Source organism: Pleurodeles waltl, chromosome 10, assembly GCF_031143425.1.
Source record: "Pleurodeles waltl isolate 20211129_DDA chromosome 10, aPleWal1.hap1.20221129, whole genome shotgun sequence".
NCBI classification, from domain to species: Eukaryota; Metazoa; Chordata; class Amphibia; order Caudata; family Salamandridae; genus Pleurodeles; species Pleurodeles waltl.
The window spans coordinates 187,851,100-187,994,067 of record NC_090449.1 but is presented as its reverse complement, the minus strand read 5'-3'; positions in this window follow the sequence as shown (position 1 = coordinate 187,994,067).

Below are 142,968 nucleotides of genomic sequence, written 5' to 3'. Positions count from 1 at the left end.
TTGCAAAGGATTCTGGGTAACAGAACCTGGTCCGAGCCACACAAGTCACCCCATCTTAGATTCCCCTAGGTCTCTAGTTTTCAGAAATGCACAGGTTTGGTAGGTTTCCCTAGGTGGCGGCTGAGCTACAGGCCAAAATCTACAGGTAGGCACTTTGCAAAAAACACCTCTGTTTTCCTTCACCAATTTGGCTGTGTCCACGTTGCGCTTTGGGGCATTTCCTATCACGGGCGCTAGGCCTACCCACACAAGTGAGGTATCATTTTTATCGGGAGACGTGGGGGAACGCTGGGTGGAAGGAAATTCGTGGCTCCTCTCAGATTCCAGAACTTTCTGCCACAGAAATGTAAGGAACATGTGTTATTTTAGCCAAATTCTGAGGTTTGCAAAGGATTCTGGGTAACAGAACCTGGTCCGAGCCACACAAGTCACCCCATCTTGGATTCCCCTAGGTCTCTAGTTTTCAGAAATGCACAGGTTTGGTAGGTTTCCCTAGGTGGCGGCTGAGCTACAGGCCAAAATCTACAGGTAAGCACTTTGCAAAAAACACCTCTGTTTTCCTTCACCAATTTGGCTGTGTCCACGTTGCGCTTTGGGGCATTTCCTGTCACGGGCGCTAGGCCTACCCACACAAGTGAGGTATCATCTTTATCAGGAGACGTGGGGGAACGCTGGGTGGAAGGAAATTCGTGGCTCCTCTCAGATTCCAGAACTTTCTGCCACAGAAATGTAAGGAACATGTGTTTTTTTAACCAAATTTTGAGGTTTGCAAAGGATTCTGGGTAACAGAACCTGGTCCGAGCCACACAAGTCACCCCATCTTGGATTCCCCTAGGTCTCTAGTTTTCAGAAATGCACAGGTTTGGTAGGTTTCCCTAGGTGGCGGCTGAGCTACAGGCCAAAATCTACAGGTAAGCACTTTGCCAAAAACACCTCTGTTTTCCTTCACCAATTTGGCTGTGTCCACGTTGCGCTTTGGGGCATTTCCTGTCACGGGCGCTAGGCCTACCCACACAAGTGAGGTATCATCTTTATCGGGAGACGTGGGGGAACGCTGGGTGGAAGGAAATTCGTGGCTCCTCTCAGACTCCAGAACTTTCTGCCATAGAAATGTGAGGAACATGTGTTTTTTGTGCCAAATTTTGAGGTTTGCAAAGGATTCTGGGTAACAGAACCTGGTCCGAGCCACACAACTCACCCCATCTTGGATTCCCCTAGGTCTCTAGTTTTCAGAAATGCACAGGTTTGGTAGGTTTCCCTAGGTGGCGGCTGAGCTACAGACCAAAATCTACAGGTAGGCACTTTGCAAAAAACTCCTCTGTTTTCCTTCACCAATTTGGCTGTGTCCACGTTGCACTTTGGGGCATTTCCTGTCACGGGCGCTAGGCCTACCACACAAGTGAGGTATCATTTTTATCGGGAGACGTGGGGGAACGCTGGGTGGAAGGAAATTCGTGCCGCCTCTCAGATTCCAGAACTTTCTGCCACAGAAATGTGAGGAACATGTGTTTTTTTAGCCAAATTTTGAGGTTTGCAAAGGATTCTGGGTAACAGAACCTGGTCCGAGCCACACAAGTCACCCCATCTTAGATTCCCCTAGGTCTCTAGTTTTCAGAAATGCATAGGTTTGTAAGGTTTCCCTAGGTGGCGGCAGAGCTACAGGCCAAAATCTACAGGTAGGCACTTTGCAAAAAACTCCTCTGTTTTCCCTCACCAATTTGGCTGTGTCCACGTTGCACTTTGGGGCATTTCCTGTCACGGGCGCTAGGCCTACCCACACAAGTGAGGTATCATTTTTATCGGGAGACGTGGGGGAACGCTAAGTGGAAGGAAATTCGTGGCTCCTCTCAGATTCCAGAACTTTCTGCCACAGAAATGTGAGGAACATGTGTTTTTTCAAGCCAAATTTTGAGGTTTGCAAAGGATTCTGGGTAACAGAACCTGGTCCGAGCCACACAAGTCACCCCATCTTGGATTCCCCTAGGTCTCTAGTTTTCAGAAATGCACAGGTTTGGTAGGTTTCCCTAGGTGGCGGCTGAGCTACAGGCCAAAATCTACAGGTAGGCACTTTGCAAAAACACTCCTCTGTTTTCCTTCACCAATTTGGATTTGTCCACGTTGCGCTTTGGGGCATTTTCTGTCGCGGGCGCTAGGCCTACCCACACAAGTGAGGTATCATTTTTATCGGGAGGCGTGGGGGAACGCTGGGTGGAAGGAAATTTGTGGCTCCTCTCAGATTCCAGAACTTTCTGCCACAGAAATGTGAGGAACATGTGTTTTTTTAGCCAAATTTTGAGGTTTGCAAAGGATTCTGGGTAACAGAACCTGGTCCGAGCCACACAAGTCACCCCATCTTGGATTCCCCTAGGTCTCTAGTTTTCAGAAATGCACAGGTTTGGTAGGTTTCCCTAGGTGGCGGCTGAGCTAGAGGCCAAAATCTACAGGTAGGCACTTTGCAAAAAACACCTCTGTTTTCCTTCACAAATTTGGATGTGTCCACGTTGCGCTTTGGGGCGTTTCCTGTCGCGGGCGCTAGGCCTACCCACACAAGTGAGGTATCATTTTTATCGGGAGACGTGGGGGAACGCTGGGTGGAAGGAAATTCGTGCCGCCTCTCAGATTCCAGAACTTTCTGCCACAGAAATGTGAGGAACATGTGTTTTTTTAGCCAAATTTTGAGGTTTGCAAAGGATTCTGGGTAACAGAACCTGGTCCGAGCCACACAAGTCACCCCATCTTAGATTCCCCTAGGTCTCTAGTTTTCAGAAATGCATAGGTTTGTAAGGTTTCCCTAGGTGGCGGCAGAGCTACAGGCCAAAATCTACAGGTAGGCACTTTGCAAAAAACTCCTCTGTTTTCACTCACCAATTTGGCTGTGTCCACGTTGCACTTTGGGGCATTTCCTGTCACGGGCGCTAGGCCTACCCACACAAGTGAGGTATCATTTTTATCGGGAGACGTGGGGGAACGCTGGGTGGAAGGAAATTCGTGGCTCCTCTCAGATTCCAGAACTTTCTGCCACAGAAATGTGAGGAAAATGTGTTTTTTTAGCCAAATTTTGAGGTTTGCAAAGGATTCTGGGTAACAGAACCTGGTCCGAGCCACACAAGTCACCCCATCTTGGATTCCCCTGGGTCTCTAGATTTCAGAAATGCACAGGTTTGGTACTTTTCCCTAGGTGGCGGCTGAGCTACAGGCCAAAATCTACAGGTAGGCACTTTGCAAAAAACACCTCTGTTTTCCTTCACCAATTTTGCTGTGTCCACGTTGCGCTTTGGGGCATTTCCTGTCACGGGCGCTAGGCCTACCCACACAAGTGAGGTATCATTTTTATCGGGAGACGTGGGGGAACGCTGGGTGGAAGGAAATTCGTGGCTCCTCTCAGATTCCAGAACTTTCTGCCACAGAAATGTGAGGAACATGTGTTTTTTTAGCCAAATTTTGAGGTTTGCAAAGGATTCTGGGTAACAGAACCTGGTCCGAGCCACACAAGTCACCCCATCTTAGATTCCCCTAGGTCTCTAGTTTTCAGAAATGCACAGGTTTGGTAGGTTTCCCTAGGTGGCGGCTGAGCTACAGGCCAAAATCTACAGGTAGGCACTTTGCAAAAAACACCTCTGTTTTCCTTCACCAATTTGGCTGTGTCCACGTTGCGCTTTGGGGCATTTCCTGTCACGGGCGCTAGGCCTACCCACACAAGTGAGGTATCATCTTTATCGGGAGACGTGGGGGAACGCTGGGTGGAAGGAAATTCGTGGCTCCTCTCAGACTCCAGAACTTTCTGCCATAGAAATGTGAGGAACATGTGTTTTTTGTGCCAAATTTTGAGGTTTGCAAAGGATTCTGGGTAACAGAACCTGGTCCGAGCCACACAACTCACCCCATCTTGGATTCCCCTAGGTCTCTAGTTTTCAGAAATGCACAGGTTTGGTAGGTTTCCCTAGGTGGCGGCTGAGCTACAGACCAAAATCTACAGGTAGGCACTTTGCAAAAAACTCCTCTGTTTTCCTTCACCAATTTGGCTGTGTCCACGTTGCACTTTGGGGCATTTCCTGTCACGGGCGCTAGGCCTACCACACAAGTGAGGTATCATTTTTATCGGGAGACGTGGGGGAACGCTGGGTGGAAGGAAATTCATGCCGCCTCTCAGATTCCAGAACTTTCTGCCACAGAAATGTGAGGAACATGTGTTTTTTTAGCCAAATTTTGAGGTTTGCAAAGGATTCTGGGTAACAGAACCTGGTCCGAGCCACACAAGTCACCCCATCTTAGATTCCCCTAGGTCTCTAGTTTTCAGAAATGCACAGGTTTGGTAGGTTTCCCTAGGTGGCGGCTGAGCTACAGGCCAAAATCTACAGGTAGGCACTTTGCAAAAAACACCTCTGTTTTCCTTCACCAATTTGGCTGTGTCCACGTTGCGCTTTGGGGCATTTCCTATCACGGGCACTAGGCCTACCCACACAAGTGAGGTATCATTTTTATCGGGAGACGTGGGGGAACGCTGGGTGGAAGGAAATTCGTGGCTCCTCTCAGACTCCAGAACTTTCTGCCATAGAAATGTGAGGAACATGTGTTTTTTGTGCCAAATTTTGAGGTTTGCAAAGGATTCTGGGTAACAGAACCTGGTCCGAGCCACACAACTCACCCCATCTTGGATTCCCCTAGGTCTCTAGTTTTCAGAAATGCACAGGTTTGGTAGGTTTCCCTAGGTGGCGGCAGAGCTACAGGCCAAAATCTACAGGTAGGCACTTTGCAAAAAACTCCTCTGTTTTCCCTCACCAATTTGGCTGTGTCCACGTTGCACTTTGGGGCATTTCCTGTCACGGGCGCTAGGCCTACCCACACAAGTGAGGTATCATTTTTATCGGGAGACGTGGGGGAACGCTAAGTGGAAGGAAATTCGTGGCTCCTCTCAGATTCCAGAACTTTCTGCCACAGAAATGTGAGGAACATGTGTTTTTTCAAGCCAAATTTTGAGGTTTGCAAAGGATTCTGGGTAACAGAACCTGGTCCGAGCCACACAAGTCACCCCATCTTGGATTCCCCTAGGTCTCTAGTTTTCAGAAATGCACAGGTTTGGTAGGTTTCCCTAGGTGGCGGCTGAGCTACAGGCCAAAATCTACAGGTAGGCACTTTGCAAAAACACACCTCTGTTTTCCTTCACCAATTTGGATTTGTCCACGTTGCGCTTTGGGGCGTTTTCTGTCGCGGGCGCTAGGCCTACCCACACAAGTGAGGTATCATTTTTATCGGGAGACGTGGGGGAACGCTGGGTGGAAGGAAATTCGTGGCTCCTCTCAGATTCCAGAACTTTCTGCCACAGAAATGTGAGGAACATGTGTTTTTTTAGTCAAATTTTGAGGTTTGCAAAGGATTCTGGGTAACAGAACCTGGTCCGAGCCACACAAGTCACCCCATCTTGGATTCCCCTAGGTCTCTAGTTTTCAGAAATGCACAGGTTTGGTAGGTTTCCCTAGGTGGCGGCTGAGCTAGAGGCCAAAATCTACAGGTAGGCACTTTGCAAAAAACACCTCTGTTTTCCTTCACAAATTTGGATGTGTCCACGTTGCGCTTTGGGGCGTTTCCTGTCGCGGGCGCTAGGCCTACCCACACAAGTGAGGTATCATTTTTATCGGGAGACGTGGGGGAACGCTGGGTGGAAGGAAATTCGTGCCGCCTCTCAGATTCCAGAACTTTCTGCCACAGAAATGTGAGGAACATGTGTTTTTTTAGCCAAATTTTGAGGTTTGCAAAGGATTCTGGGTAACAGAACCTGGTCCGAGCCACACAAGTCACCCCATCTTAGATTCCCCTAGGTCTCTAGTTTTCAGAAATGCATAGGTTTGTAAGGTTTCCCTAGGTGGCGGCAGAGCTACAGGCCAAAATCTACAGGTAGGCACTTTGCAAAAAACTCCTCTGTTTTCACTCACCAATTTGGCTGTGTCCACGTTGCACTTTGGGGCATTTCCTGTCACGGGCGCTAGGCCTACCCACACAAGTGAGGTATCATTTTTATCGGGAGACGTGGGGGAACGCTAAGTGGAAGGAAATTCGTGGCTCCTCTCAGATTCCAGAACTTTCTGCAACAGAAATGTGAGGAACATGTGTTTTTTCAAGCCAAATTTTGAGGTTTGCAAAGGATTCTGGGTAACAGAACCTGGTCCGAGCCACACAAGTCACCCCATCTTGGATTCCCCTAGGTCTCTAGTTTTCAGAAATGCACAGGTTTGGTAGGTTTCCCTAGGTGGCGGCTGAGCTACAGGCCAAAATCTACAGGTAGGCACTTTGCAAAAACACACCTCTGTTTTCCTTCACCAATTTGGATTTGTCCACGTTGCGCTTTGGGGCGTTTTCTGTCGCGGGCGCTAGGCCTACCCACACAAGTGAGGTATCATTTTTATCGGGAGACGTGGGGGAACGCTGGGTGGAAGGAAATTCGTGGCTCCTCTCAGATTCCAGAACTTTCTGCCACAGAAATGTGAGGAACATGTGTTTTTTTAGTCAAATTTTGAGGTTTGCAAAGGATTCTGGGTAACAGAACCTGGTCCGAGCCACACAAGTCACCCCATCTTGGATTCCCCTAGGTCTCTAGTTTTCAGAAATGCACAGGTTTGGTAGGTTTCCCTAGGTGGCGGCTGAGCTAGAGGCCAAAATCTACAGGTAGGCACTTTGCAAAAAACACCTCTGTTTTCCTTCACAAATTTGGATGTGTCCACGTTGCGCTTTGGGGCGTTTCCTGTCGCGGGCGCTAGGCCTACCCACACAAGTGAGGTATCATTTTTATCGGGAGACGTGGGGGAACGCTGGGTGGAAGGAAATTCGTGCCGCCTCTCAGATTCCAGAACTTTCTGCCACAGAAATGTGAGGAACATGTGTTTTTTTAGCCAAATTTTGAGGTTTGCAAAGGATTCTGGGTAACAGAACCTGGTCCGAGCCACACAAGTCACCCCATCTTAGATTCCCCTAGGTCTCTAGTTTTCAGAAATGCATAGGTTTGTAAGGTTTCCCTAGGTGGCGGCAGAGCTACAGGCCAAAATCTACAGGTAGGCACTTTGCAAAAAACTCCTCTGTTTTCACTCACCAATTTGGCTGTGTCCACGTTGCACTTTGGGGCATTTCCTGTCACGGGCGCTAGGCCTACCCACACAAGTGAGGTATCATTTTTATCGGGAGACGTGGGGGAACGCTAAGTGGAAGGAAATTCGTGGCTCCTCTCAGATTCCAGAACTTTCTGCCACAGAAATGTGAGGAACATGTGTTTTTTTAAGCCAAATTTTGAGGTTTGCAAAGGATTCTAGGTAACAGAACCTGGTCCGAGCCACACAAGTCACCCCATCTTGGATTCCCCTAGGTCTCTAGTTTTCAGAAATGCACAGGTTTGGTAGGTTTCCCTAGGTGGCGGCTGAGCTAGAGGCCAAAATCTACAGGTAGGCACTTTGCAAAAAACACCTCTGTTTTCCTTCACAAATTTGGATGTGTCCACATTGCGCTTTGGGGCGTTTCCTGTCGCGGGCGCTAGGCCTACCCACACAAGTGAGGTATCATTTTTATCGGGAGACGTGGGGGAACGCTGGGTGGAAGGAAATTCGTGGCTCCCATTAGATTTCAGAACTTTCTGCCACAGAAATGTGAGGAACATGTGTTTTTTTTAGCCAAATTTTGAGGTTTGCAAAGGATTCTGGGAAACAGAACCTGGTCCGAGCCACACAAGTCACCCCATCTTGGATTCCCCTGGGTCTCTAGATTTCAGAAATGCACAGGTTTGGTAGTTTTCCCTAGGTGGCGGCTGAGCTACAGGCCAAAATCTACAGGTAGGCACTTTGCAAAAAACACCTCTGTTTTCCTTCACCAATTTGGCTGTGTCCACGTTGCGCTTTGGGGCATTTCCTGTCACGGGCGCTAGGCCTACCCACACAAGTGAGGTATCATTTTTATCGGGAGACGTGGGGGAACGCTGGGTGGAAGGAAATTCGTGGCTCCTCTCAGATTCCAGAACTTTCTGCCACAGAAATGTGAGGAACATGTGTTTTTTTAGCCAAATTTTGAGGTTTGCAAAGGATTCTGGGTAACAGAACCTGGTCCGAGCCACACAAGTCACCCCATCTTAGATTCCCCTAGGTCTCTAGTTTTCAGAAATGCACAGGTTTGGTAGGTTTCCCTAGGTGGCGGCTGAGCTACAGGCCAAAATCTACAGGTAGGCACTTTGCAAAAAACACCTCTGTTTTCCTTCACCAATTTGGCTGTGTCCACGTTGCGCTTTGGGGCATTTCCTATCACGGGCGCTAGGCCTACCCACACAAGTGAGGTATCATTTTTATCGGGAGACGTGGGGAAACGCTGGGTGGAAGGAAATTCGTGGCTCCTCTCAGATTCCAGAACTTTCTGCCACAGAAATGTAAGGAACATGTGTTTTTTTAGCCAAATTCTGAGGTTTGCAAAGGATTCTGGGTAACAGAACCTGGTCTGAGCCACACAAGTCACCCCATCTTGGATTCCCCTAGGTCTCTAGTTTTCAGAAATGCACAGGTTTGGTAGGTTTCCCTAGGTGGCGGCTGAGCTACAGGCCAAAATCTACAGGTAAGCACTTTGCAAAAAACACCTCTGTTTTCCTTCACCAATTTGGCTGTGTCCACGTTGCGCTTTGGGGCATTTCCTGTCACGGGCGCTAGGCCTACCCACACAAGTGAGGTATAATCTTTATCGGGAGACGTGGGGGTACGCTGGGTGGAAGGAAATTCGTGGCTCCTCTCAGATTCCAGAACTTTCTGCCACAGAAATGTAAGGAACATGTGTTTTTTTAGCCAAATTTTGAGGTTTGCAAAGGATTCTGGGTAACAGAACCTGGTCCGAGCCACACAAGTCACCCCATCTTGGATTCCCCTAGGTCTCTAGTTTTCAGAAATGCACAGGTTTGGTAGGTTTCCCTAGGTGGCGGCTGAGCTACAGGCCAAAATCTACAGGTAAGCACTTTGCAAAAAACACCTCTGTTTTCCTTCACCAATTTGGCTGTGTCCACGTTGCGCTTTGGGGCATTTCCTGTCACGGGCGCTAGGCCTACCCACACAAGTGAGGTATCATCTTTATCGGGAGACGTGGGGGAACGCTGGGTGGAAGGAAATTCGTGGCTCCTCTCAGACTCCAGAACTTTCTGCCATAGAAATGTGAGGAACATGTGTTTTTTGTGCCAAATTTTGAGGTTTGCAAACGATTCTGGGTAACAGAACCTGGTCCGAGCCACACAACTCACCCCATCTTGGATTCCCCTAGGTCTCTAGTTTTCAGAAATGCACAGGTTTGGTAGGTTTCCCTAGGTGGCGGCTGAGCTACAGACCAAAATCTACAGGTAGGCACTTTGCAAAAAACTCCTCTGTTTTCCTTCACCAATTTGGCTGTGTCCACGTTGCACTTTGGGGCATTTCCTGTCACGGGCGCTAGGCCTACCCACACAAGTGAGGTATCATTTTTATCGGGAGACGTGGGGGAACGCTGGGTGGAAGGAAATTCGTGGCTCCTCTCAGATTCCAGAACTTTCTGCCACAGAAATGTGAGGAAAATGTGTTTTTTTAGCCAAATTTTGAGGTTTGCAAAGGATTCTGGGTAACAGAACCTGGTCCGAGCCACACAAGTCACCCCATCTTGGATTCCCCTGGGTCTCTAGATTTCAGAAATGCACAGGTTTGGTAGTTTTCCCTAGGTGGCGGCTGAGCTACAGGCCAAATCTACAGGTAGGCACTTTGCAAAAAACACCTCTGTTTTCCTTCACCAATTTGGCTGTGTCCACGTTGCGCTTTGGGGCATTTCCTGTCACGGGCGCTAGGCCTACCCACACAAGTGAGGTATCATTTTTATCGGGAGACGTGGGGGAACGCTGGGTGGAAGGAAATTCGTGGCTCCTCTCAGATTCCAGAACTTTCTGCCACAGAAATGTGAGGAACATGTGTTTTTTTAGCCAAATTTTGAGGTTTGCAAAGGATTCTGGGTAACAGAACCTGGTCCGAGCCACACAAGTCACCCCATCTTAGATTCCCCTAGGTCTCTAGTTTTCAGAAATGCACAGGTTTGGTAAGTTTCCCTAGGTGGCGGCTGAGCTACAGGCCAAAATCTCCAGGTAGGCACTTTGCAAAAAACACCTCTGTTTTCCTTCACCAATTTGGCTGTGTCCACGTTGCGCTTTGGGGCATTTCCTATCACGGGCGCTAGGCCTACCCACACAAGTGAGGTATCATTTTTATCGGGAGACGTGGGGGAACGCTGGGTGGAAGGAAATTCGTGGCTCCTCTCAGATTCCAGAACTTTCTGCCACAGAAATGTAAGGAACATGTGTTATTTTAGCCAAATTCTGAGGTTTGCAAAGGATTCTGGGTAACAGAACCTGGTCCGAGCCACACAAGTCACCCCATCTTGGATTCCCCTAGGTCTCTAGTTTTCAGAAATGCACAGGTTTGGTAGGTTTCCCTAGGTGGCGGCTGAGCTACAGGCCAAAATCTACAGGTAAGCACTTTGCAAAAAACACCTCTGTTTTCCTTCACCAATTTGGCTGTGTCCACGTTGCGCTTTGGGGCATTTCCTGTCACGGGCGCTAGGCCTACCCACACAAGTGAGGTATCATCTTTATCGGGAGACGTGGGGGAACGCTGGGTGGAAGGAAATTCGTGGCTCCTCTCAGATTCCAGAACTTTCTGCCACAGAAATGTAAGGAACATGTGTTTTTTTAACCAAATTTTGAGGTTTGCAAAGGATTCTGGGTAACAGAACCTGGTCCGAGCCACACAAGTCACCCCATCTTGGATTCCCCTAGGTCTCTAGTTTTCAGAAATGCACAGGTTTGGTAGGTTTCCCTAGGTGGCGGCTGAGCTACAGGCCAAAATCTACAGGTAAGCACTTTGCAAAAAACACCTCTGTTTTCCTTCACCAATTTGGCTGTGTCCACGTTGCGCTTTGGGGCATTTCCTGTCACTGGCGCTAGGCCTACCCACACAAGTGAGGTATCATCTTTATCGGGAGACGTGGGGGAACGCTGGGTGGAAGGAAATTCGTGGCTCCTCTCAGACTCCAGAACTTTCTGCCATAGAAATGTGAGGAACATGTGTTTTTTGTGCCAAATTTTGAGGTTTGCAAAGGATTCTGGGTAACAGAACCTGGTCCGAGCCACACAACTCACCCCATCTTGGATTCCCCTAGGTCTCTAGTTTTCAGAAATGCACAGGTTTGGTAGGTTTCCCTAGGTGGCGGCTGAGCTACAGACCAAAATCTACAGGTAGGCACTTTGCAAAAAACTCCTCTGTTTTCCTTCACCAATTTGGCTGTGTCCACGTTGCACTTTGGGGCATTTCCTGTCACGGGCGCTAGGCCTACCACACAAGTGAGGTATCATTTTTATCGGGAGACGTGGGGGAACGCTGGGTGGAAGGAAATTCGTGCCGCCTCTCAGATTCCAGAACTTTCTGCCACAGAAATGTGAGGAACATGTGTTTTTTTAGCCAAATTTTGAGGTTTGCAAAGGATTCTGGGTAACAGAACCTGGTCCGAGCCACACAAGTCACCCCATCTTAGATTCCCCTAGGTCTCTAGTTTTCAGAAATGCATAGGTTTGTAAGGTTTCCCTAGGTGGCGGCAGAGCTACAGGCCAAAATCTACAGGTAGGCACTTTGCAAAAAACTCCTCTGTTTTCCCTCACCAATTTGGCTGTGTCCACGTTGCACTTTGGGGCATTTCCTGTCACGGGCGCTAGGCCTACCCACACAAGTGAGGTATCATTTTTATCGGGAGACGTGGGGGAACGCTAAGTGGAAGGAAATTCGTGGCTCCTCTCAGATTCCAGAACTTTCTGCCACAGAAATGTGAGGAACATGTGTTTTTTCAAGCCAAATTTTGAGGTTTGCAAAGGATTCTGGGTAACAGAACCTGGTCCGAGCCACACAAGTCACCCCATCTTGGATTCCCCTAGGTCTCTAGTTTTCAGAAATGCACAGGTTTGGTAGGTTTCCCTAGGTGGCGGCTGAGCTACAGGCCAAAATCTACAGGTAGGCACTTTGCAAAAACACTCCTCTGTTTTCCTTCACCAATTTGGATTTGTCCACGTTGCGCTTTGGGGCATTTTCTGTCGCGGGCGCTAGGCCTACCCACACAAGTGAGGTATCATTTTTATCGGGAGGCGTGGGGGAACGCTGGGTGGAAGGAAATTCGTGGCTCCTCTCAGATTCCAGAACTTTCTGCCACAGAAATGTGAGGAACATGTGTTTTTTTAGCCAAATTTTGAGGTTTGCAAAGGATTCTGGGTAACAGAACCTGGTCCGAGCCACACAAGTCACCCCATCTTGGATTCCCCTAGGTCTCTAGTTTTCAGAAATGCACAGGTTTGGTAGGTTTCCCTAGGTGGCGGCTGAGCTAGAGGCCAAAATCTACAGGTAGGCACTTTGCAAAAAACACCTCTGTTTTCCTTCACAAATTTGGATGTGTCCACGTTGCGCTTTGGGGCGTTTCCTGTCGCGGGCGCTAGGCCTACCCACACAAGTGAGGTATCATTTTTATCGGGAGACGTGGGGGAACGCTGGGTGGAAGGAAATTCGTGCCGCCTCTCAGATTCCAGAACTTTCTGCCACAGAAATGTGAGGAACATGTGTTTTTTTAGCCAAATTTTGAGGTTTGCAAAGGATTCTGGGTAACAGAACCTGGTCCGAGCCACACAAGTCACCCCATCTTAGATTCCCCTAGGTCTCTAGTTTTCAGAAATGCATAGGTTTGTAAGGTTTCCCTAGGTGGCGGCAGAGCTACAGGCCAAAATCTACAGGTAGGCACTTTGCAAAAAACTCCTCTGTTTTCACTCACCAATTTGGCTGTGTCCACGTTGCACTTTGGGGCATTTCCTGTCACGGGCGCTAGGCCTACCCACACAAGTGAGGTATCATTTTTATCGGGAGACGTGGGGGAACGCTGGGTGGAAGGAAATTCGTGGCTCCTCTCAGATTCCAGAACTTTCTGCCACAGAAATGTGAGGAAAATGTGTTTTTTTAGCCAAATTTTGAGGTTTGCAAAGGATTCTGGGTAACAGAACCTGGTCCGAGCCACACAAGTCACCCCATCTTGGATTCCCCTGGGTCTCTAGATTTCAGAAATGCACAGGTTTGGTAGTTTTCCCTAGGTGGCGGCTGAGCTACAGGCCAAAATCTACAGGTAGGCACTTTGCAAAAAACACCTCTGTTTTCCTTCACCAATTTGGCTGTGTCCACGTTGCGCTTTGGGGCATTTCCTGTCACGGGCGCTAGGCCTACCCACACAAGTGAGGTATCATTTTTATCGGGAGACGTGGGGGAACGCTGGGTGGAAGGAAATTCGTGGCTCCTCTCAGATTCCAGAACTTTCTGCCACAGAAATGTGAGGAACATGTGTTTTTTTAGCCAAATTTTGAGGTTTGCAAAGGATTCTGGGTAACAGAACCTGGTCCGAGCCACACAAGTCACCCCATCTTAGATTCCCCTAGGTCTCTAGTTTTCAGAAATGCACAGGTTTGGTAGGTTTCCCTAGGTGGCGGCTGAGCTACAGGCCAAAATCTACAGGTAGGCACTTTGCAAAAAACACCTCTGTTTTCCTTCACCAATTTGGCTGTGTCCACGTTGCGCTTTGGGGCATTTCCTATCACGGGCGCTAGGCCTACCCACACAAGTGAGGTATCATTTTTATCGGGAGACGTGGGGGAACGCTGGGTGGAAGGAAATTCGTGGCTCCTCTCAGATTCCAGAACTTTCTGCCACAGAAATGTAAGGAACATGTGTTATTTTAGCCAAATTCTGAGGTTTGCAAAGGATTCTGGGTAACAGAACCTGGTCCGAGCCACACAAGTCACCCCATCTTGGATTCCCCTAGGTCTCTAGTTTTCAGAAATGCACAGGTTTGGTAGGTTTCCCTAGGTGGCGGCTGAGCTACAGGCCAAAATCTACAGGTAAGCACTTTGCAAAAAACACCTCTGTTTTCCTTCACCAATTTGGCTGTGTCCACGTTGCGCTTTGGGGCATTTCCTGTCACGGGCGCTAGGCCTACCCACACAAGTGAGGTATCATCTTTATCGGGAGACGTGGGGGAACGCTGGGTGGAAGGAAATTCGTGGCTCCTCTCAGACTCCAGAACTTTCTGCCATAGAAATGTGAGGAACATGTGTTTTTTGTGCCAAATTTTGAGGTTTGCAAAGGATTCTGGGTAACAGAACCTGGTCCGAGCCACACAACTCACCCCATCTTGGATTCCCCTAGGTCTCTAGTTTTCAGAAATGCACAGGTTTGGTAGGTTTCCCTAGGTGGCGGCTGAGCTACAGACCAAAATCTACAGGTAGGCACTTTGCAAAAAACTCCTCTGTTTTCCTTCACCAATTTGGCTGTGTCCACGTTGCACTTTGGGGCATTTCCTGTCACGGGCGCTAGGCCTACCACACAAGTGAGGTATCATTTTTATCGGGAGACGTGGGGGAACGCTGGGTGGAAGGAAATTCATGCCGCCTCTCAGATTCCAGAACTTTCTGCCACAGAAATGTGAGGAACATGTGTTTTTTTAGCCAAATTTTGAGGTTTGCAAAGGATTCTGGGTAACAGAACCTGGTCCGAGCCACACAAGTCACCCCATCTTAGATTCCCCTAGGTCTCTAGTTTTCAGAAATGCATAGGTTTGTAAGGTTTCCCTAGGTGGCGGCAGAGCTACAGGCCAAAATCTACAGGTAGGCACTTTGCAAAAAACTCCTCTGTTTTCCCTCACCAATTTGGCTGTGTCCACGTTGCACTTTGGGGCATTTCCTGTCACGGGCGCTAGGCCTACCCACACAAGTGAGGTATCATTTTTATCGGGAGACGTGGGGGAACGCTAAGTGGAAGGAAATTCGTGGCTCCTCTCAGATTCCAGAACTTTCTGCCACAGAAATGTGAGGAACATGTGTTTTTTCAAGCCAAATTTTGAGGTTTGCAAAGGATTCTGGGTAACAGAACCTGGTCCGAGCCACACAAGTCACCCCATCTTGGATTCCCCTAGGTCTCTAGTTTTCAGAAATGCACAGGTTTGGTAGGTTTCCCTAGGTGGCGGCTGAGCTACAGGCCAAAATCTACAGGTAGGCACTTTGCAAAAACACACCTCTGTTTTCCTTCACCAATTTGGATTTGTCCACGTTGCGCTTTGGGGCGTTTTCTGTCGCGGGCGCTAGGCCTACCCACACAAGTGAGGTATCATTTTTATCGGGAGACGTGGGGGAACGCTGGGTGGAAGGAAATTCGTGGCTCCTCTCAGATTCCAGAACTTTCTGCCACAGAAATGTGAGGAACATGTGTTTTTTTAGTCAAATTTTGAGGTTTGCAAAGGATTCTGGGTAACAGAACCTGGTCCGAGCCACACAAGTCACCCCATCTTGGATTCCCCTAGGTCTCTAGTTTTCAGAAATGCACAGGTTTGGTAGGGTTCCCTAGGTGGCGGCTGAGCTAGAGGCCAAAATCTACAGGTAGGCACTTTGCAAAAAACACCTCTGTTTTCCTTCACAAATTTGGATGTGTCCACGTTGCGCTTTGGGGCGTTTCCTGTCGCGGGCGCTAGGCCTACCCACACAAGTGAGGTATCATTTTTATCGGGAGACGTGGGGGAACGCTGGGTGGAAGGAAATTCGTGCCGCCTCTCAGATTCCAGAACTTTCTGCCACAGAAATGTGAGGAACATGTGTTTTTTTAGCCAAATTTTGAGGTTTGCAAAGGATTCTGGGTAACAGAACCTGGTCCGAGCCACACAAGTCATCCCATCTTAGATTCCCCTAGGTCTCTAGTTTTCAGAAATGCATAGGTTTGTAAGGTTTCCCTAGGTGGCGGCAGAGCTACAGGCCAAAATCTACAGGTAGGCACTTTGCAAAAAACTCCTCTGTTTTCACTCACCAATTTGGCTGTGTCCACGTTGCACTTTGGGGCATTTCCTGTCACGGGCGCTAGGCCTACCCACACAAGTGAGGTATCATTTTTATCGGGAGACGTGGGGGAACGCTAAGTGGAAGGAAATTCGTGGCTCCTCTCAGATTCCAGAACTTTCTGCCACAGAAATGTGAGGAACATGTGTTTTTTTAAGCCAAATTTTGAGGTTTGCAAAGGATTCTAGGTAACAGAACCTGGTCCGAGCCACACAAGTCACCCCATCTTGGATTCCCCTAGGTCTCTAGTTTTCAGAAATGCACAGGTTTGGTAGGTTTCCCTAGGTGGCGGCTGAGCTAGAGGCCAAAATCTACAGGTAGGCACTTTGCAAAAAACACCTCTGTTTTCCTTCACAAATTTGGATGTGTCCACATTGCGCTTTGGGGCGTTTCCTGTCGCGGGCGCTAGGCCTACCCACACAAGTGAGGTATCATTTTTATCGGGAGACGTGGGGGAACGCTGGGTGGAAGGAAATTCGTGGCTCCCATTAGATTTCAGAACTTTCTGCCACAGAAATGTGAGGAACATGTGTTTTTTTTAGCCAAATTTTGAGGTTTGCAAAGGATTCTGGGAAACAGAACCTGGTCCGAGCCACACAAGTCACCCCATCTTGGATTCCCCTGGGTCTCTAGATTTCAGAAATGCACAGGTTTGGTAGTTTTCCCTAGGTGGCGGCTGAGCTACAGGCCAAAATCTACAGGTAGGCACTTTGCAAAAAACACCTCTGTTTTCCTTCACCAATTTGGCTGTGTCCACGTTGCGCTTTGGGGCATTTCCTGTCATGGGCGCTAGGCCTACCCACACAAGTGAGGTATCATTTTTATCGGGAGACGTGGGGGAACGCTGGGTGGAAGGAAATTCGTGGCTCCTCTCAGATTCCAGAACTTTCTGCCACAGAAATGTGAGGAACATGTGTTTTTTTAGCCAAATTTTGAGGTTTGCAAAGGATTCTGGGTAACAGAACCTGGTCCGAGCCACACAAGTCACCCCATCTTAGATTCCCCTAGGTCTCTAGTTTTCAGAAATGCACAGGTTTGGTAGGTTTCCCTAGGTGGCGGCTGAGCTACAGGCCAAAATCTACAGGTAGGCACTTTGCAAAAAACACCTCTGTTTTCCTTCACCAATTTGGCTGTGTCCACGTTGCGCTTTGGGGCATTTCCTATCACGGGCGCTAGGCCTACCCACACAAGTGAGGTATCATTTTTATCGGGAGACGTGGGGAAACGCTGGGTGGAAGGAAATTCGTGGCTCCTCTCAGATTCCAGAACTTTCTGCCACAGAAATGTAAGGAACATGTGTTTTTTTAGCCAAATTCTGAGGTTTGCAAAGGATTCTGGGTAACAGAACCTGGTCTGAGCCACACAAGTCACCCCATCTTGGATTCCCCTAGGTCTCTAGTTTTCAGAAATGCACAGGTTTGGTAGGTTTCCCTAGGTGGCGGCTGAGCTACAGGCCAAAATCTACAGGTAAGCACTTTGCAAAAAACACCTCTGTTTTCCTTCACCAATTTGGCTGTGTCCACGTTGCGCTTTGGGGCATTTCCTGTCACGGGCGCTAGGCCTACCCACACAAGTGAGGTATAATCTTTATCGGGAGACGTGGGGGTACGCTGGGTGGAAGGAAATTCGTGGCTCCTCTCAGATTCCAGAACTTTCTGCCACAGAAATGTAAGGAACATGTGTTTTTTTAGCCAAATTTTGAGGTTTGCAAAGGATTCTGGGTAACAGAACCTGGTCCGAGCCACACAAGTCACCCCATCTTGGATTCCCCTAGGTCTCTAGTTTTCAGAAATGCACAGGTTTGGTAGGTTTCCCTAGGTGGCGGCTGAGCTACAGGCCAAAATCTACAGGTAAGCACTTTGCAAAAAACACCTCTGTTTTCCTTCACCAATTTGGCTGTGTCCACGTTGCGCTTTGGGGCATTTCCTGTCACGGGCGCTAGGCCTACCCACACAAGTGAGGTATCATCTTTATCGGGAGACGTGGGGGAACGCTGGGTGGAAGGAAATTCGTGGCTCCTCTCAGACTCCAGAACTTTCTGCCATAGAAATGTGAGGAACATGTGTTTTTTGTGCCAAATTTTGAGGTTTGCAAACGATTCTGGGTAACAGAACCTGGTCCGAGCCACACAACTCACCCCATCTTGGATTCCCCTAGGTCTCTAGTTTTCAGAAATGCACAGGTTTGGTAGGTTTCCCTAGGTGGCGGCTGAGCTACAGACCAAAATCTACAGGTAGGCACTTTGCAAAAAACTCCTCTGTTTTCCTTCACCAATTTGGCTGTGTCCACGTTGCACTTTGGGGCATTTCCTGTCACGGGCGCTAGGCCTACCCACACAAGTGAGGTATCATTTTTATCGGGAGACGTGGGGGAACGCTGGGTGGAAGGAAATTCGTGCCGCCTCTCAGATTCCAGAACTTTCTGCCACAGAAATGTGAGGAACATGTGTTTTTTTAGCCAAATTTTGAGGTTTGCAAAGGATTCTGGGTAACAGAACCTGGTCCGAGCCACACAAGTCACCCCATCTTAGATTCCCCTAGGTCTCTAATTTTCAGTAATGCATAGGTTTGTAAGGTTTCCCTAGGTGGCGGCAGAGCTACAGGCCAAAATCTACAGGTAGGCACTTTGCAAAAAACTCCTCTGTTTTCCCTCACCAATTTGGCTGTGTCCACGTTGCACTTTGGGGCATTTCCTGTCATGGGCGCTAGGCCTACCCACACAAGTGAGGTATCATTTTTATCGGGAGACGTGGGGGAACGCTAAGTGGAAGGAAATTCGTGGCTCCTCTCAGATTCCAGAACTTTCTGCCACAGAAATGTGAGGAACATGTGTTTTTTTAAGCCAAATTTTGAGGTTTGCAAAGGATTCTGGGTAACAGAACCTGGTCCGAGCCACACAAGTCACCCCATCTTGGATTCCCCTAGGTCTCTAGTTTTCAGAAATGCACAGGTTTGGTAGGTTTCCCTAGGTGGCGGCTGAGCTACAGGCCAAAATCTACAGGTAGGCACTTTGCAAAAACACACCTCTGTTTTCCTTCACCAATTTGGATTTGTCCACGTTGCGCTTTGGGGCGTTTTCTGTCGCGGGCGCTAGGCCTACCCACACAAGTGAGGTATCATTTTTATCGGGAGACGTGGGGGAACGCTGGGTGGAAGGAAATTCGTGGCTCCTCTCAGATTCCAGAACTTTCTGCCACAGAAATGTGAGGAACATGTGTTTTTTTAGCCAAATTTTGAGGTTTGCAAAGGATTCTGGGTAACAGAACCTGGTCCGAGCCACACAAGTCACCCCATCTTGGATTCCCCTAGGTCTCTAGTTTTCAGAAATGCACAGGTTTGGTAGGTTTCCCTAGGTGGCGGCTGAGCTAGAGGCCAAAATCTACAGGTAGGCACTTTGCAAAAAACACCTCTGTTTTCCTTCACAAATTTGGATGTGTCCACGTTGCGCTTTGGGGCGTTTCCTGTCGCGGGCGCTAGGCCTACCCACACAAGTGAGGTATCATTTTTATCGGGAGACGTGGGGGAACGCTGGGTGGAAGGAAATTCGTGCCGCCTCTCAGATTCCAGAACTTTCTGCCACAGAAATGTGAGGAACATGTGTTTTTTTAGCCAAATTTTGAGGTTTGCAAAGGATTCTGGGTAACAGAACCTGGTCCGAGCCACACAAGTCACCCCATCTTAGACTCCCCTAGGTCTCTAGTTTTCAGAAATGCATAGGTTTGTAAGGTTTCCCTAGGTGGCGGCAGAGCTACAGGCCAAAATCTACAGGTAGGCACTTTGCAAAAAACTCCTCTGTTTTCCCTCACCAATTTGGCTGTGTCCACGTTGCACTTTGGGGCATTTCCTGTCACGGGCGCTAGGCCTACCCACACAAGTGAGGTATCATTTTTATCGGGAGACGTGGGGGAACGCTGGGTGGAAGGAAATTCGTGGCTCCCATTAGATTTCAGAACTTTCTGCCACAGAAATGTGAGGAACATGTGTTTTTTTAGCCAAATTTTGAGGTTTGCAAAGGATTCTGGGTAACAGAACCTGGTCCGAGCCACACAAGTCACCCCATCTTGGATTCCCCTAGGTCTCTAGTTTTCAGAAATGCACAGGTTTGGTAGGTTTCCCCAGGTGGCGGCTGAGCTACAGGCCAAAATCTACAGGTAGGCACTTTGCAAAAAACTCCTCTGTTTTTCTTCACCAATTTGGCTGTGTCCACGTTGCGCTTTGGGGCATTTCCTGTCACGGGCGCTAGGCCTACCCACACAAGTGAGGTATAATCTTTATCGGGAGACGTGGGGGTACGCTGGGTGGAAGGAAATTCGTGGCTCCTCTCAGATTCCAGAACTTTCTGCCACAGAAATGTAAGGAACATGTGTTTTTTTAGCCAAATTTTGAGGTTTGCAAAGGATTCTGGGTAACAGAACCTGGTCCGAGCCACACAAGTCACCCCATCTTGGATTCCCCTAGGTCTCTAGTTTTCAGAAATGCACAGGTTTGGTAGGTTTCCCTAGGTGGCGGCTGAGCTACAGGCCAAAATCTACAGGTAAGCACTTTGCAAAAAACACCTCTGTTTTCCTTCACCAATTTGGCTGTGTCCACGTTGCGCTTTGGGGCATTTCCTGTCACGGGCGCTAGGCCTACCCACACAAGTGAGGTATCATCTTTATCGGGAGACGTGGGGGAACGCTGGGTGGAAGGAAATTCGTGGCTCCTCTCAGACTCCAGAACTTTCTGCCATAGAAATGTGAGGAACATGTGTTTTTTGTGCCAAATTTTGAGGTTTGCAAACGATTCTGGGTAACAGAACCTGGTCCGAGCCACACAACTCACCCCATCTTGGATTCCCCTAGGTCTCTAGTTTTCAGAAATGCACAGGTTTGGTAGGTTTCCCTAGGTGGCGGCTGAGCTACAGACCAAAATCTACAGGTAGGCACTTTGCAAAAAACTCCTCTGTTTTCCTTCACCAATTTGGCTGTGTCCACGTTGCACTTTGGGGCATTTCCTGTCACGGGCGCTAGGCCTACCCACACAAGTGAGGTATCATTTTTATCGGGAGACGTGGGGGAACGCTGGGTGGAAGGAAATTCGTGCCGCCTCTCAGATTCCAGAACTTTCTGCCACAGAAATGTGAGGAACATGTGTTTTTTTAGCCAAATTTTGAGGTTTGCAAAGGATTCTGGGTAACAGAACCTGGTCCGAGCCACACAAGTCACCCCATCTTAGATTCCCCTAGGTCTCTAGTTTTCAGAAATGCATAGGTTTGTAAGGTTTCCCTAGGTGGCGGCAGAGCTACAGGCCAAAATCTACAGGTAGGCACTTTGCAAAAAACTCCTCTGTTTTCCCTCACCAATTTGGCTGTGTCCACGTTGCACTTTGGGGCCTTTCCTGTCATGGGCGCTAGGCCTACCCACACAAGTGAGGTATCATTTTTATCGGGAGACGTGGGGGAACGCTAAGTGGAAGGAAATTCGTGGCTCCTCTCAGATTCCAGAACTTTCTGCCACAGAAATGTGAGGAACATGTGTTTTTTTAAGCCAAATTTTTAGGTTTTCAAAGGATTCTGGGTAACAGAACCTGGTCCGAGCCACACAAGTCACCCCATCTTGGATTCCCCTAGGTCTCTAGTTTTCAGAAATGCACAGGTTTGGTAGGTTTCCCTAGGTGGCGGCTGAGCTACAGGCCAAAATCTACAGGTAGGCACTTTGCAAAAACACACCTCTGTTTTCCTTCACCAATTTGGATTTGTCCACGTTGCGCTTTGGGGCGTTTTCTGTCGCGGGCGCTAGGCCTACCCACACAAGTGAGGTATCATTTTTATCGGGAGACGTGGGGGAACGCTGGGTGGAAGGAAATTCGTGGCTCCTCTCAGATTCCAGAACTTTCTGCCACAGAAATGTGAGGAACATGTGTTTTTTTAGCCAAATTTTGAGGTTTGCAAAGGATTCTGGGTAACAGAACCTGGTCCGAGCCACACAAGTCACCCCATCTTGGATTCCCCTAGGTCTCTAGTTTTCAGAAATGCACAGGTTTGGTAGGTTTCCCTAGGTGGCGGCTGAGCTAGAGGCCAAAATCTACAGGTAGGCACTTTGCAAAAAACACCTCTGTTTTCCTTCACAAATTTGGATTTGTCCACGTTGCGCTTTGGGGCGTTTCCTGTCGCGGGCGCTAGGCCTACCCACACAAGTGAGGTATCATTTTTATCGGGAGACGTGGGGGAACGCTGGGTGGAAGGAAATTCGTGCCGCCTCTCAGATTCCAGAACTTTCTGCCACAGAAATGTGAGGAACATGTGTTTTTTTAGCCAAATTTTGAGGTTTGCAAAGGATTCTGGGTAACAGAACCTGGTCCGAGCCACACAAGTCACCCCATCTTAGACTCCCCTAGGTCTCTAGTTTTCAGAAATGCATAGGTTTGTAAGGTTTCCCTAGGTGGCGGCAGAGCTACAGGCCAAAATCTACAGGTAGGCACTTTGCAAAAAACTCCTCTGTTTTCCCTCACCAATTTGGCTGTGTCCACGTTGCACTTTGGGGCATTTCCTGTCACGGGCGCTAGGCCTACCCACACAAGTGAGGTATCATTTTTATCGGGAGACGTGGGGGAACGCTGGGTGGAAGGAAATTCGTGGCTCCCATTAGATTTCAGAACTTTCTGCCACAGAAATGTGAGGAACATGTGTTTTTTTTAGCCAAATTTTGAGGTTTGCAAAGGATTCTGGGTAACAGAACCTGGTCCGAGCCACACAAGTCACCCCATCTTGGATTCCCCTAGGTCTCTAGTTTTCAGAAATGCACAGGTTTGGTAGGTTTCCCTAGGTGGCGGCTGGGCTAGAGGCCAAAATCTACAGGTAGGCACTTTGCAAAAAACACCTCTGTTTTCCTTCACAAATTTGGATGTGTCCACGTTGCGCTTTGGGGCGTTTCCTGTCGCGGGCGCTAGGCCTACCCACACAAGTGAGGTATCATTTTTATTGGGAGACGTGGGGGAACGCTGGGTGGAAGGAAATTCGTGGCTCCCATTAGATTTCAGAACTTTCTGCCACAGAAATGTGAGGAACATGTGTTTTTTTAGCCAAATTTTGAGGTTTGCAAAGGATTCTGGGTAACAGAACCTGGTCCGAGCCACACAAGTCACCCCATCTTGGATTCCCCTAGGTCTCTAGTTTTCAGAAATGCACAGGTTTGGTAGGTTTCCCCAGGTGGCGGCTGAGCTACAGGCCAAAATCTACAGGTAGGCACTTTGCAAAAAACTCCTCTGTTTTTCTTCACCAATTTGGCTGTGTCCACGTTGCGCTTTGGGGCGTTTCCTGTCGCGGGCGCTAGGCCTACCCACACAAGTGAGGTATCATTTTTATCGGGAGACGTGGGGGAACGCTGGGTGGAAGGAAATTCGTGGCTCCCATTAGATTTCAGAACTTTCTGCCACAGAAATGTGAGGAACATGTGTTTTTTTTAGCCAAATTTTGAGGTTTGCAAAGGATTCTGGGTAACAGAACCTGGTCCGAGCCACACAAGTCACCCCATCTTGGATTCCCCTAGGTCTCTAGTTTTCAGAAATGCACAGGTTTGGTAGGTTTCCCTAGGTGGCGGCTGAGCTACAGGCCAAAATCTACAGGTAGGCACTTTGCAAAAAACTCCTCTGTTTTCCTTCACCAATTTGGCTGTGTCCACGTTGCGCTTTGGGGCATTTCCTGTCACGGGCGCTAGGCCTACCCACACAAGTGAGGTATCATTTTTATCGGGAGACGTGGGGGAACGCTGGGTGGAAGGAAATTCGTGGCTCCTCTCAGATTTCAGAACTTTCTGCCACAGAAATGTGAGGAACATGTGTTTTTTTTAGCCAAATATTGAGGTTTGCAAAGGATTCTGGGTAACAGAACCTGGTCCGAGCCACACAAGTCACCCCATCTTGGATTCCCCTAGGTCTCTAGTTTTCAGAAATGCACAGGTTTGGTAGGTTTCCCTAGGTGGCGGCTGAGCTACAGGCCAAAATCTACAGGTAAGCACTTTGCAAAAAACACCTCTGTTTTCCTTCACCAATTTGGCTGTGTCCACGTTGCGCTTTGGGGCATTTCCTGTCACGGGCGCTAGGCCTACCCACACAAGTGAGGTATCATCTTTATCGGGAGACGTGGGGGTACGCTGGGTGGAAGGAAATTCGTGGCTCCTCTCAGATTCCAGAACTTTCTGCCACAGAAATGTGAGGAAAATGTGTTTTTTTAGCCAAATTTTGAGGTTTGCAAAGGATTCTGGGTAACAGAACCTGGTCCGAGCCACACAAGTCACCCCATCTTGGATTCCCCTAGGTCTCTAGTTTTCAGAAATGCACAGGTTTGGTAGGTTTCCCTAGGTGGCGGCTGAGCTACAGGCCAAAATCTACAGGTAGGCACTTTGCAAAAAACTCCTCTGTTTTCCTTCACCAATTTGGCTGTGTCCACGTTGCGCTTTGGGGCATTTCCTGTCACGGGCGCTAGGCCTACCCACACAAGTGAGGTATCATTTTTATCGGGAGACGTGGGGGAACGCTGGGTGGAAGGAAATTCGTGGCTCCTCTCAGATTTCAGAACTTTCTGCCACAGAAATGTAAGGAACATGTGTTTTTTTAGCCAAATTTTGAGGTTTGCAAAGGATTCTGGGTAACAGAACCTGGTCCGAGCCACACAAGTCACCCCATCTTGGATTCCCCTAGGTCTCTAGTTTTCAGAAATGCACAGGTTTGGTAGGTTTCCCTAGGTGGCGGCTGGGCTAGAGGCCAAAATCTACAGGTAGGCACTTTGCAAAAAACACCTCTGTTTTCCTTCACAAATTTGGATGTGTCCACGTTGCGCTTTGGGGCGTTTCCTGTAGCGGGCGCTAGGCCTACCCACACAAGTGAGGTATCATTTTTATCGGGAGACGTGGGGGAACGCTGGGTGGAAGGAAATTCGTGGCTCCCATTAGATTTCAGAACTTTCTGCCACAGAAATGTGAGGAACATGTGTTTTTTTTAGCCAAATTTTGAGGTTTGCAAAGGATTCTGGGTAACAGAACCTGGTCCGAGCCACACAAGTCACCCCATCTTGGATTCCCCTAGGTCTCTAGTTTTCAGAAATGCACAGGTTTGGTAGGTTTCCCCAGGTGGCGGCTGAGCTACAGGCCAAAATCTACAGGTAGGCACTTTGCAAAAAACTCCTCTGTTTTTCTTCACCAATTTGGCTGTGTCCACATTGCGCTTTGGGGCATTTCCTGTCACGGGCGCTAGGCCTACCCACACAAGTGAGGTATCATTTTTATCGGGAGACGTGGGGGAACGCTGGGTGGAAGGAAATTCGTGGCTCCCATTAGATTTCAGAACTTTCTGCCACAGAAATGTGAGGAACATGTGTTTTTTTTAGCCAAATTTTGAGGTTTGCAAAGGATTCTGGATAACAGAACCTGGTCCGAGCCACACAAGTCACCCCATCTTGGATTCCCCTAGGTCTCTAGTTTTCAGAAATGCACAGGTTTGGTAGGTTTCCCTAGGTGGCGGCTGAGCTACAGGCCAAAATCTACAGGTAGGCACTTTGCAAAAAACTCCTCTGTTTTCCTTCACCAATTTGGCTGTCTCCACGTTGCGCTTTGGGGCATTTCCTGTCACGGGCGCTAGGCCTACCCACACAAGTGAGGTATCATTTTTATCGGGAGACGTGGGGGAACGCTGGGTGGAAGGAAATTCGTGGCTCCTCTCAGATTTCAGAACTTTCTGCCACAGAAATGTAAGGAACATGTGTTTTTTTAGCCAAATTTTGAGGTTTGCAAAGGATTCTGGGTAACAGAACCTGGTCCGAGCCACACAAGTCACCCCATCTTGGATTCCCCTAGGTCTCTAGTTTTCTGAAATGCACAGGTTTGGTAGGTTTCCCTAGGTGGCGGCTGGGCTAGAGGCCAAAATCTACAGGTAGGCACTTTGCAAAAAACACCTCTGTTTTCCTTCACAAATTTGGATGTGTCCACGTTGCGCTTTGGGGCGTTTCCTGTCGCGGGCGCTAGGCCTACCCACACAAGTGAGGTATCATTTTTATCGGGAGACGTGGGGGAACGCTGGGTGGAAGGAAATTCGTGGCTCCTCTCAGATTCCAGAACTTTCTGCCACAGAAATGTGAGGAACATGTGTTTTTTTAGCCAAATTTTGAGGTTTGCAAAGGATTCTGGGTAACAGAACCTGGTCCGAGCCACACAAGTCACCCCATCTTGGATTTCCCTAGGTCTCTAGTTTTCAGAAATGCACAGGTTTGGTAGGTTTCCCTAGGTGGCGGCTGAGCTAGAGGCCAAAATCTACAGGTAGGCACTTTGCAAAAAACACCTCTGTTTTCCTTCACAAATTTGGATGTGTCCAAGTTGCGCTTTGGGACGTTTTCTGTCGCGGGCGCTAGGCCTACCCACACAAGTGAGGTATCATTTTTATCGGGAGACGTGGGGGAAAGCTGGGTGGAAGGAACTTCGTGGCTCCTCTCAGATTCCAGAACTTTCTGCCACAGAAATGTGAGGAACATGTGTTTTTTTAGCCAAATTTTGGGGTTTGCACAGGATTCTGGGTAACAGAACCTGGTCCGAGCCACACAAGTCCCCCCATCTTGGATTCCCCTAGGTCTCTAGTTTTCAGAAATGCACAGGTTTGGTAGGTTTCCCTAGGTGGCGGCTGAGCTACAAGCCAAAATCTACAGGTAGGCACTTTGCAAAAAACACCTCTGTTTTCCTTCACAAATTTGGATGTGTCCACGTTGCGCTTTGGGGCGTTTCCTGTCGCGGGCGCTAGGCCTACCCACACAAGTGAGGTATCATTTTTATCGGGAGACGTGGGGGAACGCTGGGTGGAAGGAAATTCGTGGCTCCTCTCAGATTCCAGAACTTTCTGCCACAGAAATGTAAGGAACATGTGTTTTTTTAGCCAAATTTTGAGGTTTGCAAAGGATTCTGGGTAACAGAACCTGGTCCGAGCCACACAAGTCACCCCATCTTGGATTCCCCTAGGTCTCTAGTTTTCAGAAATGCACAGGTTTGGTAGGTTTCCCTAGGTGGCGGCTGAGCTACAGGCCAAAATCTACAGGTAAGCACTTTGCAAAAAACACCTCTGTTTTCCTTCACCAATTTGGCTGTGTCCACGTTGCGCTTTGGGGCATTTCCTGTCACGGGCGCTAGGCCTACCCACACAAGTGAGGTATCATCTTTATCGGGAGACGTGGGGGAACGCTGGGTGGAAGGAAATTCGTGGCTCCTCTCAGACTCCAGAACTTTCTGCCATAGAAATGTGAGGAACATGTGTTTTTTTTGCCAAATTTTGAGGTTTGCAAAGGATTCTGGGTAACAGAACCTGGTCCGAGCCACACAACTCACCCCATCTTGGATTCCCCTAGGTCTCTAGTTTTCAGAAATGCACAGGTTTGGTAGGTTTCCCTAGGTGGCGGCTGAGCTACAGACCAAAATCTACAGGTAGGCACTTTGCAAAAAACTCCTCTGTTTTCCTTCACCAATTTGGCTGTGTCCACGTTGCACTTTGGGGCATTTCCTGTCACGGGCGCTAGGCCTACCCACACAAGTGAGGTATCATTTTTATCGGGAGACGTGGGGGAACGCTGGGTGGAAGGAAATTCGTGCCGCCTCTCAGATTCCAGAACTTTCTGCCACAGAAATGTGAGGAACATGTGTTTTTTTAGCCAAATTTTGAGGTTTGCAAAGGATTCTGGGTAACAGAACCTGGTCCGAGCCACACAAGTCACCCCATCTTAGATTCCCCTAGGTCTCTAGTTTTCAGAAATGCACAGGTTTGTAAGGTTTCCCTAGGTGGCGGCAGAGCTACAGGCCAAAATCTACAGGTAGGCACTTTGCAAAAAACTCCTCTGTTTTCCCTCACCAATTTGGCTGTGTCCACGTTGCACTTTGGGGCATTTCCTGTCACGGGCGCTAGGCCTACCCACACAAGTGAGGTATCATTTTTATCGGGAGACGTGGGGGAACGCTGGGTGGAAGGAAATTCGTGGCTCCTCTCAGATTCCAGAACTTTCTGCCACAGAAATGTGAGGAACATGTGTTTTTTTAAGCCAAATTTTGAGGTTTGCAAAGGATTCTGGGTAACAGAACCTGGTCCGAGCCACACAAGTCACCCCATCTTGGATTCCCCTAGGTCTCTAGTTTTCAGAAATGCACAGGTTTGGTAGGTTTCCCTAGGTGGCGGCTGAGCTACAGGCCAAAATCTACAGGTAGGCACTTTGCAAAAACACACCTCTGTTTTCCTTCACCAATTTGGATTTGTCCACGTTGCGCTTTGGGGCGTTTTCTGTCGCGGGCGCTAGGCCTACCCACAGAAGTGAGGTATCATTTTTATCGGGAGACGTGGGGGAACGCTGGGTGGAAGGAAATTCGTGGCTCCTCTCAGATTCCAGAACTTTCTGCCACAGAAATGTGAGGAACATGTGTTTTTTTAGCCAAATTTTGAGGTTTGCAAAGGATTCTGGGTAACAGAACCTGGTCCGAGCCACACAAGTCACCCCATCTTGGATTCCCCTAGGTCTCTAGTTTTCAGAAATGCACAGGTTTGGTAGGTTTCCCTAGGTGGCGGCTGAGCTAGAGGGCAAAATCTACAGGTAGGCACTTTGCAAAAAACACCTCTGTTTTCCTTCACAAATTTGGATGTGTCCACGTTGCGCTTTGGGGCGTTTCCTGTCGCGGGCGCTAGGCCTACCCACACAAGTGAGGTATCATTTTTATCGGGAGACGTGGGGGAACGCTGGGTGGAAGGAAATTCGTGGCTCCCCTCAGATTTCAGAACTTTCTGCCACAGAAATGTGAGGAACATGTGTTTTTTTGAGCCAAATTTTGAGGTTTGCAAAGGATTCTGGGTAACAGAACCTGGTCCGAGCCACACAAGTCACCCCATCTTGGATTCCCCTAGGTCTCTAGTTTTCAGAAATGCACAGGTTTGGTACGTTTCCCTAGGTGGCGGCTGAGCTAGAGGCCAAAATCTACAGGTAGGCACTTTGCAAAAAACACCTCTGTTTTCCTTCACAAATTTGGATGTGTCCACGTTGCGCTTTGGGGCATTTCCTGTCGCGGGCGCTAGGCCTACCCACACAAGTGAGGTATCATTTTTATCGGGAGACGTGGGGGAACGCTGGGTGGAAGGAAATTCGTGGCTCCTCTCAGATTTCAGAACTTTCTGCCACAGAAATGTAAGGAACATGTGTTTTTTTAGCCAAATTTTGAGGTTTGCAAAGGATTCTGGGTAACAGAACCTGGTCCGAGCCACACAAGTCACCCCATCTTGGATTCCCCTAGGTCTCTAGTTTTCAGAAATGCACAGGTTTGGTAGGTTTCCCTAGGTGGCGGCTGAGCTACAGGCCAAAATCTACAGGTAGGCACTTTGCAAAAAACTCCTCTGTTTTCCTTCACCAATTTGGCTGTGTCCACGTTGCGCTTTGGGGCATTTCCTGTCACGGGCGCTAGGCCTACCCACACAAGTGAGGTATCATTTTTATCGGGAGACGTGGGGGAACGCTGGGTGGAAGGAAATTCGTGCCACCTCTCAGATTCCAGAACTTTATGCCACAGAAATGTGAGGAACATGTGTTTTTTTAGCCAAATTTTGAGGTTTGCAAAGGATTCTGGGTAACAGAACCTGGTCCGACCCACACAAGTCACCCCATCTTAGATTCCCCTAGGTCTCTAGTTTTCAGAAATGCACAGGTTTGTAAGGTTTCCCTAGGTGGCGGCAGAGCTACAGGCCAAAATCTACAGGTAGGCACTTTGCAAAAAACTCCTCTGTTTTCCCTCACCAATTTGGCTGTGTCCACGTTGCACTTTGGGGCATTTCCTGTCACGGGCGCTAGGCCTACCCACACAAGTGAGGTATCATTTTTATCGGGAGACGTGGGGGAACGCTGGGTGGAAGGAAATTCGTGGCTCCTCTCAGATTCCAGAACTTTCTGCCACAGAAATGTGAGGAAAATGTGTTTTTTTAGCCAAATTTTGAGGTTTGCAAAGGATTCTGGGTAACAGAACCTGGTCCGAGCCACACAAGTCACCCCATCTTGGATTCCCCTAGGTCTCTAGTTTTCAGAAATGCACAGGTTTGGTAGGTTTCCCTAGGTGGCGGCTGAGCTACAGGCCAAAATCTACAGGTAGGCACTTTGCAAAAACACACCTCTGTTTTCCTTCACCAATTTGGATTTGTCCACGTTGCGCTTTGGGGCGTTTTCTGTCGCGGGCGCTAGGCCTACCCACACAAGTGAGGTATCATTTTTATCGGGAGACGTGGGGGAACGCTGGGTGGAAGGAAATTCGTGGCTCCTCTCAGATTCCAGAACTTTCTGCCACAGAAATGTGAGGAACATGTGTTTTTTTAGCCAAATTTTGAGGTTTGCAAACGATTCTGGGTAACAGAACCTGGTCCGAGCCACACAAGTCACCCCATCTTGGATTCCCCTAGGTCTCTAGTTTTCAGAAATGCACAGGTTTGGTAGGTTTCCCCAGGTGGCGGCTGAGCTACAGGCCAAAATCTACAGGTAGGCACTTTGCAAAAAACTCCTCTGTTTTCCTTTACCAATTTGGCTGTGTCCACGTTGCGCTTTGGGGCATTTCCTGTCACGGGCGCTAGGCCTACCCACACAAGTGAGGTATCATTTTTATCGGGAGACGTGGGGGAACGCTGGGTGGAAGGAAATTCGTGGCTCCCCTCAGATTTCAAAACTTTCTGCCACAGAAATGTGAGGAACATGTGTTTTTTTTAGCCAAATATTGAGGTTTGCAAAGGATTCTGGGTAACAGAACCTGGTCCGAGCCACACAAGTCACCCCATCTTGGATTCCCCTAGGTCTCTAATTTTCAGAAATGCACAGGTTTGGTAGGTTTCCCTAGGTGGCGGCTGAGCTACAGGCCAAAATCTACAGGTAGGCACTTTGCAAAAAACACCTCTGTTTTCCTTCACCAATTTGGCTGTGTCCACGTTGCGCTTTGGGGCATTTCCTGTCACGGGCGCTAGGCCTACCCACACAAGTGAGGTATCATTTTTATCGGGAGACGTGGGGGAACGCTGGGTGGAAGGAAATTCGTGGCTCCTCTCAGATTCCAGAACTTTCTGCCACAGAAATGTGAGGAAAATGTGTTTTTTTAGCCAAATTTTGAGGTTTGCAAAGGATTCTGGGTAACAGAACCTGGTCCGAGCCACACAAGTCACCCCATCTTGGATTCCCCTAGGTCTCTAGTTTTCAGAAATGCACAGGTTTGGTAGGTTTCCCTAGGTGGCGGCTGAGCTACAGGCCAAAATCTACAGGTAGGCACTTTGCAAAAAACTCCTCTGTTTTCCTTCACCAATTTGGCTGTGTCCACGTTGCGCTTTGGGGCATTTCCTGTCACGGGCGCTAGGCCTACCCACACAAGTGAGGTATCATTTTTATCGGGAGACGTGGGGGAACGCTGGGTGGAAGGAAATTCGTGGCTCCCCTCAGATTTCAGAACTTTCTGCCACAGAAATGTAAGGAACATGTGTTTTTTTAGCCAAATTTTGAGGTTTGCAAAGGATTCTGGGTAACAGAACCTGGTCCGAGCCACACAAGTCCCCCCATCTTGGATTCCCCTAGGTCTCTAGTTTTCAGAAATGCACAGGTTTGGTAGGTTTCCCTAGGTGGCGGCTGAGCTACAAGCCAAAATCTACAGGTAGGCACTTTGCAAAAAACACCTCTGTTTTCCTTCACAAATTTGGATGTGTCCACGTTGCGCTTTGGGGCGTTTCCTGTCGCGGGCGCTAGGCCTACCCACACAAGTGAGGTATCATTTTTATCGGGAGACGTGGGGGAACGCTGGGTGGAAGGAAATTCGTGGCTCCTCTCAGATTCCAGAACTTTCTGCCACAGAAATGTAAGGAACATGTGTTTTTTTAGCCAAATTTTGAGGTTTGCAAAGGATTCTGGGTAACAGAACCTGGTCCGAGCCACACAAGTCACCCCATCTTGGATTCCCCTAGGTCTCTAGTTTTCAGAAATGCACAGGTTTGGTAGGTTTCCCTAGGTGGCGGCTGAGCTACAGGCCAAAATCTACAGGTAAGCACTTTGCAAAAAACACCTCTGTTTTCCTTCACCAATTTGGCTGTGTCCACGTTGCGCTTTGGGGCATTTCCTGTCACGGGCGCTAGGCCTACCCACACAAGTGAGGTATCATCTTTATCGGGAGACGTGGGGGAACGCTGGGTGGAAGGAAATTCGTGGCTCCTCTCAGACTCCAGAACTTTCTGCCATAGAAATGTGAGGAACATGTGTTTTTTTTGCCAAATTTTGAGGTTTGCAAAGGATTCTGGGTAACAGAACCTGGTCCGAGCCACACAACTCACCCCATCTTGGATTCCCCTAGGTCTCTACTTTTCAGAAATGCACAGGTTTGGTAGGTTTCCCTAGGTGGCGGCTGAGCTACAGACCAAAATCTACAGGTAGGCACTTTGCAAAAAACTCCTCTGTTTTCCTTCACCAATTTGGCTGTGTCCACGTTGCACTTTGGGGCATTTCCTGTCACGGGCGCTAGGCCTACCCACACAAGTGAGGTATCATTTTTATCGGGAGACGTGGGGGAACGCTGGGTGGAAGGAAATTCGTGCCGCCTCTCAGATTCCAGAACTTTCTGCCACAGAAATGTGAGGAACATGTGTTTTTTTAGCCAAATTTTGAGGTTTGCAAAGGATTCTGGGTAACAGAACCTGGTCCGAGCCACACAAGTCACCCCATCTTAGATTCCCCTAGGTCTCTAGTTTTCAGAAATGCACAGGTTTGTAAGGTTTCCCTAGGTGGCGGCAGAGCTACAGGCCAAAATCTACAGGTAGGCACTTTGCAAAAAACTCCTCTGTTTTCCCTCACCAATTTGGCTGTGTCCACGTTGCACTTTGGGGCATTTCCTGTCACGGGCGCTAGGCCTACCCACACAAGTGAGGTATCATTTTTATCGGGAGACGTGGGGGAACGCTGGGTGGAAGGAAATTCGTGGCTCCTCTCAGATTCCAGAACTTTCTGCCACAGAAATGTGAGGAACATGTGTTTTTTTAAGCCAAATTTTGAGGTTTGCAAAGGATTCTGGGTAACAGAACCTGGTCCGAGCCACACAAGTCACCCCATCTTGGATTCCCCTAGGTCTCTAGTTTTCAGAAATGCACAGGTTTGGTAGGTTTCCCTAGGTGGCGGCTGAGCTACAGGCCAAAATCTACAGGTAGGCACTTTGCAAAAACACACCTCTGTTTTCCTTCACCAATTTGGATTTGTCCACGTTGCGCTTTGGGGCGTTTTCTGTCGCGGGCGCTAGGCCTACCCACAGAAGTGAGGTATCATTTTTATCGGGAGACGTGGGGGAACGCTGGGTGGAAGGAAATTCGTGGCTCCTCTCAGATTCCAGAACTTTCTGCCACAGAAATGTGAGGAACATGTGTTTTTTTAGCCAAATTTTGAGGTTTGCAAAGGATTCTGGGTAACAGAACCTGGTCCGAGCCACACAAGTCACCCCATCTTGGATTCCCCTAGGTCTCTAGTTTTCAGAAATGCACAGGTTTGGTAGGTTTCCCTAGGTGGCGGCTGAGCTAGAGGCCAAAATCTACAGGTAGGCACTTTGCAAAAAACACCTCTGTTTTCCTTCACAAATTTGGATGTGTCCACGTTGCGCTTTGGGGCGTTTCCTGTCGCGGGCGCTAGGCCTACCCACACAAGTGAGGTATCATTTTTATCGGGAGACGTGGGGGAACGCTGGGTGGAAGGAAATTCGTGGCTCCCCTCAGATTTCAGAACTTTCTGCCACAGAAATGTGAGGAACATGTGTTTTTTTGAGCCAAATTTTGAGGTTTGCAAAGGATTCTGGGTAACAGAACCTGGTCCGAGCCACACAAGTCACCCCATCTTGGATTCCCCTAGGTCTCTAGTTTTCAGAAATGCACAGGTTTGGTACGTTTCCCTAGGTGGCGGCTGAGCTAGAGGCCAAAATCTACAGGTAGGCACTTTGCAAAAAACACCTCTGTTTTCCTTCACCAATTTGGCTGTGTCCACGTTGCGCTTTGGGGCATTTCCTGTCACGGGCGCTAGGCCTACCCACACAAGTGAGGTATCATTTTTATCGGGAGACGTGGGGGAACGCTGGGTGGAAGGAAATTCGTGGCTCCCCTCAGATTCCAGAACTTTCTGCCACAGAAATGTGAGGAACATGTGTTTTTTTAGCCAAATTTTGAGGTTTGCAAAGGATTCTGGGTAACAGAACCTGGTCCGAGCCACACAAGTCACCCCATCTTGGATTCCCCTAGGTCTCTAGTTTTCAGAAATGCACAGGTTTGGTAGGTTTCCCTAGGTGGCGGCTGAGCTACAGGCCAAAATCTACAGGTAGGCACTTTGCAAAAAACTCCTCTGTTTTCCTTCACCAATTTGGCTGTGTCCACGTTACGCTTTGGGGCATTTCCTGTCACGGGCGCTAGGCCTACCCACACAAGTGAGGTATCATTTTTATCGGGAGACGTGGGGGAACGCTGGGTGGAAGGAAATTCGTGGCTCCTCTCAGATTCCAGAACTTTCTGCCACAGAAATGTGAGGAAAATGTGTTTTTTTAGCCAAATTTTGAGGTTTGCAAAGGATTCTGGGTAACAGAACCTGGTCCGAGCCACACAAGTCACCCCATCTTGGATTCCCCTAGGTCTCTAGTTTTCAGAAATGCACAGGTTTGGTAGGTTTCCCTAGGTGGCGGCTGAGCTACAGGCCAAAATCTACAGGTAGGCACTTTGCAAAAAACACCTCTGTTTTCCTTCACCAATTTGGCTGTGTCCACGTTGCGCTTTGGGGCATTTCCTATCACGGGCGCTAGGCCTACCCACACAAGTGAGGTATCATTTTTATCGGGAGACGTGGGGGAACGCTGGGTGGAAGGAAATTCGTGGCTCCTCTCAGATTCCAGAACTTTCTGCCACAGAAATGTAAGGAACATGTGTTTTTTTAGCCAAATTTTGAGGTTTGCAAAGGATTCTGGGTAACAGAACCTGGTCCGAGCCACACAAGTCACCCCATCTTGGATTCCCCTAGGTCTCTAGTTTTCAGAAATGCACAGGTTTGTAAGGTTTCCCTAGGTGGCGGCAGAGCTACAGGCCAAAATCTACAGGTAGGCACTTTGCAAAAAACTCCTCTGTTTTCCCTCACCAATTTGGCTGTGTCCACGTTGCACTTTGGGGCATTTCCTGTCACGGGCGCTAGGCCTACCCACACAAGTGAGGTATCATTTTTATCGGGAGACGTGGGGGAACGCTAAGTGGAAGGAAATTCGTGGCTCCTCTCAGATTCCAGAACTTTCTGCCACAGAAATGTGAGGAACATGTGTTTTTTTAAGCCAAATTTTGAGGTTTGCAAAGGATTCTGGGTAACAGAACCTGGTCCGAGCCACACAAGTCACCCCATCTTGGATTCCCCTAGGTCTCTAGTTTTCAGAAATGCACAGGTTTGGTAGGTTTCCCTAGGTGGCGGCTGAGCTACAGGCCAAAATCTACAGGTAGGCACTTTGCAAAAACACACCTCTGTTTTCCTTCACCAATTTGGATTTGTCCACGTTGCGCTTTGGGGCGTTTTCTGTCGCGGGCGCTAGGCCTACCCACACAAGTGAGGTATCATTTTTATCGGGAGACGTGGGGGAGCGCTGGGTGGAAGGAAATTCGTGGCTCCTCTCAGATTCCAGAACTTTCTGCCACAGAAATGTGAGGAACATGTGTTTTTTTAGCCAAATTTTGAGGTTTGCAAAGGATTCTGGGTAACAGAACCTGGTCCGAGCCACACAAGTCACCCCATCTTGGATTCCCCTAGGTCTCTAGTTTTCAGAAATGCACAGGTTTGGTAGGTTTCCCTAGGTGGCGGCTGAGCTAGCGGCCAAAATCTACAGGTAGGCACTTTGCAAAAAACACCTCTGTTTTCCTTCACAAATTTGGATGTGTCCACGTTGCGCTTTGGGGCGTTTCCTGTCGCGGGCGCTAGGCCTACCCACACAAGTGAGGTATCATTTTTATCGGGAGACGTGGGGGAACGCTGGGTGGAAGGAAATGCGTGGCTCCCATTAGATTTCAGAACTTTCTGCCACAGAAATGTGAGGAACATGTGTTTTTTTTAGCCAAATTTTGAGGTTTGCAAAGGATTCTGGGTAACAGAACCTGGTCCGAGCCACACAAGTCACCCCATCTTGGATTCCCCTAGGTCTCTAGTTTTCAGAAATGCACAGGTTTGGTAGGTTTCCCCAGGTGGCGGCTGAGCTACAGGCCAAAATCTACAGGTAGGCACTTTGCAAAAATACACCTCTGTTTTCCTTCACCAATTTGGATTTGTCCACGTTGCGCTGTGGGGCGTTTTCTGTCGCGGGCGCTAGGCCTACCCACACAAGTGAGGTATCATTTTTATCGGGAGACGTGGGGGAACGCTGGGTGGAAGGAAATTCGTGGCTCCTCTCAGATTCCAGAACTTTCTGCCACAGAAATGTGAGGAACATGTGTTTTTTTAGCCAAATTTTGAGGTTTGCAAAGGATTCTGGGTAACAGAACCTGGTCCGAGCCACACAAGTCACCCCATCTTGGATTCCCCTAGGTCTCTAGTTTTCAGAAATGCACAGGTTTGGTAGGTTTCCCTAGGTGGCGGCTGAGCTACAGGCCAAAATCTACAGGTAAGCACTTTGCAAAAAACACCTCTGTTTTCGTTCACCAATTTGGCTGTGTCCACGTTGCGCTTTGGGGCATTTCCTGTCACGGGCGCTAGGCCTACCCACACAAGTGAGGTATCATCTTTATCGGGAGACGTGGGGGAACGCTGGGTGGAAGGAAATTCGTGGCTCCTCTCAGATTCCAGAACTTTCTGCCACAGAAATGTAAGGAACATGTGTTTTTTTAGCCAAATTTTGAGGTTTGCAAAGGATTCTGGGTAACAGAACCTGGTCCGAGCCACACAAGTCACCCCATCTTGGATTCCCCTAGGTCTCTAGTTTTCAGAAATGCACAGGTTTGGTAGGTTTCCCTAGGTGGCGGCTGAGCTACAGGCCAAAATCTACAGGTAAGCACTTTGCAAAAAACACCTCTGTTTTCCTTCTCCAATTTGGCTGTGTCCACGTTGCGCTTTGGGGCATTTCCTGTCACGGGCGCTAGGCCTATCCACACAAGTGAGGTATCATCTTTATCGGGAGACGTGGGGGAACGCTGGGTGGAAGGAAATTCGTGGCTCCTCTCAGACTCCAGAACTTTCTGCCATAGAAATGTGAGGAACATGTGTTTTTTTAGCCAAATTTTGAGGTTTGCAAAGGATTCTGGGTAACAGAACCTGGTCCGAGCCACACAAGTCACCCCATCTTAGATTCCCCTAGGTCTCTAGTTTTCAGAAATGCATAGGTTTGTAAGGTTTCCCTAGGTGGCGGCAGAGCTACAGGCCAAAATCTACAGGTAGGCACTTTGCAAAAAACTCCTCTGTTTTCCCTCACCAATTTGGCTGTGTCCACGTTGCACTTTGGGGCATTTCCTGTCACGGGCGCTAGGCCTACCCACACAAGTGAGGTATCATTTTTATCGGGAGACGTGGGGGAACGCTAAGTGGAAGGAAATTCGTGGCTCCTCTCAGATTCCAGAACTTTCTGCCACAGAAATGTGAGGAACATGTGTTTTTTTAAGCCAAATTTTGAGGTTTGCAAAGGATTCTGGGTAACAGAACCTGTTCCGAGCCACACAAGTCACCCCATCTTGGATTCCCCTAGGTCTCTAGTTTTCAGAAATGCACAGGTTTGGTAGGTTTCCCTAGGTGGCGGCTGAGCTACAGGCCAAAATCTACAGGTAGGCACTTTGCAAAAACACACCTCTGTTTTCCTTCACCAATTTGGATTTGTCCACGTTGCGCTTTGGGGCGTTTTCTGTCGCGGGCGCTAGGCCTACCCACACAAGTGAGGTATCATTTTTATCGGGAGACGTGGGGGAACGCTGGGTGGAAGGAAATTCGTGGCTCCTCTCAGATTCCAGAACTTTCTGCCACAGAAATGTGAGGAACATGTGTTTTTTTAGCCAAATTTTGAGGTTTGCAAAGGATTCTGGGTAACAGAACCTGGTCCGAGCCACACAAGTCACCCCATCTTGGATTCCCCTAGGTCTCTAGTTTTCAGAAATGCACAGGTTTGGTAGGTTTCCCTAGGTGGCGGCTGAGCTAGCGGCCAAAATCTACAGGTAGGCACTTTGCAAAAAACACCTCTGTTTTCCTTCACAAATTTGGATGTGTCCACGTTGCGCTTTGGGGCGTTTCCTGTCGCGGGCGCTAGGCCTACCCACACAAGTGAGGTATCATTTTTATCGGGAGACGTGGGGGAACGCTGGGTGGAAGGAAATTCGTGGCTCCCATTAGATTTCAGAACTTTCTGCCACAGAAATGTGAGGAACATGTGTTTTTTTTAGCCAAATTTTGAGGTTTGCAAAGGATTCTGGGTAACAGAACCTGGTCCGAGCCACACAAGTCACCCCATCTTGGATTCCCCTAGGTCTCTAGTTTTCAGAAATGCACAGGTTTGGTAGGTTTCCCCAGGTGGCGGCTGAGCTACAGGCCAAAATCTACAGGTAGGCACTTTGCAAAAAACTCCTCTGTTTTTCTTCACCAATTTGGCTGTGTCCACATTGCGCTTTGGGGCATTTCCTGTCACGGGCGCTAGGCCTACCCACACAAGTGAGGTATCATTTTTATCGGGAGACGTGGGGGAACGCTGGGTGGAAGGAAATTCGTGGCTCCCCTCAGATTTCAGAACTTTCTGCCACAGAAATGTGAGGAACATGTGTTTTTTGTAGCCAAATTTTGAGGTTTGCAAAGGATTCTGGGTAACAGAACCTGGTCCGAGCCACACAAGTCACCCCATCTTGGATTCCCCTAGGTCTCTAGTTTTCAGAAATGCACAGGTTTGGTAGGTTTCCCCAGGTGGCGGCTGAGCTACAGGCCAAAATCTACAGGTAGGCACTTTGCAAAAAACTCCTCTGTTTTTCTTCACCAATTTGGCTGTGTCCACATTGCGCTTTGGGGCATTTCCTGTCACGGGCGCTAGGCCTACCCACACAAGTGAGGTATCATTTTTATCGGGAGACGTGGGGGAACGCTGGGTGGAAGGAAATTCGTGGCTCCCCTCAGATTTCAGAACTTTCTGCCACAGAAATGTGAGGAACATGTGTTTTTTTTAGCCAAATTTTGAGGTTTGCAAAGGATTCTGGGTAACAGAACCTGGTCCGAGCCACACAAGTCACCCCATCTTGGATTCCCCTAGGTCTCTAGTTTTCAGAAATGCACAGGTTTGGTAGGTTTCCCCAGGTGGCGGCTGAGCTATAGGCCAAAATCTACAGGTAGGCACTTTGCAAAAAACTCCTCTGTTTTTCTTCACCAATTTGGCTGTGTCCACGTTGCGCTTTGGGGCATTTCCTGTCACGGGCGCTAGGCCTACCCACACAAGTGAGGTATCATTTTTATCGGGAGACGTGGGGGAACGCTGGGTGGAAGGAAATTCGTGGCTCCTCTCAGATTCCAGACCTTTCTGCCACAGAAATGTGAGGAAAATGTGTTTTTTTAGCCAAATTTTGAGGTTTGCAAAGGATTCTGGGTAACAGAACCTGGTCCGAGCCACACAAGTCACCCCATCTTGGATTCCCCTGGGTCTCTAGATTTCAGAAATGCACAGGTTTGGTAGTTTTCCCTAGGTGGCGGCTGAGCTACAGGCCAAAATCTACAGGTAGGCACTTTGCAAAAAACACCTCTGTTTTCCTTCACCAATTTGGCTGTGTCCACGTTGCGCTTTGGGGCATTTCCTGTCACGGGCGCTAGGCCTACCCACACAAGTGAGGTATCATTTTTATCGGGAGACGTGGGGGAACGCTGGGTGGAAGGAAATTCGTGGCTCCTCTCAGATTCCAGAACTTTCTGCCACAGAAATGTGAGGAACATGTGTTTTTTTAGCCAAATTTTGAGGTTTGCAAAGGATTCTGGGTAACAGAACCTGGTCCGAGCCACACAAGTCACCCCATCTTGGATTCCCCTAGGTCTCTAGTTTTCAGAAATGCACAGGTTTGGTAGGTTTCCCTAGGTGGCGGCTGAGCTAGAGGCCAAAATCTACAGGTAGGCACTTTGCAAAAAACACCTCTGTTTTCCTTCACAAATTTGGATGTGTCCACGTTGCGCTTTGGGGCGTTTCCTGTCGCGGGCGCTAGGCCTACCCACACAAGTGAGGTATCATTTTTATCGGGAGACATGGGGGAACGCTGGGTGGAAGGAAATTCGTGGCTCCTCTCAGATTCCAGAACTTTCTGCCACAGAAATGTGAGGAACATGTGTTTTTTTAGCCAAATTTTGAGGTTTGCAAAGGATTCTGGGTAACAGAACCTGGTCCGAGCCACACAAGTCACCCCATCTTGGATTCCCCTAGGTCTCTAGTTTTCAGAAATGCACAGGTTTGGTAGGTTTCCCTAGGTGGCGGCTGAGCTACAAGCCAAAATCTACAGGTAGGCACTTTGCAAAAAACACCTCTGTTTTCCTTCACAAATTTGGATGTGTCCAAGTTGCGCTTTGGGAGATTTTCTGTCGCGGGCGCTAGGCCTACCCACACAAGTGAGGTATCATTTTTATCGGGAGACGTGGGGGAAAGCTGGGTGGAAGGAACTTCGTGGCTCCTCTCAGATTCCAGAACTTTCTGCCACAGAAATGTGAGGAACATGTGTTTTTTTAGCCAAATTTTGGGGTTTGCACAGGATTCTGGGTAACAGAACCTGGTCCGAGCCACACAAGTCCCCCCATCTTGGATTCCCCTAGGTCTCTAGTTTTCAGAAATGCACTGGTTTGGTAGGTTTCCCTAGGTGGCGGCTGAGCTAGAGGCCAAAATCTACAGGTAGGCACTTTGCAAAAAACACCTCTGTTTTCCTTCACCAATTTGGCTGTGTCCACGTTGCGCTTTGGGGCATTTCCTGTCACGGGCGCTAGGCCTACCCACACAAGTGAGGTATCATTTTTATCGGGAGACGTGGGGGAACGCTGGGTGGAAGGAAATTCGTGGCTCCTCTCAGATTCTAGAACTTTCTGCCACAGAAATGTGAGGAACATGTGTTTTTTTTAGCCAAATTTTGAGGTTTGCAAAGGATTCTGGGTAACAGAACCTGGTCCGAGCCACACAAGTCACCCATCTTGGATTCCCCTAGGTCTCTAGTTTTCAGAAATGCACAGGTTTGGTAGGTTTCCCTAGGTGGCGGCTGAGCTACAGGCCAAAATCTACAGGTAGGCACTTTGCAAAAAACACCTCTGTTTTCCTTCACCAATTTGGCTGTGTCCACGTTGCGCTTTGGGGCATTTCCTATCACGGGCGCTAGGCCTACCCACACAAGTGAGGTATCATTTTTATCGGGAGACGTGGGGGAACGCTGGGTGGAAGGAAATTCGTGGCTCCTCTCAGATTCCAGAACTTTCTGCCACAGAAATGTAAGGAACATGTGTTTTTTTAGCCAAATTTTGAGGTTTGCAAAGGATTCTGGGTAACAGAACCAGGTCCGAGCCACACAAGTCACCCCATCTTGGATTCCCCTAGGTCTCTAGTTTTCAGAAATGCACAGGTTTGGTAGGTTTCCCTAGGTGGCGGCTGAGCTACAGGCCAAAATCTACAGGTAAGCACTTTGCAAAAAACACCTCTGTTTTCCTTCACCAATTTGGCTGTGTCCACGTTGCGCTTTGGGGCATTTCCTGTCACGGGCGCTAGGCCTACCCACACAAGTGAGGTATCATCTTTATCGGGAGACGTGGGGGAACGCTGGGTGGAAGGAAATTCGTGGCTCCTCTCAGACTCCAGAACTTTCTGCCATAGAAATGTGAGGAACATGTGTTTTTTTTGCCAAATTTTGAGGTTTGCAAAGGATTCTGGGTAACAGAACCTGGTCCGAGCCACACAACTCACCCCATCTTGGATTCCCCTAGGTCTCTAGTTTTCAGAAATGCACAGGTTTGGTAGGTTTCCCTAGGTGGCGGCTGAGCTACAGACCAAAATCTACAGGTAGGCACTTTGCAAAAAACTCCTCTGTTTTCCTTCACCAATTTGGCTGTGTCCACGTTGTACTTTGGGGCATTTCCTGTCACGGGTGCTAGGCCTACCCACACAAGTGAGGTATCATTTTTATCGGGAGACGTGGGGGAACGCTGGGTGGAAGGAAATTCGTGCCGCCTCTCAGATTCCAGAACTTTCTGCCACAGAAATGTGAGGAACATGTGTTTTTTTAGCCAAATTTTGAGGTTTGCAAAGGATTCTGGGTAACAGAACCTGGTCCGAGCCACACAAGTCACCCCATCTTAGATTCCCCTAGGTCTCTACTGTAGTTTTCAGAAATGCACAGGTTTGTAAGGTTTCCCTAGGTGGCGGCAGAGCTACAGGCCAAAATCTACAGGTAGGCACTTTGCAAAAAACTCCTCTGTTTTCCCTCACCAATTTGGCTGTGTCCACGTTGCACTTTGGGGCATTTCCTGTCACGGGCGCTAGGCCTACCCACACAAGTGAGGTATCATTTTTATCGGGAGACGTGGGGGAACGCTGGGTGGAAGGAAATTCGTGGCTCCTCTCTGATTCCAGAACTTTCTGCCACAGAAATGTGAGGAACATGTGTTTTTTTAAGCCAAATTTTGAGGTTTGCAAAGGATTCTGGGTAACAGAACCTGGTCCGAGCCACACAAGTCACCCCATCTTGGATTCCCTTAGGTCTCTAGTTTTCAGAAATGCACAGGTTTGGTAGGTTTCCCTAGGTGGTGGCTGAGCTACAGGCCAAAATCTACAGGTAGGCACTTTGCAAAAACACACCTATGTTTTCCTTCACCAATTTGGATTTGTCCACGTTGCGCTTTGGGGCGTTTTCTGTCGCGGGCGCTAGGCCTACCCACACAAATGAGGTATCATTTTTATCGGGAGACGTGGGGGAACGCTGGGTGGAAGGAAATTCGTGGCTCCTCTCAGATTCCAGAACTTTCTGCCACAGAAATGTGAGGAACATGTGTTTTTTTAGCCAAATTTTGAGGTTTGCAAAGTATTCTGGGAAACAGAACCTGGTCCGAGCCACACAAGTCACCCCATCTTGGATTCCCCTAGGTCTCTAGTTTTCAGAAATGCACAGGTTTGGTAGGTTTCCCTAGGTGGCGGCTGAGCTAGAGGCCAAAATCTACAGGTAGGCACTTTGCAAAAAACACCTCTGTTTTCCTTCACAAATTTGGATGTGTCCAAGTTGCGCTTTGGGAGATTTTCTGTCGCGGGCGCTAGGCCTACCCACACAAGTGAGGTATCATTTTTATCGGGAGACGTGGGGGAAAGCTGGGTGGAAGGAACTTCGTGGCTCCTCTCAGATTCCAGAACTTTCTGCCACAGAAATGTGAGGAACATGTGTTTTTTTAGCCAAATTTTGGGGTTTGCACAGGATTCTGGGTAACAGAACCTGGTCCGAGCCACACAAGTCCCCCCATCTTGGATTCCCCTAGGTCTCTAGTTTTCAGAAATGCACTGGTTTGGTAGGTTTCCCTAGGTGGCGGCTGAGCTAGAGGCCAAAATCTACAGGTAGGCACTTTGCAAAAAACACCTCTGTTTTCCTTCACCAATTTGGCTGTGTCCACGTTGCGCTTTGGGGCATTTCCTGTCACGGGCGCTAGGCCTACCCACACAAGTGAGGTATCATTTTTATCGGGAGACGTGGGGGAACGCTGGGTGGAAGGAAATTCGTGGCTCCTCTCAGATTCTAGAACTTTCTGCCACAGAAATGTGAGGAACATGTGTTTTTTTTAGCCAAATTTTGAGGTTTGCAAAGGATTCTGGGTAACAGAACCTGGTCCGAGCCACACAAGTCACCCATCTTGGATTCCCCTAGGTCTCTAGTTTTCAGAAATGCACAGGTTTGGTAGGTTTCCCTAGGTGGCGGCTGAGCTACAGGCCAAAATCTACAGGTAGGCACTTTGCAAAAAACACCTCTGTTTTCCTTCACCAATTTGGCTGTGTCCACGTTGCGCTTTGGGGCATTTCCTATCACGGGCGCTAGGCCTACCCACACAAGTGAGGTATCATTTTTATCGGGAGACGTGGGGGAACGCTGGGTGGAAGGAAATTCGTGGCTCCTCTCAGATTCCAGAACTTTCTGCCACAGAAATGTAAGGAACATGTGTTTTTTTAGCCAAATTTTGAGGTTTGCAAAGGATTCTGGGTAACAGAACCTGGTCCGAGCCACACAAGTCACCCCATCTTGGATTCCCCTAGGTCTCTAGTTTTCAGAAATGCACAGGTTTGGTAGGTTTCCCTAGGTGGCGGCTGAGCTACAGGCCAAAATCTACAGGTAGGCACTTTGCAAAAAACACCTCTGTTTTCCTTCACCAATTTGGCTGTGTCCACGTTGCGCTTTGGGGCATTTCCTGTCACGGGCGCTAGGCCTACCCACACAAGTGAGGTATCATTTTTATCGGGAGACGTGGGGGAACGCTGGGTGGAAGGAAATTCGTGGCTCCTCTCAGATTCCAGAACTTTCTGCCACAGAAATGTGAGGAACATGTGTTTTTTTAGCCAAATTTTGAGGTTTGCAAAGGATTCTGGGTAACAGAACCTGGTCCGAGCCACACAAGTCACCCCATCTTAGATTCCCCTAGGTCTCTAGTTTTCAGAAATGCACAGGTTTGGTAGGTTTCCCTAGGTGGCGGCTGAGCTACAGGCCAAAATCTACAGGTAGGCACTTTGCAAAAAACTCCTCTGTTTTCCTTCACCAATTTGGCTGTGTCCACGTTGCGCTTTGGGGCATTTCCTGTCACGGGCGCTAGGCCTACCCACACAAGTGAGGTATCATTTTTATCGGGAGACGTGGGGGAACGCTGGGTGGAAGGAAATTCGTGGCTCCCCTCAGATTTCAGAACTTTCTGCCACAGAAATGTAAGGAACATGTGTTTTTTTAGCCAAATTTTGAGGTTTGCAAAGGATTCTGGGTAACAGAACCTGGTCCGAGCCACACAAGTCCCCCCATCTTGGATTCCCCTAGGTCTCTAGTTTTCAGAAATGCACAGGTTTGGTAGGTTTCCCTAGGTGGCGGCTGAGCTACAAGCCAAAATCTACAGGTAGGCACTTTGCAAAAAACACCTCTGTTTTCCTTCACAAATTTGGATGTGTCCACGTTGCGCTTTGGGGCGTTTCCTGTCGCGGGCGCTAGGCCTACCCACACAAGTGAGGTATCATTTTTATCGGGAGACGTGGGGGAACGCTGGGTGGAAGGAAATTCGTGGCTCCTCTCAGATTCCAGAACTTTCTGCCACAGAAATGTAAGGAACATGTGTTTTTTTAGCCAAATTTTGAGGTTTGCAAAGGATTCTGGGTAACAGAACCTGGTCCGAGCCACACAAGTCACCCCATCTTGGATTCCCCTAGGTCTCTAGTTTTCAGAAATGCACAGGTTTGGTAGGTTTCCCTAGGTGGCGGCTGAGCTACAGGCCAAAATCTACAGGTAAGCACTTTGCAAAAAACACCTCTGTTTTCCTTCACCAATTTGGCTGTGTCCACGTTGCGCTTTGGGGCATTTCCTGTCACGGGCGCTAGGCCTACCCACACAAGTGAGGTATCATCTTTATCGGGAGACGTGGGGGAACGCTGGGTGGAAGGAAATTCGTGGCTCCTCTCAGACTCCAGAACTTTCTGCCATAGAAATGTGAGGAACATGTGTTTTTTTTGCCAAATTTTGAGGTTTGCAAAGGATTCTGGGTAACAGAACCTGGTCCGAGCCACACAACTCACCCCATCTTGGATTCCCCTAGGTCTCTAGTTTTCAGAAATGCACAGGTTTGGTAGGTTTCCCTAGGTGGCGGCTGAGCTACAGACCAAAATCTACAGGTAGGCACTTTGCAAAAAACTCCTCTGTTTTCCTTCACCAATTTGGCTGTGTCCACGTTGCACTTTGGGGCATTTCCTGTCACGGGCGCTAGGCCTACCCACACAAGTGAGGTATCATTTTTATCGGGAGACGTGGGGGAACGCTGGGTGGAAGGAAATTCGTGCCGCCTCTCAGATTCCAGAACTTTCTGCCACAGAAATGTGAGGAACATGTGTTTTTTTAGCCAAATTTTGAGGTTTGCAAAGGATTCTGGGTAACAGAACCTGGTCCGAGCCACACAAGTCACCCCATCTTAGATTCCCCTAGGTCTCTAGTTTTCAGAAATGCACAGGTTTGTAAGGTTTCCCTAGGTGGCGGCAGAGCTACAGGCCAAAATCTACAGGTAGGCACTTTGCAAAAAACTCCTCTGTTTTCCCTCACCAATTTGGCTGTGTCCACGTTGCACTTTGGGGCATTTCCTGTCACGGGCGCTAGGCCTACCCACACAAGTGAGGTATCATTTTTATCGGGAGACGTGGGGGAACGCTGGGTGGAAGGAAATTCGTGGCTCCTCTCAGATTCCAGAACTTTCTGCCACAGAAATGTGAGGAACATGTGTTTTTTTAAGCCAAATTTTGAGGTTTGCAAAGGATTCTGGGTAACAGAACCTGGTCCGAGCCACACAAGTCACCCCATCTTGGATTCCCCTAGGTCTCTAGTTTTCAGAAATGCACAGGTTTGGTAGGTTTCCCTAGGTGGCGGCTGAGCTACAGGCCAAAATCTACAGGTAGGCACTTTGCAAAAACACACCTCTGTTTTCCTTCACCAATTTGGATTTGTCCACGTTGCGCTTTGGGGCGTTTTCTGTCGCGGGCGCTAGGCCTACCCACAGAAGTGAGGTATCATTTTTATCGGGAGACGTGGGGGAACGCTGGGTGGAAGGAAATTCGTGGCTCCTCTCAGATTCCAGAACTTTCTGCCACAGAAATGTGAGGAACATGTGTTTTTTTAGCCAAATTTTGAGGTTTGCAAAGGATTCTGGGTAACAGAACCTGGTCCGAGCCACACAAGTCACCCCATCTTGGATTCCCCTAGGTCTCTAGTTTTCAGAAATGCACAGGTTTGGTAGGTTTCCCTAGGTGGCGGCTGAGCTAGAGGCCAAAATCTACAGGTAGGCACTTTGCAAAAAACACCTCTGTTTTCCTTCACAAATTTGGATGTGTCCACGTTGCGCTTTGGGGCGTTTCCTGTCGCGGGCGCTAGGCCTACCCACACAAGTGAGGTATCATTTTTATCGGGAGACGTGGGGGAACGCTGGGTGGAAGGAAATTCGTGGCTCCCCTCAGATTTCAGAACTTTCTGCCACAGAAATGTGAGGAACATGTGTTTTTTTGAGCCAAATTTTGAGGTTTGCAAAGGATTCTGGGTAACAGAACCTGGTCCGAGCCACACAAGTCACCCCATCTTGGATTCCCCTAGGTCTCTAGTTTTCAGAAATGCACAGGTTTGGTACGTTTCCCTAGGTGGCGGCTGAGCTAGAGGCCAAAATCTACAGGTAGGCACTTTGCAAAAAACACCTCTGTTTTCCTTCACCAATTTGGCTGTGTCCACGTTGCGCTTTGGGGCATTTCCTGTCACGGGCGCTAGGCCTACCCACACAAGTGAGGTATCATTTTTATCGGGAGACGTGGGGGAACGCTGGGTGGAAGGAAATTCGTGGCTCCCCTCAGATTCCAGAACTTTCTGCCACAGAAATGTGAGGAACATGTGTTTTTTTAGCCAAATTTTGAGGTTTGCAAAGGATTCTGGGTAACAGAACCTGGTCCGAGCCACACAAGTCACCCCATCTTGGATTCCCCTAGGTCTCTAGTTTTCAGAAATGCACAGGTTTGGTAGGTTTCCCTAGGTGGCGGCTGAGCTACAGGCCAAAATCTACAGGTAGGCACTTTGCAAAAAACTCCTCTGTTTTCCTTCACCAATTTGGCTGTGTCCACGTTACGCTTTGGGGCATTTCCTGTCACGGGCGCTAGGCCTACCCACACAAGTGAGGTATCATTTTTATCGGGAGACGTGGGGGAACGCTGGGTGGAAGGAAATTCGTGGCTCCTCTCAGATTCCAGAACTTTCTGCCACAGAAATGTGAGGAAAATGTGTTTTTTTAGCCAAATTTTGAGGTTTGCAAAGGATTCTGGGTAACAGAACCTGGTCCGAGCCACACAAGTCACCCCATCTTGGATTCCCCTAGGTCTCTAGTTTTCAGAAATGCACAGGTTTGGTAGGTTTCCCTAGGTGGCGGCTGAGCTACAGGCCAAAATCTACAGGTAGGCACTTTGCAAAAAACACCTCTGTTTTCCTTCACCAATTTGGCTGTGTCCACGTTGCGCTTTGGGGCATTTCCTATCACGGGCGCTAGGCCTACCCACACAAGTGAGGTATCATTTTTATCGGGAGACGTGGGGGAACGCTGGGTGGAAGGAAATTCGTGGCTCCTCTCAGATTCCAGAACTTTCTGCCACAGAAATGTAAGGAACATGTGTTTTTTTAGCCAAATTTTGAGGTTTGCAAAGGATTCTGGGTAACAGAACCTGGTCTGAGCCACACAAGTCACCCCATCTTGGATTCCCCTAGGTCTCTAGTTTTCAGAAATGCACAGGTTTGGTAGGTTTCCCTAGGTGGCGGCTGAGCTACAGGCCAAAATCTACAGGTAAGCACTTTGCAAAAAACACCTCTGTTTTCGTTCACCAATTTGGCTGTGTCCACGTTGCGCTTTGGGGCATTTCCTGTCACGGGCGCTAGGCCTACCCACACAAGTGAGGTATCATCTTTATCGGGAGACGTGGGGGAACGCTGGGTGGAAGGAAATTTGTGGCTCCTCTCAGATTCCAGAACTTTCTGCCACAGAAATGTAAGGAACATGTGTTTTTTTAGCCAAATTTTGAGGTTTGCAAAGGATTCTGGGTAACAGAACCTGGTCCGAGCCACACAAGTCACCCCATCTTGGATTCCCCTAGGTCTCTAGTTTTCAGAAATGCACAGGTTTGTAAGGTTTCCCTAGGTGGCGGCAGAGCTACAGGCCAAAATCTACAGGTAGGCACTTTGCAAAAAACTCCTCTGTTTTCCCTCACCAATTTGGCTGTGTCCACGTTGCACTTTGGGGCATTTCCTGTCACGGGCGCTAGGCCTACCCACACAAGTGAGGTATCATTTTTATCGGGAGACGTGGGGGAACGCTAAGTGGAAGGAAATTCGTGGCTCCTCTCAGATTCCAGAACTTTCTGCCACAGAAATGTGAGGAACATGTGTTTTTTTAAGCCAAATTTTGAGGTTTGCAAAGGATTCTGGGTAACAGAACCTGGTCCGAGCCACACAAGTCACCCCATCTTGGATTCCCCTAGGTCTCTAGTTTTCAGAAATGCACAGGTTTGGTAGGTTTCCCTAGGTGGCGGCTGAGCTACAGGCCAAAATCTACAGGTAGGCACTTTGCAAAAACACACCTCTGTTTTCCTTCACCAATTTGGATTTGTCCACGTTGCGCTTTGGGGCGTTTTCTGTCACGGGCGCTAGGCCTACCCACACAAGTGAGGTATCATTTTTATCGGGAGACGTGGGGGAGCGCTGGGTGGAAGGAAATTCGTGGCTCCTCTCAGATTCCAGAACTTTCTGCCACAGAAATGTGAGGAACATGTGTTTTTTTAGCCAAATTTTGAGGTTTGCAAAGGATTCTGGGTAACAGAACCTGGTCCGAGCCACACAAGTCACCCCATCTTGGATTCCCCTAGGTCTCTAGTTTTCAGAAATGCACAGGTTTGGTAGGTTTCCCTAGGTGGCGGCTGAGCTAGCGGCCAAAATCTACAGGTAGGCACTTTGCAAAAAACACCTCTGTTTTCCTTCACAAATTTGGATGTGTCCACGTTGCGCTTTGGGGCGTTTCCTGTCGCGGGCGCTAGGCCTACCCACACAAGTGAGGTATCATTTTTATCGGGAGACGTGGGGGAACGCTGGGTGGAAGGAAATTCGTGGCTCCCATTAGATTTCAGAACTTTCTGCCACAGAAATGTGAGGAACATGTGTTTTTTTTAGCCAAATTTTGAGGTTTGCAAAGGATTCTGGGTAACAGAACCTGGTCCGAGCCACACAAGTCACCCCATCTTGGATTCCCCTAGGTCTCTAGTTTTCAGAAATGCACAGGTTTGGTAGGTTTCCCCAGGTGGCGGCTGAGCTACAGGCCAAAATCTACAGGTAGGCACTTTGCAAAAATACACCTCTGTTTTCCTTCACCAATTTGGATTTGTCCACGTTGCGCTGTGGGGCGTTTTCTGTCGCGGGCGCTAGGCCTACCCACACAAGTGAGGTATCATTTTTATCGGGAGACGTGGGGGAACGCTGGGTGGAAGGAAATTCGTGGCTCCTCTCAGATTCCAGAACTTTCTGCCACAGAAATGTGAGGAACATGTGTTTTTTTAGCCAAATTTTGAGGTTTGCAAAGGATTCTGGGTAACAGAACCTGGTCCGAGCCACACAAGTCACCCCATCTTGGATTCCCCTAGGTCTCTAGTTTTCAGAAATGCACAGGTTTGGTAGGTTTCCCTAGGTGGCGGCTGAGCTACAGGCCAAAATCTACAGGTAAGCACTTTGCAAAAAACACCTCTGTTTTCGTTCACCAATTTGGCTGTGTCCACGTTGCGCTTTGGGGCATTTCCTGTCACGGGCGCTAGGCCTACCCACACAAGTGAGGTATCATCTTTATCGGGAGACGTGGGGGAACGCTGGGTGGAAGGAAATTCGTGGCTCCTCTCAGATTCCAGAACTTTCTGCCACAGAAATGTAAGGAACATGTGTTTTTTTAGCCAAATTTTGAGGTTTGCAAAGGATTCTGGGTAACAGAACCTGGTCCGAGCCACACAAGTCACCCCATCTTGGATTCCCCTAGGTCTCTAGTTTTCAGAAATGCATAGGTTTGGTAGGTTTCCCTAGGTGGCGGCTGAGCTACAGGCCAAAATCTACAGGTAAGCACTTTGCAAAAAACACCTCTGTTTTCCTTCTCCAATTTGGCTGTGTCCACGTTGCGCTTTGGGGCATTTCCTGTCACGGGCGCTAGGCCTATCCACACAAGTGAGGTATCATCTTTATCGGGAGACGTGGGGGAACGCTGGGTGGAAGGAAATTCGTGGCTCCTCTCAGACTCCAGAACTTTCTGCCATAGAAATGTGAGGAACATGTGTTTTTTTAGCCAAATTTTGAGGTTTGCAAAGGATTCTGGGTAACAGAACCTGGTCCGAGCCACACAAGTCACCCCATCTTAGATTCCCCTAGGTCTCTAGTTTTCAGAAATGCATAGGTTTGTAAGGTTTCCCTAGGTGGCGGCAGAGCTACAGGCCAAAATCTACAGGTAGGCACTTTGCAAAAAACTCCTCTGTTTTCCCTCACCAATTTGGCTGTGTCCACGTTGCACTTTGGGGCATTTCCTGTCACGGGCGCTAGGCCTACCCACACAAGTGAGGTATCATTTTTATCGGGAGACGTGGGGGAACGCTAAGTGGAAGGAAATTCGTGGCTCCTCTCAGATTCCAGAACTTTCTGCCACAGAAATGTGAGGAACATGTGTTTTTTTAAGCCAAATTTTGAGGTTTGCAAAGGATTCTGGGTAACAGAACCTGTTCCGAGCCACACAAGTCACCCCATCTTGGATTCCCCTAGGTCTCTAGTTTTCAGAAATGCACAGGTTTGGTAGGTTTCCCTAGGTGGCGGCTGAGCTACAGGCCAAAATCTACAGGTAGGCACTTTGCAAAAACACACCTCTGTTTTCCTTCACCAATTTGGATTTGTCCACGTTGCGCTTTGGGGCGTTTTCTGTCGCGGGCGCTAGGCCTACCCACACAAGTGAGGTATCATTTTTATCGGGAGACGTGGGGGAACGCTGGGTGGAAGGAAATTCGTGGCTCCTCTCAGATTCCAGAACTTTCTGCCACAGAAATGTGAGGAACATGTGTTTTTTTAGCCAAATTTTGAGGTTTGCAAAGGATTCTGGGTAACAGAACCTGGTCCGAGCCACACAAGTCACCCCATCTTGGATTCCCCTAGGTCTCTAGTTTTCAGAAATGCACAGGTTTGGTAGGTTTCCCTAGGTGGCGGCTGAGCTAGCGGCCAAAATCTACAGGTAGGCACTTTGCAAAAAACACCTCTGTTTTCCTTCACAAATTTGGATGTGTCCACGTTGCGCTTTGGGGCGTTTCCTGTCGCGGGCGCTAGGCCTACCCACACAAGTGAGGTATCATTTTTATCGGGAGACGTGGGGGAACGCTGGGTGGAAGGAAATTCGTGGCTCCCATTAGATTTCAGAACTTTCTGCCACAGAAATGTGAGGAACATGTGTTTTTTTTAGCCAAATTTTGAGGTTTGCAAAGGATTCTGGGTAACAGAACCTGGTCCGAGCCACACAAGTCACCCCATCTTGGATTCCCCTAGGTCTCTAGTTTTCAGAAATGCACAGGTTTGGTAGGTTTCCCCAGGTGGCGGCTGAGCTACAGGCCAAAATCTACAGGTAGGCACTTTGCAAAAAACTCCTCTGTTTTTCTTCACCAATTTGGCTGTGTCCACATTGCGCTTTGGGGCATTTCCTGTCACGGGCGCTAGGCCTACCCACACAAGTGAGGTATCATTTTTATCGGGAGACGTGGGGGAACGCTAAGTGGAAGGAAATTCGTGGCTCCTCTCAGATTCCAGAACTTTCTGCCACAGAAATGTGAGGAACATGTGTTTTTTTAAGCCAAATTTTGAGGTTTGCAAAGGATTCTGGGTAACAGAACCTGTTCCGAGCCACACAAGTCACCCCATCTTGGATTCCCCTAGGTCTCTAGTTTTCAGAAATGCACAGGTTTGGTAGGTTTCCCTAGGTGGCGGCTGAGCTACAGGCCAAAATCTACAGGTAGGCACTTTGCAAAAACACACCTCTGTTTTCCTTCACCAATTTGGATTTGTCCACGTTGCGCTTTGGGGCGTTTTCTGTCGCGGGCGCTAGGCCTACCCACACAAGTGAGGTATCATTTTTATCGGGAGACGTGGGGGAACGCTGGGTGGAAGGAAATTCGTGGCTCCTCTCAGATTCCAGAACTTTCTGCCACAGAAATGTGAGGAACATGTGTTTTTTTAGCCAAATTTTGAGGTTTGCAAAGGATTCTGGGTAACAGAACCTGGTCCGAGCCACACAAGTCACCCCATCTTGGATTCCCCTAGGTCTCTAGTTTTCAGAAATGCACAGGTTTGGTAGGTTTCCCTAGGTGGCGGCTGAGCTAGCGGCCAAAATCTACAGGTAGGCACTTTGCAAAAAACACCTCTGTTTTCCTTCACAAATTTGGATGTGTCCACGTTGCGCTTTGGGGCGTTTCCTGTCGCGGGCGCTAGGCCTACCCACACAAGTGAGGTATCATTTTTATCGGGAGACGTGGGGGAACGCTGGGTGGAAGGAAATTCGTGGCTCCCATTAGATTTCAGAACTTTCTGCCACAGAAATGTGAGGAACATGTGTTTTTTTTAGCCAAATTTTGAGGTTTGCAAAGGATTCTGGGTAACAGAACCTGGTCCGAGCCACACAAGTCACCCCATCTTGGATTCCCCTAGGTCTCTAGTTTTCAGAAATGCACAGGTTTGGTAGGTTTCCCCAGGTGGCGGCTGAGCTACAGGCCAAAATCTACAGGTAGGCACTTTGCAAAAAACTCCTCTGTTTTTCTTCACCAATTTGGCTGTGTCCACATTGCGCTTTGGGGCATTTCCTGTCACGGGCGCTAGGCCTACCCACACAAGTGAGGTATCATTTTTATCGGGAGACGTGGGGGAACGCTGGGTGGAAGGAAATTCGTGGCTCCCCTCAGATTTCAGAACTTTCTGCCACAGAAATGTGAGGAACATGTGTTTTTTTTAGCCAAATTTTGAGGTTTGCAAAGGATTCTGGGTAACAGAACCTGGTCCGAGCCACACAAGTCACCCCATCTTGGATTCCCCTAGGTCTCTAGTTTTCAGAAATGCACAGGTTTGGTAGGTTTCCCCAGGTGGCGGCTGAGCTACAGGCCAAAATCTACAGGTAGGCACTTTGCAAAAAACTCCTCTGTTTTTCTTCACCAATTTGGCTGTGTCCACATTGCGCTTTGGGGCATTTCCTGTCACGGGCGCTAGGCCTACCCACACAAGTGAGGTATCATTTTTATCGGGAGACGTGGGGGAACGCTGGGTGGAAGGAAATTCGTGGCTCCCCTCAGATTTCAGAACTTTCTGCCACAGAAATGTGAGGAACATGTGTTTTTTTTAGCCAAATTTTGAGGTTTGCAAAGGATTCTGGGTAACAGAACCTGGTCCGAGCCACACAAGTCACCCCATCTTGGATTCCCCTAGGTCTCTAGTTTTCAGAAATGCACAGGTTTGGTAGGTTTCCCCAGGTGGCGGCTGAGCTATAGGCCAAAATCTACAGGTAGGCACTTTGCAAAAAACTCCTCTGTTTTTCTTCACCAATTTGGCTGTGTCCACGTTGCGCTTTGGGGCATTTCCTGTCACGGGCGCTAGGCCTACCCACACAAGTGAGGTATCATTTTTATCGGGAGACGTGGGGGAACGCTGGGTGGAAGGAAATTCGTGGCTCCTCTCAGATTCCAGACCTTTCTGCCACAGAAATGTGAGGAAAATGTGTTTTTTTAGCCAAATTTTGAGGTTTGCAAAGGATTCTGGGTAACAGAACCTGGTCCGAGCCACACAAGTCACCCCATCTTGGATTCCCCTGGGTCTCTAGATTTCAGAAATGCACAGGTTTGGTAGTTTTCCCTAGGTGGCGGCTGAGCTACAGGCCAAAATCTACAGGTAGGCACTTTGCAAAAAACACCTCTGTTTTCCTTCACCAATTTGGCTGTGTCCACGTTGCGCTTTGGGGCATTTCCTGTCACGGGCGCTAGGCCTACCCACACAAGTGAGGTATCATTTTTATCGGGAGACGTGGGGGAACGCTGGGTGGAAGGAAATTCGTGGCTCCTCTCAGATTCCAGAACTTTCTGCCACAGAAATGTGAGGAACATGTGTTTTTTTAGCCAAATTTTGAGGTTTGCAAAGGATTCTGGGTAACAGAACCTGGTCCGAGCCACACAAGTCACCCCATCTTGGATTCCCCTAGGTCTCTAGTTTTCAGAAATGCACAGGTTTGGTAGGTTTCCCTAGGTGGCGGCTGAGCTAGAGGCCAAAATCTACAGGTAGGCACTTTGCAAAAAACACCTCTGTTTTCCTTCACAAATTTGGATGTGTCCACGTTGCGCTTTGGGGCGTTTCCTGTCGCGGGCGCTAGGCCTACCCACACAAGTGAGGTATCATTTTTATCGGGAGACATGGGGGAACGCTGGGTGGAAGGAAATTCGTGGCTCCTCTCAGATTCCAGAACTTTCTGCCACAGAAATGTGAGGAACATGTGTTTTTTTAGCCAAATTTTGAGGTTTGCAAAGGATTCTGGGTAACAGAACCTGGTCCGAGCCACACAAGTCACCCCATCTTGGATTCCCCTAGGTCTCTAGTTTTCAGAAATGCACAGGTTTGGTAGGTTTCCCTAGGTGGCGGCTGAGCTACAAGCCAAAATCTACAGGTAGGCACTTTGCAAAAAACACCTCTGTTTTCCTTCACAAATTTGGATGTGTCCAAGTTGCGCTTTGGGAGATTTTCTGTCGCGGGCGCTAGGCCTACCCACACAAGTGAGGTATCATTTTTATCGGGAGACGTGGGGGAAAGCTGGGTGGAAGGAACTTCGTGGCTCCTCTCAGATTCCAGAACTTTCTGCCACAGAAATGTGAGGAACATGTGTTTTTTTAGCCAAATTTTGGGGTTTGCACAGGATTCTGGGTAACAGAACCTGGTCCGAGCCACACAAGTCCCCCCATCTTGGATTCCCCTAGGTCTCTAGTTTTCAGAAATGCACTGGTTTGGTAGGTTTCCCTAGGTGGCGGCTGAGCTAGAGGCCAAAATCTACAGGTAGGCACTTTGCAAAAAACACCTCTGTTTTCCTTCACCAATTTGGCTGTGTCCACGTTGCGCTTTGGGGCATTTCCTGTCACGGGCGCTAGGCCTACCCACACAAGTGAGGTATCATTTTTATCGGGAGACGTGGGGGAACGCTGGGTGGAAGGAAATTCGTGGCTCCTCTCAGATTCTAGAACTTTCTGCCACAGAAATGTGAGGAACATGTGTTTTTTTTAGCCAAATTTTGAGGTTTGCAAAGGATTCTGGGTAACAGAACCTGGTCCGAGCCACACAAGTCACCCATCTTGGATTCCCCTAGGTCTCTAGTTTTCAGAAATGCACAGGTTTGGTAGGTTTCCCTAGGTGGCGGCTGAGCTACAGGCCAAAATCTACAGGTAGGCACTTTGCAAAAAACACCTCTGTTTTCCTTCACCAATTTGGCTGTGTCCACGTTGCGCTTTGGGGCATTTCCTATCACGGGCGCTAGGCCTACCCACACAAGTGAGGTATCATTTTTATCGGGAGACGTGGGGGAACGCTGGGTGGAAGGAAATTCGTGGCTCCTCTCAGATTCCAGAACTTTCTGCCACAGAAATGTAAGGAACATGTGTTTTTTTAGCCAAATTTTGAGGTTTGCAAAGGATTCTGGGTAACAGAACCAGGTCCGAGCCACACAAGTCACCCCATCTTGGATTCCCCTAGGTCTCTAGTTTTCAGAAATGCACAGGTTTGGTAGGTTTCCCTAGGTGGCGGCTGAGCTACAGGCCAAAATCTACAGGTAAGCACTTTGCAAAAAACACCTCTGTTTTCCTTCACCAATTTGGCTGTGTCCACGTTGCGCTTTGGGGCATTTCCTGTCACGGGCGCTAGGCCTACCCACACAAGTGAGGTATCATCTTTATCGGGAGACGTGGGGGAACGCTGGGTGGAAGGAAATTCGTGGCTCCTCTCAGACTCCAGAACTTTCTGCCATAGAAATGTGAGGAACATGTGTTTTTTTTGCCAAATTTTGAGGTTTGCAAAGGATTCTGGGTAACAGAACCTGGTCCGAGCCACACAACTCACCCCATCTTGGATTCCCCTAGGTCTCTAGTTTTCAGAAATGCACAGGTTTGGTAGGTTTCCCTAGGTGGCGGCTGAGCTACAGACCAAAATCTACAGGTAGGCACTTTGCAAAAAACTCCTCTGTTTTCCTTCACCAATTTGGCTGTGTCCACGTTGTACTTTGGGGCATTTCCTGTCACGGGTGCTAGGCCTACCCACACAAGTGAGGTATCATTTTTATCGGGAGACGTGGGGGAACGCTGGGTGGAAGGAAATTCGTGCCGCCTCTCAGATTCCAGAACTTTCTGCCACAGAAATGTGAGGAACATGTGTTTTTTTAGCCAAATTTTGAGGTTTGCAAAGGATTCTGGGTAACAGAACCTGGTCCGAGCCACACAAGTCACCCCATCTTAGATTCCCCTAGGTCTCTACTGTAGTTTTCAGAAATGCACAGGTTTGTAAGGTTTCCCTAGGTGGCGGCAGAGCTACAGGCCAAAATCTACAGGTAGGCACTTTGCAAAAAACTCCTCTGTTTTCCCTCACCAATTTGGCTGTGTCCACGTTGCACTTTGGGGCATTTCCTGTCACGGGCGCTAGGCCTACCCACACAAGTGAGGTATCATTTTTATCGGGAGACGTGGGGGAACGCTGGGTGGAAGGAAATTCGTGGCTCCTCTCTGATTCCAGAACTTTCTGCCACAGAAATGTGAGGAACATGTGTTTTTTTAAGCCAAATTTTGAGGTTTGCAAAGGATTCTGGGTAACAGAACCTGGTCCGAGCCACACAAGTCACCCCATCTTGGATTCCCTTAGGTCTCTAGTTTTCAGAAATGCACAGGTTTGGTAGGTTTCCCTAGGTGGTGGCTGAGCTACAGGCCAAAATCTACAGGTAGGCACTTTGCAAAAACACACCTATGTTTTCCTTCACCAATTTGGATTTGTCCACGTTGCGCTTTGGGGCGTTTTCTGTCGCGGGCGCTAGGCCTACCCACACAAATGAGGTATCATTTTTATCGGGAGACGTGGGGGAACGCTGGGTGGAAGGAAATTCGTGGCTCCTCTCAGATTCCAGAACTTTCTGCCACAGAAATGTGAGGAACATGTGTTTTTTTAGCCAAATTTTGAGGTTTGCAAAGGATTCTGGGAAACAGAACCTGGTCCGAGCCACACAAGTCACCCCATCTTGGATTCCCCTAGGTCTCTAGTTTTCAGAAATGCACAGGTTTGGTAGGTTTCCCTAGGTGGCGGCTGAGCTAGAGGCCAAAATCTACAGGTAGGCACTTTGCAAAAAACACCTCTGTTTTCCTTCACAAATTTGGATGTGTCCAAGTTGCGCTTTGGGAGATTTTCTGTCGCGGGCGCTAGGCCTACCCACACAAGTGAGGTATCATTTTTATCGGGAGACGTGGGGGAAAGCTGGGTGGAAGGAACTTCGTGGCTCCTCTCAGATTCCAGAACTTTCTGCCACAGAAATGTGAGGAACATGTGTTTTTTTAGCCAAATTTTGGGGTTTGCACAGGATTCTGGGTAACAGAACCTGGTCCGAGCCACACAAGTCCCCCCATCTTGGATTCCCCTAGGTCTCTAGTTTTCAGAAATGCACTGGTTTGGTAGGTTTCCCTAGGTGGCGGCTGAGCTAGAGGCCAAAATCTACAGGTAGGCACTTTGCAAAAAACACCTCTGTTTTCCTTCACCAATTTGGCTGTGTCCACGTTGCGCTTTGGGGCATTTCCTGTCACGGGCGCTAGGCCTACCCACACAAGTGAGGTATCATTTTTATCGGGAGACGTGGGGGAACGCTGGGTGGAAGGAAATTCGTGGCTCCTCTCAGATTCTAGAACTTTCTGCCACAGAAATGTGAGGAACATGTGTTTTTTTTAGCCAAATTTTGAGGTTTGCAAAGGATTCTGGGTAACAGAACCTGGTCCGAGCCACACAAGTCACCCATCTTGGATTCCCCTAGGTCTCTAGTTTTCAGAAATGCACAGGTTTGGTAGGTTTCCCTAGGTGGCGGCTGAGCTACAGGCCAAAATCTACAGGTAGGCACTTTGCAAAAAACACCTCTGTTTTCCTTCACCAATTTGGCTGTGTCCACGTTGCGCTTTGGGGCATTTCCTATCACGGGCGCTAGGCCTACCCACACAAGTGAGGTATCATTTTTATCGGGAGACGTGGGGGAACGCTGGGTGGAAGGAAATTCGTGGCTCCTCTCAGATTCCAGAACTTTCTGCCACAGAAATGTAAGGAACATGTGTTTTTTTAGCCAAATTTTGAGGTTTGCAAAGGATTCTGGGTAACAGAACCAGGTCCGAGCCACACAAGTCACCCCATCTTGGATTCCCCTAGGTCTCTAGTTTTCAGAAATGCACAGGTTTGGTAGGTTTCCCTAGGTGGCGGCTGAGCCACAGGCCAAAATCTACAGGTAGGCACTTTGCAAAAACACACCTCTGTTTTCCTTCACCAATTTGGATTTGTCCACGTTGCGCTTTGGGGCGTTTTCTGTCGCGGGCGCTAGGCCTACCCACACAAGTGAGGTATCATTTTTATCGGGAGACGTGGGGGAACGCTGGGTGGAAGGAAATTCGTGGCTCCTCTCAGATTCCAGAACTTTCTGCCACAGAAATGTAAGGAACATGTGTTTTTTTAGCCAAATTTTGAGGTTTGCAAAGGATTCTGGGTAACAGAACCAGGTCCGAGCCACACAAGTCACCCCATCTTGGATTCCCCTAGGTCTCTAGTTTTCAGAAATGCACAGGTTTGGTAGGTTTCCCTAGGTGGCGGCTGAGCTACAGGCCAAAATCTACAGGTAAGCACTTTGCAAAAAACACCTCTGTTTTCCTTCACCAATTTGGCTGTGTCCACGTTGCGCTTTGGGGCATTTCCTGTCACGGGCGCTAGGCCTACCCACACAAGTGAGGTATCATCTTTATCGGGAGACGTGGGGGAACGCTGGGTGGAAGGAAATTCGTGGCTCCTCTCAGACTCCAGAACTTTCTGCCATAGAAATGTGAGGAACATGTGTTTTTTTTGCCAAATTTTGAGGTTTGCAAAGGATTCTGGGTAACAGAACCTGGTCCGAGCCACACAACTCACCCCATCTTGGATTCCCCTAGGTCTCTAGTTTTCAGAAATGCACAGGTTTGGTAGGTTTCCCTAGGTGGCGGCTGAGCTACAGACCAAAATCTACAGGTAGGCACTTTGCAAAAAACTCCTCTGTTTTCCTTCACCAATTTGGCTGTGTCCACGTTGTACTTTGGGGCATTTCCTGTCACGGGTGCTAGGCCTACCCACACAAGTGAGGTATCATTTTTATCGGGAGACGTGGGGGAACGCTGGGTGGAAGGAAATTCGTGCCGCCTCTCAGATTCCAGAACTTTCTGCCACAGAAATGTGAGGAACATGTGTTTTTTTAGCCAAATTTTGAGGTTTGCAAAGGATTCTGGGTAACAGAACCTGGTCCGAGCCACACAAGTCACCCCATCTTAGATTCCCCTAGGTCTCTAATGTAGTTTTCAGAAATGCACAGGTTTGTAAGGTTTCCCTAGGTGGCGGCAGAGCTACAGGCCAAAATCTACAGGTAGGCACTTTGCAAAAAACTCCTCTGTTTTCCCTCACCAATTTGGCTGTGTCCACGTTGCACTTTGGGGCATTTCCTGTCACGGGCGCTAGGCCTACCCACACAAGTGAGGTATCATTTTTATCGGGAGACGTGGGGGAACGCTGGGTGGAAGGAAATTCGTGGCTCCTCTCTGATTCCAGAACTTTCTGCCACAGAAATGTGAGGAACATGTGTTTTTTTAAGCCAAATTTTGAGGTTTGCAAAGGATTCTGGGTAACAGAACCTGGTCCGAGCCTCACAAGTCACCCCATCTTGGATTCCCTTAGGTCTCTAGTTTTCAGAAATGCACAGGTTTGGTAGGTTTCCCTAGGTGGTGGCTGAGCTACAGGCCAAAATCTACAGGTAGGCACTTTGCAAAAACACACCTCTGTTTTCCTTCACCAATTTGGATTTGTCCACGTTGCGCTTTGGGGCGTTTTCTGTCGCGGGCGCTAGGCCTACCCACACAAATGAGGTATCATTTTTATCGGGAGACGTGGGGGAACGCTGGGTGGAAGGAAATTCGTGGCTCCTCTCAGATTCCAGAACTTTCTGCCACAGAAATGTGAGGAACATGTGTTTTTTTAGCCAAATTTTGAGGTTTGCAAAGGATTCTGGGTAACAGAACCTGGTCCGAGCCACACAAGTCACCCCATCTTGGATTCCCCTAGGTCTCTAGTTTTCAGAAATGCACAGGTTTGGTAGGTTTCCCTAGGTGGCGGCTGAGCTAGAGGCCAAAATCTACAGGTAGGCACTTTGCAAAAAACACCTCTGTTTTCCTTCACAAATTTGGATGTGTCCACGTTGCGCTTTGGGGCGTTTCCTGTCGCGGGCGCTAGGCCTACCCACACAAGTGAGGTATCATTTTTATCGGGAGACGAGGGGGAACGCTGGGTGGAAGGAAATTCGTGGCTCCCCTCAGATTTCAGAACTTTCTGCCACAGAAATGTGAGGAACATGTGTTTTTTTGAGCCAAATTTTGAGGTTTGCAAAGGATTCTGGGTAACAGAACCTGGTCCGAGCCACACAAGTCACCCCATCTTGGATTCCCCTAGGTCTCTAGTTTTCAGAAATGCACAGGTTTGGTAGGTTTCCCCAGGTGGCGGCTGAGCTACAGGCCAAAATCTACAGGTAGGCACTTTGCAAAAAACTCCTCTGTTTTCCTTCACCAATTTGGCTGTGTCCACGTTGCGCTTTGGGGCATTTCCTGTCACGGGCGCTAGGCCTACCCACACAAGTGAGGTATCATTTTTATCGGGAGACGTGGGGGAACGCTGGGTGGAAGGAAATTCGTGGCTCCCCTCAGATTTCAGAACTTTCTGCCACAGAAATGTGAGGAACATGTGTTTTTTTTAGCAAATATTGAGGTTTGCAAAGGATTCTGGGTAACAGAACCTGGTCCGAGCCACACAAGTCACCCCATCTTGGATTCCCCTAGGTCTCTAATTTTCAGAAATGCACAGGTTTGGTAGGTTTCCCTAGGTAGCGGCTGAGCTACAGGCCAAAATCTACAGGTAGGCACTTTGCAAAAAACACCTCTGTTTTCCTTCACCAATTTGGCTGTGTCCACGTTGCGCTTTGGGGCATTTCCTGTCACGGGCGCTAGGCCTACCCACACAAGTGAGGTATCATTTTTATCGGGAGACGTGGGGGAACGCTGGGTGGAAGGAAATTCGTGGCTCCTCTCAGATTCCAGAACTTTCTGCCACAGAAATGTGAGGAAAATGTGTTTTTTTAGCCAAATTTTGAGGTTTGCAAAGGATTCTGGGTAACAGAACCTGGTCCGAGCCACACAAGTCACCCCATCTTGGATTCCCCTAGGTCTCTAGATTTCAGAAATGCACAGGTTTGGTAGGTTTCCCTAGGTGGCGGCTGAGCTACAGGCCAAAATCTACAGGTAGGCACTTTGCAAAAAACACCTCTGTTTTCCTTCACCAATTTGGCTGTGTCCACGTTGCGCTTTGGGGTATTTCCTGTCACGGGCGCTAGGCCTACCCACACAAGTGAGGTATCATTTTTATCGGGAGACGTGGGGGAACGCTGGGTGGAAGGAAATTCGTGGCTCCTCTCAGATTCCAGAACTTTCTGCCACAGAAATGTGAGGAAAATGTGTTTTTTTAGCCAAATTTTGAGGTTTGCAAAGGATTCTGGGTAACAGAACCTGGTCCGAGCCACACAAGTCACCCCATCTTGGATTCCCCTAGGTCTCTAGATTTCAGAAATGCACAGGTTTGGTAGGTTTCCCTAGGTGGCGGCTGAGCTACAGGCCAAAATCTACGGGTAGGCACTTTGCAAAAAACACCTCTGTTTTCCTTCACAAATTTGGATGTGTCCAAGTTGCGCTTTGGGACGTTTTCTGTCGCGGGCGCTAGGCCTACCCACACAAGTGAGGTATCATTTTTATCGGGAGACGTGGGGGAACGCTGGGTGGAAGGAACTTCGTGGCTCCTCTCAGATTCCAGAACTTTCTGCCACAGAAATGTGAGGAACATGTGTTTTTTTAGCCAAATTTTAGGGTTTGCACAGGATTCTGGGTAACAGAACCTGGTCCGAGCCACACAAGTCCCCCCATCTTGGATTCCCCTAGGTCTCTAGTTTTCAGAAATGCACAGGTTTGGTAGGTTTCCCTAGGTGGCGGCTGAGCTACAAGCCAAAATCTACAGGTAGGCACTTTGCAAAAAACACTTCTGTTTTCCTTCACAAATTTGGATGTGTCCACGTTGCGCTTTGGGGCGTTTCCTGTCGCGGTCGCTAGGCCTACCCACACAAGTGAGGTATCATTTTTATCGGGAGACGTGGGGGAACGCTGGGTGGTAGGAAATTCGTGGCTCCTCTCAGATTCCAGAACTTTCTGCCACAGAAATGTGAAGAACATGTGTTTTTTTTAGCCAAATTTTGAGGTTTGCAAAGGATTCTGGGTAACAGAACCTGGTCCGAGCCACACAAGTCACCCATCTTGGATTCCCCTCGGTCTCTAGTTTTCAGAAATGCACAGGTTTGGTAGGTTTCCCTAGGTGGCGGCTGAGCTACAGGCCAAAATCTACAGGTAGGCACTTTGCAAAAAACACCTCTGTTTTCCTTCACCAATTTGGCTGTGTCCACGTTGCGCTTTGGGGCAGTTCCTGTCACGGGCGCTAGGCCTACCCACACAAGTGAGGTATCATTTTTATCGGGAGACGTGGGGGAACGCTGGGTGGAAGGAAATTCGTGGCTCCTCTCAGATTCTAGAACTTTCTGCCACAGAAATGTGAGGAACATGTGTTTTTTTAGCCAAATTTTGAGGTTTGCAAAGGATTCTGGGTAACAGAACCTGGTCCGAGCCACACAACTCACCCCATCTTGGATTCCCCTAGGTCTCTAGTTTTCAGAAATGCACAGGTTTGGTAGGTTTCCCTAGGTGGCGGCTGAGCTACAGGCCAAAATCTACAGGTAGGCACTTTGCAAAAAACTCCTCTGTTTTCCTTCACCAATTTGGCTGTGTCCACGTTGCACTTTGGGGCATTTCCTGTCACGGGCGCTAGGCCTACCCACACAAGTGAGGTATCATTTTTATCGGGAGACGTGGGGGAACGCTGGGTGGAAGGAAATTCGTGCCGCCTCTCAGATTCCAGAACTTTCTGCCACAGAAATGTGAGGAACATGTGTTTTTTTAGCCAAATTTTGAGGTTTGCAAAGGATTCTGGGTAACAGAGCCTGGTCCGAGCCACACAAGTCACCCCATCTTAGATTCCCCTAGGTCTCTAGTTTTCAGAAATGCACAGGTTTGGTAGGTTTCCCTAGGTGGCGGCTGAGCTACAGGCCAAAATCTACAGGTAGGCACTTTGCAAAAAACTCCTCTGTTTTCCCTCACCTATTTGGCTGTGTCCACGTTGCACTTTGGGGCATTTCCTGTCACGGGCGCTAGGCCTACCCACACAAGTGAGGTATCATTTTTATCGGGAGACGTGGGGGAACACTGGGTGGAAGGAAATTCGTGGCTCCTCTCAGATTCCAGAACTTTCTGCCACAGAAATGTGAGGAACATGTGTTTTTTTAAGCCAAATCTTGAGGTTTGCAAAGGATTCTGGGTAACAGAACCTGGTCCGAGCCACACAAGTCACCCCATCTTGGATTCCCCTAGGTCTCTAGTTTTCAGAAATGCACAGGTTTGGTAGGTTTCCCTAGGTGGCGGCTGAGCCACAGGCCAAAATCTACAGGTAGGCACTTTGCAAAAACACACCTCTGTTTTCCTTCACCAATTTGGATTTGTCCACGTTGCGCTTTGGGGCGTTTTCTGTCGCGGGCGCTAGGCCTACCCACACAAGTGAGGTATCATTTTTATCGGGAGACGTGGGGGAACGCTGGGTGGAAGGAAATTCGTGGCTCCTCTCAGATTCCAGAACTTTCTGCCACAGAAATGTGAGGAACATGTGTTTTTTTAGCCAAATTTTGAGGTTTGCAAAGGATTCTGGGTAACAGAACCTGGTCCGAGCCACACAAGTCACCCCATCTTGGATTCCCCTAGGTCTCTAGTTTTCAGAAATGCACAGGTTTGGTAGGTTTCCCCAGGTGGCGGCTGAGCGAGAGGCCAAAATCTACAGGGAGGCACTTTGCAAAAAACACCTCTGTTTTCCTTCACAAATTTGGATGTGTCCACGTTGCGCTTTGGGGGTTTCCTGTCGCGGGCGCTAGGCCTACCCACACAAGTGAGCTATCATTTTTATCGGGAGACGTGGGGGAACGCTGGGTGGAAGGAAATTCGTGGCTCCCCTCAGATTTCAGAACTTTCTGCCACAGAAATGTGAGGAACATGTGTTTTTTTTAGCCAAATTTTGAGGTTTGCAAAGGATTCTGGGTAACAGAACCTGGTCCGAGCCACACAAGTCACCCCATCTTGGATTCCCCTAGGTCTCTAGTTTTCAGAAATGCACAGGTTTGGTAGGTTTCCCCAGGTGGCGGCTGAGCTACAGGCCAAAATCTACAGGTAGGCACTTTGCAAAAAACTCCTCTGTTTTCCCTCACCTATTTGGCTGTGTCCACGTTGCACTTTGGGGCATTTCCTGTCACGGGCGCTAGGCCTACCCACACAAGTGAGGTATCATTTTTATCGGGAGACGTGGGGGAACACTGGGTGGAAGGAAATTTGTGGCTCCTCTCAGATTCCAGAACTTTCTGCCACAGAAATGTGAGGAACATGTGTTTTTTTAAGCCAAATCTTGAGGTTTGCAAAGGATTCTGGGTAACAGAACCTGGTCCGAGCCACACAAGTCACCCCATCTTGGATTCCCCTAGGTCTCTAGTTTTCAGAAATGCACAGGTTTGGTAGGTTTCCCTAGGTGGCGGCTGAGCCACAGGCCAAAATCTACAGGTAGGCACTTTGCAAAAACACACCTCTGTTTTCCTTCACCAATTTGGATTTGTCCACGTTGCGCTTTGGGGCGTTTTCTGTCGCGGGCGCTAGGCCTACCCACACAAGTGAGGTATCATTTTTATCGGGAGACGTGGGGGAACGCTGGGTGGAAGGAAATTCGTGGCTCCTCTCAGATTCCAGAACTTTCTGCCACAGAAATGTGAGGAACATGTGTTTTTTTAGCCAAATTTTGAGGTTTGCAAAGGATTCTGGGTAACAGAACCTGGTCCGAGCCACACAAGTCACCCCATCTTGGATTCCCCTAGGTCTCTAGTTTTCAGAAATGCACAGGTTTGGTAGGTTTCCCCAGGTGGCGGCTGAGCGAGAGGCCAAAATCTACAGGGAGGCACTTTGCAAAAAACACCTCTGTTTTCCTTCACAAATTTGGATGTGTCCACGTTGCGCTTTGGGGGTTTCCTGTCGCGGGCGCTAGGCCTACCCACACAAGTGAGCTATCATTTTTATCGGGAGACGTGGGGGAACGCTGGGTGGAAGGAAATTCGTGGCTCCCCTCAGATTTCAGAACTTTCTGCCACAGAAATGTGAGGAACATGTGTTTTTTTTAGCCAAATTTTGAGGTTTGCAAAGGATTCTGGGTAACAGAACCTGGTCCGAGCCACACAAGTCACCCCATCTTGGATTCCCCTAGGTCTCTAGTTTTCAGAAATGCACAGGTTTGGTAGGTTTCCCCAGGTGGCGGCTGAGCTACAGGCCAAAATCTACAGGTAGGCACTTTGCAAAAAACTCCTCTGTTTTCCTTCACCAATTTGGCTGTGTCCACGTTGCGCTTTGGGGCATTTCCTGTCACGGGCGCTAGGCCTAACCACACAAGTGAGGTATCATTTTTATCGGGAGACGTGGGGGAACGCTGGGTGGAAGGAAATTCGTGGCTCCCCTCAGATTTCAGAACTTTCTGCCACAGAAATGTGAGGAACATGTGTTTTTTTTAGCCAAATTTTGAGGTTTGCAAAGGATTCTGGGTAACAGAACCTGGTCCGAGCAACACAAGTCACCCCATCTTGGATTCCCCTAGGTCTCTAATTTTCAGAAATGCACAGGTTTGGTAGGTTTCCCTAGGTGGCGGCTGAGCTACAGGCCAAAATCTACAGGTAGGCACTTTGCAAAAAACACCTCTGTTTTCCTTCACCAATTTGGCTGTGTCCACGTTGCGCTTTGGGGCATTTCCTATCACGGGCGCTAGGCCTACCCACACAAGTGAGGTATAATTTTTATCGGGAGACATGGGGGAACGCTGGGTGGAAGGAAATTCGTGGCTCCTCTCAGATTCCAGAACTTTCTGCCACAGAAATGTGAGGAACATGTGTTTTTTTAGCCAAATTTTGAGGTTTGCAAAGGATTCTGGGTAACAGAACCTGGTCCGAGCCACACAAGTCACCCCATCTTGGATTTCCCTAGGTCTCTAGTTTTCAGAAATGCACAGGTTTGGTAGGTTTCCCTAGGTGGCGGCTGAGCTACAAGCCAAAATCTACAGGTAGGCACTTTGCAAAAAACACCTCTGTTTTCCTTCACAAATTTGGATGTGTCCAAGTTGCGCTTTGGGACGTTTTCTGTCGCGGGCGCTAGGCCTACCCACACAAGTGAGGTATCATTTTTATCGGGAGACATGGGGGAAAGCTGGGTGGAAGGAACTTCGTGGCTCCTCTCAGATTCCAGAACTTTCTGCCACAGAAATGTGAGGAACATGTGTTTTTTTAGCCAAATTTTGGGGTTTGCACAGGATTCTGGGTAACAGAACCTGGTCCGAGCCACACAAGTCCCCCCATCTTGGATTCCCCTAGGTCTCTAGTTTTCAGAAATGCACAGGTTTGGTAGGTTTCCCTAGGTGGCGGCTGAGCTACAAGCCAAAATCTACAGGTAGGCACTTTGCAAAAAACACCTCTGTTTTCCTTCACAAATTTGGATGTGTCCACGTTGCGCTTTGGGGCGTTTCCTGTCGCGGGCGCTAAGCCTACCCACACAAGTGAGGTATCATTTTTATCGGGAGACGTGGGGGAACGCTGGGTGGAAGGAAATTCGTGGCTCCTCTCAGATTCCAGAACTTTCTGCCACAGAAATGTGAGGAACATGTGTTTTTTTTAGCCAAATTTTGAGGTTTGCAAAGGATTCTGGGTAACAGAACCTGGTCCGAGCCACACAAGTCACCCATCTTGGATTCCCCTAGGTCTCTAGTTTTCAGAAATGCACAGGTTTGGTAGGTTTCCCTAGGTGGCGGCTGAGCTACAGGCCAAAATCTACAGGTAGGCACTTTGCAAAAAACACCTCTGTTTTCCTTCACCAATTTGGCTGTGTCCACGTTGCGCTTTGGGGCATTTCCTTTCACGGGCGCTAGGCCTACCCACACAAGTGAGGTATCATTTTTATCGGGAGACGTGGGGGAACGCTGGGTGGAAGGAAATTCGTGGCTCCTCTCAGATTCCAGAACTTTCTGCCACAGAAATGTAAGGAACATGTGTTTTTTTAGCCAAATTTTGAGGTTTGCAAAGGATTCTGGGTAACAGAACCTGGTCCGAGCCACACAAGTCACCCCATCTTGGATTCCCCTAGGTCTCTAGTTTTCAGAAATGCACAGGTTTGGTAGGTTTCCCCAGGTGGCGGCTGAGCTACAGGCCAAAATCTACAGGTAGGCACTTTGCAAAAAACACCTCTGTTTTCCTTCACAAATTTGGATGTGTCCACGTTGCGCTTTGGGGGTTTCCTGTCGCGGGCGCTAGGCCTACCCACACAAGTGAGCTATCATTTTTATCGGGAGACGTGGGGGAACGCTGGGTGGAAGGAAATTCGTGGCTCCCCTCAGATTTCAGAACTTTCTGCCACAGAAATGTGAGGAACATGTGTTTTTTTTAGCCAAATTTTGAGGTTTGCAAAGGATTCTGGGTAACAGAACCTGGTCCGAGCCACACAAGTCACCCCATCTTGGATTCCCCTAGGTCTCTAGTTTTCAGAAATGCACAGGTTTGGTAGGTTTCCCCAGGTGGCGGCTGAGCTACAGGCCAAAATCTACAGGTAGGCACTTTGCAAAAAACTCCTCTGTTTTCCTTCACCAATTTGGCTGTGTCCACGTTGCGCTTTGGGGCATTTCCTGTCACGGGCGCTAGGCCTAACCACACAAGTGAGGTATCATTTTTATCGGGAGACGTGGGGGAACGCTGGGTGGAAGGAAATTCGTGGCTCCCCTCAGATTTCAGAACTTTCTGCCACAGAAATGTGAGGAACATGTGTTTTTTTTAGCCAAATTTTGAGGTTTGCAAAGGATTCTGGGTAACAGAACCTGGTCCGAGCAACACAAGTCACCCCATCTTGGATTCCCCTAGGTCTCTAATTTTCAGAAATGCACAGGTTTGGTAGGTTTCCCTAGGTGGCGGCTGAGCTACAGGCCAAAATCTACAGGTAGGCACTTTGCAAAAAACACCTCTGTTTTCCTTCACCAATTTGGCTGTGTCCACGTTGCGCTTTGGGGCATTTCCTATCACGGGCGCTAGGCCTACCCACACAAGTGAGGTATAATTTTTATCGGGAGACATGGGGGAACGCTGGGTGGAAGGAAATTCGTGGCTCCTCTCAGATTCCAGAACTTTCTGCCACAGAAATGTGAGGAACATGTGTTTTTTTAGCCAAATTTTGAGGTTTGCAAAGGATTCTGGGTAACAGAACCTGGTCCGAGCCACACAAGTCACCCCATCTTGGATTTCCCTAGGTCTCTAGTTTTCAGAAATGCACAGGTTTGGTAGGTTTCCCTAGGTGGCGGCTGAGCTACAAGCCAAAATCTACAGGTAGGCACTTTGCAAAAAACACCTCTGTTTTCCTTCACAAATTTGGATGTGTCCAAGTTGCGCTTTGGGACGTTTTCTGTCGCGGGCGCTAGGCCTACCCACACAAGTGAGGTATCATTTTTATCGGGAGACGTGGGGGAAAGCTGGGTGGAAGGAACTTCGTGGCTCCTCTCAGATTCCAGAACTTTCTGCCACAGAAATGTGAGGAACATGTGTTTTTTTAGCCAAATTTTGGGGTTTGCACAGGATTCTGGGTAACAGAACCTGGTCCGAGCCACACAAGTCCCCCCATCTTGGATTCCCCTAGGTCTCTAGTTTTCAGAAATGCACAGGTTTGGTAGGTTTCCCTAGGTGGCGGCTGAGCTACAAGCCAAAATCTACAGGTAGGCACTTTGCAAAAAACACCTCTGTTTTCCTTCACAAATTTGGATGTGTCCACGTTGCGCTTTGGGGCGTTTCCTGTCGCGGGCGCTAAGCCTACCCACACAAGTGAGGTATCATTTTTATCGGGAGACGTGGGGGAACGCTGGGTGGAAGGAAATTCGTGGCTCCTCTCAGATTCCAGAACTTTCTGCCACAGAAATGTGAGGAACATGTGTTTTTTTTAGCCAAATTTTGAGGTTTGCAAAGGATTCTGGGTAACAGAACCTGGTCCGAGCCACACAAGTCACCCATCTTGGATTCCCCTAGGTCTCTAGTTTTCAGAAATGCACAGGTTTGGTAGGTTTCCCTAGGTGGCGGCTGAGCTACAGGCCAAAATCTACAGGTAGGCACTTTGCAAAAAACACCTCTGTTTTCCTTCACCAATTTGGCTGTGTCCACGTTGCGCTTTGGGGCATTTCCTATCACGGGCGCTAGGCCTACCCACACAAGTGAGGTATCATTTTTATCGGGAGACGTGAAGGAACGCTGGGTGGAAGGAAATTCGTGGCTCCTCTCAGATTCCAGAACTTTCTGCCACAGAAATGTGAGGAACATGTGTTTTTTTTAGCCAAATTCTGAGGTTTGCAAAGGATTCTGGGTAACAGAACCTGGTCCGAGCCACACAAGTCACCCCATCTTGGATTCCCCTAGGTCTCTAGTTTTCAGAAATGCACAGGTTTGGTAGGTTTCCCTAGGTGGCGGCTGAGCTACAGGCCAAAATCTACAGGTAGGCACTTTGCAAAAACACACCTCTGTTTTACTTCACCAATTTGGATTTGTCCACGTTGCGCTTTGGGGCGTTTTCTGTCGCGGGCGCTAGGCCTACCCACACAAATGAGGTATCATTTTTATCGGGAGACGTGGGGGAATGCTGGGTGGAAGGAAATTCGTGGCTCCTCTCAGATTCCAGAACTTTCTGCCACAGAAATGTGAGGAACATGTGTTTTTTTAGCCAAATTTTGAGGTTTGCAAAGGATTCTGGGTAACAGAACCTGGTCCGAGCCACACAAGTCACCCCATCTTGGATTCCCCTAGGTCTCTAGATTTCAGAAATGCACAGGTTTGGTAGGTTTCCCTAGGTGGCGGCTGAGCTACAGGCCAAAATCTACAGGTAGGCACTTTGCAAAAAACACCTCTGTTTTCCTTCACCAATTTGGATTTGTCCACGTTGCGCTTTGGGGCGTTTTCTGTCGCGGGCGCTAGGCCTACCCACACAAGTGAGGTATCATTTTTATCGGGAGACGTGGGGGAACGCTGGGTGGAAGGAAATTCGTGGCTCCTCTCAGATTCCAGAACTTTCTGCCACAGAAATGTGAGGAACATGTGTTTTTTTAGCCAAATTTTGAGGTTTGCAAAGGATTCTGGGTAACAGAACCTGGTCCGAGCCACACAAGTCACCCCATCTTGGATTCCCCTAGGTCTCTAGTTTTCAGAAATGCACAGGTTTGGTAGGTTTCCCTAGGTGGCGGCTGAGCTAGAGGCCAAAATCTACAGGTAGGCACTTTGCAAAAAACACCTCTGTTTTCCTTCACAAATTTGGATGTGTCCAAGTTGCGCTTTGGGACGTTTTCTGTCGCGGGCGCTAGGCCTACCCACACAAGTGAGGTATCATTTTTATCGGGAGACGTGGGGGAACGCTGGGTGGAAGGAACTTCGTGGCTCCTCTCAGATTCCAGAACTTTCTGCCACAGAAATGTGAGGAACATGTGTTTTTTTAGCCAAATTTTAGGGTTTGCACAGGATTCTGGGTAACAGAACCTGGTCCGAGCCACACAAGTCCCCCCATCTTGGATTCCCCTAGGTCTCTAGTTTTCAGAAATGCACAGGTTTGGTAGGTTTCCCTAGGTGGCGGCTGAGCTACAAGCCAAAATCTACAGGTAGGCACTTTGCAAAAAACACCTCTGTTTTCCTTCACAAATTTGGATGTGTCCACGTTGCGCTTTGGGGCGTTTCCTGTCGCGGGCGCTAGGCCTACCCACACAAGTGAGGTATCATTTTTATCGGGAGACGTGGGGGAACGCTGGGTGGAAGGAAATTCGTGGCTCCTCTCAGATTCCAGAACTTTCTGCCACAGAAATGTGAGGAACATGTGTTTTTTTAAGCCAAATTTTGAGGTTTGCAAAGGATTCTGGGTAACAGAACCTGGTCCGAGCCACACAAGTCACCCATCTTGGATTCCCCTAGGTCTCTAGTTTTCAGAAATGCACAGGTTTGGTAGGTTTCCCTAGGTGGCGGCTGAGCTACAGGCCAAAATCTACAGGTAGGCACTTTGCAAAAAACACCTCTGTTTTCCTTCACCAATTTAGCTGTGTCCACGTTGCGCTTTGGGGCATTTCCTGTCACGGGCGCTAGGCCTACCCACACAAGTGAGGTATCATTTTTATCGGGAGACGTGGGGGAACGCTGGGTGGAAGGAAATTCGTGGCTCCTCTCAGATTCCAGAACTTTCTGCCACAGAAATGTGAGGAACATGTGTTTTTTTAGCCAAATTTTGAGGTTTGCAAAGGATTCTGGGTAACAGAACCTGGTCCGAGCCACACAAGTCACCCCATCTTGGATTCCCCTAGGTCTCTAGTTTTCAGAAATGCACAGGTTTGGTAGGTTTCCCTAGGTGGCGGCTGAGCTAGAGGCAAAAATCTACAGGTAGGCACTTTGCAAAAAACACCTCTGTTTTCCTTCACAAATTTGGATGTGTCCACGTTGCGCTTTGGGGCGTTTCCTGTCGCGGGCGCTAGGCCTACCCACACAAGTGAGGTATCATTTTTATCGGGAGACGAGGGGGAACGCTGGGTGGAAGGAAATTCGTGGCTCCCCTCAGATTTCAGAACTTTCTGCCACAGAAATGTGAGGAACATGTGTTTTTTTGAGCCAAATTTTAAGGTTTGCAAAGGATTCTGGGTAACAGAACCTGGTCCGAGCCACACAAGTCACCCCATCTTGGATTCCCCTAGGTCTCTAGTTTTCAGAAATGCACAGGTTTGGTAGGTTTCCCCAGGTGGCGGCTGAGCTACAGGCCAAAATCTACAGGTAGGCACTTTGCAAAAAACTCCTCTGTTTTCCTTCACCAATTTGGCTGTGTCCACGTTGCGCTTTGGGGCATTTCCTGTCACGGGAGCTAGGCCTACCCACACAAGTGAGGTATCATTTTTATCGGGAGACGTGGGGGAACGCTGGGTGGAAGGAAATTCGTGGCTCCCCTCAGATTTCAGAACTTTCTGCCACAGAAATGTGAGGAACATGTGTTTTTTTTAGCCAAATATTGAGGTTTGCAAAGGATTCTGGGTAACAGAACCTGGTCCGAGCCACACAAGTCACCCCATCTTGGATTCCCCTAGGTCTCTAATTTTCAGAAATGCACAGGTTTGGTAGGTTTCCCTAGGTGGCGGCTGAGCTACAGGCCAAAATCTACAGGTAGGCACTTTGCAAAAAACACCTCTGTTTTCCTTCACCAATTTGGCTGTGTCCACGTTGCGCTTTGGGGCATTTCCTGTCACGGGCGCTAGGCCTACCCACACAAGTGAGGTATCATTTTTATCGGGAGACGTGGGGGAACGCTGGGTGGAAGGAAATTCGTGCCGCCTCTCAGATTCCAGAACTTTCTGCCACAGAAATGTGAGGAACATGTGTTTTTTTAGCCAAATTTTGAGGTTTGCAAAGGATTCTGGGTAACAGAACCTGGTCCGAGCCACACAAGTCACCCCATCTTAGATTCCCCTAGGTCTCTAGTTTTCAGAAATGCACAGGTTTGTAAGGTTTCCCTAGGTGGCGGCAGAGCTACAGGCCAAAATCTACAGGTAGGCACTTTGCAAAAAACTCCTCTGTTTTCCCTCACCAATTTGGCTGTGTCCACGTTGCACTTTGGGGCATTTCCTGTCACGGGCGCTAGGCCTACCCACACAAGTGAGGTATCATTTTTTATCGGGAGACGTGGGGGAACGCTGGGTGGAAGGAAATTCGTGGCTCCTCTCAGATTCCAGAACTTTCTGCCACAGAAATGTGAGGAACATGTGTTTTTTTAGCCAAATTTTGAGGTTTGCAAAGGATTCTGGGTAACAGAACCTGGTCCGAGCCACACAAGTCACCCCATCTTGGATTCCCCTAGGTCTCTAGTTTTCAGAAATGCACAGGTTTGGTAGGTTTCCCCAGGTGGCGGCTGAGCTAGAGGCCAAAATCTACAGGGAGGCACTTTGCAAAAAACACCTCTGTTTTCCTTCACAAATTTGGATGTGTCCACGTTGCGCTGTGGGGGTTTCCTGTCGCGGGCGCTAGGCCTACCCACACAAGTGAGCTATCATTTTTATCGGGAGACGTGGGGGAACGCTGGGTGGAAGGAAATTCGTGGCTCCCCTCAGATTTCAGAACTTTCTGCCACAGAAATGTGAGGAACATGTGTTTTTTTTAGCCAAATTTTGAGGTTTGCAAAGGATTCTGGGTAACAGAACCTGGTCCGAGCCACACAAGTCACCCCATCTTGGATTCCCCTAGGTCTCTAGATTTCAGAAATGCACAGGTTTGGTAGGTTTCCCTAGGTGGCGGCTGAGCTACAGGCCAAAATCTACAGGTAGGCACTTTGCAAAAAACACCTCTGTTTTCCTTCACCAATTTGGATTTGTCCACGTTGCGCTTTGGGGCGTTTTCTGTCGCGGGCGCTAGGCCTACCCACACAAGTGAGGTATCATTTTTATCGGGAGACGTGGGGGAACGCTGGGTGGAAGGAAATTCGTGGCTCCTCTCAGATTCCAGAACTTTCTGCCACAGAAATGTGAGGAACATGTGTTTTTTTAGCCAAATTTTGAGGTTTGCAAAGGATTCTGGGTAACAGAACCTGGTCCGAGCCACACAAGTCACCCCATCTTGGATTCCCCTAGGTCTCTAGTTTTCAGAAATGCACAGGTTTGGTAGGTTTCCCTAGGTGGCGGCTGAGCTAGAGGCCAAAATCTACAGGTAGGCACTTTGCAAAAAACACCTCTGTTTTCCTTCACAAATTTGGATGTGTCCAAGTTGCGCTTTGGGACGTTTTCTGTCGCGGGCGCTAGGCCTACCCACACAAGTGAGGTATCATTTTTATCGGGAGACGTGGGGGAACGCTGGGTGGAAGGAACTTCGTGGCTCCTCTCAGATTCCAGAACTTTCTGCCACAGAAATGTGAGGAACATGTGTTTTTTTAGCCAAATTTTAGGGTTTGCACAGGATTCTGGGTAACAGAACCTGGTCCGAGCCACACAAGTCCCCCCATCTTGGATTCCCCTAGGTCTCTAGTTTTCAGAAATGCACAGGTTTGGTAGGTTTCCCTAGGTGGCGGCTGAGCTACAAGCCAAAATCTACAGGTAGGCACTTTGCAAAAAACACCTCTGTTTTCCTTCACAAATTTGGATGTGTCCACGTTGCGCTTTGGGGCGTTTCCTGTCGCGGGCGCTAGGCCTACCCACACAAGTGAGGTATCATTTTTATCGGGAGACGTGGGGGAACGCTGGGTGGAAGGAAATTCGTGGCTCCTCTCAGATTCCAGAACTTTCTGCCACAGAAATGTGAGGAACATGTGTTTTTTTTAGCCAAATTTTGAGGTTTGCAAAGGATTCTGGGTAACAGAACCTGGTCCGAGCCACACAAGTCACCCATCTTGGATTCCCCTAGGTCTCTAGTTTTCAGAAATGCACAGGTTTGGTAGGTTTCCCTAGGTGGCGGCTGAGCTACAGGCCAAAATCTACAGGTAGGCACTTTGCAAAAAACACCTCTGTTTTCCTTCACCAATTTAGCTGTGTCCACGTTGCGCTTTGGGGCATTTCCTGTCACGGGCGCTAGGCCTACCCACACAAGTGAGGTATCATTTTTATCGGGAGACGTGGGGGAACGCTGGGTGGAAGGAAATTCGTGCCGCCTCTCAGATTCCAGAACTTTCTGCCACAGAAATGTGAGGAACATGTGTTTTTTTAGCCAAATTTTGAGGTTTGCAAAGGATTCTGGGTAACAGAACCTGGTCCGAGCCACACAAGTCACCCCATCTTAGATTCCCCTAGGTCTCTAGCTTTCAGAAATGCACAGGTTTGTAAGGTTTCCCTAGGTGGCGGCAGAGCTACAGGCCAAAATCTACAGGTAGGCACTTTGCAAAAAACTCCTCTGTTTTCCTTCACCAATTTGGCTGTGTCCACGTTGCACTTTGGGGCATTTCCTGTCACGGGCGCTAGGCCTACCCACACAAGTGAGGTATCATTTTTATCGGGAGACGTGGGGGAACGCTGGGTGGAAGGAAATTCGTGGCTCCTCTCAGATTCCAGAACTTTCTGCCACAGAAATGTGAGGAACATGTGTTTTTTTAAGCCAAATTTTGAGGTTTGCAAAGGATTCTGGGTAACAGAACCTGGTCCGAGCCACACAAGTCACCCCTTCTTGGATTCCCCTAGGTCTCTAGTTTTCAGAAATGCAAAGGTTTGGTAGGTTTCCCTATGCGGCGGCTGAGCTACAGGCCAAAATCTACAGGTAGGCACTTTGCAAAAACACACCTCTGTTTTCCTTCACCAATTTGGATTTGTCCACGTTGCGCTTTGGGGCATTTCCTGTCACGGGCGCTAGGCCTACCCACACAAGTGAGGTATCATTTTTATCGGGAGACGTGGGGGAACGCTGGGTGGAAGGAAATTTGTGCCGCCTCTCAGATTCCAGAACTTTCTGCCACAGAAATGTGAGGAACATGTGTTTTTTTAGCCAAATTTTGAGGTTTGCAAAGGATTCTGGGTAACAGAACCTGGTCCGAGCCACACAAGTCACCCCATCTTAGATTCCCCTAGGTCTCTAGTTTTCAGAAATGCACAGGTTTGTAAGGTTTCCCTAGGTGGCGGCAGAGCTACAGGCCAAAATCTACAGGTAGGCACTTTGCAAAAAACTCCTCTGTTTTCCCTCACCAATTTGGCTGTGTCCACGTTGCACTTTGGGGCATTTCCTGTCACGGGCGCTAGGCCTACCCACACAAGTGAGGTATCATTTTTATCGGGAGACGTGGGGGAACGCTGGGTGGAAGGAAATTCGTGGCTCCTCTCAGATTCCAGAACTTTCTGCCACAGAAATGTGAGGAACATGTGTTTTTTTAAGCCAAATTTTGAGGTTTGCAAAGGATTCTGGGTAACAGAACCTGGTCCGAGCCACACAAGTCACCCCATCTTGGATTCCCCTAGGTCTCTAGTTTTCAGAAATGCACAGGTTTGGTAGGTTTCCCTAGGTGGCGGCTGAGCTACAGGCCAAAATCTACAGGTAGGCACTTTGCAAAAACACACCTCTGTTTTCCTTCACCAATTTGGATTTGTCCACGTTGCGCTTTGGGGCGTTTTCTGTCGCGGGCGCTAGGCCTACCCACACAAATGAGGTATCATTTTTATCGGGAGACGTGGGGGAATGCTGGGTGGAAGGAAATTCGTGGCTCCTCTCAGATTCCAGAACTTTCTGCCACAGAAATGTGAGGAACATGTGTTTTTTTAGCCAAATTTTGAGGTTTGCAAAGGATTCTGGGTAACAGAACCTGGTCCGAGCCACACAAGTCACCCCATCTTGGATTCCCCTAGGTCTCTAGATTTCAGAAATGCACAGGTTTGGTAGGTTTCCCTAGGTGGCGGCTGAGCTACAGGCCAAAATCTACAGGTAGGCACTTTGCAAAAAACACCTCTGTTTTCCTTCACCAATTTGGATTTGTCCACGTTGCGCTTTGGGGCGTTTTCTGTCGCGGGCGCTAGGCCTACCCACACAAGTGAGGTATCATTTTTATCGGGAGACGTGGGGGAACGCTGGGTGGAAGGAAATTCGTGGCTCCTCTCAGATTCCAGAACTTTCTGCCACAGAAATGTGAGGAACATGTGTTTTTTTAGCCAAATTTTGAGGTTTGCAAAGGATTCTGGGTAACAGAACCTGGTCCGAGCCACACAAGTCACCCCATCTTGGATTCCCCTAGGTCTCTAGTTTTCAGAAATGCACAGGTTTGGTAGGTTTCCCTAGGTGGCGGCTGAGCTAGAGGCCAAAATCTACAGGTAGGCACTTTGCAAAAAACACCTCTGTTTTCCTTCACAAATTTGGATGTGTCCAAGTTGCGCTTTGGGACGTTTTCTGTCGCGGGCGCTAGGCCTACCCACACAAGTGAGGTATCATTTTTATCGGGAGACGTGGGGGAACGCTGGGTGGAAGGAACTTCGTGGCTCCTCTCAGATTCCAGAACTTTCTGCCACAGAAATGTGAGGAACATGTGTTTTTTTAGCCAAATTTTAGGGTTTGCACAGGATTCTGGGTAACAGAACCTGGTCCGAGCCACACAAGTCCCCCCATCTTGGATTCCCCTAGGTCTCTAGTTTTCAGAAATGCACAGGTTTGGTAGGTTTCCCTAGGTGGCGGCTGAGCTACAAGCCAAAATCTACAGGTAGGCACTTTGCAAAAAACACCTCTGTTTTCCTTCACAAATTTGGATGTGTCCACGTTGCGCTTTGGGGCGTTTCCTGTCGCGGGCGCTAGGCCTACCCACACAAGTGAGGTATCATTTTTATCGGGAGACGTGGGGGAACGCTGGGTGGAAGGAAATTCGTGGCTCCTCTCAGATTCCAGAACTTTCTGCCACAGAAATGTGAGGAACATGTGTTTTTTTTAGCCAAATTTTGAGGTTTGCAAAGGATTCTGGGTAACAGAACCTGGTCCGAGCCACACAAGTCACCCATCTTGGATTCCCCTAGGTCTCTAGTTTTCAGAAATGCACAGGTTTGGTAGGTTTCCCTAGGTGGCGGCTGAGCTACAGGCCAAAATCTACAGGTAGGCACTTTGCAAAAAACACCTCTGTTTTCCTTCACCAATTTAGCTGTGTCCACGTTGCGCTTTGGGGCATTTCCTGTCACGGGCGCTAGGCCTACCCACACAAGTGAGGTATCATTTTTATCGGGAGACGTGGGGGAACGCTGGGTGGAAGGAAATTCGTGCCGCCTCTCAGATTCCAGAACTTTCTGCCACAGAAATGTGAGGAACATGTGTTTTTTTAGCCAAATTTTGAGGTTTGCAAAGGATTCTGGGTAACAGAACCTGGTCCGAGCCACACAAGTCACCCCATCTTAGATTCCCCTAGGTCTCTAGCTTTCAGAAATGCACAGGTTTGTAAGGTTTCCCTAGGTGGCGGCAGAGCTACAGGCCAAAATCTACAGGTAGGCACTTTGCAAAAAACTCCTCTGTTTTCCTTCACCAATTTGGCTGTGTCCACGTTGCACTTTGGGGCATTTCCTGTCACGGGCGCTAGGCCTACCCACACAAGTGAGGTATCATTTTTATCGGGAGACGTGGGGGAACGCTGGGTGGAAGGAAATTCGTGGCTCCTCTCAGATTCCAGAACTTTCTGCCACAGAAATGTGAGGAACATGTGTTTTTTTAAGCCAAATTTTGAGGTTTGCAAAGGATTCTGGGTAACAGAACCTGGTCCGAGCCACACAAGTCACCCCATCTTGGATTCCCCTAGGTCTCTAGTTTTCAGAAATGCAAAGGTTTGGTAGGTTTCCCTATGCGGCGGCTGAGCTACAGGCCAAAATCTACAGGTAGGCACTTTGCAAAAACACACCTCTGTTTTCCTTCACCAATTTGGATTTGTCCACGTTGCGCTTTGGGGCATTTCCTGTCACGGGCGCTAGGCCTACCCACACAAGTGAGGTATCATTTTTATCGGGAGACGTGGGGGAACGCTGGGTGGAAGGAAATTTGTGCCGCCTCTCAGATTCCAGAACTTTCTGCCACAGAAATGTGAGGAACATGTGTTTTTTTAGCCAAATTTTGAGGTTTGCAAAGGATTCTGGGTAACAGAACCTGGTCCGAGCCACACAAGTCACCCCATCTTAGATTCCCCTAGGTCTCTAGTTTTCAGAAATGCACAGGTTTGTAAGGTTTCCCTAGGTGGCGGCAGAGCTACAGGCCAAAATCTACAGGTAGGCACTTTGCAAAAAACTCCTCTGTTTTCCCTCACCAATTTGGCTGTGTCCACGTTGCACTTTGGGGCATTTCCTGTCACGGGCGCTAGGCCTACCCACACAAGTGAGGTATCATTTTTATCGGGAGACGTGGGGGAACGCTGGGTGGAAGGAAATTCGTGGCTCCTCTCAGATTCCAGAACTTTCTGCCACAGAAATGTGAGGAACATGTGTTTTTTTAAGCCAAATTTTGAGGTTTGCAAAGGATTCTGGGTAACAGAACCTGGTCCGAGCCACACAAGTCACCCCATCTTGGATTCCCCTAGGTCTCTAGTTTTCAGAAATGCACAGGTTTGGTAGGTTTCCCTAGGTGGCGGCTGAGCTACAGGCCAAAATCTACAGGTAGGCACTTTGCAAAAACACACCTCTGTTTTCCTTCACCAATTTGGATTTGTCCACGTTGCGCTTTGGGGCGTTTTCTGTCGCGGGCGCTAGGCCTACCCACACAAATGAGGTATCATTTTTATCGGGAGACGTGGGGGAATGCTGGGTGGAAGGAAATTCGTGGCTCCTCTCAGATTCCAGAACTTTCTGCCACAGAAATGTGAGGAACATGTGTTTTTTTAGCCAAATTTTGAGGTTTGCAAAGGATTCTGGGTAACAGAACCTGGTCCGAGCCACACAAGTCACCCCATCTTGGATTCCCCTAGGTCTCTAGATTTCAGAAATGCACAGGTTTGGTAGGTTTCCCTAGGTGGCGGCTGAGCTACAGGCCAAAATCTACAGGTAGGCACTTTGCAAAAAACACCTCTGTTTTCCTTCACCAATTTGGATTTGTCCACGTTGCGCTTTGGGGCGTTTTCTGTCGCGGGCGCTAGGCCTACCCACACAAGTGAGGTATCATTTTTATCGGGAGACGTGGGGGAACGCTGGGTGGAAGGAAATTCGTGGCTCCTCTCAGATTCCAGAACTTTCTGCCACAGAAATGTGAGGAACATGTGTTTTTTTAGCCAAATTTTGAGGTTTGCAAAGGATTCTGGGTAACATAACCTGGTCCGAGCCACACAAGTCACCCCATCTTGGATTCCCCTAGGTCTCTAGTTTTCAGAAATGCACAGGTTTGGTAGGTTTCCCTAGGTGGCGGCTGAGCTAGAGGCCAAAATCTACAGGTAGGCACTTTGCAAAAAACACCTCTGTTTTCCTTCACAAATTTGGATGTGTCCAAGTTGCGCTTTGGGACGTTTTCTGTCGCGGGCGCTAGGCCTACCCACACAAGTGAGGTATCATTTTTATCGGGAGACGTGGGGGAACGCTGGGTGGAAGGAACTTCGTGGCTCCTCTCAGATTCCAGAACTTTCTGCCACAGAAATGTGAGGAACATGTGTTTTTTTAGCCAAATTTTAGGGTTTGCACAGGATTCTGGGTAACAGAACCTGGTCCGAGCCACACAAGTCCCCCCATCTTGGATTCCCCTAGGTCTCTAGTTTTCAGAAATGCACAGGTTTGGTAGGTTTCCCTAGGTGGCGGCTGAGCTACAAGCCAAAATCTACAGGTAGGCACTTTGCAAAAAACACCTCTGTTTTCCTTCACAAATTTGGATGTGTCCACGTTGCGCTTTGGGGCGTTTCCTGTCGCGGGCGCTAGGCCTACCCACACAAGTGAGGTATCATTTTTATCGGGAGACGTGGGGGAACGCTGGGTGGAAGGAAATTCGTGGCTCCTCTCAGATTCCAGAACTTTCTGCCACAGAAATGTGAGGAACATGTGTTTTTTTAAGCCAAATTTTGAGGTTTGCAAAGGATTCTGGGTAACAGAACCTGGTCCGAGCCACACAAGTCACCCATCTTGGATTCCCCTAGGTCTCTAGTTTTCAGAAATGCACAGGTTTGGTAGGTTTCCCTAGGTGGCGGCTGAGCTACAGGCCAAAATCTACAGGTAGGCACTTTGCAAAAAACACCTCTGTTTTCCTTCACCAATTTAGCTGTGTCCACGTTGCGCTTTGGGGCATTTCCTGTCACGGGCGCTAGGCCTACCCACACAAGTGAGGTATCATTTTTATCGGGAGACGTGGGGGAACGCTGGGTGGAAGGAAATTCGTGGCTCCTCTCAGATTCCAGAACTTTCTGCCACAGAAATGTGAGGAACATGTGTTTTTTTTGCCAAATTTTGAGGTTTGCAAAGGATTCTGGGTAACAGAACCTGGTCCGAGCCACACAAGTCACCCCATCTTGGATTCCCCTAGGTCTCTAGTTTTCAGAAATGCACAGGTTTGGTAGGTTTCCCTAGGTGGCGGCTGAGCTAGAGGCAAAAATCTACAGGTAGGCACTTTGCAAAAAACACCTCTGTTTTCCTTCACAAATTTGGATGTGTCCACGTTGCGCTTTGGGGCGTTTCCTGTCGCGGGCGCTAGGCCTACCCACACAAGTGAGGTATCATTTTTATCGGGAGACGAGGGGGAACGCTGGGTGGAAGGAAATTCGTGGCTCCCCTCAGATTTCAGAACTTTCTGCCACAGAAATGTGAGGAACATGTGTTTTTTTGAGCCAAATTTTAAGGTTTGCAAAGGATTCTGGGTAACAGAACCTGGTCCGAGCCACACAAGTCACCCCATCTTGGATTCCCCTAGGTCTCTAGTTTTCAGAAATGCACAGGTTTGGTAGGTTTCCCCAGGTGGCGGCTGAGCTACAGGCCAAAATCTACAGGTAGGCACTTTGCAAAAAACTCCTCTGTTTTCCTTCACCAATTTGGCTGTGTCCACGTTGCGCTTTGGGGCATTTCCTGTCACGGGCGCTAGGCCTACCCACACAAGTGAGGTATCATTTTTATCGGGAGACGTGGGGGAACGCTGGGTGGAAGGAAATTCGTGGCTCCCCTCAGATTTCAGAACTTTCTGCCACAGAAATGTGAGGAACATGTGTTTTTTTTAGCCAAATATTGAGGTTTGCAAAGGATTCTGGGTAACAGAACCTGGTCCGAGCCACACAAGTCACCCCATCTTGGATTCCCCTAGGTCTCTAATTTTCAGAAATGCACAGGTTTGGTAGGTTTCCCTAGGTGGCGGCTGAGCTACAGGCCAAAATCTACAGGTAGGCACTTTGCAAAAAACACCTCTGTTTTCCTTCACCAATTTGGCTGTGTCCACGTTGCGCTTTGGGGCATTTCCTGTCACGGGCGCTAGGCCTACCCACACAAGTGAGGTATCATTTTTATCGGGAGACGTGGGGGAACGCTGGGTGGAAGGAAATTCGTGCCGCCTCTCAGATTCCAGAACTTTCTGCCACAGAAATGTGAGGAACATGTGTTTTTTTAGCCAAATTTTGAGGTTTGCAAAGGATTCTGGGTAACAGAACCTGGTCCGAGCCACACAAGTCACCCCATCTTAGATTCCCCTAGGTCTCTAGTTTTCAGAAATGCACAGGTTTGTAAGGTTTCCCTAGGTGGCGGCAGAGCTACAGGCCAAAATCTACAGGTAGGCACTTTGCAAAAAACTCCTCTGTTTTCCCTCACCAATTTGGCTGTGTCCACGTTGCACTTTGGGGCATTTCCTGTCACGGGCGCTAGGCCTACCCACACAAGTGAGGTATCATTTTTTATCGGGAGACGTGGGGGAACGCTGGGTGGAAGGAAATTCGTGGCTCCTCTCAGATTCCAGAACTTTCTGCCACAGAAATGTGAGGAACATGTGTTTTTTTAGCCAAATTTTGAGGTTTGCAAAGGATTCTGGGTAACAGAACCTGGTCCGAGCCACACAAGTCACCCCATCTTGGATTCCCCTAGGTCTCTAGTTTTCAGAAATGCACAGGTTTGGTAGGTTTCCCCAGGTGGCGGCTGAGCTAGAGGCCAAAATCTACAGGGAGGCACTTTGCAAAAAACACCTCTGTTTTCCTTCACAAATTTGGATGTGTCCACGTTGCGCTGTGGGGGTTTCCTGTCGCGGGCGCTAGGCCTACCCACACAAGTGAGCTATCATTTTTATCGGGAGACGTGGGGGAACGCTGGGTGGAAGGAAATTCGTGGCTCCCCTCAGATTTCAGAACTTTCTGCCACAGAAATGTGAGGAACATGTGTTTTTTTTAGCCAAATTTTGAGGTTTGCAAAGGATTCTGGGTAACAGAACCTGGTCCGAGCCACACAAGTCACCCCATCTTGGATTCCCCTAGGTCTCTAGATTTCAGAAATGCACAGGTTTGGTAGGTTTCCCTAGGTGGCGGCTGAGCTACAGGCCAAAATCTACAGGTAGGCACTTTGCAAAAAACACCTCTGTTTTCCTTCACCAATTTGGATTTGTCCACGTTGCGCTTTGGGGCGTTTTCTGTCGCGGGCGCTAGGCCTACCCACACAAGTGAGGTATCATTTTTATCGGGAGACGTGGGGGAACGCTGGGTGGAAGGAAATTCGTGGCTCCTCTCAGATTCCAGAACTTTCTGCCACAGAAATGTGAGGAACATGTGTTTTTTTAGCCAAATTTTGAGGTTTGCAAAGGATTCTGGGTAACAGAACCTGGTCCGAGCCACACAAGTCACCCCATCTTGGATTCCCCTAGGTCTCTAGTTTTCAGAAATGCACAGGTTTGGTAGGTTTCCCTAGGTGGCGGCTGAGCTAGAGGCCAAAATCTACAGGTAGGCACTTTGCAAAAAACACCTCTGTTTTCCTTCACAAATTTGGATGTGTCCAAGTTGCGCTTTGGGACGTTTTCTGTCGCGGGCGCTAGGCCTACCCACACAAGTGAGGTATCATTTTTATCGGGAGACGTGGGGGAACGCTGGGTGGAAGGAACTTCGTGGCTCCTCTCAGATTCCAGAACTTTCTGCCACAGAAATGTGAGGAACATGTGTTTTTTTAGCCAAATTTTAGGGTTTGCACAGGATTCTGGGTAACAGAACCTGGTCCGAGCCACACAAGTCCCCCCATCTTGGATTCCCCTAGGTCTCTAGTTTTCAGAAATGCACAGGTTTGGTAGGTTTCCCTAGGTGGCGGCTGAGCTACAAGCCAAAATCTACAGGTAGGCACTTTGCAAAAAACACCTCTGTTTTCCTTCACAAATTTGGATGTGTCCACGTTGCGCTTTGGGGCGTTTCCTGTCGCGGGCGCTAGGCCTACCCACACAAGTGAGGTATCATTTTTATCGGGAGACGTGGGGGAACGCTGGGTGGAAGGAAATTCGTGGCTCCTCTCAGATTCCAGAACTTTCTGCCACAGAAATGTGAGGAACATGTGTTTTTTTTAGCCAAATTTTGAGGTTTGCAAAGGATTCTGGGTAACAGAACCTGGTCCGAGCCACACAAGTCACCCATCTTGGATTCCCCTAGGTCTCTAGTTTTCAGAAATGCACAGGTTTGGTAGGTTTCCCTAGGTGGCGGCTGAGCTACAGGCCAAAATCTACAGGTAGGCACTTTGCAAAAAACACCTCTGTTTTCCTTCACCAATTTAGCTGTGTCCACGTTGCGCTTTGGGGCATTTCCTGTCACGGGCGCTAGGCCTACCCACACAAGTGAGGTATCATTTTTATCGGGAGACGTGGGGGAACGCTGGGTGGAAGGAAATTCGTGCCGCCTCTCAGATTCCAGAACTTTCTGCCACAGAAATGTGAGGAACATGTGTTTTTTTAGCCAAATTTTGAGGTTTGCAAAGGATTCTGGGTAACAGAACCTGGTCCGAGCCACACAAGTCACCCCATCTTAGATTCCCCTAGGTCTCTAGCTTTCAGAAATGCACAGGTTTGTAAGGTTTCCCTAGGTGGCGGCAGAGCTACAGGCCAAAATCTACAGGTAGGCACTTTGCAAAAAACTCCTCTGTTTTCCTTCACCAATTTGGCTGTGTCCACGTTGCACTTTGGGGCATTTCCTGTCACGGGCGCTAGGCCTACCCACACAAGTGAGGTATCATTTTTATCGGGAGACGTGGGGGAACGCTGGGTGGAAGGAAATTCGTGGCTCCTCTCAGATTCCAGAACTTTCTGCCACAGAAATGTGAGGAACATGTGTTTTTTTAAGCCAAATTTTGAGGTTTGCAAAGGATTCTGGGTAACAGAACCTGGTCCGAGCCACACAAGTCACCCCATCTTGGATTCCCCTAGGTCTCTAGTTTTCAGAAATGCAAAGGTTTGGTAGGTTTCCCTATGCGGCGGCTGAGCTACAGGCCAAAATCTACAGGTAGGCACTTTGCAAAAACACACCTCTGTTTTCCTTCACCAATTTGGATTTGTCCACGTTGCGCTTTGGGGCATTTCCTGTCACGGGCGCTAGGCCTACCCACACAAGTGAGGTATCATTTTTATCGGGAGACGTGGGGGAACGCTGGGTGGAAGGAAATTCGTGCCGCCTCTCAGATTCCAGAACTTTCTGCCACAGAAATGTGAGGAACATGTGTTTTTTTAGCCAAATTTTGAGGTTTGCAAAGGATTCTGGGTAACAGAACCTGGTCCGAGCCACACAAGTCACCCCATCTTAGATTCCCCTAGGTCTCTAGTTTTCAGAAATGCACAGGTTTGTAAGGTTTCCCTAGGTGGCGGCAGAGCTACAGGCCAAAATCTACAGGTAGGCACTTTGCAAAAAACTCCTCTGTTTTCCCTCACCAATTTGGCTGTGTCCACGTTGCACTTTGGGGCATTTCCTGTCACGGGCGCTAGGCCTACCCACACAAGTGAGGTATCATTTTTATCGGGAGACGTGCGGGAACGCTGGGTGGAAGGAAATTCGTGGCTCCTCTCAGATTCCAGAACTTTCTGCCACAGAAATGTGAGGAACATGTGTTTTTTTAAGCCAAATTTTGAGGTTTGCAAAGGATTCTGGGTAACAGAACCTGGTCCGAGCCACACAAGTCACCCCATCTTGGATTCCCCTAGGTCTCTAGTTTTCAGAAATGCACAGGTTTGGTAGGTTTCCCTAGGTGGCGGCTGAGCTACAGGCCAAAATCTACAGGTAGGCACTTTGCAAAAACACACCTCTGTTTTCCTTCACCAATTTGGATTTGTCCACGTTGCGCTTTGGGGCGTTTTCTGTCGCGGGCGCTAGGCCTACCCACACAAATGAGGTATCATTTTTATCGGGAGACGTGGGGGAACGCTGGGTGGAAGGAAATTCGTGGCTCCTCTCAGATTCCAGAACTTTCTGCCACAGACATGTGAGGAACATGTGTTTTTTTAGCCAAATTTTGAGGTTTGCAAAGGATTCTGGGTAACAGAACCTGGTCCGAGCCACACAAGTCACCCCATCTTGGATTCCCCTAGGTCTCTAGTTTTCAGAAATGCACAGGTTTGGTAGGTTTCCCAGGTGGCGGCTGAGCTAGAGGCCAAAATCTACAGGTAGGCACTTTGCAAAAAACACCTCTGTTTTCCTTCACAAATTTGGATGTGTCCACGTTGCGCTTTGGGGCGTTTCCTGTCGCGGGCGCTAGGCCTACCCACACAAGTGAGGTATCATTTTTATCGGGAGACGAGGGGGAACGCTGGGTGGAAGGAAATTCGTGGCTCCCCTCAGATTTCAGAACTTTCTGCCACAGAAATGAGAGGAACATGTGTTTTTTTTAACCAAATTTTGAGGTTTGCAAAGGATTCTGGGTAACAGAACCTGGTCCGAGCCACACAAGTCACCCCATCTTGGATTCCCCTAGGTCTCTAGTTTTCAGAAATGCACAGGTTTGGTAGGTTTCCCCAGGTGGCGGCTGAGCTACAGGCCAAAATCTACAGGTAGGCACTTTGCAAAAAACTCCTCTGTTTTCCTTCACCAATTTGGCTGTGTCCACGTTGCGCTTTGGGGCATTTCCTGTCACGGGCGCTAGGCCTACCCACACAAGTGAGGTATCATTTTTATCGGGAGACGTGGGGGAACGCTGGGTGGAAGGAAATTCGTGGCTCCCCTCAGATTTCAGAACTTTCTGCCACAGAAATGTGAGAAACATGTGTTTTTTTTTGCCAAATATTGAGGTTTGCAAAGGATTCTGGGTAACAGAACCTGGTCCGAACCACACAAGTCACCCCATCTTGGATTCCCCTAGGTCTCTAATTTTCAGAAATGCACAGGTTTGGTAGGTTTCCCTAGGTGGCGGCTGAGCTACAGGCCAAAATCTACAGGTAGGCACTTTGCAAAAAACACCTCTGTTTTCCTTCACAAATTTGGATGTGTCCAAGTTGCGCTTTGGGACGTTTTCTGTCGCGGGCGCTAGGCCTACCCACACAAGTGAGGTATCATTTTTATCGGGAGACGTGGGGGAAAGCTGGGTGGAAGGAACTTCGTGGCTCCTCTCAGATTCCAGAACTTTCTGCCACAGAAATGTGAGGAACATGTGTTTTTTTAGCCAAATTTTGGGGTTTGCACAGGATTCTGGGTAACAGAACCTGGTCCGAGCCACACAAGTCCCCCCATCTTGGATTCCCCTAGGTCTCTAGTTTTCAGAAATGCACAGGTTTGGTAGGTTTCCCTAGGTGGCGGCTGAGCTACAAGCCAAAATCTACAGGTAGGCACTTTGCAAAAAACACCTCTGTTTTCCTTCACAAATTTGGATGTGTCCACGTTGCGCTTTGGGGCGTTTCCTGTCGCGGGCGCTAAGCCTACCCACACAAGTGAGGTATCATTTTTATCGGGAGACGTGGGGGAACGCTGGGTGGAAGGAAATTCGTGGCTCCTCTCAGATTCCAGAACTTTCTGCCACAGAAATGTGAGGAACATGTGTTTTTTTTAGCCAAATTTTGAGGTTTGCAAAGGATTCTGGGTAACAGAACCTGGTCCGAGCCACACAAGTCACCCATCTTGGATTCCCCTAGGTCTCTAGTTTTCAGAAATGCACAGGTTTGGTAGGTTTCCCTAGGTGGCGGCTGAGCTACAGGCCAAAATCTACAGGTAGGCACTTTGCAAAAAACACCTCTGTTTTCCTTCACCAATTTGGCTGTGTCCACGTTGCGCTTTGGGGCATTTCCTATCACGGGCGCTAGGCCTACCCACACAAGTGAGGTATCATTTTTATCGGGAGACGTGAAGGAACGCTGGGTGGAAGGAAATTCGTGGCTCCTCTCAGATTCCAGAACTTTCTGCCACAGAAATGTGAGGAACATGTGTTTTTTTTAGCCAAATTTTGAGGTTTGCAAAGGATTCTGGGTAACAGAACCTGGTCCGAGCCACACAAGTCACCCCATCTTGGATTCCCCTAGGTCTCTAGTTTTCAGAAATGCACAGGTTTGGTAGGTTTCCCTAGGTGGCGGCTGAGCTACAGGCCAAAATCTACAGGTAGGCACTTTGCAAAAACACACCTCTGTTTTACTTCACCAATTTGGATTTGTCCACGTTGCGCTTTGGGGCGTTTTCTGTCACGGGCGCTAGGCCTACCCACACAAATGAGGTATCATTTTTATCGGGAGACGTGGGGGAATGCTGGGTGGAAGGAAATTCGTGGCTCCTCTCAGATTCCAGAACTTTCTGCCACAGAAATGTGAGGAACATGTGTTTTTTTAGCCAAATTTTGAGGTTTGCAAAGGATTCTGGGTAACAGAACCTGGTCCGAGCCACACAAGTCACCCCATCTTGGATTCCCCTAGGTCTCTAGATTTCAGAAATGCACAGGTTTGGTAGGTTTCCCTAGGTGGCGGCTGAGCTACAGGCCAAAATCTACAGGTAGGCACTTTGCAAAAAACACCTCTGTTTTCCTTCACCAATTTGGATTTGTCCACGTTGCGCTTTGGGGCGTTTTCTGTCGCGGGCGCTAGGCCTACCCACACAAGTGAGGTATCATTTTTATCGGGAGACGTGGGGGAACGCTGGGTGGAAGGAAATTCGTGGCTCCTCTCAGATTCCAGAACTTTCTGCCACAGAAATGTGAGGAACATGTGTTTTTTTAGCCAAATTTTGAGGTTTGCAAAGGATTCTGGGTAACAGAACCTGGTCCGAGCCACACAAGTCACCCCATCTTGGATTCCCCTAGGTCTCTAGTTTTCAGAAATGCACAGGTTTGGTAGGTTTCCCTAGGTGGCGGCTGAGCTAGAGGCCAAAATCTACAGGTAGGCACTTTGCAAAAAACACCTCTGTTTTCCTTCACAAATTTGGATGTGTCCAAGTTGCGCTTTGGGACGTTTTCTGTCGCGGGCGCTAGGCCTACCCACACAAGTGAGGTATCATTTTTATCGGGAGACGTGGGGGAACGCTGGGTGGAAGGAACTTCGTGGCTCCTCTCAGATTCCAGAACTTTCTGCCACAGAAATGTGAGGAACATGTGTTTTTTTAGCCAAATTTTAGGGTTTGCACAGGATTCTGGGTAACAGAACCTGGTCCGAGCCACACAAGTCCCCCCATCTTGGATTCCCCTAGGTCTCTAGTTTTCAGAAATGCACAGGTTTGGTAGGTTTCCCTAGGTGGCGGCTGAGCTACAAGCCAAAATCTACAGGTAGGCACTTTGCAAAAAACACCTCTGTTTTCCTTCACAAATTTGGATGTGTCCACGTTGCGCTTTGGGGCGTTTACTGTCGCGGGCGCTAGGCCTACCCACACAAGTGAGGTATCATTTTTATCGGGAGACGTGGGGGAACGCTGGGTGGAAGGAAATTCGTGGCTCCTCTCAGATTCCAGAACTTTCTGCCACAGAAATGTGAGGAACATGTGTTTTTTTAAGCCAAATTTTGAGGTTTGCAAAGGATTCTGGGTAACAGAACCTGGTCCGAGCCACACAAGTCACCCATCTTGGATTCCCCTAGGTCTCTAGTTTTCAGAAATGCACAGGTTTGGTAGGTTTCCCTAGGTGGCGGCTGAGCTACAGGCCAAAATCTACAGGTAGGCACTTTGCAAAAAACACCTCTGTTTTCCTTCACCAATTTAGCTGTGTCCACGTTGCGCTTTGGGGCATTTCCTGTCACGGGCGCTAGGCCTACCCACACAAGTGAGGTATCATTTTTATCGGGAGACGTGGGGGAACGCTGGGTGGAAGGAAATTCGTGGCTCCTCTCAGATTCCAGAACTTTCTGCCACAGAAATGTGAGGAACATGTGTTTTTTTAGCCAAATTTTGAGGTTTGCAAAGGATTCTGGGTAACAGAACCTGGTCCGAGCCACACAAGTCACCCCATCTTGGATTCCCCTAGGTCTCTAGTTTTCAGAAATGCACAGGTTTGGTAGGTTTCCCTAGGTGGCGGCTGAGCTAGAGGCAAAAATCTACAGGTAGGCACTTTGCAAAAAACACCTCTGTTTTCCTTCACAAATTTGGATGTGTCCACGTTGCGCTTTGGGGCGTTTCCTGTCGCGGGCGCTAGGCCTACCCACACAAGTGAGGTATCATTTTTATCGGGAGACGAGGGGGAACGCTGGGTGGAAGGAAATTCGTGGCTCCCCTCAGATTTCAGAACTTTCTGCCACAGAAATGTGAGGAACATGTGTTTTTTTGAGCCAAATTTTGAGGTTTGCAAAGGATTCTGGGTAACAGAACCTGGTCCGAGCCACACAAGTCACCCCATCTTGGATTCCCCTAGGTCTCTAGTTTTCAGAAATGCACAGGTTTGGTAGGTTTCCCCAGGTGGCGGCTGAGCTACAGGCCAAAATCTACAGGTAGGCACTTTGCAAAAAACTCCTCTGTTTTCCTTCACCAATTTGGCTGTGTCCACGTTGCGCTTTGGGGCATTTCCTGTCACGGGCGCTAGGCCTACCCACACAAGTGAGGTATCATTTTTATCGGGAGACGTGGGGGAACGCTGGGTGGAAGGAAATTCGTGGCTCCCCTCAGATTTCAGAACTTTCTGCCACAGAAATGTGAGGAACATGTGTTTTTTTTAGCCAAATATTGAGGTTTGCAAAGGATTCTGGGTAACAGAACCTGGTCCGAGCCACACAAGTCACCCCATCTTGGATTCCCCTAGGTCTCTAATTTTCAGAAATGCACAGGTTTGGTAGGTTTCCCTAGGTGGCGGCTGAGCTACAGGCCAAAATCTACAGGTAGGCACTTTGCAAAAAACACCTCTGTTTTCCTTCACCAATTTGGCTGTGTCCACGTTGCGCTTTGGGGCATTTCCTGTCACGGGCGCTAGGCCTACCCACACAAGTGAGGTATCATTTTTATCGGGAGACGTGGGGGAACGCTGGGTGGAAGGAAATTCGTGCCGCCTCTCAGATTCCAGAACTTTCTGCCACAGAAATGTGAGGAACATGTGTTTTTTTAGCCAAATTTTGAGGTTTGCAAAGGATTCTGGGTAACAGAACCTGGTCCGAGCCACACAAGTCACCCCATCTTAGATTCCCCTAGGTCTCTAGTTTTCAGAAATGCACAGGTTTGTAAGGTTTCCCTAGGTGGCGGCAGAGCTACAGGCCAAAATCTACAGGTAGGCACTTTGCAAAAAACTCCTCTGTTTTCCCTCACCAATTTGGCTGTGTCCACGTTGCACTTTGGGGCATTTCCTGTCACGGGCGCTAGGCCTACCCACACAAGTGAGGTATCATTTTTTATCAGGAGACGTGGGGGAACGCTGGGTGGAAGGAAATTCGTGGCTCCTCTCAGATTCCAGAACTTTCTGCCACAGAAATGTGAGGAACATGTGTTTTTTTAGCCAAATTTTGAGGTTTGCAAAGGATTCTGGGTAACAGAACCTGGTCCGAGCCACACAAGTCACCCCATCTTGGATTCCCCTAGGTCTCTAGATTTCAGAAATGCACAGGTTTGGTAGGTTTCCCTAGGTGGCGGCTGAGCTACAGGCCAAAATCTACAGGTAGGCACTTTGCAAAAAACACCTCTGTTTTCCTTCACCAATTTGGATTTGTCCACGTTGCGCTTTGGGGCGTTTTCTGTCGCGGGCGCTAGGCCTACCCACACAAGTGAGGTATCATTTTTATCGGGAGACGTGGGGGAACGCTGGGTGGAAGGAAATTCGTGGCTCCTCTCAGATTCCAGAACTTTCTGCCACAGAAATGTGAGGAACATGTGTTTTTTTAGCCAAATTTTGAGGTTTGCAAAGGATTCTGGGTAACAGAACCTGGTCCGAGCCACACAAGTCACCCCATCTTGGATTCCCCTAGGTCTCTAGTTTTCAGAAATGCACAGGTTTGGTAGGTTTCCCTAGGTGGCGGCTGAGCTAGAGGCCAAAATCTACAGGTAGGCACTTTGCAAAAAACACCTCTGTTTTCCTTCACAAATTTGGATGTGTCCAAGTTGCGCTTTGGGACGTTTTCTGTCGCGGGCGCTAGGCCTACCCACACAAGTGAGGTATCATTTTTATCGGGAGACGTGGGGGAACGCTGGGTGGAAGGAACTTCGTGGCTCCTCTCAGATTCCAGAACTTTCTGCCACAGAAATGTGAGGAACATGTGTTTTTTTAGCCAAATTTTAGGGTTTGCACAGGATTCTGGGTAACAGAACCTGGTCCGAGCCACACAAGTCCCCCCATCTTGGATTCCCCTAGGTCTCTAGTTTTCAGAAATGCACAGGTTTGGTAGGTTTCCCTAGGTGGCGGCTGAGCTACAAGCCAAAATCTACAGGTAGGCACTTTGCAAAAAACACCTCTGTTTTCCTTCACAAATTTGGATGTGTCCACGTTGCGCTTTGGGGCGTTTCCTGTCGCGGGCGCTAGGCCTACCCACACAAGTGAGGTATCATTTTTATCGGGAGACGTGGGGGAACGCTGGGTGGAAGGAAATTCGTGGCTCCTCTCAGATTCCAGAACTTTCTGCCACAGAAATGTGAGGAACATGTGTTTTTTTAAGCCAAATTTTGAGGTTTGCAAAGGATTCTGGGTAACAGAACCTGGTCCGAGCCACACAAGTCACCCATCTTGGATTCCCCTAGGTCTCTAGTTTTCAGAAATGCACAGGTTTGGTAGGTTTCCCTAGGTGGCGGCTGAGCTACAGGCCAAAATCTACAGGTAGGCACTTTGCAAAAAACACCTCTGTTTTCCTTCACCAATTTAGCTGTGTCCACGTTGCGCTTTGGGGCATTTCCTGTCACGGGCGCTAGGCCTACCCACACAAGTGAGGTATCATTTTTATCGGGAGACGTGGGGGAACGCTGGGTGGAAGGAAATTCGTGGCTCCTCTCAGATTCCAGAACTTTCTGCCACAGAAATGTGAGGAACATGTGTTTTTTTAGCCAAATTTTGAGGTTTGCAAAGGATTCTGGGTAACAGAACCTGGTCCGAGCCACACAAGTCACCCCATCTTGGATTCCCCTAGGTCTCTAGTTTTCAGAAATGCACAGGTTTGGTAGGTTTCCCTAGGTGGCGGCTGAGCTAGAGGCAAAAATCTACAGGTAGGCACTTTGCAAAAAACACCTCTGTTTTCCTTCACAAATTTGGATGTGTCCACGTTGCGCTTTGGGGCGTTTCCTGTCGCGGGCGCTAGGCCTACCCACACAAGTGAGGTATCATTTTTATCGGGAGACGAGGGGGAACGCTGGGTGGAAGGAAATTCGTGGCTCCCCTCAGATTTCAGAACTTTCTGCCACAGAAATGTGAGGAACATGTGTTTTTTTGAGCCAAATTTTGAGGTTTGCAAAGGATTCTGGGTAACAGAACCTGGTCCGAGCCACACAAGTCACCCCATCTTGGATTCCCCTAGGTCTCTAGTTTTCAGAAATGCACAGGTTTGGTAGGTTTCCCCAGGTGGCGGCTGAGCTACAGGCCAAAATCTACAGGTAGGCACTTTGCAAAAAACTCCTCTGTTTTCCTTCACCAATTTGGCTGTGTCCACGTTGCGCTTTGGGGCATTTCCTGTCACGGGCGCTAGGCCTACCCACACAAGTGAGGTATCATTTTTATCGGGAGACGTGGGGGAACGCTGGGTGGAAGGAAATTCGTGGCTCCCCTCAGATTTCAGAACTTTCTGCCACAGAAATGTGAGGAACATGTGTTTTTTTTAGCCAAATATTGAGGTTTGCAAAGGATTCTGGGTAACAGAACCTGGTCCGAGCCACACAAGTCACCCCATCTTGGATTCCCCTAGGTCTCTAATTTTCAGAAATGCACAGGTTTGGTAGGTTTCCCTAGGTGGCGGCTGAGCTACAGGCCAAAATCTACAGGTAGGCACTTTGCAAAAAACACCTCTGTTTTCCTTCACCAATTTGGCTGTGTCCACGTTGCGCTTTGGGGCATTTCCTGTCACGGGCGCTAGGCCTACCCACACAAGTGAGGTATCATTTTTATCGGGAGACGTGGGGGAACGCTGGGTGGAAGGAAATTCGTGCCGCCTCTCAGATTCCAGAACTTTCTGCCACAGAAATGTGAGGAACATGTGTTTTTTTAGCCAAATTTTGAGGTTTGCAAAGGATTCTGGGTAACAGAACCTGGTCCGAGCCACACAAGTCACCCCATCTTAGATTCCCCTAGGTCTCTAGTTTTCAGAAATGCACAGGTTTGTAAGGTTTCCCTAGGTGGCGGCAGAGCTACAGGCCAAAATCTACAGGTAGGCACTTTGCAAAAAACTCCTCTGTTTTCCCTCACCAATTTGGCTGTGTCCACGTTGCACTTTGGGGCATTTCCTGTCACGGGCGCTAGGCCTACCCACACAAGTGAGGTATCATTTTTTATCAGGAGACGTGGGGGAACGCTGGGTGGAAGGAAATTCGTGGCTCCTCTCAGATTCCAGAACTTTCTGCCACAGAAATGTGAGGAACATGTGTTTTTTTAGCCAAATTTTGAGGTTTGCAAAGGATTCTGGGTAACAGAACCTGGTCCGAGCCACACAAGTCACCCCATCTTGGATTCCCCTAGGTAACTACTTTTCAGAAATGCACAGGTTTGGTAGGTTTCCCCAGGTGGCGGCTGAGCTAGAGGCCAAAATCTACAGGGAGGCACTTTGCAAAAAACACCTCTGTTTTCCTTCACAAATTTGGATGTGTCCACGTTGCGCTGTGGGGGTTTCCTGTCGCGGGCGCTAGGCCTACCCACACAAGTGAGCTATCATTTTTATCGGGAGACGTGGGGGAACGCTGGGTGGAAGGAAATTCGTGGCTCCCCTCAGATTTCAGAACTTTCTGCCACAGAAATGTGAGGAACATGTGTTTTTTTTAGCCAAATTTTGAGGTTTGCAAAGGATTCTGGGTAACAGAACCTGGTCCGAGCCACACAAGTCACCCCATCTTGGATTCCCCTAGGTCTCTAGATTTCAGAAATGCACAGGTTTGGTAGGTTTCCCTAGGTGGCGGCTGAGCTACAGGCCAAAATCTACAGGTAGGCACTTTGCAAAAAACACCTCTGTTTTCCTTCACCAATTTGGATTTGTCCACGTTGCGCTTTGGGGCGTTTTCTGTCGCGGGCGCTAGGCCTACCCACACAAGTGAGGTATCATTTTTATCGGGAGACGTGGGGGAACGCTGGGTGGAAGGAAATTCGTGGCTCCTCTCAGATTCCAGAACTTTCTGCCACAGATATGTGAGGAACATGTGTTTTTTTAGCCAAATTTTGAGGTTTGCAAAGGATTCTGGGTAACAGAACCTGGTCCGAGCCACACAAGTCACCCCATCTTGGATTCCCCTAGGTCTCTAGTTTTCAGAAATGCACAGGTTTGGTAGGTTTCCCTAGGTGGCGGCTGAGCTAGAGGCCAAAATCTACAGGTAGGCACTTTGCAAAAAACACCTCTGTTTTCCTTCACAAATTTGGATGTGTCCAAGTTGCGCTTTGGGACGTTTTCTGTCGCGGGCGCTAGGCCTACCCACACAAGTGAGGTATCATTTTTATCGGGAGACGTGGGGGAACGCTGGGTGGAAGGAACTTCGTGGCTCCTCTCAGATTCCAGAACTTTCTGCCACAGAAATGTGAGGAACATGTGTTTTTTTAGCCAAATTTTAGGGTTTGCACAGGATTCTGGGTAACAGAACCTGGTCCGAGCCACACAAGTCCCCCCATCTTGGATTCCCCTAGGTCTCTAGTTTTCAGAAATGCACAGGTTTGGTAGGTTTCCCTAGGTGGCGGCTGAGCTACAAGCCAAAATCTACAGGTAGGCACTTTGCAAAAAACACCTCTGTTTTCCTTCACAAATTTGGATGTGTCCACGTTGCGCTTTGGGGCGTTTCCTGTCGCGGGCGCTAGGCCTACCCACACAAGTGAGGTATCATTTTTATCGGGAGACGTGGGGGAACGCTGGGTGGAAGGAAATTCGTGGCTCCTCTCAGATTCCAGAACTTTCTGCCACAGAAATGTGAGGAACATGTGTTTTTTTTTTAGCCAAATTTTGAGGTTTGCAAAGGATTCTGGGTAACAGAACCTGGTCCGAGCCACACAAGTCACCCATCTTGGATTCCCCTAGGTCTATAGTTTTCAGAAATGCACAGGTTTGGTAGGTTTCCCTAGGTGGCGGCTGAGCTACAGGCCAAAATCTACAGGTAGGCACTTTGCAAAAAACACCTCTGTTTTCCTTCACCAATTTAGCTGTGTCCACGTTGCGCTTTGGGGCATTTCCTGTCACGGGCGCTAGGCCTACCCACACAAGTGAGGTATCATTTTTATCGGGAGACGTGGGGGAACGCTGGGTGGAAGGAAATTCGTGCCGCCTCTCAGATTCCAGAACTTTCTGCCACAGAAATGTGAGGAACATGTGTTTTTTTAGCCAAATTTTGAGGTTTGCAAAGGATTCTGGGTAACAGAACCTGGTCCGAGCCACACAAGTCACCCCATCTTAGATTCCCCTAGGTCTCTAGCTTTCAGAAATGCACAGGTTTGTAAGGTTTCCCTAGGTGGCGGCAGAGCTACAGGCCAAAATCTACAGGTAGGCACTTTGCAAAAAACTCCTCTGTTTTCCTTCACCAATTTGGCTGTGTCCACGTTGCACTTTGGGGCATTTCCTGTCACGGGCGCTAGGCCTACCCACACAAGTGAGGTATCATTTTTATCGGGAGACGTGGGGGAACGCTGGGTGGAAGGAAATTCGTGGCTCCTCTCAGATTCCAGAACTTTCTGCCACAGAAATGTGAGGAACATGTGTTTTTTTAAGCCAAATTTTGAGGTTTGCAAAGGATTCTGGGTAACAGAACCTGGTCCGAGCCACACAAGTCACCCCATCTTGGATTCCCCTAGGTCTCTAGTTTTCAGAAATGCAAAGGTTTGGTAGGTTTCCCTATGCGGCGGCTGAGCTACAGGCCAAAATCTACAGGTAGGCACTTTGCAAAAACACACCTCTGTTTTCCTTCACCAATTTGGATTTGTCCACGTTGCGCTTTGGGGCATTTCCTGTCACGGGCGCTAGGCCTACCCACACAAGTGAGGTATCATTTTTATCGGGAGACGTGGGGGAACGCTGGGTGGAAGGAAATTCGTGCCGCCTCTCAGATTCCAGAACTTTCTGCCACAGAAATGTGAGGAACATGTGTTTTTTTAGCCAAATTTTGAGGTTTGCAAAGGATTCTGGGTAACAGAACCTGGTCCGAGCCACACAAGTCACCCCATCTTAGATTCCCCTAGGTCTCTAGTTTTCAGAAATGCACAGGTTTGTAAGGTTTCCCTAGGTGGCGGCAGAGCTACAGGCCAAAATCTACAGGTAGGCACTTTGCAAAAAACTCCTCTGTTTTCCCTCACCAATTTGGCTGTGTCCACGTTGCACTTTGGGGCATTTCCTGTCACGGGCGCTAGGCCTACCCACACAAGTGAGGTATCATTTTTATCGGGAGACGTGGGGGAACGCTGGGTGGAAGGAAATTCGTGGCTCCTCTCAGATTCCAGAACTTTCTGCCACAGAAATGTGAGGAACATGTGTTTTTTTAAGCCAAATTTTGAGGTTTGCAAAGGATTCTGGGTAACAGAACCTGGTCCGAGCCACACAAGTCACCCCATCTTGGATTCCCCTAGGTCTCTAGTTTTCAGAAATGCACAGGTTTGGTAGGTTTCCCTAGGTGGCGGCTGAGCTACAGGCCAAAATCTACAGGTAGGCACTTTGCAAAAACACACCTCTGTTTTCCTTCACCAATTTGGATTTGTCCACGTTGCGCTTTGGGGCGTTTTCTGTCGCGGGCGCTAGGCCTACCCACACAAATGAGGTATCATTTTTATCGGGAGACGTGGGGGAACGCTGGGTGGAAGGAAATTCGTGGCTCCTCTCAGATTCCAGAACTTTCTGCCACAGAAATGTGAGGAACATGTGTTTTTTTAGCCAAATTTTGAGGTTTGCAAAGGATTCTGGGTAACAGAACCTGGTCCGAGCCACACAAGTCACCCCATCTTGGATTCCCCTAGGTCTCTAGTTTTCAGAAATGCACAGGTTTGGTAGGTTTCCCAGGTGGCGGCTGAGCTAGAGGCCAAAATCTACAGGTAGGCACTTTGCAAAAAACACCTCTGTTTTCCTTCACAAATTTGGATGTGTCCACGTTGCGCTTTGGGGCGTTTCCTGTCGCGGGCGCTAGGCCTACCCACACAAGTGAGGTATCATTTTTATCGGGAGACGAGGGGGAACGCTGGGTGGAAGGAAATTCGTGGCTCCCCTCAGATTTCAGAACTTTCTGCCACAGAAATGAGAGGAACATGTGTTTTTTTGAACCAAATTTTGAGGTTTGCAAAGGACTCTGGGTAACAGTACCTGGTCCGAGCCACACAAGTCACCCCATCTTGGATTCCCCTAGGTCTCTAGTTTTCAGAAATGCACAGGTTTGGTAGGTTTCCCCAGGTGGCGGCTGAGCTACAGGCCAAAATCTACAGGTAGGCACTTTGCAAAAAACTCCTCTGTTTTCCTTCACCAATTTGGCTGTGTCCACGTTGTGCTTTGGGGCATTTCCTGTCACGGGCGCTAGGCCTACCCACACAAGTGAGGTATCATTTTTATCGGGAGACGTGGGGGAACGCTGGGTGGAAGGAAATTCGTGGCTCCCCTCAGATTTCAGAACTTTCTGCCACAGAAATGTGAGAAACATGTGTTTTTTTTAGCCAAATATTGAGGTTTGCAAAGGATTCTGGGTAACAGAACCTGGTCCGAGCCACACAAGTCACCCCATCTTGGATTCCCCTAGGTCTCTAATTTTCAGAAATGCACAGGTTTGGTAGGTTTCCCTAGGTGGCGGCTGAGCTACAGGCCAAAATCTACAGGTAGGCACTTTGCAAAAAACACCTCTGTTTTCCTTCACCAATTTGGCTGTGTCCACGTTGCGCTTTGGGGCATTTCCTGTCACGGGCGCTAGGCCTACCCACACAAGTGAGGTATCATTTTTATCGGGAGACGTGGGGGAACGCTGGGTGGAAGGAAATTCGTGGCTCCTCTCAGATTCCAGAACTTTCTGCCACAGAAATGTGAGGAAAATGTGTTTTTTTAGCCAAATTTTGAGGTTTGCAAAGGATTCTGGGTAACAGAACCTGGTCCGAGCCACACAAGTCACCCCATCTTGGATTCCCCTAGGTCTCTAGATTTCAGAAATGCACAGGTTTGGTAGGTTTCCCTAGGTGGCGGCTGAGCTACAGGCCAAAATCTACAGGTAGGCACTTTGCAAAAAACACCTCTGTTTTCCTTCACCAATTTGGCTGTGTCCACGTTGCGCTTTGGGGCATTTCCTGTCACGGGCGCTAGGCCTACCCACACAAGTGAGGTATCATTTTTATCGGGAGACGTGGGGGAACGCTGGGTGGAAGGAAATTCGTGGCACCTCTCAGATTCCAGAACTTTCTGCCACAGAAATGTGAGGAAAATGTGTTTTTTTAGCCAAATTTTGAGGTTTGCAAAGGATTCTGGGTAACAGAACCTGGTCCGAGCCACACAAGTCACCCCATCTTGGATTCCCCTAGGTCTCTAGATTTCAGAAATGCACAGGTTTGGTAGGTTTCCCTAGGTGGCGGCTGAGCTACAGGCCAAAATCTACAGGTAGGCACTTTGCAAAAAACACCTCTGTTTTCCTTCACCAATTTGGCTGTGTCCACGTTGCGCTTTGGGGTATTTCCTGTCACGGGCGCTAGGCCTACCCACACAAGTGAGGTATCATTTTTATCGGGAGACGTGGGGGAACGCTGGGTGGAAGGAAATTCGTGGCTCCTCTCAGATTCCAGAACTTTCTGCCACAGAAATGTGAGGAAAATGTGTTTTTTTAGCCAAATTTTGAGGTTTGCAAAGGATTCTGGGTAACAGAACCTGGTCCGAGCCACACAAGTCACCCCATCTTGGATTCCCCTAGGTCTCTAGTTTTCAGAAATGCACAGGTTTGGTAGGTTTCCCTAGGTGGCGGCTGAGCCACAGGCCAAAATCTACAGGTAGGCACTTTGCAAAAACACACCTCTGTTTTCCTTCACAAATTTGGATTTGTCCACGTTGCGCTTTGGGGCGTTTTCTGTCGCGGGCGCTAGGCCTACCCACACAAGTGAGGTATCATTTTTATCGGGAGACGTGGGGGAACGCTGGGTGGAAGGAAATTCGTGGCTCCTCTCAGATTCCAGAACTTTCTGCCACAGAAATGTGAGGAACATGTGTTTTTTTAGCCAAATTTTGAGGTTTGCAAAGGATTCTGGGTAACAGAACCTGGTCCGAGCCACACAAGTCACCCCATCTTGGATTCCCCTAGGTCTCTAGTTTTCAGAAATGCACAGGTTTGGTAGGTTTCCCCAGGTGGCGGCTGAGCTAGAGGCCAAAATCTACAGGGAGGCACTTTGCAAAAAACACCTCTGTTTTCCTTCACAAATTTGGATCTGTCCACGTTGCGCTGTGGGGGTTTCCTGTCGCGGGCGCTAGGCCTACCCACACAAGTGAGCTATCATTTTTATCGGGAGACGTGGGGGAACGCTGGGTGGAAGGAAATTCGTGGCTCCCCTCAGATTTCAGAACTTTCTGCCACAGAAATGTGAGGAACATGTGTTTTTTTTAGCCAAATTTTGAGGTTTGCAAAGGATTCTGGGTAACAGAACCTGGTCCGAGCCACACAAGTCACACCATCTTGGATTCCCCTAGGTCTCTAGTTTTCAGAAATGCACAGGTTTGGTAGGTTTCCCCAGGTGGCGGCTGAGCTACAGGCCAAAATCTACAGGTAGGCACTTTGCAAAAAACTCCTCTGTTTTCCTTCACCAATTTGGCTGTGTCCACGTTGCGCTTTGGGGCATTTCCTGTCACGGGCGCTAGGCCTAACCACACAAGTGAGGTATCATTTTTATCGGGAGACGTGGGGGAACGCTGGGTGGAAGGAAATTCGTGGCTCCTCTCAGATTCCAGAACTTTCTGCCACAGAAATGTGAGGAACATGTGTTTTTTTAAGCCAAATTTTGAGGTTTGCAAAGGATTCTGGGTAACAGAACCTGGTCCGAGCCACACAAGTCACCCCATCTTGGATTCCCCTAGGTCTCTAGTTTTCAGAAATGCACAGGTTTGGTAGGTTTCCCTAGGTGGCGGCTGAGCTACAGGCCAAAATCTACAGGTAGGCACTTTGCAAAAACACACCTCTGTTTTCCTTCACCAATTTGGATTTGTCCACGTTGCGCTTTGGGGCGTTTTCTGTCGCGGGCGCTAGGCCTACCCACACAAATGAGGTATCATTTTTATCGGGAGACGTGGGGGAACGCTGGGTGGAAGGAAATTCGTGGCTCCTCTCAGATTCCAGAACTTTCTGCCACAGAAATGTGAGGAACATGTGTTTTTTTAGCCAAAATTTGAGGTTTGCAAAGGATTCTGGGTAACAGAACCTGGTCCGAGCCACACAAGTCACCCCATCTTGGATTCCCCTAGGTCTCTAGTTTTCAGAAATGCACAGGTTTGGTAGGTTTCCCAGGTGGCGGCTGAGCTAGAGGCCAAAATCTACAGGTAGGCACTTTGCAAAAAACACCTCTGTTTTCCTTCACAAATTTGGATGTGTCCACGTTGCGCTTTGGGGCATTTCCTGTCGCGGGCGCTAGGCCTACCCACACAAGTGAGGTATCATTTTTATCGGGAGACGAGGGGGAACGCTGGGTGGAAGGAAATTCGTGGCTCCCCTCAGATTTCAGAACTTTCTGCCACAGAAATGAGAGGAACATGTGTTTTTTTGAACCAAATTTTGAGGTTTGCAAAGGATTCTGGGTAACAGAACCTGGTCCGAGCCACACAAGTCACCCCATCTTGGATTCCCCTAGGTCTCTAGTTTTCAGAAATGCACAGGTTTGGTAGGTTTCCCCAGGTGGCGGCTGAGCTACAGGCCAAAATCTACAGGTAGGCACTTTGCAAAAAAATCCTCTGTTTTCCTTCACCAATTTGGCTGTGTCCACGTTGCGCTTTGGGGCATTTCCTGTCACGGGCGCTAGGCCTACCCACACAAGTGAGGTATCATTTTTATCGGGAGACGTGGGGGAACGCTGGGTGGAAGGAAATTCGTGGCTCCCCTCAGATTTCAGAACTTTCTGCCACAGAAATGTGAGAAACATGTGTTTTTTTTAGCCAAATATTGAGGTTTGCAAAGGATTCTGGGTAACAGAACCTGGTCCGAGCCACACAAGTCACCCCATCTTGGATTCCCCTAGGTCTCTAATTTTCAGAAATGCACAGGTTTGGTAGGTTTCCCTAGGTGGCGGCTGAGCTACAGGCCAAAATCTACAGGTAGGCACTTTGCAAAAAACACCTCTGTTTTCCTTCACAAATTTGGATGTGTCCAAGTTGCGCTTTGGGACGTTTTCTGTCGCGGGCGCTAGGCCTACCCACACAAGTGAGGTATCATTTTTATCGGGAGACGTGGGGGAAAGCTGGGTGGAAGGAACTTCGTGGCTCCTCTCAGATTCCAGAACTTTCTGCCACAGAAATGTGAGGAACATGTGTTTTTTTAGCCAAATTTTGGGGTTTGCACAGGATTCTGGGTAACAGAACCTGGTCCGAGCCACACAAGTCCCCCCATCTTGGATTCCCCTAGGTCTCTAGTTTTCAGAAATGCACAGGTTTGGTAGGTTTCCCTAGGTGGCGGCTGAGCTACAAGCCAAAATCTACAGGTAGGCACTTTGCAAAAAACACCTCTGTTTTCCTTCACAAATTTGGATGTGTCCACGTTGCGCTTTGGGGCGTTTCCTGTCGCGGGCGCTAAGCCTACCCACACAAGTGAGGTATCATTTTTATCGGGAGACGTGGGGGAACGCTGGGTGGAAGGAAATTCGTGGCTCCTCTCAGATTCCAGAACTTTCTGCCACAGAAATGTGAGGAACATGTGTTTTTTTTAGCCAAATTTTGAGGTTTGCAAAGGATTCTGGGTAACAGAACCTGGTCCGAGCCACACAAGTCACCCATCTTGGATTCCCCTAGGTCTCTAGTTTTCAGAAATGCACAGGTTTGGTAGGTTTCCCTAGGTGGCGGCTGAGCTACAGGCCAAAATCTACAGGTAGGCACTTTGCAAAAAACACCTCTGTTTTCCTTCACCAATTTGGCTGTGTCCACGTTGCGCTTTGGGGCATTTCCTATCACGGGCGCTAGGCCTACCCACACAAGTGAGGTATCATTTTTATCGGGAGACGTGAAGGAACGCTGGGTGGAAGGAAATTCGTGGCTCCTCTCAGATTCCAGAACTTTCTGCCACAGAAATGTGAGGAACATGTGTTTTTTTTAGCCAAATTTTGAGGTTTGCAAAGGATTCTGGGTAACAGAACCTGGTCCGAGCCACACAAGTCACCCCATCTTGGATTCCCCTAGGTCTCTAGTTTTCAGAAATGCACAGGTTTGGTAGGTTTCCCTAGGTGGCGGCTGAGCTACAGGCCAAAATCTACAGGTAGGCACTTTGCAAAAACACACCTCTGTTTTACTTCACCAATTTGGATTTGTCCACGTTGCGCTTTGGGGCGTTTTCTGTCGCGGGCGCTAGGCCTACCCACACAAATGAGGTATCATTTTTATCGGGAGACGTGGGGGAATGCTGGGTGGAAGGAAATTCGTGGCTCCTCTCAGATTCCAGAACTTTCTGCCACAGAAATGTGAGGAACATGTGTTTTTTTAGCCAAATTTTGAGGTTTGCAAAGGATTCTGGGTAACAGAACCTGGTCCGAGCCACACAAGTCACCCCATCTTGGATTCCCCTAGGTCTCTAGATTTCAGAAATGCACAGGTTTGGTAGGTTTCCCTAGGTGGCGGCTGAGCTACAGGCCAAAATCTACAGGTAGGCACTTTGCAAAAAACACCTCTGTTTTCCTTCACCAATTTGGATTTGTCCACGTTGCGCTTTGGGGCGTTTTCTGTCGCGGGCGCTAGGCCTACCCACACAAGTGAGGTATCATTTTTATCGGGAGACGTGGGGGAACGCTGGGTGGAAGGAAATTCGTGGCTCCTCTCAGATTCCAGAACTTTCTGCCACAGAAATGTGAGGAACATGTGTTTTTTTAGCCAAATTTTGAGGTTTGCAAAGGATTCTGGGTAACAGAACCTGGTCCGAGCCACACAAGTCACCCCATCTTGGATTCCCCTAGGTCTCTAGTTTTCAGAAATGCACAGGTTTGGTAGGTTTCCCTAGGTGGCGGCTGAGCTAGAGGCCAAAATCTACAGGTAGGCACTTTGCAAAAAACACCTCTGTTTTCCTTCACAAATTTGGATGTGTCCAAGTTGCGCTTTGGGACGTTTTCTGTCGCGGGCGCTAGGCCTACCCACACAAGTGAGGTATCATTTTTATCGGGAGACGTGGGGGAACGCTGGGTGGAAGGAACTTCGTGGCTCCTCTCAGATTCCAGAACTTTCTGCCACAGAAATGTGAGGAACATGTGTTTTTTTAGCCAAATTTTAGGGTTTGCACAGGATTCTGGGTAACAGAACCTGGTCCGAGCCACACAAGTCCCCCCATCTTGGATTCCCCTAGGTCTCTAGTTTTCAGAAATGCACAGGTTTGGTAGGTTTCCCTAGGTGGCGGCTGAGCTACAAGCCAAAATCTACAGGTAGGCACTTTGCAAAAAACACCTCTGTTTTCCTTCACAAATTTGGATGTGTCCACGTTGCGCTTTGGGGCGTTTCCTGTCGCGGGCGCTAGGCCTACCCACACAAGTGAGGTATCATTTTTATCGGGAGACGTGGGGGAACGCTGGGTGGAAGGAAATTCGTGGCTCCTCTCAGATTCCAGAACTTTCTGCCACAGAAATGTGAGGAACATGTGTTTTTTTAAGCCAAATTTTGAGGTTTGCAAAGGATTCTGGGTAACAGAACCTGGTCCGAGCCACACAAGTCACCCATCTTGGATTCCCCTAGGTCTCTAGTTTTCAGAAATGCACAGGTTTGGTAGGTTTCCCTAGGTGGCGGCTGAGCTACAGGCCAAAATCTACAGGTAGGCACTTTGCAAAAAACACCTCTGTTTTCCTTCACCAATTTAGCTGTGTCCACGTTGCGCTTTGGGGCATTTCCTGTCACGGGCGCTAGGCCTACCCACACAAGTGAGGTATCATTTTTATCGGGAGACGTGGGGGAACGCTGGGTGGAAGGAAATTCGTGGCTCCTCTCAGATTCCAGAACTTTCTGCCACAGAAATGTGAGGAACATGTGTTTTTTTAGCCAAATTTTGAGGTTTGCAAAGGATTCTGGGTAACAGAACCTGGTCCGAGCCACACAAGTCACCCCATCTTGGATTCCCCTAGGTCTCTAGTTTTCAGAAATGCACAGGTTTGGTAGGTTTCCCTAGGTGGCGGCTGAGCTAGAGGCAAAAATCTACAGGTAGGCACTTTGCAAAAAACACCTCTGTTTTCCTTCACAAATTTGGATGTGTCCACGTTGCGCTTTGGGGCGTTTCCTGTCGCGGGCGCTAGGCCTACCCACACAAGTGAGGTATCATTTTTATCGGGAGACGAGGGGGAACGCTGGGTGGAAGGAAATTCGTGGCTCCCCTCAGATTTCAGAACTTTCTGCCACAGAAATGTGAGGAACATGTGTTTTTTTGAGCGAAATTTTGAGGTTTGCAAAGGATTCTGGGTAACAGAACCTGGTCCGAGCCACACAAGTCACCCCATCTTGGATTCCCCTAGGTCTCTAGTTTTCAGAAATGCACAGGTTTGGTAGGTTTCCCCAGGTGGCGGCTGAGCTACAGGCCAAAATCTACAGGTAGGCACTTTGCAAAAAACTCCTCTGTTTTCCTTCACCAATTTGGCTGTGTCCACGTTGCGCTTTGGGGCATTTCCTGTCGCGGGCGCTAGGCCTACCCACACAAGTGAGGTATCATTTTTATCGGGAGACGTGGGGGAACGCTGGGTGGAAGGAAATTCGTGGCTCCCCTCAGATTTCAGAACTTTCTGCCACAGAAATGTGAGGAACTTTTTTAGCCAAATATTGAGGTTTGCAAAGGATTCTGGGTAACAGAACCTGGTCCGAGCCACACAAGTCACCCCATCTTGGATTCCCCTAGGTCTCTAATTTTCAGAAATGCACAGGTTTGGTAGGTTTCCCTAGGTGGCGGCTGAGCTACAGGCCAAAATCTACAGGTAGGCACTTTGCAAAAAACACCTCTGTTTTCCTTCACCAATTTGGCTGTGTCCACGTTGCGCTTTGGGGCATTTCCTGTCACGGGCGCTAGGCCTACCCACACAAGTGAGGTATCATTTTTATCGGGAGACGTGGGGGAACGCTGGGTGGAAGGAAATTCGTGCCGCCTCTCAGATTCCAGAACTTTCTGCCACAGAAATGTGAGGAACATGTGTTTTTTTAGCCTAATTTTGAGGTTTGCAAAGGATTCTGGGTAACAGAACCTGGTCCGAGCCACACAAGTCACCCCATCTTAGATTCCCCTAGGTCTCTAGTTTTCAGAAATGCACAGGTTTGTAAGGTTTCCCTAGGTGGCGGCAGAGCTACAGGCCAAAATCTACAGGTAGGCACTTTGCAAAAAACTCCTCTGTTTTCCCTCACCAATTTGGCTGTGTCCACGTTGCACTTTGGGGCATTTCCTGTCACGGGCGCTAGGCCTACCCACACAAGTGAGGTATCATTTTTTATCGGGAGACGTGGGGGAACGCTGGGTGGAAGGAAATTCGTGGCTCCTCTCAGATTCCAGAACTTTCTGCCACAGAAATGTGAGGAACATGTGTTTTTTTAGCCAAATTTTGAGGTTTGCAAAGGATTCTGGGTAACAGAACCTGGTCCCAGCCACACAAGTCACCCCATCTTGGATTCCCCTAGGTCTCTAGTTTTCAGAAATACACAGGTTTGGTAGGTTTCCCCAGGTGGCGGCTGAGCTAGAGGCCAAAATCTACAGGGAGGCACTTTGCAAAAAACACCTCTGTTTTCCTTCACAAATTTGGATGTGTCCACGTTGCGCTGTGGGGGTTTCCTGTCGCGGGCGCTAGGCCTACCCACACAAGTGAGCTATCATTTTTATCGGGAGACGTGGGGGAACGCTGGGTGGAAGGAAATTTGTGGCTCCCCTCAGATTTCAGAACTTTCTGCCACAGAAATGTGAGGAACATGTGTTTTTTTTAGCCAAATTTTGAGGTTTGCAAAGGATTCTGGGTAACAGAACCTGGTCCGAGCCACACAAGTCACCCCATCTTGGATTCCCCTAGGTCTCTAGATTTCAGAAATGCACAGGTTTGGTAGGTTTCCCTAGGTGGCGGCTGAGCTACAGGCCAAAATCTACAGGTAGGCACTTTGCAAAAAACACCTCTGTTTTCCTTCACCAATTTGGATTTGTCCACGTTGCGCTTTGGGGCGTTTTCTGTCGCGGGCGCTAGGCCTACCCACACAAGTGAGGTATCATTTTTATCGGGAGACGTGGGGGAACGCTGGGTGGAAGGAAATTCGTGGCTCCTCTCAGATTCCAGAACTTTCTGCCACAGAAATGTGAGGAACATGTGTTTTTTTAGCCAAATTTTGAGGTTTGCAAAGGATTCTGGGTAACAGAACCTGGTCCGAGCCACACAAGTCACCCCATCTTGGATTCCCCTAGGTCTCTAGTTTTCAGAAATGCACAGGTTTGGTAGGTTTCCCTAGGTGGCGGCTGAGCTAGAGGCCAAAATCTACAGGTAGGCACTTTGCAAAAAACACCTCTGTTTTCCTTCACAAATTTGGATGTGTCCAAGTTGCGCTTTGGGACGTTTTCTGTCGCGGGCGCTAGGCCTACCCACACAAGTGAGGTATCATTTTTATCGGGAGACGTGGGGGAACGCTGGGTGGATGGAACTTCGTGGCTCCTCTCAGATTCCAGAACTTTCTGCCACAGAAATGTGAGGAACATGTGTTTTTTTAGCCAAATTTTAGGGTTTGCACAGGATTCTGGGTAACAGAACCTGGTCCGAGCCACACAAGTCCCCCCATCTTGGATTCCCCTAGGTCTCTAGTTTTCAGAAATGCACAGGTTTGGTAGGTTTCCCTAGGTGGCGGCTGAGCTACAAGCCAAAATCTACAGGTAGGCACTTTGCAAAAAACACCTCTGTTTTCCTTCACAAATTTGGATGTGTCCACGTTGCGCTTTGGGGCGTTTCCTGTCGCGGGCGCTAGGCCTACCCACACAAGTGAGGTATCATTTTTATCGGGAGACGTGGGGGAACGCTGGGTGGAAGGAAATTCGTGGCTCCTCTCAGATTCCAGAACTTTCTGCCACAGAAATGTGAGGAACATGTGTTTTTTTTAGCCAAATTTTGAGGTTTGCAAAGGATTCTGGGTAACAGAACCTGGTCCGAGCCACACAAGTCACCCATCTTGGATTCCCCTAGGTCTCTAGTTTTCAGAAATGCACAGGTTTGGTAGGTTTCCCTAGGTGGCGGCTGAGCTACAGGCCAAAATCTACAGGTAGGCACTTTGCAAAAAACACCTCTGTTTTCCTTCACCAATTTAGCTGTGTCCACGTTGCGCTTTGGGGCATTTCCTGTCACGGGCGCTAGGCCTACCCACACAAGTGAGGTATCATTTTTATCGGGAGACGTGGGGGAACGCTGGGTGGAAGGAAATTCGTGCCGCCTCTCAGATTCCAGAACTTTCTGCCACAGAAATGTGAGGAACATGTGTTTTTTTAGCCAAATTTTGAGGTTTGCAAAGGATTCTGGGTAACAGAACCTGGTCCGAGCCACACAAGTCACCCCATCTTAGATTCCCCTAGGTCTCTAGCTTTCAGAAATGCACAGGTTTGTAAGGTTTCCCTAGGTGGCGGCAGAGCTAGAGGCCAAAATCTACAGGTAGGCACTTTGCAAAAAACTCCTCTGTTTTCCTTCACCAATTTGGCTGTGTCCACGTTGCACTTTGGGGCATTTCCTGTCACGGGCGCTAGGCCTACCCACACAAGTGAGGTATCATTTTTATCGGGAGACGTGGGGGAACGCTGGGTGGAAGGAAATTCGTGGCTCCTCTCAGATTCCAGAACTTTCTGCCACAGAAATGTGAGGAACATGTGTTTTTTTAAGCCAAATTTTGAGGTTTGCAAAGGATTCTGGGTAACAGAACCTGGTCCGAGCCACACAAGTCACCCCATCTTGGATTCCCCTAGGTCTCTAGTTTTCAGAAATGCAAAGGTTTGGTAGGTTTCCCTATGCGGCGGCTGAGCTACAGGCCAAAATCTACAGGTAGGCACTTTGCAAAAACACACCTCTGTTTTCCTTCACCAATTTGGATTTGTCCACGTTGCGCTTTGGGGCATTTCCTGTCACGGGCGCTAGGCCTACCCACACAAGTGAGGTATCATTTTTATCGGGAGACGTGGGGGAACGCTGGGTGGAAGGAAATTCGTGCCGCCTCTCAGATTCCAGAACTTTCTGCCACAGAAATGTGAGGAACATGTGTTTTTTTAGCCAAATTTTGAGGTTTGCAAAGGATTCTGGGTAACAGAACCTGGTCCGAGCCACACAAGTCACCCCATCTTAGATTCCCCTAGGTCTCTAGTTTTCAGAAATGCACAGGTTTGTAAGGTTTCCCTAGGTGGCGGCAGAGCTACAGGCCAAAATCTACAGGTAGGCACTTTGCAAAAAACTCCTCTGTTTTCCCTCACCAATTTGGCTGTGTCCACGTTGCACTTTGGGGCATTTCCTGTCACGGGCGCTAGGCCTACCCACACAAGTGAGGTATCATTTTTATCGGGAGACGTGGGGGAACGCTGGGTGGAAGGAAATTCGTGGCTCCTCTCAGATTCCAGAACTTTCTGCCACAGAAATGTGAGGAACATGTGTTTTTTTAAGCCAAATTTTGAGGTTTGCAAAGGATTCTGGGTAACAGAACCTGGTCCGAGCCACACAAGTCACCCCATCTTGGATTCCCCTAGGTCTCTAGTTTTCAGAAATGCACAGGTTTGGTAGGTTTCCCTAGGTGGCGGCTGAGCTACAGGCCAAAATCTACAGGTAGGCACTTTGCAAAAACACACCTCTGTTTTCCTTCACCAATTTGGATTTGTCCACGTTGCGCTTTGGGGCGTTTTCTGTCGCGGGCGCTAGGCCTACCCACACAAATGAGGTATCATTTTTATCGGGAGACGTGGGGGAACGCTGGGTGGAAGGAAATTCGTGGCTTCTCTCAGATTCCAGAACTTTCTGCCACAGAAATGTGAGGAACATGTGTTTTTTTAGCCAAATTTTGAGGTTTGCAAAGGATTCTGGGTAACAGAACCTGGTCCGAGCCACACAAGTCACCCCATCTTGGATTCCCCTAGGTCTCTAGTTTTCAGAAATGCACAGGTTTGGTAGGTTTCCCAGGTGGCGGCTGAGCTAGAGGCCAAAATCTACAGGTAGGCACTTTGCAAAAAACACCTCTGTTTTCCTTCACAAATTTGGATGTGTCCACGTTGCGCTTTGGGGCGTTTCCTGTCGCGGGCGCTAGGCCTACCCACACAAGTGAGGTATAATTTTTATCGGGAGACGAGGGGGAACGCTGGGTGGAAGGAAATTCGTGGCTCCCCTCAGATTTCAGAACTTTCTGCCACAGAAATGAGAGGAACATGTGTTTTTTTGAACCAAATTTTGAGGTTTGCAAAGGATTCTGGGTAACAGAACCTGGTCCGAGCCACACAAGTCACCCCATCTTGGATTCCCCTAGGTCTCTAATTTCAGAAATGCACAGGTTTGGTAGGTTTCCCCAGGTGGCGGCTGAGCTACAGGCCAAAATCTACAGGTAGGCACTTTGCAAAAAACTCCTCTGTTTTCCTTCACCAATTTGGCTGTGTCCACGTTGCGCTTTGGGGCATTTCCTGTCACGGGCGCTAGGCCTACCCACACAAGTGAGGTATCATTTTTATCGGGAGACGTGGGGGAACGCTGGGTGGAAGGAAATTCGTGGCTCCCCTCAGATTTCAGAACTTTCTGCCACAGAAATGTGAGAAACATGTGTTTTTTTTAGCCAAATATTGAGGTTTGCAAAGGATTCTGGGTAACAGAACCTGGTCCGAGCCACACAAGTCACCCCATCTTGGATTCCCCTAGGTCTCTAATTTTCAGAAATGCACAGGTTTGGTAGGTTTCCCTAGGTGGCGGCTGAGCTACAGGCCAAAATCTACAGGTAGGCACTTTGCAAAAAACACCTCTGTTTTCCTTCACCAATTTGGCTGTGTCCACGTTGCGCTTTGGGGCATTTCCTGTCACGGGCGCTAGGCCTACCCACACAAGTGAGGTATCATTTTTATCGGGAGACGTGGGGGAACGCTGGGTGGAAGGAAATTCGTGGCTCCTCTCAGATTCCAGAACTTTCTGCCACAGAAATGTGAGGAAAATGTGTTTTTTTAGCCAAATTTTGAGGTTTGCAAAGGATTCTGGGTAACAGAACCTGGTCCGAGCCACACAAGTCACCCCATCTTGGATTCCCCTAGGTCTCTAGATTTCAGAAATGCACAGGTTTGGTAGGTTTCCCTAGGTGGCGGCTGAGCTACAGGCCAAAATCTACAGGTAGGCACTTTGCAAAAAACACCTCTGTTTTCCTTCACCAATTTGGCTGTGTCCACGTTGCGCTTTGGGGCATTTCCTGTCACGGGCGCTAGGCCTACCCACACAAGTGAGGTATCATTTTTATCGGGAGACGTGGGGGAACGCTGGGTGGAAGGAAATTCGTGGCTCCTCTCAGATTCCAGAACTTTCTGCCACAGAAATGTGAGGAAAATGTGTTTTTTTAGCCAAATTTTGAGGTTTGCAAAGGATTCTGGGTAACAGAACCTGGTCCGAGCCACACAAGTCACCCCATCTTGGATTCCCCTAGGTCTCTAGTTTTCAGAAATGCACAGGTTTGGTAGGTTTCCCTAGGTGGCGGCTGAGCTAGAGGCCAAAATCTACAGGTAGGCACTTTGCAAAAAACACCTCTGTTTTCCTTCACAAATTTGGATGTGTCCAAGTTGCGCTTTGGGACGTTTTCTGTCGCGGGCGCTAGGCCTACCCACACAAGTGAGGTATCATTTTTATCGGGAGACGTGGGGGAACGCTGGGTGGAAGGAACTTCGTGGCTCCTCTCAGATTCCAGAACTTTCTGCCACAGAAATGTGAGGAACATGTGTTTTTTTAGCCAAATTTTAGGGTTTGCACAGGATTCTGGGTAACAGAACCTGGTCCGAGCCACACAAGTCCCCCCATCTTGGATTCCCCTAGGTCTCTAGTTTTCAGAAATGCACAGGTTTGGTAGGTTTCCCTAGGTGGCGGCTGAGCTACAAGCCAAAATCTACAGGTAGGCACTTTGCAAAAAACACCTCTGTTTTCCTTCACAAATTTGGATGTGTCCACGTTGCGCTTTGGGGCGTTTCCTGTCGCGGGCGCTAGGCCTACCCACACAAGTGAGGTATCATTTTTATCGGGAGACGTGGGGGAACGCTGGGTGGAAGGAAATTCGTGGCTCCTCTCAGATTCCAGAACTTTCTGCCACAGAAATGTGAGGAACATGTGTTTTTTTTAGCCAAATTTTGAGGTTTGCAAAGGATTCTGGGTAACAGAACCTGGTCCGAGCCACACAAGTCACCCATCTTGGATTCCCCTAGGTCTCTAGTTTTCAGAAATGCACAGGTTTGGTAGGTTTCCCTAGGTGGCGGCTGAGCTACAGGCCAAAATCTACAGGTAGGCACTTTGCAAAAAACACCTCTGTTTTCCTTCACCAATTTAGCTGTGTCCACGTTGCGCTTTGGGGCATTTCCTGTCACGGGCGCTAGGCCTACCCACACAAGTGAGGTATCATTTTTATCGGGAGACGTGGGGGAACGCTGGGTGGAAGGAAATTCGTGCCGCCTCTCAGATTCCAGAACTTTCTGCCACAGAAATGTGAGGAACATGTGTTTTTTTAGCCAAATTTTGAGGTTTGCAAAGGATTCTGGGTAACAGAACCTGGTCCGAGCCACACAAGTCACCCCATCTTAGATTCCCCTAGGTCTCTAGCTTTCAGAAATGCACAGGTTTGTAAGGTTTCCCTAGGTGGCGGCAGAGCTACAGGCCAAAATCTACAGGTAGGCACTTTGCAAAAAACTCCTCTGTTTTCCTTCACCAATTTGGCTGTGTCCACGTTGCACTTTGGGGCATTTCCTGTCACGGGCGCTAGGCCTACCCACACAAGTGAGGTATCATTTTTATCGGGAGACGTGGGGGAACGCTGGGTGGAAGGAAATTCGTGGCTCCTCTCAGATTCCAGAACTTTCTGCCACAGAAATGTGAGGAACATGTGTTTTTTTAAGCCAAATTTTGAGGTTTGCAAAGGATTCTGGGTAACAGAACCTGGTCCGAGCCACACAAGTCACCCCATCTTGGATTCCCCTAGGTCTCTAGTTTTCAGAAATGCAAAGGTTTGGTAGGTTTCCCTATGCGGCGGCTGAGCTACAGGCCAAAATCTACAGGTAGGCACTTTGCAAAAACACACCTCTGTTTTCCTTCACCAATTTGGATTTGTCCACGTTGCGCTTTGGGGCATTTCCTGTCACGGGCGCTAGGCCTACCCACACAAGTGAGGTATCATTTTTATCGGGAGACGTGGGGGAACGCTGGGTGGAAGGAAATTCGTGCCGCCTCTCAGATTCCAGAACTTTCTGCCACAGAAATGTGAGGAACATGTGTTTTTTTAGCCAAATTTTGAGGTTTGCAAAGGATTCTGGGTAACAGAACCTGGTCCGAGCCACACAAGTCACCCCATCTTAGATTCCCCTAGGTCTCTAGTTTTCAGAAATGCACAGGTTTGTAAGGTTTCCCTAGGTGGCGGCAGAGCTACAGGCCAAAATCTACAGGTAGGCACTTTGCAAAAAACTCCTCTGTTTTCCCTCACCAATTTGGCTGTGTCCACGTTGCACTTTGGGGCATTTCCTGTCACGGGCGCTAGGCCTACCCACACAAGTGAGGTATCATTTTTATCGGGAGACGTGGGGGAACGCTGGGTGGAAGGAAATTCGTGGCTCCTCTCAGATTCCAGAACTTTCTGCCACAGAAATGTGAGGAACATGTGTTTTTTTAAGCCAAATTTTGAGGTTTGCAAAGGATTCTGGGTAACAGAACCTGGTCCGAGCCACACAAGTCACCCCATCTTGGATTCCCCTAGGTCTCTAGTTTTCAGAAATGCACAGGTTTGGTAGGTTTCCCTAGGTGGCGGCTGAGCTACAGGCCAAAATCTACAGGTAGGCACTTTGCAAAAACACACCTCTGTTTTCCTTCACCAATTTGGATTTGTCCACGTTGCGCTTTGGGGCGTTTTCTGTCGCGGGCGCTAGGCCTACCCACACAAATGAGGTATCATTTTTATCGGGAGACGTGGGGGAACGCTGGGTGGAAGGAAATTCGTGGCTCCTCTCAGATTCCAGAACTTTCTGCCACAGAAATGTGAGGAACATGTGTTTTTTTAGCCAAATTTTGAGGTTTGCAAAGGATTCTGGGTAACAGAACCTGGTCCGAGCCACACAAGTCACCCCATCTTGGATTCCCCTAGGTCTCTAGTTTTCAGAAATGCACAGGTTTGGTAGGTTTCCCAGGTGGCGGCTGAGCTAGAGGCCAAAATCTACAGGTAGGCACTTTGCAAAAAACACCTCTGTTTTCCTTCACAAATTTGGATGTGTCCACGTTGCGCTTTGGGGCGTTTCCTGTCGCGGGCGCTAGGCCTACCCACACAAGTGAGGTATAATTTTTATCGGGAGACGAGGGGGAACGCTGGGTGGAAGGAAATTCGTGGCTCCCCTCAGATTTCAGAACTTTCTGCCACAGAAATGAGAGGAACATGTGTTTTTTTGAACCAAATTTTGAGGTTTGCAAAGGATTCTGGGTAACAGAACCTGGTCCGAGCCACACAAGTCACCCCATCTTGGATTCCCCTAGGTCTCTAATTTCAGAAATGCACAGGTTTGGTAGGTTTCCCCAGGTGGCGGCTGAGCTACAGGCCAAAATCTACAGGTAGGCACTTTGCAAAAAACTCCTCTGTTTTCCTTCACCAATTTGGCTGTGTCCACGTTGCGCTTTGGGGCATTTCCTGTCACGGGCGCTAGGCCTACCCACACAAGTGAGGTATCATTTTTATCGGGAGACGTGGGGGAACGCTGGGTGGAAGGAAATTCGTGGCTCCCCTCAGATTTCAGAACTTTCTGCCACAGAAATGTGAGAAACATGTGTTTTTTTTAGCCAAATATTGAGGTTTGCAAAGGATTCTGGGTAACAGAACCTGGTCCGAGCCACACAAGTCACCCCATCTTGGATTCCCCTAGGTCTCTAATTTTCAGAAATGCACAGGTTTGGTAGGTTTCCCTAGGTGGCGGCTGAGCTACAGGCCAAAATCTACAGGTAGGCACTTTGCAAAAAACACCTCTGTTTTCCTTCACCAATTTGGCTGTGTCCACGTTGCGCTTTGGGGCATTTCCTGTCACGGGCGCTAGGCCTACCCACACAAGTGAGGTATCATTTTTATCGGGAGACGTGGGGGAACGCTGGGTGGAAGGAAATTCGTGGCTCCTCTCAGATTCCAGAACTTTCTGCCACAGAAATGTGAGGAAAATGTGTTTTTTTAGCCAAATTTTGAGGTTTGCAAAGGATTCTGGGTAACAGAACCTGGTCCGAGCCACACAAGTCACCCCATCTTGGATTCCCCTAGGTCTCTAGATTTCAGAAATGCACAGGTTTGGTAGGTTTCCCTAGGTGGCGGCTGAGCTACAGGCCAAAATCTACAGGTAGGCACTTTGCAAAAAACACCTCTGTTTTCCTTCACCAATTTGGCTGTGTCCACGTTGCGCTTTGGGGCATTTCCTGTCACGGGCGCTAGGCCTACCCACACAAGTGAGGTATCATTTTTATCGGGAGACGTGGGGGAACGCTGGGTGGAAGGAAATTCGTGGCTCCTCTCAGATTCCAGAACTTTCTGCCACAGAAATGTGAGGAAAATGTGTTTTTTTAGCCAAATTTTGAGGTTTGCAAAGGATTCTGGGTAACAGAACCTGGTCCGAGCCACACAAGTCACCCCATCTTGGATTCCCCTAGGTCTCTAGATTTCAGAAATGCACAGGTTTGGTAGGTTTCCCTAGGTGGCGGCTGAGCTACAGGCCAAAATCTACAGGTAGGCACTTTGCAAAAAACACCTCTGTTTTCCTTCACCAATTTGGCTGTGTCCACGTTGCGCTTTGGGGTATTTCCTGTCACGGGCGCTAGGCCTACCCACACAAGTGAGGTATCATTTTTATCGGGAGACGTGGGGGAACGCTGGGTGGAAGGAAATTCGTGGCTCCTCTCAGATTCCAGAACTTTCTGCCACAGAAATGTGAGGAAAATGTGTTTTTTTAGCCAAATTTTGAGGTTTGCAAAGGATTCTGGGTAACAGAACCTGGTCCGAGCCACACAAGTCACCCCATCTTGGATTCCCCTAGGTCTCTAGTTTTCAGAAATGCACAGGTTTGGTAGGTTTCCCTAGGTGGCGGCTGAGCCACAGGCCAAAATCTACAGGTAGGCACTTTGCAAAAACACACCTCTGTTTTCCTTCACAAATTTGGATTTGTCCACGTTGCGCTTTGGGGCGTTTTCTGTCGCGGGCGCTAGGCCTACCCACACAAGTGAGGTATCATTTTTATCGGGAGACGTGGGGGAACGCTGGGTGGAAGGAAATTCGTGGCTCCTCTCAGATTCCAGAACTTTCTGCCACAGAAATGTGAGGAACATGTGTTTTTTTAGCCAAATTTTGAGGTTTGCAAAGGATTCTGGGTAACAGAACCTGGTCCGAGCCACACAAGTCACCCCATCTTGGATTCCCCTAGGTCTCTAGTTTTCAGAAATGCACAGGTTTGGTAGGTTTCCCCAGGTGGCGGCTGAGCTAGAGGCCAAAATCTACAGGGAGGCACTTTGCAAAAAACACCTCTGTTTTCCTTCACAAATTTGGATCTGTCCACGTTGCGCTGTGGGGGTTTCCTGTCGCGGGCGCTAGGCCTACCCACACAAGTGAGCTATCATTTTTATCGGGAGACGTGGGGGAACGCTGGGTGGAAGGAAATTCGTGGCTCCCCTCAGATTTCAGAACTTTCTGCCACAGAAATGTGAGGAACATGTGTTTTTTTTAGCCAAATTTTGAGGTTTGCAAAGGATTCTGGGTAACAGAACCTGGTCCGAGCCACACAAGTCACACCATCTTGGATTCCCCTAGGTCTCTAGTTTTCAGAAATGCACAGGTTTGGTAGGTTTCCCCAGGTGGCGGCTGAGCTACAGGCCAAAATCTACAGGTAGGCACTTTGCAAAAAACTCCTCTGTTTTCCTTCACCAATTTGGCTGTGTCCACGTTGCGCTTTGGGGCATTTCCTGTCACGGGCGCTAGGCCTAACCACACAAGTGAGGTATCATTTTTATCGGGAGACGTGGGGGAATGCTGGGTGGAAGGAAATTCGTGGCTCCCCTCAGATTTCAGAACTTTCTGCCACAGAAATGTGAGGAACATGTGTTTTTTTTTTTAGCCAAATTTTGAGGTTTGCAAAGGATTCTGGGTAACAGAACCTGGTCCGAGCAACACAAGTCACCCCATCTTGGATTCCCCTAGGTCTCTAATTTTCAGAAATGCACAGGTTTGGTAGGTTTCCCTAGGTGGCGGCTGAGCTACAGGCCAAAATCTACAGGTAGGCACTTTGCAAAAAACACCTCTGTTTTCCTTCACCAATTTGGCTGTGTCCACGTTGCGCTTTGGGGCATTTCCTATCATGGGCGCTAGGCCTTCCCACACAAGTGAGGTATCATTTTTATCGGGAGACGTGGGGGAACGCTGGGTGGAAGGAAATTCGTGGCTCCTCTCAGATTCCAGAACTTTCTGCCACAGAAATGTGAGGAAAATTTGTTTTTTTAGCCAAATTTTGAGATTTGCAAAGGATTCTGGGTAACAGAACCTGGTCCGAGCCACACAAGTCACCCCATCTTGGATTCCCCTAGGTCTCTAGTTTTCAGAAATGCACAGGTTTGGTAAGTTTCCCTAGGTGGCGGCTGAGCTAGAGGCCAAAATCTACAGGTAGGCACTTTGCAAAAAACACCTCTGTTTTCCTTCACAAATTTGGATGTGTCCACGTTGCGCTTTGGGGGTTTCCTGTCGCGGGCGCTAGGCCTACCCACACAAGTGAGCTATCATTTTTATCGGGAGATGTGGGGGAACGCTGGGTGGAAGGAAATTCGTGGCTCCCCTCAGATTTCAGAACTTTCTGCCACAGAAATGTGAGGAACATGTGTTTTTTTTAGCCAAATTTTGAGGTTTGCAAAGGATTCTGGGTAACAGAACCTGGTCCGAGCCACACAAGTCACCCCATCTTGGATTCCCCTAGGTCTCTAGTTTTCAGAAATGCACAGGTTTGGTAGGTTTCCCCAGGTGGCGGCTGAGCTACAGGCCAAAATCTACAGGTAGGCACTTTGCAAAAAACTCCTCTGTTTTCCTTCACCAATTTGGCTGTGTCCACGTTGCGCTTTGGGGCATTTCCTGTCACGGGCGCTAGGCCTAACCACACAAGTGAGGTATCATTTTTATCGGGACACGTGGGGAAACGCTGGGTGGAAGGAAATTCGTGGCTCCCCTCAGATTTCAGAACTTTCTGCCACAGAAATGTGAGGAACATGTGTTTTTTTTAGCCAAATTTTGAGGTTTGCAAAGGATTCTGGGTAACAGAACCTGGTCCGAGCCACACAAGTCACCCCATCTTGGATTCCCCTAGGTCTCTAATTTTCAGAAATGCACAGGTTTGGTAGGTTTCCCTAGGTGACGGCTGAGCTACAGGCCAAAATCTACAGGTAGGCACTTTGCAAAAAACACCTCTGTTTTATTTCACCAATTTGGCTGTGTCCACGTTGCGCTTTGGGGCATTTCCTGTCACGGGCGCTAGGCCTACCCACACAAGTGAGGTATCATTTTTATCGGGAGACGTGGTGGAACGCTGGGTGGAAGGAAATTCGTGGTTCATCTCAGATTCCAGAACTTTCTGCCACAGAAATGTGAGGAAAATGTGTTTTTTTAGCCAAATTTTGAGGTTTGCAAAGGATTCTGGGTAACAGAACCTGGTCCGAGCCACACAAGTCACCCCATCTTGGATTCCCCTAGGTCTCTAGATTTCAGAAATGCACAGGTTTGGTAGTTTTCCCTAGGTGGCGGCTGAGCTACACGCCAAAATCTACAGGTAGGCACTTTGCAAAAAACACCTCTGTTTTCCTTCACCAATTTGGCTGTGTCCACGTTGCGCTTTGGGGCATTTCCTGTCACGGGCGCTAGGCCTACCCACACAAGTGAGGTATCATTTTTATCGGGAGACGTGGGGGAACGCTGGGTGGAAGGAAATTCGTGGCTCCTCTCAGATTCCAGAACTTTCTGCCACAGAAATGTGAGGAACATGTGTTTTTTTAGCCAAATTTTGAGGTTTGCAAAGGATTCTGGGTAACAGAACCTGGTCCGAGCCACACAAGTCACCCCATCTTGGATTCCCCTAGGTCTCTAGTTTTCAGAAATGCACAGGTTTGGTAGGTTTCCCTAGGTGGCGGCTGAGCTAGAGGCCAAAATCTACAGGTAGGCACTTTGCAAAAAACACCTCTGTTTTCCTTCACAAATTTGGATGTGTCCAAGTTGCGCTTTGGGACGTTTTCTGTCGCGGGCGCTAGGCCTACCCACACAAGTGAGGTATCATTTTTATCGGGAGACGTGGGGGAACGCTGGGTGGAAGGAACTTCGTGGCTCCTCTCAGATTCCAGAACTTTCTGCCACAGAAATGTGAGGAACATGTGTTTTTTTAGCCAAATTTTAGGGTTTGCACAGGATTCTGGGTAACAGAACCTGGTCCGAGCCACACAAGTCCCCCCATCTTGGATTCCCCTAGGTCTCTAGTTTTCAGAAATGCACAGGTTTGGTAGGTTTCCCTAGGTGGCGGCTGAGCTACAAGCCAAAATCTACAGGTAGGCACTTTGCAAAAAACACCTCTGTTTTCCTTCACCAATTTAGCTGTGTCCACGTTGCGCTTTGGGGCATTTCCTGTCACGGGCGCTAGGCCTACCCACACAAGTGAGGTATCATTTTTATCGGGAGACGAGGGGGAACGCTGGGTGGAAGGAAATTCGTGCCGCCTCTCAGATTCCAGAACTTTCTGCCACAGAAATGTGAGGAACATGTGTTTTTTTAGCCAAATTTTGAGGTTTGCAAAGGATTCTGGGTAACAGAACCTGGTCCGAGCCACACAAGTCACCCCATCTTAGATTCCCCTAGGTCTCTAGCTTTCAGAAATGCACAGGTTTGTAAGGTTTCCCTAGGTGGCGGCAGAGCTACAGGCCAAAATCTACAGGTAGGCACTTTGCAAAAAACTCCTCTGTTTTCCTTCACCAATTTGGCTGTGTCCACGTTGCACTTTGGGGCCTTTCCTGTCACGGGCGCTAGGCCTACCCACACAAGTGAGGTATCATTTTTATCGGGAGACGTGGGGGAACGCTGGGTGGAAGGAAATTCGTGGCTCCTCTCAGATTCCAGAACTTTCTGCCACAGAAATGTGAGGAACATGTGTTTTTTTAAGCCAAATTTTGAGGTTTGCAAAGGATTCTGGGTAACAGAACCTGGTCCGAGCCACACAAGTCACCCCATCTTGGATTCCCCTAGGTCTCTAGTTTTCAGAAATGCAAAGGTTTGGTAGGTTTCCCTATGCGGCGGCTGAGCTACAGGCCAAAATCTACAGGTAGGCACTTTGCAAAAACACACCTCTGTTTTCCTTCACCAATTTGGATTTGTCCACGTTGCGCTTTGGGGCATTTCCTGTCACGGGCGCTAGGCCTACCCACACAAGTGAGGTATCATTTTTATCGGGAGACGTGGGGGAACGCTGGTGGAAGGAAATTCGTGCCGCCTCTCAGATTCCAGAACTTTCTGCCACAGAAATGTGAGGAACATGTGTTTTTTTAGCCAAATTTTGAGGTTTGCAAAGGATTCTGGGTAACAGAACCTGGTCCGAGCCACACAAGTCACCCCATCTTAGATTCCCCTAGGTCTCTAGTTTTCAGAAATGCACAGGTTTGTAAGGTTTCCCTAGGTGGCGGCAGAGCTACAGGCCAAAATCTACAGGTAGGCACTTTGCAAAAAACTCCTCTGTTTTCCCTCACCAATTTGGCTGTGTCCACGTTGCACTTTGGGGCATTTCCTGTCACGGGCGCTAGGCCTACCCACACAAGTGAGGTATCATTTTTATCGGGAGACGTGGGGGAACGCTGGGTGGAAGGAAATTCGTGGCTCCTCTCAGATTCCAGAACTTTCTGCCACAGAAATGTGAGGAACATGTGTTTTTTTAAGCCAAATTTTGAGGTTTGCAAAGGATTCTGGGTAACAGAACCTGGTCCGAGCCACACAAGTCACCCCATCTTGGATTCCCCTAGGTCTCTAGTTTTCAGAAATGCACAGGTTTGGTAGGTTTCCCTAGGTGGCGGCTGAGCTACAGGCCAAAATCTACAGGTAGGCACTTTGCAAAAACACACCTCTGTTTTCCTTCACCAATTTGGATTTGTCCACGTTGCGCTTTGGGGCGTTTTCTGTCGCGGGCGCTAGGCCTACCCACACAAATGAGGTATCATTTTTATCGGGAGACGTGGGGGAACGCTGGGTGGAAGGAAATTCGTGGCTCCTCTCAGATTCCAGAACTTTCTGCCACAGAAATGTGAGGAACATGTGTTTTTTTAGCCAAATTTTGAGGTTTGCAAAGGATTCTGGGTAACAGAACCTGGTCCGAGCCACACAAGTCACCCCATCTTGGATTCCCCTAGGTCTCTAGTTTTCAGAAATGCACAGGTTTGGTAGGTTTCCCAGGTGGCGGCTGAGCTAGAGGCCAAAATCTACAGGTAGGCACTTTGCAAAAAACACCTCTGTTTTCCTTCACAAATTTGGATGTGTCCACGTTGCGCTTTGGGGCGTTTCCTGTCGCGGGCGCTAGGCCTACCCACACAAGTGAGGTATAATTTTTATCGGGAGACGAGGGGGAACGCTGGGTGGAAGGAAATTCGTGGCTCCCCTCAGATTTCAGAACTTTCTGCCACAGAAATGAGAGGAACATGTGTTTTTTTGAACCAAATTTTGAGGTTTGCAAAGGATTCTGGGTAACAGAACCTGGTCCGAGCCACACAAGTCACCCCATCTTGGATTCCCCTAGGTCTCTAGTTTTCAGAAATGCACAGGTTTGGTAGGTTTCCCCAGGTGGCGGCTGAGCTACAGGCCAAAATCTACAGGTAGGCACTTTGCAAAAAACTCCTCTGTTTTCCTTCACCAATTTGGCTGTGTCCACGTTGCGCTTTGGGGCATTTCCTGTCACGGGCGCTAGGCCTACCCACACAAGTGAGGTATCATTTTTATCGGGAGACGTGGGGGAACGCTGGGTGGAAGGAAATTCGTGGCTCCCCTCAGATTTCAGAACTTTCTGCCACAGAAATGTGAGAAACATGTGTTTTTTTTAGCCAAATATTGAGGTTTGCAAAGGATTCTGGGTAACAGAACCTGGTCCGAGCCACACAAGTCACCCCATCTTGGATTCCCCTAGGTCTCTAATTTTCAGAAATGCACAGGTTTGGTAGGTTTCCCTAGGTGGCGGCTGAGCTACAGGCCAAAATCTACAGGTAGGCACTTTGCAAAAAACACCTCTGTTTTCCTTCACCAATTTGGCTGTGTCCACGTTGCGCTTTGGGGCATTTCCTGTCACGGGCGCTAGGCCTACCCACACAAGTGAGGTATCATTTTTATCGGGAGACGTGGGGGAACGCTGGGTGGAAGGAAATTCGTGGCTCCTCTCAGATTCCAGAACTTTCTGCCACAGAAATGTGAGGAAAATGTGTTTTTTTAGCCAAATTTTGAGGTTTGCAAAGGATTCTGGGTAACAGAACCTGGTCCGAGCCACACAAGTCACCCCATCTTGGATTCCCCTAGGTCTCTAGATTTCAGAAATGCACAGGTTTGGTAGGTTTCCCTAGGTGGCGGCTGAGCTACAGGCCAAAATCTACAGGTAGGCACTTTGCAAAAAACACCTCTGTTTTCCTTCACCAATTTGGCTGTGTCCACGTTGCGCTTTGGGGCATTTCCTGTCACGGGCGCTAGGCCTACCCACACAAGTGAGGTATCATTTTTATCGGGAGACGTGGGGGAACGCTGGGTGGAAGGAAATTCGTGGCTCCTCTCAGATTCCAGAACTTTCTGCCACAGAAATGTGAGGAAAATGTGTTTTTTTAGCCAAATTTTGAGGTTTGCAAAGGATTCTGGGTAACAGAACCTGGTCCGAGCCACACAAGTCACCCCATCTTGGATTCCCCTAGGTCTCTAGATTTCAGAAATGCACAGGTTTGGTAGGTTTCCCTAGGTGGCGGCTGAGCTACAGGCCAAAATCTACAGGTAGGCACTTTGCAAAAAACACCTCTGTTTTCCTTCACCAATTTGGCTGTGTCCACGTTGCGCTTTGGGGTATTTCCTGTCACGGGCGCTAGGCCTACCCACACAAGTGAGGTATCATTTTTATCGGGAGACGTGGGGGAACGCTGGGTGGAAGGAAATTCGTGGCTCCTCTCAGATTCCAGAACTTTCTGCCACAGAAATGTGAGGAAAATGTGTTTTTTTAGCCAAATTTTGAGGTTTGCAAAGGATTCTGGGTAACAGAACCTGGTCCGAGCCACACAAGTCACCCCATCTTGGATTCCCCTAGGTCTCTAGTTTTCAGAAATGCACAGGTTTGGTAGGTTTCCCTAGGTGGCGGCTGAGCCACAGGCCAAAATCTACAGGTAGGCACTTTGCAAAAACACACCTCTGTTTTCCTTCACAAATTTGGATTTGTCCACGTTGCGCTTTGGGGCGTTTTCTGTCGCGGGCGCTAGGCCTACCCACACAAGTGAGGTATCATTTTTATCGGGAGACGTGGGGGAACGCTGGGTGGAAGGAAATTCGTGGCTCCTCTCAGATTCCAGAACTTTCTGCCACAGAAATGTGAGGAACATGTGTTTTTTTAGCCAAATTTTGAGGTTTGCAAAGGATTCTGGGTAACAGAACCTGGTCCGAGCCACACAAGTCACCCCATCTTGGATTCCCCTAGGTCTCTAGTTTTCAGAAATGCACAGGTTTGGTAGGTTTCCCCAGGTGGCGGCTGAGCTAGAGGCCAAAATCTACAGGGAGGCACTTTGCAAAAAACACCTCTGTTTTCCTTCACAAATTTGGATCTGTCCACGTTGCGCTGTGGGGGTTTCCTGTCGCGGGCGCTAGGCCTACCCACACAAGTGAGCTATCATTTTTATCGGGAGACGTGGGGGAACGCTGGGTGGAAGGAAATTCGTGGCTCCCCTCAGATTTCAGAACTTTCTGCCACAGAAATGTGAGGAACATGTGTTTTTTTTAGCCATATTTTGAGGTTTGCAAAGGATTCTGGGTAACAGAACCTGGTCCGAGCCACACAAGTCACACCATCTTGGATTCCCCTAGGTCTCTAGTTTTCAGAAATGCACAGGTTTGGTAGGTTTCCCCAGGTGGCGGCTGAGCTACAGGCCAAAATCTACAGGTAGGCACTTTGCAAAAAACTCCTCTGTTTTCCTTCACCAATTTGGCTGTGTCCACGTTGCGCTTTGGGGCATTTCCTGTCACAGGCGCTAGGCCTAACCACACAAGTGAGGTATCATTTTTATCGGGAGACGTGGGGGAATGCTGGGTGGAAGGAAATTCGTGGCTCCCCTCAGATTTCAGAACTTTCTGCCACAGAAATGTGAGGAACATGTGTTTTTTTTTTTAGCCAAATTTTGAGGTTTGCAAAGGATTCTGGGTAACAGAACCTGGTCCGAGCAACACAAGTCACCCCATCTTGGATTCCCCTAGGTCTCTAATTTTCAGAAATGCACAGGTTTGGTAGGTTTCCCTAGGTGGCGGCTGAGCTACAGGCCAAAATCTACAGGTAGGCACTTTGCAAAAAACACCTCTGTTTTCCTTCACCAATTTGGCTGTGTCCACGTTGCGCTTTGGGGCATTTCCTATCATGGGCGCTAGGCCTTCCCACACAAGTGAGGTATCATTTTTATCGGGAGACGTGGGGGAACGCTGGGTGGAAGGAAATTCGTGGCTCCTCTCAGATTCCAGAACTTTCTGCCACAGAAATGTGAGGAAAATGTGTTTTTTTAGCCAAATTTTGAGATTTGCAAAGGATTCTGGGTAACAGAACCTGGTCCGAGCCACACAAGTCACCCCATCTTGGATTCCCCTAGGTCTCTAGTTTTCAGAAATGCACAGGTTTGGTAAGTTTCCCTAGGTGGCGGCTGAGCTAGAGGCCAAAATCTACAGGTAGGCACTTTGCAAAAAACACCTCTGTTTTCCTTCACAAATTTGGATGTGTCCACGTTGCGCTTTGGGGGTTTCCTGTCGCGGGCGCTAGGCCTACCCACACAAGTGAGCTATCATTTTTATCGGGAGATGTGGGGGAACGCTGGGTGGAAGGAAATTCGTGGCTCCCCTCAGATTTCAGAACTTTCTGCCACAGAAATGTGAGGAACATGTGTTTTTTTTAGCCAAATTTTGAGGTTTGCAAAGGATTCTGGGTAACAGAACCTGGTCCGAGCCACACAAGTCACCCCATCTTGGATTCCCCTAGGTCTCTAGTTTTCAGAAATGCACAGGTTTGGTAGGTTTCCCCAGGTGGCGGCTGAGCTACAGGCCAAAATCTACAGGTAGGCACTTTGCAAAAAACTCCTCTGTTTTCCTTCACCAATTTGGCTGTGTCCACGTTGCGCTTTGGGGCATTTCCTGTCACGGGCGCTAGGCCTAACCACACAAGTGAGGTATCATTTTTATCGGGAGACGTGGGAAAACGCTGGGTGGAAGGAAATTCGTGGCTCCCCTCAGATTTCAGAACTTTCTGCCACAGAAATGTGAGGAACATGTGTTTTTTTTAGCCAAATTTTGAGGTTTGCAAAGGATTCTGGGTAACAGAACCTGGTCCGAGCCACACAAGTCACCCCATCTTGGATTCCCCTAGGTCTCTAATTTTCAGAAATGCACAGGTTTGGTAGGTTTCCCTAGGTGACGGCTGAGCTACAGGCCAAAATCTACAGGTAGGCACTTTGCAAAAAACACCTCTGTTTTATTTCACCAATTTGGCTGTGTCCACGTTGCGCTTTGGGGCATTTCCTGTCACGGGCGCTAGGCCTACCCACACAAGTGAGGTATCATTTTTATCGGGAGACGTGGTGGAACGCTGGGTGGAAGGAAATTCGTGGTTCATCTCAGATTCCAGAACTTTCTGCCACAGAAATGTGAGGAAAATGTGTTTTTTTAGCCAAATTTTGAGGTTTGCAAAGGATTCTGGGTAACAGAACCTGGTCCGAGCCACACAAGTCACCCCATCTTGGATTCCCCTAGGTCTCTAGATTTCAGAAATGCACAGGTTTGGTAGTTTTCCCTAGGTGGCGGCTGAGCTACACGCCAAAATCTACAGGTAGGCACTTTGCAAAAAACACCTCTGTTTTCCTTCACCAATTTGGCTGTGTCCACGTTGCGCTTTGGGGCAATTCCTGTCACGGGCGCTAGGCCTACCCACACAAGTGAGGTATCATTTTTATCGGGAGACGTGGGGGAACGCTGGGTGGAAGGAAATTCGTGGCTCCTCTCAGATTCCAGAACTTTCTGCCACAGAAATGTGAGGAACATGTGTTTTTTTAGCCAAATTTTGAGGTTTGCAAAGGATTCTGGGTAACAGAACCTGGTCCGAGCCACACAAGTCACCCCATCTTAGATTCCCCTAGGTCTCTAGTTTTCAGAAATGCACAGGTTTGGTAGGTTTCCCTAGGTGGCGGCTGAGCTACAGGCCAAAATCTACAGGTAGGCACTTTGCAAAAAACACCTCTGTTTTCCTTCACCAATTTGGCTGTGTCCACGTTGCGCTTTGGGGCATTTCCTATCACGGGCGCTAGGCCTACCCACACAAGTGAGGTATCATTTTTATCGGGAGACGTGGGGGAACGCTGGGTGGAAGGAAATTCGTGGCTCCTCTCAGATTCCAGAACTTTCTGCCACAGAAATGTAAGGAACATGTGTTTTTTTAGCCAAATTTTGAGGTTTGCAAAGGATTCTGGGTAACAGAACCTGGTCCGAGCCACACAAGTCACCCTATCTTGGATTCCCCTACGTCTCTAGTTTTCAGAAATGCACAGGTTTGGTAGGTTTCCCTAGGTGGCGGCTGAGCTACAGGCCAAAATCTACAGGTAGGCACTTTGCAAAAAACACCTCTGTTTTCCTTCACCAATTTGGCTGTGTCCACGTTGCGCTTTGGGGCATTTCCTGTCACGGGCGCTAGGCCTACCCACACAAGTGAGGTATCATTTTTATCGGGAGACGTGGGGGAACGCTGGGTGGAAGGAAATTCGTGGCTCCTCTCAGACTCCAGAACTTTCTGCCACAGAAATGTGAGGAACATGTGTTTTTTTTGCCAAATTTTGAGGTTTGCAAAGGATTCTGGGTAACAGAACCTGGTCCGAGCCACACAACTCACCCCATCTTGGATTCCCCTAGGTCTCTAGTTTTCAGAAATGCACAGGTTTGGTAGGTTTCCCTAGGTGGCGGCTGAGCTACAGGCCAAAATCTACAGGTAGGCACTTTGCAAAAAACTCCTCTGTTTTCCTTCACCAATTTGGCTGTGTCCACGTTGCACTTTGGGGCATTTCCTGTCACGGGCGCTAGGCCTACCCACACAAGTGAGGTATCATTTTTATCGGGAGACGTGGGGGAACGCTGGGTGGAAGGAAATTCGTGCCGCCTCTCAGATTCCAGAACTTTCTGCCACAGAAATGTGAGGAACATGTGTTTTTTTAGCCAAATTTTGAGGTTTGCAAAGGATTCTGGGTAACAGAACCTGGTCCGAGCCACACAAGTCACCCCATCTTAGATTCCCCTAGGTCTCTAGTTTTCAGAAATGCACAGGTTTTTAAGGTTTCCCTTGGTGGCGGCTGAGCTACAGGCCAAAATCTACAGGTAGGCACTTTGCAAAAAACTCCTCTGTTTTCCCTCACCAATTTGGCTGTGTCCACGTTGCACTTTGGGGCATTTCCTGTCACGGGCGCTAGGCCTACCCACACAAGTGAGGTATAATTTTTATCGGGAGACGTGGGGGAACGCTGGGTGGAAGGAAATTCGTGGCTCCTCTCAGATTCCAAAACTTTCTGCCACAGAAATGTGAGGAACATGTGTTTTTTTAAGCCAAATTTTGAGGTTTGCAAAGGATTCTGGGTAACAGAACCTGGTCCGAGCCACACAAGTCACCCCATCTTGGATTCCCCTAGGTCTCTAGTTTTCAGAAATGCACAGGTTTGGTAGGTTTCCCTAGGTGGCGGCTGAGCTACAGGCCAAAATCTACAGGTAGGCACTTTGCAAAAACACACCTCTGTTTTTCTTCACCAATTTGGATTTGTCCAGGTTGCGCTTTGGGGCGTTTTCTGTCGCGGGCGCTAGGCCTACCCACACAAGTGAGGTATCATTTTTATCGGGAGACGTGGGGGAACGCTGGGTGGAAGGAAATTCGTGGCTCCTCTCAGATTCCAGAACTTTCTGCCACAGAAATGTGAGGAACATGTGTTTTTTTAGCCAAATTTTGAGGTTTGCAAAGGATTCTGGGTAACAGAACCTGGTCCGAGCCACACAAGTCACCCCTTCTTGCATTCCCCAAGGTCTCTAGTTTTCAGAAATGCACAGGTTTGGTAGGTTTTCCTAGGTGGCGGCTGAGCTAGAGGCCAAAATCTACAGGTAGGCACTTTGCAAAAAACACCTCTGTTTTCCTTCACAAATTTGGATGTGTCCACGTTGCGCTTTGGGGCGTTTCCTGTCGCGGGCGCTAGGCCTACCCACACAAGTGAGGTATCATTTTTATCGGGAGACGTGGGGGAACGCTGGGTGGAAGGAAATTCGTGGCTCCCCTCAGATTTCAGAACTTTCTGCCACAGAAATGTGAGGAACATGTGTTTTTTTTAGCCATATTTTGAGGTTTGCAAAGGATTCTGGGTAACAGAACCTGGTCCGAGCCACACAAGTCACACCATCTTGGATTCCCCTAGGTCTCTAGTTTTCAGAAATGCACAGGTTTGGTAGGTTTCCCCAGGTGGCGGCTGAGCTACAGGCCAAAATCTACAGGTAGGCACTTTGCAAAAAACTCCTCTGTTTTCCTTCACCAATTTGGCTGTGTCCACGTTGCGCTTTGGGGCATTTCCTGTCACAGGCGCTAGGCCTAACCACACAAGTGAGGTATCATTTTTATCGGGAGACGTGGGGGAATGCTGGGTGGAAGGAAATTCGTGGCTCCCCTCAGATTTCAGAACTTTCTGCCACAGAAATGTGAGGAACATGTGTTTTTTTTTTTAGCCAAATTTTGAGGTTTGCAAAGGATTCTGGGTAACAGAACCTGGTCCGAGCAACACAAGTCACCCCATCTTGGATTCCCCTAGGTCTCTAATTTTCAGAAATGCACAGGTTTGGTAGGTTTCCCTAGGTGGCGGCTGAGCTACAGGCCAAAATCTACAGGTAGGCACTTTGCAAAAAACACCTCTGTTTTCCTTCACCAATTTGGCTGTGTCCACGTTGCGCTTTGGGGCATTTCCTATCATGGGCGCTAGGCCTTCCCACACAAGTGAGGTATCATTTTTATCGGGAGACGTGGGGGAACGCTGGGTGGAAGGAAATTCGTGGCTCCTCTCAGATTCCAGAACTTTCTGCCACAGAAATGTGAGGAAAATGTGTTTTTTTAGCCAAATTTTGAGATTTGCAAAGGATTCTGGGTAACAGAACCTGGTCCGAGCCACACAAGTCACCCCATCTTGGATTCCCCTAGGTCTCTAGTTTTCAGAAATGCACAGGTTTGGTAAGTTTCCCTAGGTGGCGGCTGAGCTAGAGGCCAAAATCTACAGGTAGGCACTTTGCAAAAAACACCTCTGTTTTCCTTCACAAATTTGGATGTGTCCACGTTGCGCTTTGGGGGTTTCCTGTCGCGGGCGCTAGGCCTACCCACACAAGTGAGCTATCATTTTTATCGGGAGATGTGGGGGAACGCTGGGTGGAAGGAAATTCGTGGCTCCCCTCAGATTTCAGAACTTTCTGCCACAGAAATGTGAGGAACATGTGTTTTTTTTAGCCAAATTTTGAGGTTTGCAAAGGATTCTGGGTAACAGAACCTGGTCCGAGCCACACAAGTCACCCCATCTTGGATTCCCCTAGGTCTCTAGTTTTCAGAAATGCACAGGTTTGGTAGGTTTCCCCAGGTGGCGGCTGAGCTACAGGCCAAAATCTACAGGTAGGCACTTTGCAAAAAACTCCTCTGTTTTCCTTCACCAATTTGGCTGTGTCCACGTTGCGCTTTGGGGCATTTCCTGTCACGGGCGCTAGGCCTAACCACACAAGTGAGGTATCATTTTTATCGGGAGACGTGGGGAAACGCTGGGTGGAAGGAAATTCGTGGCTCCCCTCAGATTTCAGAACTTTCTGCCACAGAAATGTGAGGAACATGTGTTTTTTTTAGCCAAATTTTGAGGTTTGCAAAGGATTCTGGGTAACAGAACCTGGTCCGAGCCACACAAGTCACCCCATCTTGGATTCCCCTAGGTCTCTAATTTTCAGAAATGCACAGGTTTGGTAGGTTTCCCTAGGTGACGGCTGAGCTACAGGCCAAAATCTACAGGTAGGCACTTTGCAAAAAACACCTCTGTTTTATTTCACCAATTTGGCTGTGTCCACGTTGCGCTTTGGGGCATTTCCTGTCACGGGCGCTAGGCCTACCCACACAAGTGAGGTATCATTTTTATCGGGAGACGTGGTGGAACGCTGGGTGGAAGGAAATTCGTGGTTCATCTCAGATTCCAGAACTTTCTGCCACAGAAATGTGAGGAAAATGTGTTTTTTTAGCCAAATTTTGAGGTTTGCAAAGGATTCTGGGTAACAGAACCTGGTCCGAGCCACACAAGTCACCCCATCTTGGATTCCCCTAGGTCTCTAGATTTCAGAAATGCACAGGTTTGGTAGTTTTCCCTAGGTGGCGGCTGAGCTACACGCCAAAATCTACAGGTAGGCACTTTGCAAAAAACACCTCTGTTTTCCTTCACCAATTTGGCTGTGTCCACGTTGCGCTTTGGGGCATTTCCTGTCACGGGCGCTAGGCCTACCCACACAAGTGAGGTATCATTTTTATCGGGAGACGTGGGGGAACGCTGGGTGGAAGGAAATTCGTGGCTCCTCTCAGATTCCAGAACTTTCTGCCACAGAAATGTGAGGAACATGTGTTTTTTTAGCCAAATTTTGAGGTTTGCAAAGGATTCTGGGTAACAGAACCTGGTCCGAGCCACACAAGTCACCCCATCTTAGATTCCCCTAGGTCTCTAGTTTTCAGAAATGCACAGGTTTGGTAGGTTTCCCTAGGTGGCGGCTGAGCTACAGGCCAAAATCTACAGGTAGGCACTTTGCAAAAAACACCTCTGTTTTCCTTCACCAATTTGGCTGTGTCCACGTTGCGCTTTGGGGCATTTCCTATCACGGGCGCTAGGCCTACCCACACAAGTGAGGTATCATTTTTATCGGGAGACGTGGGGGAACGCTGGGTGGAAGGAAATTCGTGGCTCCTCTCAGATTCCAGAACTTTCTGCCACAGAAATGTAAGGAACATGTGTTTTTTTAGCCAAATTTTGAGGTTTGCAAAGGATTCTGGGTAACAGAACCTGGTCCGAGCCACACAAGTCACCCTATCTTGGATTCCCCTACGTCTCTAGTTTTCAGAAATGCACAGGTTTGGTAGGTTTCCCTAGGTGGCGGCTGAGCTACAGGCCAAAATCTACAGGTAGGCACTTTGCAAAAAACACCTCTGTTTTCCTTCACCAATTTGGCTGTGTCCACGTTGCGCTTTGGGGCATTTCCTGTCACGGGCGCTAGGCCTACCCACACAAGTGAGGTATCATTTTTATCGGGAGACGTGGGGGAACGCTGGGTGGAAGGAAATTCGTGGCTCCTCTCAGACTCCAGAACTTTCTGCCACAGAAATGTGAGGAACATGTGTTTTTTTTGCCAAATTTTGAGGTTTGCAAAGGATTCTGGGTAACAGAACCTGGTCCGAGCCACACAACTCACCCCATCTTGGATTCCCCTAGGTCTCTAGTTTTCAGAAATGCACAGGTTTGGTAGGTTTCCCTAGGTGGCGGCTGAGCTACAGGCCAAAATCTACAGGTAGGCACTTTGCAAAAAACTCCTCTGTTTTCCTTCACCAATTTGGCTGTGTCCACGTTGCACTTTGGGGCATTTCCTGTCACGGGCGCTAGGCCTACCCACACAAGTGAGGTATCATTTTTATCGGGAGACGTGGGGGAACGCTGGGTGGAAGGAAATTCGTGCCGCCTCTCAGATTCCAGAACTTTCTGCCACAGAAATGTGAGGAACATGTGTTTTTTTAGCCAAATTTTGAGGTTTGCAAAGGATTCTGGGTAACAGAACCTGGTCCGAGCCACACAAGTCACCCCATCTTAGATTCCCCTAGGTCTCTAGTTTTCAGAAATGCACAGGTTTTTAAGGTTTCCCTTGGTGGCGGCTGAGCTACAGGCCAAAATCTACAGGTAGGCACTTTGCAAAAAACTCCTCTGTTTTCCCTCACCAATTTGGCTGTGTCCACGTTGCACTTTGGGGCATTTCCTGTCACGGGCGCTAGGCCTACCCACACAAGTGAGGTATAATTTTTATCGGGAGACGTGGGGGAACGCTGGGTGGAAGGAAATTCGTGGCTCCTCTCAGATTCCAAAACTTTCTGCCACAGAAATGTGAGGAACATGTGTTTTTTTAAGCCAAATTTTGAGGTTTGCAAAGGATTCTGGGTAACAGAACCTGGTCCGAGCCACACAAGTCACCCCATCTTGGATTCCCCTAGGTCTCTAGTTTTCAGAAATGCACAGGTTTGGTAGGTTTCCCTAGGTGGCGGCTGAGCTACAGGCCAAAATCTACAGGTAGGCACTTTGCAAAAACACACCTCTGTTTTTCTTCACCAATTTGGATTTGTCCAGGTTGCGCTTTGGGGCGTTTTCTGTCGCGGGCGCTAGGCCTACCCACACAAGTGAGGTATCATTTTTATCGGGAGACGTGGGGGAACGCTGGGTGGAAGGAAATTCGTGGCTCCTCTCAGATTCCAGAACTTTCTGCCACAGAAATGTGAGGAACATGTGTTTTTTTAGCCAAATTTTGAGGTTTGCAAAGGATTCTGGGTAACAGAACCTGGTCCGAGCCACACAAGTCACCCCTTCTTGCATTCCCCAAGGTCTCTAGTTTTCAGAAATGCACAGGTTTGGTAGGTTTTCCTAGGTGGCGGCTGAGCTAGAGGCCAAAATCTACAGGTAGGCACTTTGCAAAAAACACCTCTGTTTTCCTTCACAAATTTGGATGTGTCCACGTTGCGCTTTGGGGCGTTTCCTGTCGCGGGCGCTAGGCCTACCCACACAAGTGAGGTATCATTTTTATCGGGAGACGTGGGGGAACGCTGGGTGGAAGGAAATTCGTGGCTCCCCTCAGATTTCAGAACTTTCTGCCACAGAAATGTGAGGAACATGTGTTTTTTTTAGCCATATTTTGAGGTTTGCAAAGGATTCTGGGTAACAGAACCTGGTCCGAGCCACACAAGTCACACCATCTTGGATTCCCCTAGGTCTCTAGTTTTCAGAAATGCACAGGTTTGGTAGGTTTCCCCAGGTGGCGGCTGAGCTACAGGCCAAAATCTACAGGTAGGCACTTTGCAAAAAACTCCTCTGTTTTCCTTCACCAATTTGGCTGTGTCCACGTTGCGCTTTGGGGCATTTCCTGTCACAGGCGCTAGGCCTAACCACACAAGTGAGGTATCATTTTTATCGGGAGACGTGGGGGAATGCTGGGTGGAAGGAAATTCGTGGCTCCCCTCAGATTTCAGAACTTTCTGCCACAGAAATGTGAGGAACATGTGTTTTTTTTTTTAGCCAAATTTTGAGGTTTGCAAAGGATTCTGGGTAACAGAACCTGGTCCGAGCAACACAAGTCACCCCATCTTGGATTCCCCTAGGTCTCTAATTTTCAGAAATGCACAGGTTTGGTAGGTTTCCCTAGGTGGCGGCTGAGCTACAGGCCAAAATCTACAGGTAGGCACTTTGCAAAAAACACCTCTGTTTTCCTTCACCAATTTGGCTGTGTCCACGTTGCGCTTTGGGGCATTTCCTATCATGGGCGCTAGGCCTTCCCACACAAGTGAGGTATCATTTTTATCGGGAGACGTGGGGGAACGCTGGGTGGAAGGAAATTCGTGGCTCCTCTCAGATTCCAGAACTTTCTGCCACAGAAATGTGAGGAAAATGTGTTTTTTTAGCCAAATTTTGAGATTTGCAAAGGATTCTGGGTAACAGAACCTGGTCCGAGCCACACAAGTCACCCCATCTTGGATTCCCCTAGGTCTCTAGTTTTCAGAAATGCACAGGTTTGGTAAGTTTCCCTAGGTGGCGGCTGAGCTAGAGGCCAAAATCTACAGGTAGGCACTTTGCAAAAAACACCTCTGTTTTCCTTCACAAATTTGGATGTGTCCACGTTGCGCTTTGGGGGTTTCCTGTCGCGGGCGCTAGGCCTACCCACACAAGTGAGCTATCATTTTTATCGGGAGATGTGGGGGAACGCTGGGTGGAAGGAAATTCGTGGCTCCCCTCAGATTTCAGAACTTTCTGCCACAGAAATGTGAGGAACATGTGTTTTTTTTAGCCAAATTTTGAGGTTTGCAAAGGATTCTGGGTAACAGAACCTGGTCCGAGCCACACAAGTCACCCCATCTTGGATTCCCCTAGGTCTCTAGTTTTCAGAAATGCACAGGTTTGGTAGGTTTCCCCAGGTGGCGGCTGAGCTACAGGCCAAAATCTACAGGTAGGCACTTTGCAAAAAACTCCTCTGTTTTCCTTCACCAATTTGGCTGTGTCCACGTTGCGCTTTGGGGCATTTCCTGTCACGGGCGCTAGGCCTAACCACACAAGTGAGGTATCATTTTTATCGGGAGACGTGGGGAAACGCTGGGTGGAAGGAAATTCGTGGCTCCCCTCAGATTTCAGAACTTTCTGCCACAGAAATGTGAGGAACATGTGTTTTTTTTAGCCAAATTTTGAGGTTTGCAAAGGATTCTGGGTAACAGAACCTGGTCCGAGCCACACAAGTCACCCCATCTTGGATTCCCCTAGGTCTCTAATTTTCAGAAATGCACAGGTTTGGTAGGTTTCCCTAGGTGACGGCTGAGCTACAGGCCAAAATCTACAGGTAGGCACTTTGCAAAAAACACCTCTGTTTTATTTCACCAATTTGGCTGTGTCCACGTTGCGCTTTGGGGCATTTCCTGTCACGGGCGCTAGGCCTACCCACACAAGTGAGGTATCATTTTTATCGGGAGACGTGGTGGAACGCTGGGTGGAAGGAAATTCGTGGTTCATCTCAGATTCCAGAACTTTCTGCCACAGAAATGTGAGGAAAATGTGTTTTTTTAGCCAAATTTTGAGGTTTGCAAAGGATTCTGGGTAACAGAACCTGGTCCGAGCCACACAAGTCACCCCATCTTGGATTCCCCTAGGTCTCTAGATTTCAGAAATGCACAGGTTTGGTAGTTTTCCCTAGGTGGCGGCTGAGCTACACGCCAAAATCTACAGGTAGGCACTTTGCAAAAAACACCTCTGTTTTCCTTCACCAATTTGGCTGTGTCCACGTTGCGCTTTGGGGCATTTCCTGTCACGGGCGCTAGGCCTACCCACACAAGTGAGGTATCATTTTTATCGGGAGACGTGGGGGAACGCTGGGTGGAAGGAAATTCGTGGCTCCTCTCAGATTCCAGAACTTTCTGCCACAGAAATGTGAGGAACATGTGTTTTTTTAGCCAAATTTTGAGGTTTGCAAAGGATTCTGGGTAACAGAACCTGGTCCGAGCCACACAAGTCACCCCATCTTAGATTCCCCTAGGTCTCTAGTTTTCAGAAATGCACAGGTTTGGTAGGTTTCCCTAGGTGGCGGCTGAGCTACAGGCCAAAATCTACAGGTAGGCACTTTGCAAAAAACACCTCTGTTTTCCTTCACCAATTTGGCTGTGTCCACGTTGCGCTTTGGGGCATTTCCTATCACGGGCGCTAGGCCTACCCACACAAGTGAGGTATCATTTTTATCGGGAGACGTGGGGGAACGCTGGGTGGAAGGAAATTCGTGGCTCCTCTCAGATTCCAGAACTTTCTGCCACAGAAATGTAAGGAACATGTGTTTTTTTAGCCAAATTTTGAGGTTTGCAAAGGATTCTGGGTAACAGAACCTGGTCCGAGCCACACAAGTCACCCTATCTTGGATTCCCCTACGTCTCTAGTTTTCAGAAATGCACAGGTTTGGTAGGTTTCCCTAGGTGGCGGCTGAGCTACAGGCCAAAATCTACAGGTAGGCACTTTGCAAAAAACACCTCTGTTTTCCTTCACCAATTTGGCTGTGTCCACGTTGCGCTTTGGGGCATTTCCTGTCACGGGCGCTAGGCCTACCCACACAAGTGAGGTATCATTTTTATCGGGAGACGTGGGGGAACGCTGGGTGGAAGGAAATTCGTGGCTCCTCTCAGACTCCAGAACTTTCTGCCACAGAAATGTGAGGAACATGTGTTTTTTTTGCCAAATTTTGAGGTTTGCAAAGGATTCTGGGTAACAGAACCTGGTCCGAGCCACACAACTCACCCCATCTTGGATTCCCCTAGGTCTCTAGTTTTCAGAAATGCACAGGTTTGGTAGGTTTCCCTAGGTGGCGGCTGAGCTACAGGCCAAAATCTACAGGTAGGCACTTTGCAAAAAACTCCTCTGTTTTCCTTCACCAATTTGGCTGTGTCCACGTTGCACTTTGGGGCATTTCCTGTCACGGGCGCTAGGCCTACCCACACAAGTGAGGTATCATTTTTATCGGGAGACGTGGGGGAACGCTGGGTGGAAGGAAATTCGTGCCGCCTCTCAGATTCCAGAACTTTCTGCCACAGAAATGTGAGGAACATGTGTTTTTTTAGCCAAATTTTGAGGTTTGCAAAGGATTCTGGGTAACAGAACCTGGTCCGAGCCACACAAGTCACCCCATCTTAGATTCCCCTAGGTCTCTAGTTTTCAGAAATGCACAGGTTTTTAAGGTTTCCCTTGGTGGCGGCTGAGCTACAGGCCAAAATCTACAGGTAGGCACTTTGCAAAAAACTCCTCTGTTTTCCCTCACCAATTTGGCTGTGTCCACGTTGCACTTTGGGGCATTTCCTGTCACGGGCGCTAGGCCTACCCACACAAGTGAGGTATAATTTTTATCGGGAGACGTGGGGGAACGCTGGGTGGAAGGAAATTCGTGGCTCCTCTCAGATTCCAAAACTTTCTGCCACAGAAATGTGAGGAACATGTGTTTTTTTAAGCCAAATTTTGAGGTTTGCAAAGGATTCTGGGTAACAGAACCTGGTCCGAGCCACACAAGTCACCCCATCTTGGATTCCCCTAGGTCTCTAGTTTTCAGAAATGCACAGGTTTGGTAGGTTTCCCTAGGTGGCGGCTGAGCTACAGGCCAAAATCTACAGGTAGGCACTTTGCAAAAACACACCTCTGTTTTTCTTCACCAATTTGGATTTGTCCAGGTTGCGCTTTGGGGCGTTTTCTGTCGCGGGCGCTAGGCCTACCCACACAAGTGAGGTATCATTTTTATCGGGAGACGTGGGGGAACGCTGGGTGGAAGGAAATTCGTGGCTCCTCTCAGATTCCAGAACTTTCTGCCACAGAAATGTGAGGAACATGTGTTTTTTTAGCCAAATTTTGAGGTTTGCAAAGGATTCTGGGTAACAGAACCTGGTCCGAGCCACACAAGTCACCCCTTCTTGCATTCCCCAAGGTCTCTAGTTTTCAGAAATGCACAGGTTTGGTAGGTTTTCCTAGGTGGCGGCTGAGCTAGAGGCCAAAATCTACAGGTAGGCACTTTGCAAAAAACACCTCTGTTTTCCTTCACAAATTTGGATGTGTCCACGTTGCGCTTTGGGGCGTTTCCTGTCGCGGGCGCTAGGCCTACCCACACAAGTGAGGTATCATTTTTATCGGGAGACGTGGGGGAACGCTGGGTGGAAGGAAATTCGTGGCTCCCCTCAGATTTCAGAACTTTCTGCCACAGAAATGTGAGGAACATGTGTTTTTTTTAGCCAAATTTTGAGGTTTGCAAAGGATTCTGGGTAACAGAACCTGGTCTGAGCCACACAAGTCACCCCATCTTGGATTCCCCTAGGTCTCTAGTTTTCAGAAATGCGCAGGTTTGGTAGGTTTCCCCAGGTGGCGGCTGAGCTACAGGCCAAAATCTACAGGTAGGCACTTTGCAAAAAACTCCTCTGTTTTCCTTCACCAATTTGGCTGTGTCCACGTTGCGCTTTGGGGCATTTCCTGTCACGGGCGCTAGGCCTACCCACACAAGTGAGGTATCATTTTTATCGGGAGACGTGGGGGAACGCTGGGTGGAAGGAAATTCGTGGCTCCCCTCAGATTTCAGAACTTTCTGCCACAGAAATGTGAGGAACATGTGTTTTTTTTAGCCAAATATTGAGGTTTGCAAAGGATTCTGGGTAACAGAACCTGGTCCGAGCCACACAAGTCACCCCATCTTGGATTCCCCTAGGTCTCTAATTTTCAGAAATGCACAGGTTTGGTAGGTTTCCCTAGGTGGCGGCTGAGCTACAGGCCAAAATCTACAGGTAGGCACTTTGCAAAAAACACCTCTGTTTTCCTTCACCAATTTGGCTGTGTCCACGTTGCGCTTTGGGGCATTTCCTGTCACGGGCGCTAGGCCTACCCACACAAGTGAGGTATCATTTTTATCGGGAGACGTGGGGGAATGCTGTGTGGAAGGAAATTCGTGGCTCCTCTCAGATTCCAGAACTTTCTGCCACAGAAATGTGAGGAAAATGTGTTTTTTTAGCCAAATTTTGAGGTTTGCAAAGGATTCTGGGTAACAGAACCTGGTCCGAGCCACACAAGTCACCCCATCTTGGATTCCCCTAGGTCTCTAGATTTCAGAAATGCACAGGTTTGGTAGGTTTCCCTATGTGGCAGCTGAGCTACAGGCCAAAATCTACATGTAGGCACTTTGCAAAAAACACCTCTGTTTTCCTTCACGAATTTGGCTGTGTCCACGTTGCGCTTTGGGGCATTTCCTGTCACGGGCGCTAGGCCTACCCACACAACTGAGGTATCATTTTTATCGGGAGACGTGGGGGAACGCTGGGTGGAAGGAAATTCGTGGCTCCTCTCAGATTCCAGAACTTTCTGCCACAGAAATGTGAGGAACATGTGTTTTTTTAGCCAAATTTTGAGGTTTGCAAAGGATTCTGGGTAACAGAACCTGGTCCGAGCCACACAAGTTACCCCATCTTGGATTCCCCTAGGTCTCTAGATTTCAGAAATGCACAGGTTTGGTAGGTTTCCCTAGGTGGCGGCTGAGCTACAGGCCAAAATCTACAGGTAGGCACTTTGCAAAAAACACCTCTGTTTTCCTTCACCAATTTGGATTTGTCCACGTTGCGCTTTGGTGCGTTTTCTGTCGCGGGCGCTAGGCCTACCCACACAAGTGAGGTATCATTTTTATCGGGAGACGTGGGGGAACGCTGGGTGGAAGGAACTTCGTGGCTCCTCTCAGATTCCAGAACTTTCTGCCACAGAAATGTGAGGAACATGTGTTTTTTTAGCCAAATTTTGAGGTTTGCACAGGATTCTGGGTAACAGAACCTGGTCCGAGCCACACAAGTCCCCCCATCTTGGATTCCCCTAGGTCTCTAGTTTTCAGAAATGCACAGGTTTGGTAGGTTTCCCTAGGTGGCGGCTGAGCTACAAGCCAAAATCTACAGGTAGGCACTTTGCAAAAAACACCTCTGTTTTCCTTCACAAATTTGGATGTGTCCACGTTGCGCTTTGGGGCGTTTCCTGTCGCGGGCGCTAGGCCTACCCACACAAGTGAGGTATCATTTTTATCGGGAGACGTGGGGGAACGCTGGGTGGAAGGAAATTCGTGGCTCCTCTCAGATTCCAGAACTTTCTGCCACAGAAATGTGAGGAACATGTGTTTTTTTAGCCAAATTTTGAGGTTTGCAAAGGATTCTGGGTAACAGAACCTGGTCCGAGCCACACAAGTCACCCCATCTTAGATTCCCCTAGGTCTCTAGTTTTCAGAAATGCACAGGCTTTTAAGGTTTCCCTAGGTGGCGGCTGAGCTACAGGCCAAAATCTACAGGTAGGCACTTTGCAAAAAACTCCTCTGTTTTCCCTCACCAATTTGGCTGTGTCCACGTTGCACTTTGGGGCATTTCCTGTCACGGGCGCTAGGCCTACCCACACAAGTGAGGTATAATTTTTATCGGGAGACGTGGGGGAACGCTGGGTGGAAGGAAATTCGTGGCTCCTCTCAGATTCCAAAACTTTCTGCCACAGAAATGTGAGGAACATGTGTTTTTTTTAGCCAAATTTTGAGGTTTGCAAAGGATTCTGGGTAACAGAACCTGGTCCGAGCCACACAAGTCACCCCTTCTTGCATTCCCCAAGGTCTCTAGTTTTCAGAAATGCACAGGTTTGGTAGGTTTCCCTAGGTGGCGGCTGAGCTAGAGGCCAAAATCTACAGGTAGGCACTTTGCAAAAAACACCTCTGTTTTCCTTCACAAATTTGGATGTGTCCACGTTGCGCTTTGGGGCGTTTCCTATCGCGGGCGCTAGGCCTACCCACACAAGTGAGGTATCATTTTTATCGGGAGACGTGGGGGAACGCTGGGTGGAAGGAAATTCGTGGCTCCCCTCAGATTTCAGAACTTTCTGCCACAGAAATGTGAGGAACATGTGTTTTTTTTAGCCAAATTTTGAGGTTTGCAAAGGATTCTGGGTAACAGAACCTGGTCTGAGCCACACAAGTCACCCCATCTTGGATTCCCCTAGGTCTCTAGTTTTCAGAAATGCACAGGTTTGGTAGGTTTCCCCAGGTGGCGGCTGAGCTACAGGCCAAAATCTACAGGTAGGCACTTTGCAAAAAACACCTCTGTTTTCCTTCACCAATTTGGCTGTGTCCACGTTGCGCTTTGGGGCATTTCCTGTCACGGGCGCTAGGCCTACCCACACAAGTGAGGTATCATTTTTATCGGGAGACGTGGGGGAACGCTGGGTGGAAGGAAATTCGTGGCTCCTCTCAGACTCCAGAACTTTCTGCCACAGAAATGTGAGGAACATGTGTTTTTTTTGCCAAATTTTGAGGTTTGCAAAGGATTCTGGGTAACAGAACCTGGTCCGAGCCACACAACTCACCCCATCTTGGATTCCCCTAGGTCTCTAGTTTTCAGAAATGCACAGGTTTGGTAGGTTTCCCTAGGTGGCGGCTGAGCTACAGGCCAAAATCTACAGGTAGGCACTTTGCAAAAAACTCCTCTGTTTTCCTTCACCAATTTGGCTGTGTCCACGTTGCACTTTGGGGCATTTCCTGTCCCGGGCGCTAGGCCTACCCACACAAGTGAGGTATCATTTTTATCGGGAGACGTGGGGGAACGCTGGGTGGAAGGAAATTCGTGCCGCCTCTCAGATTCCAGAACTTTCTGCCACAGAAATGTGAGGAACATGTGTTTTTTTAGCCAAATTTTGAGGTTTGCAAAGGATTCTGGGTAACAGAGCCTGGTCCGAGCCACACAAGTCACCCCATCTTAGATTCCCCTAGGTCTCTAGTTTTCAGAAATGCACAGGTTTGGTAGGTTTCCCTAGGTGGCGGCTGAGCTACAGGCCAAAATCTACAGGTAGGCACTTTGCAAAAAACTCCTCTGTTTTCCCTCACCTATTTGGCTGTGTCCACGTTGCACTTTGGGGCATTTCCTGTCACGGGCGCTAGGCCTACCCACACAAGTGAGGTATCATTTTTATCGGGAGACGTGGGGGAACACTGGGTGGAAGGAAATTCGTGGCTCCTCTCAGATTCCAGAA